This window comes from Stenella coeruleoalba, assembly GCF_951394435.1.
Source record: "Stenella coeruleoalba genome assembly, chromosome: 20".
NCBI classification, from domain to species: Eukaryota; Metazoa; Chordata; class Mammalia; order Artiodactyla; family Delphinidae; genus Stenella; species Stenella coeruleoalba.
In genome coordinates this window covers 22,676,139-22,820,317 of record NC_137166.1, presented here as the reverse complement: position 1 = coordinate 22,820,317, position 144,179 = coordinate 22,676,139, and the positions used below count along the sequence as shown (strand labels likewise).

General features: G+C 37.3%; 1 long non-coding RNA gene across 1 annotated transcript; it reads left to right on the top strand.

The window, feature by feature from the left end:
- Nucleotides 1–66,446: 66,446 nt before the first annotated feature.
- LOC307178384 lies at nucleotides 66,447–124,723 on the top strand. The gene is made up of 4 exons (XR_013825191.1): nucleotides 66,447–66,745; nucleotides 71,881–71,945; nucleotides 120,350–120,429; nucleotides 124,577–124,723. It is a non-coding gene; the product is annotated as an uncharacterized lncRNA (long non-coding RNA).
- The last annotated feature ends 19,456 nt before the right edge of the window (nucleotides 124,724–144,179 follow it).

The following is a 144,179-nucleotide window of genomic DNA, read 5'->3' as shown; positions in this document are numbered from 1 at the left end:
AGGCCATTAAATATTTATGTGCCATTTGTATATTGTGCAGGAAAGGGACATTAATTAGTTCGCTTCACAAGAGAGAATCTGCATTTCCATAAGGAGAAGAGATGTTAAGATGAATGTTTTAGCCATAACTTCCTACATAGAATGCTTTTGGGTCCAATCTGGAAACTATTCAAACAATATTATAGAAATAAGAACAAGATGGACTAAGGGCAAAAAAATATAAAATGAAGATTACTCAACCAATGTCAACATGTTACACTGTAATTAAGGCTGATGTGATGAAATGTAAATTACAGAGCTTTCTGTTTATCTGAGGGTACTTCAAAAACCCCATTTTATAGCCTTACTCATGCCAGTTTGGGCACATTCTTAAGATTTTAATTAAGCTAATACCTTTCAATGCCTCAGGAGGGATGCCTGGAGAATTGGAAATAACTTTAGATTTTGAGGTGATTGGGCTCAAGAAAATCCAACTCTCCCATATCTGAGCTGTATAAACTTGTGCAGGGTATTCTCTGAGCCATATTAGTTTTGATATATTCATTGGCAATACTCATGGTTTTCATGGAGACTTTGTGAGAAGCTTGAAGAAGTTACAACTTAATTAATAATTACAGTTGTTGGCTTATAATAGATGTTCAGCCAGTGTTCTTCTTCTCACCCTTGTCTGAGTCATTATCCTGTATACATTTTTATTCCTCTGTTTGCATTTTCAATGAGTGTGTTTCTTCCAAGTCTTCCTGACTGCCATGACTATGATTTCCTATCAGTCCTCAATGCCACGATTTAAAATTAGATACTTAACAGAATCAGCTTTCTAATGAATCAGTCACCGACCACTCAAACTCTGCCAACTCATGGTTGTATTAATTGTTCTAAAGTACTGATTCCAGATTAAATTTTAATCCCTTGCCTATCTATCAATCAAAGTCCTCATCAGTGCATCTCTAAACGTAGATTCCATGACTCCCAACATCAAGTTTTTGCTGTAGATGGTGGAGAGTAACTATGAAAAAAATGATGCACACTAAGAACATCACCTGCACACCACTTTCTTCATTGTTTTCCCCGAATAAAATAACTCTCATCTCACTCTCTCTGAGCCAGTTATTTTATCTATGACTCAATATCCTCATCAATAAAATTTATATAATAAATATTGTCTAGCACATAGAGGAATGCTCAATACATATCTGTTGTCACTGTTAGAGTTGTTATTAAACTCTGCACATCCTTAGAACACCAATCCCCCAGGGGAATTTTCCAATCCCCCCAGGAATTTTCATCCTTAGAACACCAATCCCCCAAGAATTTTCCTGTGACCATGTAACTTCACAATGATCTTGCTCCTTTGAACTCTATGACATTTGATGCTGATCACATTATCGTTAATTCACTTGGCTTTTGTTTAAGCCTTGACCTCCAAGTAAAAAATAATTATTTGAGGGCATGACCTATGAGTTATAATTATTTTGCATCTCCAGTAGAATTGTGGGTAGAGTGAAGTGGAGAATGAAGAAAAACTAGCTATCATAGGGACCTCACAATAAATATGTGTATGTAACACAGACTTAGTTGTTTATTTTTATTGTTGTTATAATTAATTTTATAATAATGTGTTTTAGAGGTTTTTCTACATTAAAATTATATAATTTACTTCAGTATCCTGACCACTTCCCAAGGAAGTCTTCTGTTTTCCATCTCCTCTCCAAAACTTAAGTGCTTATAAGAAAGGGAACCATTAATTAGAAAAGTCATTTATTTGCTCACTTAGAATTTGAATTAAATTCTAACACTTTGATCAAGTTTTGCCATATCTATACAATAACTCAGAAATGGCAGTGGAGCAATAACTGTTTCTCAATTCATTTTTTTCTTTCTTGTTTTTGCTTCTTTCTAATCACACTTTTCTACAAAGCTTTCTATGATTTTATTCATCCATACTTCCATCTATATTATGCTGTTTCCTTGAGCTCAGAAGTCAATAACTCATCACTATTACTAAAACTTTAATTAATGGTAACAAATTAGAGAAGTATAACTGAAATCACCAAGGTGATAAATATTCTATGTGGAACTTGGTGTTGAAAACAGGTGGGATTAATTACCAACACTGTGGAGTGATTCAGGTCTTTTTATTCCCATTATCAGAAGCACAGAGTTCACATTCTAATAAAGAATAGAACACATTTAAAATAAGAATATAACCAATGGAAAAAAAAATACCAATCAGTAAAAGTGCTGTGCTTGACATTAAGTGGTAATATTTCTAAAAAAATCAGTAATATTTGGTGAAGAAATTCACACTGGATATTTAGGACATAGATAATAGAAGACAGAAAAAAAAGCAGTCAAAGTACTATGACCTTGGAGAATTCTCAAATGTGAAAATATGAGCAATGCTAGGAAATATGATAAGAAATTCTACATTAAAAGGAAATGCACATTCCAAGAAAAAAACTTCATATTCTCTTTGAAATCATCCGTCCTTTTCTGAGGACTTACCCATTTGGCATGGTGAAAAAGTAACTGGATTAACCATTTAAGAAATGCAGACGAAAACAACAAATAATAGGAGCATTTTTAAAATTCTGAATCATTTCTAATCTATAATTTTATGACAACAGTATTGTCTGGCACATAGTAGGTACTAAATAAAATTTACTTTATTTATTTGTTTCTTCAAATGTCTAATATTTTTCTGCTGCATCTCTTTCTACTGCAGTTACTTATACAATGCTTTGTAATATTAAAATAAAAGTCAAGTAGCATTACGGCAAATGTGTTATCAGTCTTTCTTAACTACATGATAGCAGTTTCCTATAGTTATATTTTAAAAGGTTTCAAAGACTAAAATAGCATGAATATGATGTCATGATTGAATGGAGAGACAAACAAAAGATTGACAATTTTCCAAGCTTTATTTACTCTATTTCATAATGTGGGTTTAATATTTCCCATAATTCTTAATTATGGAATACTCATTCATACTTGATGGCAGAAAATTATCCTTAAGAGTTAACATTCACTAGTCTTTTTAGGAGAAATGGAGAGTCCTACATGACAGATGAATGTGTAGTGAGCCGAAAGAGGGTTATGCACATTAGTGTTGTCATAGTGGATAATATATGATGTGCCAGGAACATAAATAACTTCTAATATGAGGACTGAGCATAGGCAGAAAGGCAGTGGGCTATGAAACCTTATGAGCAGGATGGAACACATGCACCTATATCTTCAGTGAAACCTGAATTAGATTGGACATAATACCTTGCTTATTTTTCAAAAAATATGAATAACTGACCAAAGGATCGGAACACAGTCAACTACATCATAAGGAAAATATTATGACCTGCTTAAAACCCATGACATTGTCTCTATCCACAACCATAGTTTACCCCCACTTTCTGAGTACCGCCAAATTATCTATCTTTGTTGCCTGACACAAAGGGAAGTATTTTTATAATAGGAATTTGAACATGGACTTTGGAACCAGATATGATTGTAGCATTTATTTGCTCTCAGATCTTAGATAAGTTACTTAACTGATCTCAGTTTCATTTAACTCATTTGTAAAATGTCAATAAAAATAGCACCTTTATAGATAGTGGTGAGGATTATGTGAAACGATATTTGTAAAATATTAAGTCCTTCTCTTCTTCCCATAGCATCGTGTGTGTGTGTGTTTTACATACGCTTCTCACGAGGTACTGTAATCATTGATGTACTTGTCCTTTTTATCTGTACTCACAGCTCTCTGAAGAAATAAATAGCCTTTTGAGCAAGGCCAAACTCATAGTGGATATTCAATATATATCCATGAATAAATGGAAGTGTTGTGAATGCCACTGGTTATCTGACAAAATTTTCCCAATATTCCCCTACGTCAACTTTCTTTACTCATGTTTTATCATATTTGTCCCATATGACTTTCATGTATATAACTTTGAAAAAAAACATTTTGCTAAAGATATGAGTATGAAGGTGCTATGGAGGAATGTAAAAGTGATGAAAGAGAGTTCTTCATCAGCCCCATCTCTTTCAGCTTAGCCTCACCCTCAGTCAGTCGAACACCTTACCTTCCTCTGAATGTGTGCTCTTCTCCACTCTTTTGGTTATGTACCAATTACCCTGCCTCATATATACTCCCAGCCAATCTCTACCTTTCTTAGGACTACATAATTATCCCTTGACCTCTGGCTTGCAGGTGGTTTTAGCCATGGAGGCACCAACAGTAGTTCTTAGCCAAGGAAGAGAGATGTTGGGATATTTATGCCCCTGGCTCCTTTCCTCCTGGGTACTGTGGTACCCCCTACCAAATGCAACAGCTTTTATCATATAGATCTCTTTATCCAGTTACATCTCTCCAGGTTCCTTCAACTCCTTCCGCTCCTGACCCTATATACAGGTGGGTGGCAAAACTGCATACTCCCTACTCTAGGTAGCCCAGTGGTACACTACTACCCCTTGTTCTCCTAAATTTACCCAAACTTTATAGATAACTCCTTTATTAAACTCCCATCAAATTACCCTGTTTCACTGTGTGATCTACCTTGTGACCTTAGACAACTAAATCCCTCTAAACCTTTCTGCCTTCATGTGTAAAATAAGATTAATTATTGTACAAGTGCAGTAAATATGTGTGGATTAAGGGGCTTTCCCTGGTGGTGCAGTGGTTAAGAATCAGCCTGCCAATGCAGGGGACACGGGTTCAAGCCCTGGTCCGAGAAGATCCCACATGCCGCAGAGCAACTGAACCCTTGCGCCACAACTACTGAGCCAGTGCTGTAGAGCCCGCAAGCCACAACTACTGAAGCCCGCATGCCTAGAGCCTGTGCTCCACAACAAGAGAAGCCACCGCAATGAGAAGCCTGTGCACCACATGAAGAGCAGCCCCTGCTCGACGCAACTAGAGAAAGCCCAAGTGCAGCAACGAAAACCCAATGCAGCCAAAAATAAAAATAAATAAATTTATTTTAAAAAATTGTGGATTAAAAAAGATTATTTAGGTAAAGTATCCATCACAGGATTTCAAATTGGAATAAATGAGATAAGTCAAAGAAAACATTTAAAACTCTGGCATATATTACTAGCTCAATAAATGTTAAAATACATTGCTGTGATCACTATTGCAAATATTGTTTCCTCCTTTGGTATTATATAGTTTCATTTATCTCTTATCTCAATGTGTTATAAATCATCTTTTCAAAGTGTGTCTACCTTAATAGTTTGCAAGTTCCTTGAAGGATGGGTTTTTGCTTCATTCATCCTTCTATCACTACTGCTTATCACAGGGTGAGGCCAGACACTCATAAAATTTCTGGGAAGCCTGAATAAATCCATTACTCACAATTCCTTTGTCAAGAATGTTCAACATGTACAGTTACTACATTAAATACAGTATCAAAAATCACTTCCTTTAATTTATTGTCTATGTTTCTACAGAAGTAAGACACATCTTTTGAGAACATGAGTACAGTTACAGTCAAGCATCTGGAGTCTTCCTGAAAAATGAAATGATTAGAGAGATTATGTCCCTAACAGGCTTATACAACATCTGCTAAAGTGAACTTGAGCTATGGAGTAGATAAAACCTCACATAATATTCCATTACCAGTCACAAGACATCTTTCAAGTTTAAATATTTATAGGTGTTTTTCCCTTAGCTAAATTTATTGTTTGTGAAATTGTATTTGAAACTGATTATTTTAATATTTCTTGCAGGTCACAATTTAACAATCTAAGAAATCTTCAAAACTTATTGTGAACTTCAAATAGAAACAAACCATAGAATTACAGTGCATTACTAAGGTGTCTCCAGGATAAATGCATAAAGGGAGATTTCCCAAACATTTTAAAAATGTAAGTAAAGACCCTTAAATCACTTTTCAATCGTCAGACCACATTTTTTTTTTAGAACTCCAACTGCTCTGAATGTGGACTATGTAAGTCATAGCTTCAATAATTGTTCTTATTAATTGGGACTAATGCAACTAAATTCAATGTTACTATGAGGAATTGATAGAAAAGATATATGAAAATAGCCAGCATAATTCCCATCACATGGAAGGCACTTATTTAATTTATATTAAATTTTATTTAATATAAATTTTAAAAGCATAAGCCAACTTAATGGCAGGAATGAAAAACAAATCAAAATAAACACAAGCAAAGCAAAATAGAGACCAGATTACAGACAATTATGAATTTTGTGGATCAAAATCTGTTTACCTGAAAACATAGTATCATTTGATTTTTCTCTCAGAAGGGATGCCATCAAGCTTCCTATGAAGGAAAATAGGTCAGGAAGCAGAACTTGTTTCTGTCTCTACATCAGTCCTTATCTTCCTGAGTGACTATGGCCAAATTACTTCTATAGCCTTCAGTTTCCTCATTTACCCTATATAGACTTGGAATTTATACCCTCATAACATTGTATAAATCTCTCAGATTTGAGTGGATCCCTTGGCCTAACAACTGATTCATTTTTGCCCCATTAAACAAACCAGTGTTTTGGAAAAAAATGACCAAACGCATCCAAGGCCATGATGGGTAAGTAACTGACCTGGACTCAGAAACCTCGGTTTTTGGTAATCATTCTGTAATCATCTTCCTTTATGGCCTTAGAAATTTTGCTTGGTCTCTGTGAACTTAGATTTTCTCATCTGTAATAGGGAAGTATATGAAAACCAAGACGCCTATCCAGTACTCTTATTTTTTTCCTACAAAAAACTATACCATTTTATAATGTAGAATTTCCTCAGCTTAAAGTATATTATTTATAGTGTAAAAAATAAACAATTTTCCTTAATTTTCCTCAGTAGGCTGCAATGTTAAAAATACATATTTTAAATTCATACATGTTGTCAATAATATCAATGATATAAAGTCTGAGGGGGGGCGCCTTCAAGATGGCGGAGGAGTAAGATGTGGAGATCACCTTCCTCCCCACAAATACATCAAAACTACATCTACATGTGGAACAACTCCTACAGAACACCTACTGAATGCTGGCAGAAGGCCTCAGACTTCCCAAAAGGCAAGAAAATCCCCACATACCTGGGTAGGGCAAAAGGAAAAAAGAAAAAATAGACAAAAGAATAGGGATGGGACCTGCACCAGTGGGAGGGAGCTGTGAAGGAGGAAAGGTTTCCACACACTAGGAAGCCCCTTCGTGGGCGGAGACTGCGGGCAGAGACTGCGGGTGGTGGAGCGGGGGAAGCTTCAGAGCCGCCGAGGAGAGTGCAGCCACAGGGGTGTGGAGGGCAAAGTGGAGAGATTCCCGCACAGAGGAGCGATGCTGACCAGCACTCACCAGCCCGAGAGGCTTGTCTGCTCACCCGCTGGGACGGGCGCGGGCTGGGAGCTGAGGCTTGGGCTTTGGTCAGATCCAGGGAGAGGACTGGGGTTGGCTGCGTGAACACAGCCTGAAGAGGGCTAGTGCGTCACAGTTAGTAGTGTGTGTCCGGGAAAAAAGTATGGAACTGCCAAAGAGGCAAGAGATTTTTCCTTGCCTCTTTGTTTCATGGTGCGCGAGGAGAGGGGATTCCGAGCACCGCCTAAACAAGCTCCAGAGATGGGTTCCAGCTGCGTCGAGCTGCGGCTATCAGAACGGACACCAGAGACGGGCATGAGATGCTAAGGCTGCTGCTGCCGCCAACAAGAAGCCTGTGTGCGAGCACAGGTCACTATCCACACCTCCCCTCCAGGGAGCCTGTGCAGCCCGCCACTGCCAGGGTCCCATGATCCAGGGACAATTTCCGAGGGAGAACCCACGGTGTGCCTCAGGCTATTGCAACGTCACACTGGCCTCTGCCGCTAAAGGCTCGCCCCGCATTCCGTACTCCTCCCCTCGGCCTGGCCTGAGTGAACCAGAGCCGCCTAATCAGCTGCTACTTTAACCCCATCCTGTCTGGGCATGGAACAGATGCCCTCAGGCGACCTACACACATAGGCAGGGCCAAATCCAAAGCTGAAGCACAGGAGCTGGGCGAACAGAGAGGAGAAAGGGAAATCTCTCCATGAAGCCTCAGGAGCAGCGGATTAAATCTCCTCAGTCAGCTTGATGTACCCTGCATCTGTGGAACACCTGAATAGACAATGAATCATCCCGAATTGAGGCGGTGGACTTTGGGAGCAACTGTAGATGTGGGGTTTGCTTTCTGCATCTATTTGTTTCTGGTTTTATGTTTATCTTACTTTAGTATTTAGAGTTTATTATCATTGGTAGATTTGTTTATTGATTTGGTTGCTCTCTTCCTTTTTTGTTATATATATATATTTTTTTTTTTTCCTTTTTCTCTTTTTGTGAGTGTGTGTGTGTATGCTTCTTTGTGTGATTTTGTTGGTATAGCTTTGCTTTTGCCATTTGTCCTAGGGTTCTGACTGTCTGTTTTTTGTTTGTTTTTTAGTATAGTTTTTTAGTGCTTGTAATCATTGGTGGATTTGTTCTTTGGTTTGGTTGCTCTGTTCTTTCTTTCTCTTTTTAAATTACTTTTTATTTTTTTTTATTTTTAAGAATTTTTTTCTATTTTAATAACTTTATTTTACTTTATTTATTTATTTTTTCCTTCTTTCTTTTTTTCTCCGTTATCTTCTGAGCCATGTGGCTGACAGGGTCTTGGTGCTCTGGCCGGGTGGCAGGCCTGTGCCTCTGAGGTGGGAGAGCCAAGTTCAGGACATTGGTTCACCAGAGAATTTCCAACCCCACGTAATATCAAACGGCGAAAGCTCTCTCAGAGATCTCCATCTCAACTCTAAGACTCAGCTCCACTCAATGACCAGCAAGTTACAGTGCTGGACACCCTATGCCAAACAACTAGCAAGACAGGAACACAGCCCCACCCATTAGCAGAGAGGCTGCCTAAAATCATAATAAGTTCACAGACACCCCAAAACACACCACCGGATGTGGTCCTGCCCACCAGAACGACAAGATCCAGTCTCATCCACCAGAACACAGGCACTAGTCCCCTCCACCAGGAAACCTACACAAGCCACTGAATCAACCTTACCCACTGGGGGCAGACACGAAAAACAACAGGAACTACGAACCTGCAGACTGTGATAAGTAGACCCCAAACACAGTAATTTAAGCAAAACAAGAAGACAGAGAAACACACAGCAGATGAAGGAGCAAGGTAAAAACTCACCAGACAAAACAAATGAAGAGGAAATAGGCAGCCTACCTGAAAAAGAATTCACAGTAATGGTAGTAAAGATGATCCAAAATCTTGGAAATAGAATAGGGAAAATACAAGAAATGTTTAACAAGGACCTAGAAGAACTAAAGAGCAAACAAACAATGATGAACAACACAATAAATGAAATTAAATTCTCTAGAAGGAATCAATAGCAGAATAACTGAGGGAGAAGAATGGATAAGTGACCTGGAAGATAAGAGAGTGGAAATAACTACTGCAGAGCAGAATAAAGAAAAGAGAATGAAAAGAATTGAGGACTATTACAGAGACCTCTGGGACAACATTAAACACAACAACATTCAAATTATAGGAGTCCCAGAAGAAAAAGAGGGAAAAAAATGGGACGGAGGAAATATTTTAAGAGATTATAGTTGAAAACTTCCCTAATATGGGTAAGGAAACAGTCAATCAAGTTCAGGAAGTGCAGAGAGTCCCATACAGGATAAATCCAAGGAGAAACACTCCAAGACATGTATTAATCAAACTATCAAAAATTAAATACAAAGAAAAAATATTAAAAGCAGCAAGGGAAAAGCAACAACTAACATACAAGGGAATCCCCATAAGGATAATAGCTGATCCTTCAGCAGAAACTCTGCAAGCCAGAAGGGAGTGGCAGGACATATTTAAAGCGATGAAAGGGAAAAACCTACAACCAAATTACACTACCCAGCAAGGATCTCATTCAGATTCCACAGAGAAATTAAAAACTTTACAGACAAGTGAAAGCTAAGAGAATTCAGCACCACCAAACCAGCTCTACAACAAATGCTAAAGGAACTTCTCCAGGCAGGAAACACAGGAGAAGGAAAAGACTTACAATAAAAAACGCAAAACAATTAAGAAAATGGTAATAGGAACATACATACCAATAAGTACCTTAAATGTAAATGGATTAAATGCTCCAACCAAACAACATAGACTGGCTGAATGGATAAAAAAACAAGACCCATATATATGCTGTCTACAAGAGATCCACTTCAGACCTAGGGACACATACAGCCTGAAAGTGAGGGGATGGAAACAGATATTCCATGCAAATGGAAATCAAAAGAAAGCTGGAGTAGCAGTTCTCATATCAGATAAAATAGACTTTAAAATAAAGACTATTACAAGAGACAAAGAAGGACACTACATAATGACCAAGGGATCGAATGAAGAAGAAGATATAACAACTGTAAATATTTATGCACCCAACATAGGAGCACCTCAATACATAGGCAAATGCTAACAGGCATAAAAGGGGAAATAGACGGTAACACAATCACAGTAGGGGATTTAAGAGCCCACTTTCCCCAATGGACAGACCATCCAACATGAAAATAAATAAGAAAACACAAGCTTTAAATGATATATTAAACAAGATGGACTTAATTGATATTTATAGGACATTCCATCCAAAAACAGCAGATTATACTTTCTTCTCAAGTGCTCATGGAACATTCTCCAGGATAGATCATATGTTGTGTCACAAATCAAACCTTGGTAAATTTAAGAAAATTGAAATCATATCAAGTATCTTTTCTGACCACACGCTATGAGACTAGATATCAAATACAGGAAAAAAATCTGTAAAAAATACAAACACATGGAGGCTAAACAATATGCTACTAAATAACCAAGAGATCACTGAAGAAATCAAAGAGGAAATCAAAAAATACCTAGAAGTAAATGGCAATGAAAACACAATGACCCAAAACTTATGGGATGCAGCAAAAGCAGTTCTAAGAGGGAAGTTTAGAGCAATACAATCCTACCTTAGGAAACAAGATACATCTTAAATAAACAACCTAACCTTACACCTAAAGCAATTAGAGAAAGAAGAACAAAAAAAAACCCAAAGTTAGCAGAAGGAAAGAAATCATAAAGATAAGATCAGAAGTAAAAATAAATGAAGGAAACGAGAGCAAAGATCAATAAAACTAAAAGCTGGTTCTTTGAGAAGATAAACAGAATTGATACACCATTAGCCAGACTCATCAAGAAAAAAAGGGAGAAGACTCAAGTCAATAGATTTAGAAATGAAAAAGGAGAAGTAACAACTGACACTGCAGAAATAGAAAGGATCATGAGAGGTTACTACCAGCAAGCATATGCCAATAAAATGGACAGTCTGGAAGAAATGGACAAATTCTTAGAAATGCACAACCTGCCAAGACTGAATCAGGAAGAAATACAAAATATGAACAGACCAATCACAAGCACTGAAACTGAAACTGTGATTAAAAATCTTCCAACAAACAAAAGCCCAGGACCAGATGGCTTCACAGGTGAATTCTATCAAACATTTAGAAAAGAGCTAACACCTGTCCTTCTCAAACTCTTCCAAAATATAGCAGAGGGAGAAACACTCCCAAACTCATTCTACAAGGCCACCATCACTGTGATACCAAAACCAGACAAAGATGTCACAAAAAAAGAAAACTACAGGCCAATATCACTGATGAACATAGATGCAAAAATACTCAACAAAATGCTAGCAAACAGAATCCAACAGCACATTAAAAGGATCATACACCATGATCAAGTGGGGTTTATCCCAGGAATGCAAGGATTCTTCAGTATATGCAAATCAATGTGATAAACCATACTAACAAATTGAAGGAGAAAAACCATATGATCATCTCAATAGATGCAGAAAAAGCTTTTGACAAAATTCAACACCCATTTATGACAAAAACCCTCCACCAAGTAGGCATAGAGGGAACTTACCTCAACGTAATAAAGGCCATATATGACAAACCCACAGCCAATATCTTTCTCAATGGTGAAAAACTGAAACCATTTCCACAAGATCAGGAACAAGACAAGGTTACCCACTCTCACCACTAGTATTCAACATAGTTTTGGAAGTTTTAGCCACAGCAATCAGAGACGAAAAAGAAATAAAAGGAATCCAAATTGGAAAAGAAGAAGTAAAACTCTCATTGTTTGCAGATGACATGATAGTATACACAGAGAATCCTAAGGATGCTACCAGAAAACTACCAAAGCTAATCAATGAATATGGTAAAATAGCAGGATACAAAATTAATGCTCAGAAATCTCTTGCATTCCTATACACTAATGATGAAAACTGTGAAAGAGAAATTAAGGAAACACTCCTATTTACCATTGCAACAAAAAGAATAAAATACTTAGGAATAAACCTACATAAGGAGACAAAAGACCTGTATGCAGATAACTATAAGACACTGATGAAAGAAATTAAAGCTGATACAAAGAGATGGAGAGATAAACCATGTTCTTGGATTGGAAGAAGCAACATTGTGAAAATGGCTATACTACCCAAAGCAATCTAGAGATTCAGTGCAATCCCTATCAAACTACCAATGGCATTTTTCACAGAACTAGAACAAAAAATCGCACAATTTGTGTGGAAACACAAAAACCCCGAATAGTCAAAACAATCTTGAGAAAGAAAAACGGAGCTGGAGGAATCAGGCTCCCTGACTTCAAACTATACTACAAAGCTACAGTAATCAAGACAGTATGGTACTGGCACAAAAACAGAAATATGGATCAATGGAACAGGATAGAAAGCCCAGAGATAAACCCACACACCTATGGTCACCTTATCTTTGATAAAGGAGGCAAGAATATACAATGGAGAAAAGAAAGCCTCTTCAATAAGTGGTGCTGGAAAAACTGGACAGCTTCATGTAAAAGAATGAAATTAGAACACTCCCTAACACCATACACAAAAATAAACTCAATATGGATTAAAGACCTAAATGTAAGGCCAGATACTATAAAACTCTTAGAGGAAAACATAGGCAGAAAACTCTATGACATAAATCACAGCAAGATCCTTTTCGACCCACCTCCTAGAGAAATGGAAATAAAAACAAAAATAAACAAATGGACCTAATGAAACTTCAAAGCTTTTGCACAGCAAAGGAAACCATAAACAAGACCAAAAGACAACCCTCAGAATGGGAGAATATATTTGCAAATGAAGCAACTGACAAAGGATTAATCTCCAGAATTTACAAGCAGCACATGCAGGTCAATATCAAAAAAGCAGCAACCCCATCCAAAAATGGGCAGAAGACCTAAATAGACGTTTCTCCAAGAAGGTATACAGATTGCATGAAAGGATGCTCAACATCTCTAATCATTAGAGAAATGCAAATCAAAACTACAATGAGTTATCTCCTCACACAGGTCAGAATGGCCATCACCAAAAAATCTACAAACAATAATTGCTGGAGAGGGTGTGGAGAAAAGGGAACCCTCTTGCACTGTTGGTGGGAATGTAAATTGATACAGCCACTATGGAGAGCAGTATGGAGTTTCCTTAAAAAAACTAAAAATAGAACTACCATATGACCCAACAATCCCACTACTGGGCATATACCCTGAGAAAACCATAATTCAAAAAGTGTCATGTACCACAATGTTCATTGCAGCAGTAGTTACAATAGGCAGGACATGGAAGCAACCTAAGTGTCCATCAACAGATGAATGGATAAAGAAGATGTGGCACATATATATAATAGACTATTTCTCAGCCATAAAAAGAAATGAAATTGAGTTATTTGTAGTGAGGTGGATGGACCTAGAGTCTGTCATACAGAGTGAAGTCAGAAAGAGAAAGACAAATACTGTATGCTAACACATATATACGGAATCTTAAAAAACAAACAAACAAACCAAAAAAAACCAAGTGGTTCTGGAGAACCTAGGGGCTTTGTGTCCACCTAGAAGGGTGGGATAGGGAGGGTGGGAGGGAGATGTGAGAGGGAGGAGCTATGGGGTTATATGTATATGTATAGCTGATTCACTTTGTTATACAGCAGAAACTAACACACCATTGTAAAGCAATTATACTCCAATAGAGATGTTAATAAATAAATAAATAAAGTCTGTGGGTTCTGACACTTGGTCACCTCAACTCTTTCTTTCAAAACTCAATTCAGTTTTGACTCCAAGACACAGGACAAGAGGAAGCCTGACTATCTAGGAAAGTTTCTAACAGATTCAGTAACTCGCAGAGGCCATTTCTGAGTAAATGGGACATTTCTTCTCCTCGGTTCTCAGCTACAACCCAACCCAATAATAGTGAATATCCACAATGACAATGTGAATGCATTTTTAATATACTCATAGATTCAACTTTGAACATTTACTAAAAAGCTAAACATTGAGTTTGAGATAAATTATTTTTCCTTCTCAGATGACCAAAGTAAACTGAGACATCATTTGTTATATAGTAAAGATTAAAGACATTTCCCTCCTAGAAACTGAAACAGATAAAATCTCCATTAAAATCTCTATGGAGTTATAAAAATGAAATATATTTGTTCCACTTAGGCAATAATAGAGCTACTGAACTAATGTGTTCTTAATTATCACATATGGTTGTGAAGAGAATTTTCTATTATTTCTGAATAACCTTTGCATTTTAATATCTTTTTTATAATCCTAAATGCATACAATTGTCTCCTTTACAGTATCTATGCAACATCTGGCTGAACACTAAACCAGTAGGAAGTGTTTGTAGAGGGGCCAATCAGAGACAAGTTATAGGCACCTATGGAAAGTAGACATGACTTTATGTCAATAATATGGTCTAAAGATAAATAAATGCTATTTATCTCTAGACCACAAAAAAAAGTGTCTAGAACCCAAAGTGTTAGGCAAATCTAGAATTCAGGCGTTGTGGCAGATAAAGAGATTTGGGGGAATGTGATGGTAAAGGGGGCTTTACTTTATCCCTAAACTGAAGTAAGTTTCCTGAACCTCTCTCTTACTGTCAATTTCTAATGCCTGTTTGGTTTCATGAATATGGCAAGTGGTTTGGGCCTTCCAGCTCTTAGGAAAAACAAATGAATCTAAATGTTTCACACTTAATGGTATTTGTAAAGGAAAGAAACAATAAAAGGCATTAATAGGCTCTGGGCTGAGTCAGCAATTCTAACATTTCTGTATTAAACATGGAAGTCAGCCAGAACAGAGTTTTAAATAACTTTTTTGTTTTTAAAGTATGACATAGAATAAAAATAATGAATTAAAATTGATTCTTTCCTAGCATGACTGTTTATGATGTTTGTAAAAGAAATTTATGAGACGGTCTCTCTTCCCAGTAAAATTTACTGATTGGTTTATTCTTTGACAAAAGATGTGAACAGAACAATTTTGCAATTGCCTAAAAATAATGCTGGATTTATGGCCTTGTCAGAATGTAAGGGAAATTTAATCATCCAGAACAGATGGAAATGATGTAGTCAGCAAAACCTGCTTCCCGAGTACAAATGGACCAGCAAAAGCTATCCTACTACAGAGGCATCCTGGTAAGAGATGGCAGAGACTTGGAAGTAAGGAAGGAGAGATAAAACAAAAGACAGCTGGAAGACACCTTCCCAGAACCTTCACTCTTGAATAATTGCAAAAGGAAGCTACCAATAAAAATCCCTAATATATCCAAAACCCCCACTCCATTTCAAGGTCAACAAGAAAAACCTCTTCAAGAAGTCTAACCTTACTAAGAACTCTTTATTCCACTGCATTCTGAGGGTACTGATACATATTCCACAGTGAATTCTACAGCTGCTGATTTCAAGCATCGTAATTGCATTGTAGTTAGTTGTCCAGTACGTGATCTCCCTATATACATATTAAGTTATTTGAAAACAGAAGGTTTTCTCCTTCTAGCAACTAGGCAAGAGCCAAAAATGGAAATGTGCCTAATCAAAAATAAATAAATAAATAAAATCAAAGTAGCCTAAAGTGGTAGGCTTTAGAGCTAAACACTTTGGAATCTAAAATCTGACTCTCACATTCAACACATACCTACTCAGCCTTAGGACAATTACAACAATTAGATATTACAGATACAGTATTTGCTACACTGCCAACATACAGAAGACAATTAATAGCAGCTGGTAAATGGTAAATGGCAAAGTGTAGGAGAAGGGTTATGTAAAGAATGTGTAGTTACAGAGGTATATCAAATCTTGAATTTTCTGACCACGGGAAGAGGCTTCAATATCTTGAGCTTTGGTTTATTTATCTGGATAAGTAAGATGATAATGGATAACTTGGTAATTAAATGAAAGAGACCTTTGTCTGCTAAGTTATATGAACTCAACAAGTTCTATAAACTCATTGAGTATTAGTTATCTCTCCTTTAATATATGGAATAATTAGAGAATTGCAGATATGTATACAAGTTGCATACTATTTCCTTTTGATATGTCATTTTATAAGCATCCCTCTCTCACTGATTTGCTGAACTGTGCCCTCACTAGGCGTCTTATTTTCTTTGTTCTTAGAGAGAAAGACTTTTAGACACTTAAGCCTCTATATTAAGCCCCAGATCCAGAATTAGGTGGTCCATGAACAAAATTGTCTTGAATCAGTGTTCTTTATCACCAGACCAGATTTAGATCCTAGACGTACCCTCTCATTTCCTTGGTCAAATGGCAAGCCCAACATTAACTCCAGTCAACAAAATTGATGAATTGAGATCCATCCTAGTCCTCTCGGATCTCTCTCTCTCTCACGTGTATAAGGTAAGACTCATTTTCTGCACCTAATAGATTTTTCTTAAGTTAACAAATGGTGTAAGCTATATTATAAGAAACCATGATGTTCCACAGAATCCAGACTTTTGTGTCACAAAGTAAACCAGAATCAGAGGTTCTGATGCCATGAGGGACCCTTCTCCATTGTCCCTCCTTGCTTCCCGCATGACTGCTTTGTTCTTTTCTGGTCAGACTGACATTTTTTGTTTCTTTGTTTCATAATGCACAATTTAGGGCCATGCATAGTCTCTAGATTACATGGTAAATATCCAACCACTTAAAGAGAGAAAATAACTTCACCCAGGTTTTTCAAATTACTAATGAAAAAATTCTGACTATACCAGCTAGGATTATGTTCCTAACTTCAGTCCAATTCACTGAGCATATGGGGTTGAAATTCTGTTTTAATAAGAGGCTCTAGTGTCCCACTGAACTACATGAATGGAGGGTGGCAAGATCGAAGATTTCCTGAAATAAGGTCTGGGAAGGCAATCAAAAAGATATCAGATATTCCTAGTCCCTTTCTATGTCAGGGACCCTGTGTTTAATCACAAAAGATTTGGAGAAACAGTTTCCATGGCAACTCCTCCTCATAATGAGTTTAATGATTGATTTGTCCCACTTTCTGGTCATTCTGTAACTTCCTTGTTTGTGTAGATCTCTGAGAGCCATGACTAATGTCTAGTTAGCTTCTGGGTGTCCAAAGGACACTTGAATTGACTGTTGGCATGCATTTTCCTCCTAAAATCACCTTCTGAGTTCTGATGCTTGGAAGCTCTTATTATGGCTTTTGGCATATCAAGATATACCTTGGACCACCAAGATCAACTTGTATTGTTGCATTCATTTTCCTTTCACTATTGTCTTTCTCTAACATCTGTTATCTAATTTGTACTACAGTCTGACCTTATGGAGATACTAGAGAGTCCTTCACATTTTGACAGCACTCTCCTCCAAGTAGCCTTTAGGAACACTTTTGTCTTCCTTGACACAATGTACTGATATAAAGAGGGGACATGATTCTACCATATCCTGGAACACCAATATGCTGGAATGGCCCTCCTGCTTGACAAACCTTATGACAGAGATCAAATTGCATGCTGATTAGTTGGCATGGCTATTAACCTTCTTGCTCAGCTCCTATGCCAGAAGGAAAGACAAACAGGACTTTACTGGGGCAGTAAATATTCCATACAGACTTGGATAAAAGTAGTTACATCTGTGAAAGATTTACATTTATAGTCAACATAAATTAACTGTCCAAAGAAAATGAAAAATATAGATGTCTACATAATTTACTAGTGGATTACCTTGCATAGCTTCAAAGTATATTTAAGTGATTACCAGTAGAGCCCTAGTGATGACAAGCAGTTTAGATTCACTGTGAGGATATTATTGTTTCCTACACAAATGAATGAAAGTATAAATAATGCAGCTTCAGGAGGACACTCTTCTTTTCTTTGTATCAAATACTTGGCCGTCATAAGACAGGGTGGCAGAAGCTTTGGGAGGATGCTAATCTCACACACTGTACCAACTTGAAATTATGGAGGGAAGATGCATGTGCTCTGATTCCTTGTGATAAAAATGTATTTTATGAGTTAAATGAACATATGCTTCTGAAAGGATAATGACCTCTAGGAAACACTACCCTAAGTGAAATTTGCCTGATCTAAGAACAAATGTATAAATTATTAGCACAAGAAATATATAACAATCTAATTATTTAATACATGTTATTCTAACAATAGAATGTTAGCATTCAAATGAATCTAATATATCCTTTTGGGTTACCCTTCTACTCCAGTAAGCACAGCAGATGAACAGAAAAGTGAACGCTGCATTTTGAGATCACAAAGTGAAGACACAACCTACTCAAAACTAAAACCTTAGTATTATGACTCTTACTAGAATATTCATTAACTTTTACCATTCTCTTTAAGAAAAACCATTCAGAAACTCTAGCACATTTCCTAACACATAAGTGGTACTCAGTAAATATTTGTGGAATGGATTAATCAATGACTCAATATTTATTATCTTCAGTGGAAAAATCAAGGTTCAGAGAAGTAGAAGACAGAGTCCTCTTACCTAATTACTCTATAATTCAGTAAGGAAATACAACTCAATATATTTAAAGCTCTTAGTTTAAGCCAATTATTCCAGACACAATGTCATTTTTTTTTTTTTTTTTTTTTTTTTGCGGTATGCGGACCTCTCACTGTTGTGGCCTCTCCCACTGCGGAGCACAGGCTCCGGATGCGCAGTCTCAGCGGCCATGGCTCACGGGCCCAGCCGCTCCACAGCATGTGGGATCTTCCTGGACCGGGGCACGAACCCGTGTCCCTTGCATTGGCAGGTGGACTCTCAACCACTGCGCCACCAGGGAAGCCCCACAATGTCATTTTTGACAAAAGTTTTCCTGGAGAATATTTTATTACTGCCACTTAAATGAACACCAACTATAATTTGGGAATGTGAAGTTATGAATACTTGGGTCTTTCTCAGCCTAAACGGTGCTTCCAAAACATGAACAAATTTTGGAATTTGACCTTTTCAGCCTACTTTGTTGAGCTGTTTCACTGACTTTGCATGTTTTCGTCTTCTGAACTGTGAAGTTAGGTTGAAAATAAATGAAGATGTTCCTCTTGATAAATATATGAAGTGAAAAGGACTGTCTCTAATCTATACTGAAATACAATATTCATTCTATTCTCAGAATCAGAAAAGATACCATTAGGATTCCACCACTTTTGTATCTTTGACAATGTTTTAGTACTATATCATATTATATCATTGGTACAAACTTCCATTAAAAGCTGCAAGAGGGCTTCCCTGGTGGCGCAGTGGTTGAGAGTCCGCCTGCCGATGCAGGGGACACGGGTTCGTGCTCAGGTCCGGGAGGATCCCACATGCCGCGGAGCGGCTGGGCCCGTGAGCCATGGCCGCTGAGCCTGCGCGTCCCAAGCCTGTTGCTCTGCAACGGGAGGGGCCACAACAGTGAGAGGCCCGCGTACCACAAAAAAAAAAAAAAAAAAAAAAAAAGACTGATATTTGAAAGGGAAACCATGGACAACAGTACTATATGACAAAATGTGAGAGAGAATCAATCATCCCAACATTTGGTCTGCACTGTTTCACTGCAGTATAGCCATTGTTTTCACATGGACCAGAGCTGCCAAAAATACAGACTCATTTTCACCTAGATGACACTACATCAGTAATCTCCAATGAGGGAGAGTCAAACAACAATGTCCAGTAGCAGATTTTTGTAACTTTAGCTTAAAAGACAGTTACTACTCACCTTGGCCCTTTTCCTCCTTTTGGGTTGGACTGTGAACATGATGGCGAGATTTGGATCAGCCATACTGAATTATGAATTCATACTGGAAATAGCATCCAGGCAAGGAGGAAAAACAAAGTCAGAAGGATCTTGGTTCCATGAGGAAACTCATGCAGCATATTCCCCAAACTGTCTTTGGACTACCTGTCTCTGTACTCTACTTTGAGAATAGAACAAATTACTTATTGAATTTAAGATTTTGTTACACCATGGCTCTCTAACTAATTAACAAATTCAATTGTTAATTATAAAGGTAATTTGTATCCAGGAAAAGTTTTTGTTGGTTACCACACTCAAGTGGGGGGAAATATACATATTCATAAATAGAAAGAAAATGTGCTTAAATGGTACCTTCAGAAGACCTAAGAATTTTTTATTGTTATTTGGCACCTCAATTATTCTACCTTGCTAGAGTAATATGTACATAGGGAATAATAACAGAGTATATCTTATTCATTTTAAAGGGCATTGACTACAGAAGTGAGTACTTCATTACAGTGAACAATTTTAGATAAAGAATAATCCCCCCTGCGATCCAAACTTCAGTATCTAATGATACAGATTTTAGAAATGACTGACACAAATGAGAAGAAAAGTTTTTTGAAACACAGAGAAAAAATATTTGTCTCCAGAGCTTAGGGCCGTAGTGCCCTGTATTCAATATGCAGGTCTTCTCAAAGTCAGGAGGCCTCTGGACCCAATAACCAAGGGGAAAAAGAGACGAGTGAGAGACAGAGAGACAGAGAAAAAAGGAGGGAGGGAGAGAGAGAGAAGAGAGGAAGGAAATAATCAATTGTCTGTTTTTTCTCCTTCAATTCACTGATAGAAAATAGTAGCCTCATATTTAAGCAAAACCCCTCTTTTTTTTTTTTTAACATCTTTATTGGAGTATAACTGCTTTACAATGGTGTGTTAGTTTCTGCTGTATAACAAAGTGAATTAGCTATACATATACATATATCCCCATATCTCCTCCCTCTTGCATCTCCCTGCCACCCTCCCTATCCCACCCCTTTAGGTGGATGCAAAGCACCAAGCTAATCTCCCTGTGCTATATGGCTGCTTCCCACTATCTATTTTACATTTGGTAGTGTATATATGTCCATGCCATTTCTCACTTCGTCCCAGCTTACCCTTCCACCTCCCTGTGTCCTCAAATCCATTCTCTATCTCTGTGTCTTTATTCCTGTCCTGTCCCTAGGTTCTTCAGAACCACTTGTTTTTTGTTTTTAGATTCCGTATATATGTGTCAGCATACAGTATTTGTTTTTCTCCTTCTGACTTACTTCACCCTGTATGACAGACTCTAGGTCCATCCACCTCACTACAAATAACTCAATTTCGTTTCTTTTTATGGCTGAGTAATATTCCATTGTATATATGTGCCACATCTTCTTTACCCATTCATCTGTTGATGGACACTTATAGGTGGAATTTCTGTCTTTCAAACAACTTATCCTTGAGGAAGAAAAGGGGAAAGGAGAAAGTAGGAGGTTTAAAGTCACTCTGTGATAAAGTTGGGACCCAAGAAATACTTGTTGAATGGAGGCATGGATGAATGAATCAATAAATAAATGAACAACTGGGTAAGTGATGTCAACAAGTTGCACTACTTTTTAAAAATTGTGTTCTGTGTGTATGTATAAACACATATACATATTTACATATGGTCTTTCCTCAAATATAATAATATAAATATAAATAAATATGTTTAAATTTACATTTGGTAAAAAAATCACTTTTTCATATGTAACTGTATTTTTAACATACATGTAAATTTGTGTAGCCATCACTGCAAACCAGATACAGAATAATTCCACAACCCCCAAAATTTCTCTTGTGCTGCCCCATGCTAGTCAAGCACTCCCAAAACTCCTAACCCCAGCCAATAAGAAACCTATTCTTCATCCCTGTAATTTTGTCTTTTCTAGAATGTAATATATTTAGAATCAGATAATATGTAATATTTGGTTTCTTTCACTTAGCATAATGCTTTTGAGATTCAATTGTGCTATTGTGTTTATCAATAATTTGTTCCTTTTTAACTGCTGGATAGCAATCCATTATACCACAATTTGTTTATTCAAATGTTAAAGAAAATTTAGGTTGTTTCCACATTTGGGTGACTATGGATAATACTGCTAGAACTATCCATGTACAGATTTTTGGTTGAATATATAGGCATTTCTCTAGGGTACGTGCCTAGGAGTGGGATTGCTGGGTCTCATGGTAGGTGTATGCTTACTTCAACCACCAGGCTGTATTCCAATGTGGCTGTAACATTTTGCATGGTTACCATCAGTGGGTGAGAATTCCAAATGTTCCATATCCTTGTCAATTTGGTATTGTCATATTGTTATCTTTATAAATTTTATTTTAGCCATCCTAATAGGTACGTATTAGTACATCAGTCCAGCTTTAATTTGAAATTCCTTAATGACTAATTATATTTTTCGTGTGTATAGTTGCTTTCAAGTATCTTCTTCAGTGAAGTATCTGTTCACATATATTGCCTGTTTAAATTGGTTTGTTTTTTCACTGTCAAGACTGCAGAATTCTTTATACATCCTGAATAAAGCGTTTTGTTAGGTATGTGATTTGAAACTGTTTTTATTTTTGGTGTGTGTGAAATCTACAGATTGTCTTTTCACGTCCATAACAGGGTCTTTTACAGAGCAAAGGTTTTTAATTTTGATAAAGTTCAGTTAATCATTTTTTATTAATCATTATTTTATTGTCATAAATAAGAACACTTAGCATAACTCTAGGTCACAGAGTCTTCCTATGTTTTCTTTTTAAAATGTTTAATAGGCTTATGTTTTACATTTAAATAAATCTATGATTCACTTATTTTTTATATATAGTATAAAGTTTAAACTTCATTTTTTTGCATATGGATGTCTGATTATTCCAGCAATATTTGTTGAAAAGGCTATGCTTTCTCTATTGAATTGCATTTGCAACTTTTTCAAAAATTAATTGACCATATTTGTTTCCATTTCTGCATTCTTTATTCAATTCCATTGTTCCCTGTGTCTACACCACATAGCCTTGATTAATGAAGCTTTTTTTAGGTCTTAAAATCAAGAGTCTTCTAACTTTGTAGTTCTTTCTCAAAATTATTTTAGCTCTTCTATTTCACGTCTCTTTCCAAATAAATTTTAGAATCAGCTTGTTTATATTTATAAAATACCTTCTGAGGTATTTAGAACTGAAAAACACAATAATGTAAATGTTTAAATCACCAAAAAGACTCAATAATAGAGATGACATATTAAAAGATCAGTGGGGGGCTTCCCTGGTGGCGCAGTGGTTGAGAGTCCGCCTGCCAATGCAGGGTACACGGGTTCGTGCCCCAGTCCGGGAAGATCCCACATGCCGCGGAGCGGCTGGGCCCGTGAGCCATGGCCGCTGAGCCTGCACGTCCAGAGCCTGTGTTCCGCAATGGGAGAAGCCACAACAGTGAGAGGCCCGCGTACCCACCCCCCCCAAAAAAAAAAAAGATCAGTGGAATTGAAGGTAGATTAGTAGAAATCATAGTCTAAACAACAGAGAAAAAAGATTGAAACCTTCTGAGATTTTAATGGAGATTGCATTAACTCTAAAGATCAGTTTGTGAAGAATTGGCATCTAAATTATACTGAGTTTTCCTCTCCAAGAACACTGAGATAAAATAAAAAGCTGCAAAGTCACTCGAAGTAAAATATCCCATAGGGATCTCTAATTTATGTGGTAGTTGTCATATGTATTATATATACATAATTTGAAAAAAAAATCAATGTAATAATTTTTGCTTTCAATAGTCATACATATTTTAAAAATTGTAAAAGGCAAAATGTAATCTATTACACTTACACAGATAGCTGCCGTCTTTGTTGCTCTTAATTCATCCCTAAGGTTCCAGATTTCCCTCTTTTGTAGTATCTTTTCCATTGAATAAGCTCCTTTGCATCCTTTTAAAGCATGTTTATGGATAACAAATTGTCTTAATGTTCTTTCATCAGAGAACATATTTCACTTTCATTTCAGAGAGATCGTTTTGCTGAATAGAGAATTCTAAGTTGACATTTGTTTTTCCTCTAAGAACTTTAAGAAACGCTGTTCTACTCTCTTGTTGCCACCACTGATTTTGATTAGAAATCTGGAGCCATTTGAACCATTTTCTTCTATGTGCAATGTATTGTTTTTCTCTGTCTGCTTTTAATTGTTTTCTCTTTATCCTTGGTTTTCAGAAGTTTGATTGTAATGTGTCTGGCATGATTTACTTTAAGTTAATTCTGCTTGGAGTTTGCTGAGTTTCTGGGATCTACAAGTTTATGGGCTTTACCAAATTTGGAAAGTTTTCAGCTATTGTCAATTCAAATATTTTGTCACAACCTATCTCTTGTGTCTTCCTGTTGAGTCTGCAATGACACAAAAGTTAGAACTTTTGATATTGTCACACAGGTCCCTGAAGTTCTGTTCATTTGGATTCAATCTTTTTTCTCTGTTGTTTAGAACTATGATTTCTACTAATCTACCTTCAATTCCACTGATCTTTTCATACGTCATCTCTTTTATTGAGTCTTTCTGGTGATTCAAACATTTACATTTTTATGTTTTTCAGTACTAAAATTTCCACTTTTAAAGATTCTTCTTCACTGACAAATCTTCTATATTTCCATTCATTTGAAGACTGTATTCATGGTACATGATTATAATGCATAATTTAAAGCTATTATGAGACTTTGGGTCCTGTAAAAATCTCTTAAATAACTTTTTTTAAAGCAACCAATCAAACTGGTTTGATTCAAATCACAAGTCCTGACTTACTTTTTTTTGAATTGTGATTCTAGTGACAGTTTAGTTTTCAAAGCCTTTGCTGGCCAATTTTGGTTGGTCCAGTATGTGAAACAACCAAGTTTCACACTGCGGTTGGCAGTGATCCACACATTTGTTCAATCTTCAAAAGTTTTGCGTTGTTGATTCTGATCAGTTCTACACATGGGTAGTTCAAGGAAGAGCCCAAGACTTACACATATGTATTCAAAGCATCTCTTTTGTCTGTCTGTCTGTGATCTTCTCCATACTCCTGAATTCCCAGTGTCCTCCTTCCTGCTGCTCTGGTTAAAAACCTGAGGATTTAGTATCCCCATTGTATTGCACATTTCCCATGACTGGGTCAGTGTTGAAGCAAAACAGCAAGAGCAAAGAGTGTGGAACTGTTCCTGCTGCCACCACCCACCGTCTCCCCTCCCTGCTGTCTCTGTTGCTCTCAGGTTTTCACCAGGGTTTGCCGAGCACAGTGCCGGAGGAGCCAGAAGAGTTTCATCCTGCTACCTCCTATGCCACCATCTCATTCCTTTGTTGAGAACCACTGCTTTTTCTTACAACATTTCTGTCTATACCCATGTACAAATCTTGGAGTTACGAGAGTCTAATCAAGAAGATACAGGAGAAAAATGAGCATAATATAACAACAAAAGCACAGAGCAAAACATAACAACAAAAAGAGCAAACACAAGCAGGTAATTTATCACCATATGGCCCTTTTTTGTTTTAATTTCCCTACTCTATCTGCCTGCTCTCATTTACTGCACACCATCCTCTAGCAGCTGCTTGATTTCCTTCCATGATTTTTACTAATAATCAGTGAGCAACAGTAGCTAAATGTGCATACTCCATCTTAACTGAAACTAAAAACTTCTTGCACCAACAATATATAAGAACCGCTGAGTCCAACAGACTATCATGAATGGCAGAAGAGAGATGCATGTCAAGAGAGGTGAGAGAAGAAAGCATTATTGTCAGCATCTGGGAAAGGATACTCTGTAGTCCTGATTAGAGTTCCAGATTTTGATTACTGAAATAAAGATGGAAAGTCATTTCCTTAGAGATGGCATTTGATACTTTCTTGACAGTCAAGGTTACAGAATGCACTAATTAAAAGGGAGAAAGAAAGCGATTGAAAAAGAGGGAGAGAAGGAATTCTTCTACATGAGAGGTTTGAAGAGGTAGAGAGGATTATTATATATGGGAGATTCGAAGAGGTTGTCAAAGATATTTCTCACATCAATATTTTTTCTTGTAAGTCTTATTTTCCTTGATGTATTATATCTTATGTTCTTTTTTCAAAGCAGGTTTAAATGTATATATATATATATTTATACATATGTATAAAACATATACATGTATTTTGTTTAATTTGTGGAACTATATTAAAGCAAATATTGGAAAATTGATTTAGGACAGTAACTAGGGAAGACTAAGAAGAGACCACAATATAAAAAGTAAATAGTTAAAAGAAATTATGAGTGTATGATTAAATTTAAAGTCATAATCAACAGTTTCAGTTGCTTGTTTAAGCAAGTGTTGACTCAGAAGATGGTGGTAATATGAGATGAGGGTTAGATGCTGTAATAGGTAAATCAAGGGAAAGCCATTTTGGTGTCAGTCTTGTCAGGGAGAAAGTTATTGTCATGTTCACTAAACATGCACAACCCTAAGAGTCAAAATACCCCAATATCTCATACTCAGGAACCGTCAGAAGACAACTGATCCGAAATAATGTAGACATCTGAATTCTATTGGCAAGGGATGAGCCCAAGGACAAGAGGCCATTAAGTTGATTAAAGCAGGAGGATGTTTTTTATCTTCATTTTAGCTTGACCATTTTGACAAGAGTGTTAGGAATGCCCCAATTGAAAGGGTCAATACTGAAAGGAGGATAGGCAGTCAGGATGCATGGCAACAGTCTTTGACAGAAGGGGAAGAACTGTTATCTAATGCAGTTTCTGTGACTATGAAAGTTGGGCAAAATGTTAATAGATGTTTAGGCATCCTTAGAGTGGATAGGACATGGTCCTTTATTGTACGCAGGTTATTGGTGGTTATGGAGACGGAGGAGTTAGGGTGAATTTCAGATTTCCAGTTTGTGAAATTAGCAGATAGCAACTGTTGAGACATAAGTGGGAGTCAACATCTACCAAAAAAAAGTAGGCACTGAGAGAACCAAAAGTAAGTGGTGGGGTAAAAGAAGGAAAAAATTGTGATTTTATTTATGGATATTTCAAGATATTTTTCAGCCATAAATTTTTGATGTCCAGTAGGTAGATGGAATTGCAGGATGAGATTTTCTACCATGGAATCTGGGAGTTCAGTTCCAGAATCAGGAGTTTATAGTTATAGGAGAGTCACATTCTAGAAACGTGAGTTACAGAAATGGCTCTGAGAATAGGGCAATTGTTATCCCAGATAGTGGTGGCAGCATAATTCTCCATTAACCTGGCTTCTTTGAGGTACCAAGGTTAGATGACACTGAAGGTGCTTTAAGTAGAAGTGCTGAGGAGAGGTAGACAGAATTGGGTGCTATGAGTCTCAGTGTGGTGTTATGAATTATAATAAACAAAATCTGATTTTGTTCATACTGCACAGAACATAAATCTCCCCACAAATGTGGAAGTATTTTAAAGCATTTGGAATTATTTCTGGTGAACTATTGTCAATTCATTTTTTATCATCCACAACCAAGGGCACAAATAGAATGATTTTGACAATTTTTTTCCTTCTGAAAAAATAATGGTTCAAAAAATTTGAGGATTCATTTCAAAAAGAAAGAAAGAAAAATGGGGAAAAAATTTGTCTTTAACTTTTTACCTGAGTTTTCTACTTTCAACAACTTTAATGACAGTTTCTATCATTTCCTCACAAAACGCTGATTTTGAGCTCTTATCTGGGCAAATTAGATATAACATTAAAATTTGAGCCATGAAAGCACTCGGAATTATTTCTCCCCAAAATGATGCAGCTGCTCAAATTTGAATTCAATATTACATGTAAACTAAGTCCCATTCAAATATAATATGGATTTTAAGCAAAGAAAATTTTCATCACTGAATCAGGATTCTGCTTCTCCATTTTGGAAATAAACATTGGATGGAGAACAGAAAATTGTCTATGAATGAGCTCATTCTTGACAAACTTCTAATAAAAGGCCTTACGATAAGATTTTCTTTAATACCTGAAGTAAATCTCAAGTATAAATATCTAGCCAATTATTGCTGCTGGAGGATTTTGTCAACAAAATAGTTTAGGAAGAAGTAATATGACAATTTCCACTATACACTGGGGGAGATGAGGAGTAATTTAAGATACAATATTGTTTTATTATCTCAGAAGCCTCATGACTTTGGACTCCTCAGATTGAAGCCCTGAAAGGAAATGTAGAAATGATTAATACCATCAGCTGGTCTTACGGAGCTTGATGATAAGAAGTCATTTTTTCAGGAATAAAGGCAATTGATTATCTTTTAGTCAGAAAAAAAAAAAGTGACTATGGTATTTCATATATTTACGTTTTATCTTCTTAGAGGAAATGCAAAGTTACTGTGTACTAATGTTTATCAATAACGTGTAGATACATTTGATATTGGTATTATGCCTATCTACTTTCTAAATTAAATAGCTCATTTCTTCTGAATAGTGGGATCATGGAATTAGTGTTGTCTTTTTCGTGCCATTCTGCATTTGCTTAATTTCTATCAGTCAGAATGTACTCCTTTGTAATTAAAAATATATATATAAATTTAAAGATTACTGGCAGCATCATAAGAGATGCCAGCCACAGAGAAACTTTAAAATATGTGAAATACTTTGAAGGGAAGCCTAACCCACAGAAAATAAACTGTTCAATTATAGAATTATATTCCCACAGTGAGCTTATTTAGGTAAGAATGGTCTCATTTATCTTTTCTGGCCCATCAAACAAACTTGACAAATGTACGATGACTAAACAAATACCTATGAACTTTTAAGAAAAAGTCCTATTTCAATAGTTTTTGTTTAGGTGAACAGAGGAATTTTAACACAGTTCATCAAAATTTAAATCAAAGTACCTTCTTTTATAGAAAAGATAACTGATATCTAGGTAGATTCACTTACCTTCACAGAAACATAGTGGGAAAGATGGAGCAGATTATTCCAACTTCAAACCCAATGGTCTACCCACTTCCCCACAACACATTACTTAATTAATAAGCATTTACTTTGCTTAATTAATAAGCATTTTACTTACTTAATACACATCTGAGAATCTGATGTGTACAAAGTTCTATATGGGACAGTATTTACAGGCAAGAAAGTGCTCTAGACTTTAGAACTCCCAATTACAAGAATTTACATTTAGGGGTTGACCACAGAATTGGTGCTTTATGAAAGGATAAAGAAGAAAATTGGCAAGTCAACCCACATATATCTCAAGCCCTTTCAGAGAGTCTCCCGTAGCTGAAACTGCTAAAGCTTCTGGAATAGCATCAGTGTCATCCCTGTTTCTTACAAGCATAAGGGTAGTTGCTGCAGTTTGAGAAAAAATATTTATTCTACCTAGTTTCTATACTGAATATAAGTCATTCTTAAAGACTGTGAAGTAAATTATGTACTTTCTTTCATATAGCTCCACTGATGAAACTGATCTAGAATAAAATGGACCTCCAATCCAAGGCGCACCCAGTATGAGAAGACAAGCAAATGGCTGTGTCTCGTTTATCTGAACTCAGACTTTATGAAGGCAGATGCTAATTCATCTCTGCCAAAGAAAAACCTCTAACAAAAACACAAACTACGTCAATTGCTAAGTGTTTTTCTCAAAGGTCAGGTAAAAACGACAGGGCTCTCAGAAGTGTTTTAAAGTATTCTTTGCTGGAGAGAGTTGATTTAATTATCTGTAACCTGTCCTCTGGGGACAATTAAAATTTGACAGCACTCTGCAGAGACATATTTTCAGGAAAGGAAATGCTAAAGATACCTTCTTTAAAACTCCTAACACAAAACTGCAAACTTCCATAGTCCCTCAATTTAATTCACATAGTAAGAACAGAACTAGATTTATTACTTTGTTCTTGTTTGTTTCATAAATATCACTCTTTTTCCCCCCCCAGTAACGCTACCAGAAATCCAAAGGATTCAACAGAAAGAAACATTTCAAAGCTAAGAAAAAAGCAGCCATAAAGAATTGAGCTTAATTGTCTTCACAAATCTAATCTGACTGTTCTCATAATGCCTTCTTCCGTGGGTGCCTCTGCCTCAGACCTTTTGTGTCAAGAAAGAAATAATTGGGCTTCCGTGGTGGCGCAGTGGTTGAGAATCCGCCCGCCAATGCAGGGGACACGGGTTCGAGCCCTGAGTCCAGGAAGATCCCACATGCCGCAGAGCAACTAAGCCGTTGCGCCACAACTACTGAGCCTGCGCTCTAGAACCCACGAGCCACAACTACTGAAGCCCGCGCGCCTAAAGCCCGTGCTCCACAACAAGAGAAGCCACCACAATGAGAAGCCCGTGCACCTCAACAAAGAGTAGCCCCCGCAACTAGAGAAAGACCACGCGCAGTGTAAGGCCAACTGGCCCGAGGCAGGGGAACGCAATCAGACTCACAGGTTGCATCAGACCGAGACTTTCCGGACCACCCAGTTTCAGGAACTGACCTGAGGACTTTCCACCCGGCCCAGCCTTCCCGCCTTTCGAGGGGCGGGACTAACGGTCCCGAGACTGATGCAATCGGCACCGGATATTGCCACGATACCCGAAAAGACCACCATATAAGGAATAACCTGTGCCCTCCCGGATTCACCACACCCCTTTCCCGTCTTCCCCTATAAATTCTGCCCAAACCCTAGCCCGGGCGCGACTTCTCTGGCTCCTTTTTCTCGGACCGGTGAACCTCGCCCGGGAGCGTTCCCAAATAAAGCTTGTTTAAGCTCTCCTCCGTCTTTGGTGCCGTTCCTTACACGCAGCAACGAAGACCCAAGGGCAGCCAAAAATAAATAAAATTAAAAAAGTAAAGGAGCCCTCTTTAAAAGTCATGAGGGACACAAAATTTTTTTTTTTTTTTTTTAAAGAGAAAGTAACAACACAGACTTAAGAGTTCAGGTTAGGTTTTGGAAATGATACTTTCACATTCTTGGAGGAGTTCAGATAAAACTATATATCGGTAGTGATTTCAGCAATAACTAGGTGTCATCAGATATGATGAGCTCATTTGAAGGCTGATGTTTAGCTCTTGCGGTTTAATCACTAGAAATTGACGCCAAGATCATGACCCTGGGAGAAAAAAAAGGAAGTGATTTCTTTGCTATTTGGCTTTCAGGAATGGCTCAAATGAGTTTTAATTAGCTTTTAAGGAAGGGCTGAGATTAACTGGGAGAAAGTAGATTGGGCAGATTTTCTCCATGGACTTTGAAATTAGCATTTACTAAAGTGTATTCTATGCAATACTGTCTTTGAAATGTTTGTAATCAAAAAAAAAAAGATTCTATGATCCACTATATTGGTGGAAAGGTGCATTTAAATAAAATTAATATCTTACCTTGCTTTATATTTCTCATAACTTTTTTTCTAGCTAAGTAGGCATTATCACTTTCCAAGAAAGATATAAAATGGGCAATTCTCCAAAATTTATTTGGTCCCATACCCTGTTTATTGCTAACCATTTATGGAGAAGTGTTCTTCAATGTCAACTCTGGAAGGACACCTTTCTAGTTCCAACATCTCCCATATCTTGCGATTGACTCCTGATTGATGTACAATACGATGTTTTTTTGGTTGGAAAGGAGGTATGAGCCAAGTTATTTAGAATGCAGACTTCTCAGGATTTTGGCAGCCTAGTATTAAGGCATCTGTCTAACAGAGTAAACTACTTTTTGCACATATCCATGGTATCAGATATTGGGGTAAGTACTCTTCAAACTGTGAGAGGAATTCAATATGGCCACACGGGTAAGGAAAATGAGGTTCAGGGAGTTAAAGTAATTTGTGCAGCTAACTGTGACAAATCTGGAAATTAAACCTAACTCTGATGTGCCCTCCACCCAGCACTAAAGATGAATATTTTTGGTGCGTGTTTGCATGGTACTTAAACATGTCTCAGACCAGAAGCCCATGTAGATTCCAAGAGAGCAAACCAAGTCAACCTGGCCACCATCATTTTGCTATCAACAGTACAGGCTCATCTGTGGACTTCAGAACACAGCTAAAAAACCTATTTCCAGTCCATTGCTAACCTCACATTACTTATGATTTTGCAGGATATTGAGCTAGATGGTATAGAATAGGCTTCTCGTGCTTGTCTGCAAGAACCAGATACTGTCTCCCCAAGATTCGTATTTACAGTCTAGTAATCTGTATATTTAACTAACTTCCCAGGTAATGCTTTTGCAGGTGATCTTAGGACTGCATTTTAATTAGCTCTGATATGGACAATATGAAGACTGCCAGATACGGCTAATCTAGAAAACAAAACTGGTTTTCCAAGATAATCATTCTGCAGCGCAAAGATTCTGTTGGACACTCAAGAAAACGAGGTAAAAGTCAGAATTTACTAGATTTTCCCACTGTTCTTAAAAGGCTCATGTTGTATCCCTTTCTCTTTAAAAACCTAGCTCAGATTAGGGGAGAAATAATCTGCTACTATTGTTTCTAATTTAATAATTCATTCTTTACAGACTTTGCCCATGTGCTTATTTTCAAATCCATGTTCAATTCAGACTACAAACATTTAGGGGAGTAGTAAGAAATGGGCTCCATGAGGAGAACAAAAGTAAATCAAACACTGATCTTGCATTCTGACATCTTAGGTTGTAATTGGAAGTAGGAGGGCAAGTCACATAAGAAAATAAAGTATGGCAATCTCGTTTTTCTAGAACAAGAGTTGCATTTGATTAAGGGTTTTTTTATTGTTCTGCTTCATGCTTTAAGAAGCAGAAGTATGTACACAAAATGTTGGATTTTTGCACACTTAAATAGAAGGGAACATTCTAAATGAGCAGAGCTGTATACAACCCAGAACTTTTGGATATTAGGACTATTATATCAAACAGAACTTAAAATAACACAATTAAAAATAAATAAATAAATAAAACCAGTTTCTGAATCTCAGAGGTCCCGGTCCATGTACTGAAACTTAGCAAATGTAGGCTTTCCAACAGTAAGAATACCACTTTCTTATTTATCCAGCGAACTTATACCTATGTTTTGATTGTAATCTTATTCTACTGTCCCCATTTTTTCCTAGTTCTTTTCTGTTTATTTGAAGAAACAAAGGAAATAGTAACAGAAAATCACTGGGGGAAAGTAAGATGTTTTTGAATAGACCAAGGAGAAGCCCTGGTTTAGGGTTAAACTAGTCCTTTTCAGCACATGTCATACTGACAGTTCTCTTATTCAGTGTCTTGCAGGGAGACAGATCATATCACAGCATGCCATGGAGGCAAAGAACTGAAGGGCCAAAACAGAGCCCTCAGAAAGGGGTTGAGTTATTGATTTTTTTTCTTAAGTCACATTTCTCTGAAAATGGAGACGTTAGGTTTCTAAGAGGAAAGATGCTTTCAGTTTTATTCCTCCCTGATTTCTCAACACTAGAAAAGAACTAGGGAATGTGATAAGTATTTCAAAGAAAATTTATGCAGATATGCAACCTAGTGGTAGCAATGGGACTAGAACCCACTTTTTCTGAATCAAGTCTGATGTTCTTTATGATTTTGCTTGTCTGTTTGTTTTTAAGAATGCATTCAGTGGGATTCCAATATGTGGTGGGTAAAATGGCTTCCACAGGAAAATAACTATTTTTACTCGTCACACCTTCATTTGGGGGTAATCTCTGAGAACTGCTGTGGAATAGAGCAGTACTTGACAAGACATTAGATAGGAAGTAGAACGCAGAAGTGGAGCATTTTCCAAGCTAGAACATCTTCCTTCCCTGCCAGCTAGAATGGAAGCAACTACAGCTACCTAGGAAGTGTCCTAGGTAATCAGAGAGGGTTGGTCTAGGATCCCTGCTTACCCTGAGATGTCCTTCCTGTCTCCATAGTGATCTCAGAATGAACAACCTTTACAAAAATAGAACAATTCCACTATCCAATTAATACTTGAAGAAAAGCTAAACACTGCATGTTTTCTGTTCATGTCCGTATATGGTAAGCAGTTCCAACCAGGTAACTAGTATGATTGGCAGGAAAAAAAAATGCATTCCTAAGTTCTTATCTAGAGATAATCATGATTGTGAGCATTTTTCTATTTCCTCTAGGATTTAGAACTAAATTATGAAATTGGTAGTATTATACTTCATATATATACACGTACACATATGCATACAAACACACACACACACACACATACACATGTGTGTATACATACAGAGGCTCAGAGATTATCTTATACAGCTAATTAGGACAGAACCAGAATTCCAACTCAAGTTTTTCTGCCTCCAAATCTGTTTTTTCTTCTCTATACCATGATGTTTTCTCTTCAGAAATAGATTGTATTTTGCAGTTTCAAAATGGTGATACACCTGTATTCTGTGCTATATGGCATTCTAATATATTCTAATAATTACCTTTTTATTTTGCTCATTGCTCATCTCTGACTCATGCTCAAAGATTCAGTTTTCACCTGAGAGTTTTGAGTGGGAAAATTATGGTGAAAAGAAAAAAAATGACCACGATTTAACAACAGGCTTGAGGGACTTCCTTGGCTGTCCAGTGGTTAAAACTTCATCTTCCAACGCAGGGGGTATGGGTTTGACCCCTGGTCGGGGAGCTAAGATTCCCACATAACTTGCGGTCAAAAAACCAAAACAAAAAACAGAAGCAATATTGTAACAAATTCAATAAAGACTTTAAAAATGGTCCACATCAAAAAAAAAAAACTTTAATAAATAAATGAATATAGGCTTAAACCCTGGCTACACCAGAAAGTCATAATATAAACATGGATTAATTACTCAAAATATCTTGGGGTCTCAATTTTCTTCTCTTGAAGATAAGAACAGAGTTTCTCTCTTACACAATTTTAATGATTAATATTAATGAGAACTGAAATCACCTAGTATATATCAGGAATTTGAATTCATATGCCTACTCGTTTTATCCCTCATCTATTTTTTCATCTTCTGTATTTCCACTTCTACTCCTCATCCTGTTAGTTTTACATTGGTTTGTACAATTGCATTGTACAATTTCTCATATGCAGATAATCATATCATGCATGAGATATGAGATATCATGCAAGTCCTCTTCTGACCCTTCCTCCTTCATGTTTGACTTGATGGAATTAGTTGTATTTTATTTGTAATTCTGTTGCAACTTTTGTCTTGTTTTAGGGGTGAGCATGTTTACTTGAACTTATTAGACTAAATGTAGAAAATATTGGCTCCAGTTTAGTCATTACTATCACAAGCATGTGAATGACAGATCTTAGACACCAGAATCAATAATTCCCTTCTCATGTCATTTTCCTTCCAGTACTTCCCTTAGTGGGTATCAAAGGCCTGATAATAATTGTTAAATCAAATCCTTTCATATAGGACAGAACAGGAGAAGAAACATTGATAAGGATGAAGAGAGAAGTCTCCCCATTAGAAGTGCACATATATTTTGATTGACAGAGAAGGAACCTGCTAATTGAATGAAAAGACGGGTTTTGTTCCAGGCAAGTGTAATTTTTAAGAAGTATTGTGGAGTCATAAGAGGAGATGATGTGTTTGAGAAATATTGTTCAATGACATTGGAACATATGTTAGGAGTTAGGGGGTGAAGCTTGTGGCAGCATTTTGGGTAGATACAACACAGACAGTAAGAAGCTCAGACAGTCTGGAAACCACAGCTCACCAGTGTTGGCTCATCATTGGAATAACCTGCAACATTTTGAAAAACACAGATTTCTAGTATTTACTCTTTGAATTTATGATTTTGCAGATGCAGATGAGGCCAAACATATATACATACATATATACATGTATGTATATATGTATGTGTATAACATATATATATCATGTAATATATACATATATATCAAGTATATACACATACTCTTTTTCAAGTAGCCAGGGATCACTATTATCAGCCAGGTTTCTGTACTGTTAATGTACATGCTAGAGAATCTCAAAGAATTTTGTGTCAGTGGGAGAACTGGTGATCTAGCAGCACTGTGCATGATACATTGGTATTTCAGGGATATCAGTTAGTTCAGAAAGGAGATTGTAAGAGAATAGTGATTTAAAAAGCAAGCTCTGGAGTCCAAAGGCTGAGGATTTAACAGTAAGTATCATGGGGCGAAGACTATATATGTATAACTTGTAAAGTATATGGCATAGAACTTAATATCCATTCAGCACCCAAAAGGGAGTGCATTACTGGGGTCTTCACAGTGGAGCTGGAGAAAGGAAATATGCTTACGAGATATTTTGGTGGTATATCAGTAGGAGTAAATCAGTTGTCTCAAATTAAATGATACAGCCCCGTTTTATAGCTCTAGAAGTACTTTATTCTATGGAGCACTGAACTAATGACCAGATAAAGAATTTTCTGCTAGCTTTAACTTAGCTCTGAAAAGTCATATCAAATGCAATAAAATTATATTGCATCTTGTATTATTGATATTTGTGTTACTTCCTCTCTTTGAGTTATTTCTATTTTTATGTTCTCACTAAGGCGAGATATTAAAAAAATATATCAGGCAACCCTCTTTGGAAAGTGCATCTAATGAGAATGAATCAGTGAGAAAAGAAATATTTTCTTAAATAGCTTTGAACAAGATCTCAGGTGTGAGCAGGTACTTTAGTTAGTCCAACCACTTCATTTAATATGAATGTAAAGTTAAACCCAAGGAGGTGAAATTTCCTCTCCAAAGTTATATGTTAGTGAAGGGTGATGCTAAATTAGAACTCAAGTCATCAGATGAAAGTACTCCACTATATTATGATAGTAGTGCCTTGGAAATGGCCATACTAGGAGAGATTAGTCTAATATTTTTCTTGTGTTTAATGGGCATTTCTTTAAGGAAGGGAGCAAGTTAAGCAGCAGTCTCACATACTCATGCTTCAGTATTCATCTGCAGCCCAATAGGCCAATAAATTTAATACTTCAGGGAAATAAAAAAGAGCTCCCTGTCAGGAGAGTGTCCTGATACATCCATATTGTAAGTAATATATCCAACTGATATCCCCATTCCTATGGAAGATGGTACAGTCATTCATCATTTATTCATCAATGATTCACTCAGTGTTTAGTGAAAATCTACTGTGTGTAAGACATTTTTTAAAGCAATTTACAGATGAAAATTTAAATAAAGAACAAAGCAGCTTTGGGCAAAGTAGAATGCATTTGAAGCTAGAGAAATTAAGTAAATGGTCACATTTTCAACTACGTAATTTTTAACTATAAATTTTTTTCTTTACTAATATAGATTTAGATAGGAAGGACACATCTACTCATACCCAAACCCAAGAAAAATGTCCTGCTATAGGCTTGCCCTACTGCCATGAGCAGCTAGATAATTAAAGAAAATACATTGCATACAAATGTTTAGATACTAGACAAAAGTCACAGAAATGCTACAAGCCTTGGGACTTCCCTGCTGGCGAAGTGGATAACACTCTGCGCTCCCAATGCAGGGGGCCTGAGTTCTATCCCTGATCAGGGAACTAGATCCCACATGCATGCTGCAACTAAGAGTTCCCATGCCATACTAAGGAGCCCACATGACACAACTAAGGAGCCCGCCTGCCACAACTAAGACCCAGTGCAACCAAATAAATAATTTTTTTTTTAAAAGAGAAATGCTGCAAGCCTAAACACAAATAAAATTTAGGTAAGTTTTATGATTTCTCAATTTATAGCTCAGAAACAATTTTCAGGCTACAGAGAGAGGGAGGATGCAGAGTCTGATAAGCTTACTTTGTAGAGAATACAGAGATTAGAGTTTGGGGGGACTGAAACAATTAGAATTTTCAGTTGACAATACCAGAAAAGAAGGAATTACATAGGCAAAGATCTCCTAAGATTTGAAATTTTGGCTGAATACTGATCTCCATACATGCATAAGATGAAACTACCCAAGGCCAAAGAAAGAACCACTGGAAAGCAAAAGACCATATATTATCAGAATTCACATAAGTTTGGCAAGAGCTGGTGATCCTAGCAGCCAGAGTGGAATGACCTCCTAGGAAATGAGGCATCTGTTAGATTCTTCAGAATGATATTCCATAGTAGTGGGGATAAAAAAAAATCCCAAAATAAAGGCTCTCTGGAACTGCCACAACAAAGGCCAAAGCAAGACTTGAAAGCCTCAAATTGATCTAAAGTTAGCTGACTGTGTGTCAGAACAAAAGCCAATACTCATTAAAGGAATATAACAAAATCCTGTAGGCAATAACATAAAATTCACAATACTTGATATCAAACAAAAAATTATCACGCATAGAAATTAGGAGGAAAATATGGCCAATTACCACGTATATTGGTCAATAAAAACACCAATTCACAATTTAACTCTGCAAATTAGGAATTACAACAGAACTTCTTCAACCTGATAAAAATAAATCGATGAAAAACCTACATAACTGATCAATATTCAATAAAATCCCAACAAAAATCACAGCAAGTTATTTTATGGATACTAATAAAGTTCTTCTAAAATTTATATGTGGAAGGCAAAAGGCCCAGAATAGTCAACACAGTGTTGAAGGAGAACAAAGTTGGAGGACTGACACTATCTGACCTCAAGATTTACTATAAAGCTACAGTAATCAAGGCAGTGCGGTATTGGCAAAAGAATACACAAATAGATCAATGAGACAAAATAGAGAGCACAGAAGTAGACCCTCATAAATATAGTCAGTTGATCTTTGACAAAGAAGCAAAGGTAATACAGTGGAGCAAAGACTGTCTCTTCAAAGACAGTACTGGAAAAACTGATATCCGTGTGCAAAAAAAAAAAAAGAAATCACAGACCTTACACCCTTCACAAAAATTAATTCAAAATGGATCTTAGATCTAAATGTAGAATGCAAAAATATAAAATTCTTAGAAGATAACATAGGAGAAAACCTAGATGACCTTGGGTGTAGTGATAACTTTTTAGATAAAACACCAAAGTTGTCATATATTAGAGCAATAATGTATAGGCTGGACTTCATTAGAATTAAAAATGAGTGTTTGCTCTTTGAAAGATAATGTCAAGAGAATTAGAAGACATGACACAAACTGGGAGAAAATACTTTCAAAAGACATATGATAAAGAACATTTGATCACAATCCAAAATATACAAAGAACTCTTAAAACTCAACAATAGGAAAACAAACAACCTGATTAAAAAAAAAAAAAAAGGGCCAAAGACCTTAACAGAAACTTCATCAAAGAAGATATACAGATGGCAAATAAACTTATGAAAAGAACTCCACATCACATGTCAGTAGGGAAATGCAATTGAAAACATTAAGACACCCCTACACACCTATTAGAATGGCCAAAATCCAAAATGCTACAACACCAAGTGCTGGAGATGATGTAGAGCAACAGAAACACTCATACATCGCTGGTGGGAATGTAAAATGGTACAGCTACTTTGGAAAACAGTTTGGTGATTTCTAACAACACTAAACTTACCCGTAACATACGATCCATCATTCATGTTCCTGGTATTTACCCAAAGGTTTTGAAAACTCTTGTCCACATAAAAACCTGCAAATAGATGTTTAGAGTAGCATTATTCACAAATGCCTTAACTTGGAGGCAACTGAGATGTCCTTCAGTAGTGAAAGGATAAATTAAAAAGTGGCCTATCCAGACAATGGGATATTAGTCTATGCTGAAAAGAAATGAGCAGTAGAGTAATTAGTGGAGTCTGCCAGCTGGGTTGATCAGGAAAAGAGACAGTCAAAGAGAGGCTTGAACAAAACCACTGTCATCCCAGACTGATTATAAATATGCCCCAGGAAGCACCCTCTAAGGAGCAACATCATAAGTTTTCCACCTCAGGGGAAACATGTTACTAAAATGGTCCAGTTAGTGACTAAACAAGCCAAAACAACAACAAGCCTTGGAGTGGAAGGCACTGAAATCATATCCAGATTTGGTGAATAAATTATCTAAAATGTCCAGTTTTCAACACAAACTTTTTTTTTTTTAAAGAGTTAATTTTATTTATTTTTGGCTGTGTTGGGTCTTCATTGCTGCGTGCGGGCTTTCTCTAGTTGCAGTGAGTGGGGGCTACTCTTCCTCATGGTGTGCAGCCTTCTCATTGTGGTAGCTTCTCTTGTTGTGGAGCATGGGCTCTTGGCACGTGGGCTTCAGTAGCTGTGGCATGCGGGCTCAGTAGTTGTGGCTTGCGGGCTCTAGAGCACAGAATCAGTAGTTGTGGCCCACGGGCTTAGTTGCTCCGTGGCATGTGGGATCTTCCCAGACCAGGGATTGAACCTGTGTCCCCTGCATTGGCAGGCGGATTCTTATCCACTGTGCCACCATGGAAGTCCCTCAACAGAAACTTTTAAAGCATGCAAAACAACAAGAAAATGTGACGTATACTCAAGAAAAAATTCTATGGGAGAACCCAGATGTCAGATTTAACAAAAAAGTCAAAGTAGCCATTATAAATATGTTCAAATTACTTAAGGAAACCATCTTTAAAGAAGTAAAGGAAGGCAAAATGAAATGTTTCTTCAATAGAGAATATGAAAGAAAAGGTAGAAAAAAAAAATTTTAAAGCACTAAATGGAAAGTATGGAGGTGTAAAGTAAGATAACTAAAATAAAAATCCACTGTAGGGGCTCAAGAGTAGACTTGAACCGGCGTAAGAACAGGAAAACGAATTTAGACTGGTAGAGATTATGGAATCTGAAAAACAGAGAAAAATAAATGCCAAGAAACTAGTTTGAGAAAAATGTGAGATACATTTAAGAATACCAACATATGCATAATGGGAGTACAAGAAAGGAGAAGAGAGAGAAAGAAACAGAGGAACTATTTGAAAACTAATAGCTAAAAATTTGTCAAAATTGAGAAACAATTTTTTATCTACATACCCAGGAAAGTCAACAAACTCCAAGTCAGTTGTATACAAAGAGATTAACACACAAAGAGATCATTATAAAAATGCTGAAATATAAAGACAAAGAGAAAAATCTTGAAAGTAGAAAGAGAAAAATGATTTACCACATACAAAAGGACTCCAGTAAGATTAAGAGCTGACATCTCAATAGAAACAATGGAGGTCAGAAGGCAGTGTGTTGATGTTGAAAGAATAAATATTGTCAAGACTCATATCCAGCAAAACTATTTTTTAAAGATGAAGGCAAAATAAAGCTTCCCCAGATAAATATGAACAGATACTTTTTTTTTTTTTTTTTGCTAGCAAATCTGCCTTAAAAGAAATATTAAAAGGTATTTTTCAGGCTGAAAGCAAGTGCCCCCAAACAATAACGCAAATCCTCACTGACAAAGGAAAGCATCAGTAAAGGTGACTCTGTAACTATACCAAACACTATAAATGTATATTTCATCTCTTTTCTTCACTGTTTAAAAAGCAATTATATGAAATAATATACCACACTTTCAATAATAGATAAAACAACTAGACAGAAGATCAACAAGTTATTAGAAGACTTGAACATAATACAAACCAACTAGACCAAACAGACATCTATAGAATGCTCCACACGACAACAGATTTTACATTTTCTCAAGTTCACACCGGACATTCTCCATGATAGACTATATGCTAGGCCATAAAATCAACCTCAGTCCATTTGAATAATACAAACTATGTTCTTGGGCTATAATGGAATGCAATTAGAAATCAATATCAAGAAAAAATTTGGAGAAACTGACAAGTAAGTGGAAATTAAAGAAATACTCCAAATTAACCAATGGGTGAAGAAAAAGAATTTAAAAGATAAATCAAAAAAAACCTTGAAATGAATGAAAATAAAGAAACAGTATACCAAAACTTATGCAATGTAACTAACGCATTGCTTAGAGTGAAATGTATAAAGTGTGTATATTAAAAAAGAAGAAAGATCTCAAATCAATACTTTAAACTTCTAAATTAAGACATGCAAAAAAGAGAAAACTAAATCTAAACAATAAATGAAATAATAAGTATTAGAGGGGAAATTAATTGAAGAGAGAATAGAAATCTAATAAAGAAAATCAAGGAAACAAAAAGCTTTATCAGAAAAATAGTTGATGGTAAGTAAGGACATATGATGTTGAACATCATTGCCACCAGGGAATTATACATCGAAACTACAATGAGATGTAATTATATATACCCACTATAAAGGGTAAAATTAAAATGTTTTATAGTTGCTGAAATTAAAAATATACATATCTGACAATATCAAATACTGGCAAAGATGGAGAACAACTGAAACACATTTCTTTCTGGTACAAATTCACAATAATATACCCATTCTGAAAAAAACATTTTGGTACCTTCTTATAAAATTAAAATATACTTCCCATATGACTCAGCAACCCCAGTTTTAGGTCTTTACCCAAGAAATATAAATATATGTCGCACAAAGACATATGGTTTTGTTTGAGTGACATATATAAATGAATGCTCATAGAAGCTTAATTCATAATAGCTGCAAATCACACAGAATTCACATCCCATCAATTGGTGAATGTATAAAAGATTTATGTTATCGATTCATATAATAGAATATATTACTCAGCAATAAAATAAAGAATGGACCACTAATACATGAAACAACATGGATGGATTTTAAATTTGGTATGCTAAATGAAATTAGTCAAACACAAAAGACTACAAAGTGGCTCCATTCATATGAAATTCTAGACATGATAGAAAGAAGTTCAGTGTTTGCCAAGGGCAGAATGCTAGAGTAGGAAAATGACTGCAAATTGGTATGAGGGATCTTTTGAGGTGCTAGAAATGTTTAACGTAATGATTGTGATGGTGATTACATGGGTAAAAACTCATTCAACTCTACACTTATATTTGGTGAACTTTATTTTATGTAAACTATATCTCATTAAAGCTAATTAAAATAGAGAGATAAATTATGTATACTTAACACAGCTGTACAATCTGAGTCCGTTTTCTTTTCCTTTTCCTTTATTTTCTGAATATATAGGAGAGTAAGTCTTCCTTCTTCCAAACCAACGCCTACTCACTATGGAATAGACTTACTTTGTTTTACATTTCAGAGCAGGCTTCCGCATTTCATATTCTGTAACAGTCTACTGACTGGGATATTTCTTACAACTGTTTTCAAAAACAAGGTAAGCTTTATTTTTTTATTTTTTACTTTTTTTGCAGTACGCGGGCCTCTCACTGTTGTGGCCTCTCCCACTGTGGAGCACAGGCTCCGGACGCGCAGGCTCAGCAGCCATGGCTCACCAGCCTAGCCGCTCCGCGGCATGTGGGATCTTCCCGGACCAGGGCACGAACCTGTGTCCCCTACATCGGCAGGCGGACTCTCAACCACTGCGCCACCAGGGAAGCCCGGTAAGCTTTATTTTTCAAAGCATTCAAAGCATGTAAATGATCACATCACGTTAAAACATGACTATGCAGTGGTTTACACATGAGTAAAAACATAACCCCATGGTATACTGCCATAATTTGACTGTGAAGTTGCTCATTATTTTGGTCAAGAGAAAACAGTGTGAAGAGTTTTAGCTCATATACTACCACCAAGCGTATATTTAGCTCACATCAATAACTCATATTAATTTATTCATACATTTATTTTAAAAATATAACATTCAAACGAGTAGAACACACACCTACTGAATATATTTTTTTCAGAAGAGTGTAAGGTTGAACATCACAGATAGAGAATACCATATTTGAGATGACAATTTAAAAAGAGATAGAGTTGTTATTTGAAAAAATTTGAGGATCACTCAAGTAAAAGTTAATAGTGCATATTAAGTTATTTTGTAAAGAAATCAAAGTCCCAATATGAATCCTAAATTTTATCCTAGCTTCTGGCCAGAAATATCTATTACTGAAAACCCAATATACTTTGTTGCTAAGAAAAAAATAAAAGATTTCTTTCTATTCTTAAAATCTGTGGACTCATTTGACAATACTAAAGATGTCTAAACAAATCTGTTACAGCTTTATAAACAAGGTATTAAAAATTGCCGTGGGACATCTTAGATACAAGCTGCAATTGGTGCTAAGGTCTGCTTTCAGAATCTACTTCTGTAAGAAGTAAGGAGGTAATAATCTGACACTGTCTATGTGTTCTCCCACTGTATAAAGATGGGAGGTCTAAACTGGCTCTAAGATACCCCTTAAGAGTGCCAACTTATCCATAAAGCACAGGAGGCACAGTGCTCAGGGCCCATGTTACCTTTAGAGACCATGGATATATTTTAATTTATTTTATATTTGTTTATTTATTTGGCTGTGCCGGGTCTTAGTCGCTGCACACGAGATTTTTGTTGCAGCATGTGGGCTCTTTAGTTGCAGCATGTGGGCTCTTAGTTGCAGCATGTGGGATCTAGTTCCCCGACCAGGGATCAAACCCGGGCCCCCTGCATTGGGAGTGCGGAGTCTTAACCACTGGACCACCAGGGAAGTCCCTATTTTAATTTATTTTAAAATGAAAATTTTACAAAATGAATATATCTGGCTGCATTATAGTTGTCTTTATGCAACACACATATAATTTTATTTATTTATCATCTGATTCCATCTCGATGGTCAACATTTGAGCAAAGTTCACGGATCAGTGAATATTTGTACAAATAACGAATGGGTGCTCTGTAATAATACTGAATCTTCTTAAAGGGCAGGCTTAGAGAATGTCTGCATTCACATGCATACCAGCCACCGGATGGCAAGCAGACATGGGAGAGGGATAGTGGCAGGAACTGGCCTTGTGATACCTAAAACTGAGTTTCATGACCTCCTGGGTTTTACGTGCCAGAAGATGACAATTACTGACTTTGTCCTTGAACTAGACTATATTTTTTTAAAACATAAATTGAAAATAAATGGCCGTTATTGGGCCACTCTTCTTGGTAGTGGAAAAGAATCTTACTCAGGTTGTTAATTATGATTATCTATCCCACCACTGTTTGTTTTGCTCTGAGTGATGCCTCATACAGTGTCCTTTTTGTTCAGACACTCTTACAGGGCTTCCCACTGTGCAGCTCTTAGCTCCTCACCCCACATTGAAACCCAGCCTGTGTGAAGCTGAGATATTATTTCTTCACTATTATGCATAATAAGAATTACAATTTGTTTGTCAATGATTAATTACTGCTTTTCCCAAGAGACAAAATGCTGAGTGTTTTCATATGCTAATATGTGCCAAGCTGCCAGTGCTAACTCATCTCTCTAATCCTAAAACTCACCTTAAGTAAAGGAGTACCAGTGTTTATTGCCAACGTTGTCATTTGCCTGGAAATGAAATAAATAACTAAGAAGGATTTCAATGATAGACCTGCTTTTCAGCTGACAGATGACTCCTTGTTATCAAAAGGGAAATATATGTCAATGTGTGCATTACTTAAGACTCATGAGATAATTGCTTCAATTTGCCTGACAATCTGATAATGTCATTTGCACAGTTGTGAATGGTGTCAACACTGAATGAATGTTCTCAAACGATATTAAAGGTGTGAAGCACGGTTGGAAAAAAAAAAAGACTCATTGAAGTGTCTTCTGTCAGATGAAATCCTAGATAGTTGCTTGCCTCTTTGAATGTCTATGTCCCTGACTTAAATTTGATACTGGATTTATCAGCAAATGAGACAAGAGATCCAAGACTCCAGCTGGTCTAAGACCATGTGTAAGTTTTCAATCACTGCTTTAAATTCAAAGTCCTATTAATTGATATTTTTTAAATGTCCATATAGTGAGTAGGCAAGTACATGTAACAAGCTAGGTGATGCTTGTAGGAAAAAACATGTTTTGAAATCAGACTCTTCTCATCTGGAACCCCAGTTCTACCACTAAGTTTCATGATATTAGGCATGTTTTATTTTGCTTTTTATAACGTTTATAATTATAGTTTTCTCATTTGCTTAAATGAATTTAATACTACCTATTGCTATGGAATTTTATCGAGATTACATGTGCTAAATAGGTGAAGAGCAATTGTTACTATGACTGGCCCAGGTTAAACATTTATTAACATTATTACATGTGCATTTAATCAAATTCTTAACTTTTCTAAGCCTCAATTAGTTCATCTATCAAATGGCTCCAATAATAAATCAGACGTAATGCTAATTTCTTTAAAGTGGTGTGATGGTCACATTAAAAACATATAAATATCTTAGCATATTATATAGCACAAACATGATTTTGGAAATTTTAAAAAAAAATTCTGTAACCAGCAATTAATATAGAAAAATGTTATATTTTTCTCATATGAAGGCATTGACAGGCTTCAAAATTAACTGCAGTATATTTTGCTTTTATTATTCACCTGAGCCGGTGCTAGCAGCAGATTCTGCCTGGAGTAATTGTTCAGATCAGTGGTCTATGGCCAAGGACAGAAGATATGAGACTTTTAATTAATACAGAGCAGAAACCAGAGAGATATAATAGTTGAGGCATCTGCTAAACTATAAATCTCTGAACAGAAATGACTCCTTATTTGACTGCAATTCAATATTTGGAAATTATAGATGCAACATGAAGTTTATCTCAAATAATACATTCTTATTTAACTTGGAATGCAAGCCTACAGTGTATTAATGCATATAGAAATGAATTATTATCATAGAATAAAAAAATAGAGGCTTAACATTTTATTGAATTCATGCATTCATCACTCAGACATCTACTAAAATGATAGTAGTTGACTCATTTCTTTTTCTTTTTAATTAAAACACCTAAGTACAAAAAGAGTGAGAAAGAAGACATTTGCACATGAGAACAGTAAACATGTATTTGGAAGGTTTATAGCAGCTATATCAATGTAATTTTCTTAACAGAAGTTAGAGAATCAGAAGTAAAAAGTGAAATGCTATAAGGAAAAAAAGGGAGATTCACTAATTATCCAGTGGAGTCTCAGGAAATACAGACAAGGATACGTGATCATTGAAGACTAAATGAACCACAGCCAGACTCCTGCTTCTTCTATTCCTCCCCATGTTGGTTTTGATTCAAAGACAAGACACAAAGGAAGATTGAGAGAGGCATAATCAAAAATAAAGGAAGTGCTTAAGTCCATTTCTACTCACTGAAACATGAGATTCCTCTTACCCAGAATCTTCCCCTGCTATTTAGCTCCCAAGTTTCTGAATGCCAGATTTATTGAGCACGTTTTGGAGATTTTGAGGGGTTTTTTGTTTTGCTTCATTTTTGGTTTTTTTTAGAAATTGAATACTTCCATGGGAAAACATTTTAGTATTCTTCCTTCACCCTTCAGTGAATTGTACCAGTTGACAAACAACCACCACCACTGAACCAGAGCTAATTAGAAAGCATTCAGTGATTTTTCAATATAAATCATAATTTAAATATTACCACATAATTAGACATTTGAGGAGTGTCTCCACTATAAAGCTGGAGCTCAAGACAAAGAAGACATAGGCAAGAAATTAGAGGAAATGAACAGTCTTTAAGAAGAAAATCAAAACCTCACATCTATACCGATACGTAATATTTTTAGAGAAAGTAAAAGATATATTTCAACCAAGAAACATGAAGATGACACTATATTAAAGAAATAGAAAATAAGAAAGAGCTCTGGGAAATTAAAAATTTAAAAAAAAACTATGATGTGTTGGATGATAATGTCAGGAAAATCACTCAGAAAGTGGCAGAAAAATGATCAGGGAAGAATATCAATAATCTTACATAGAGACCTTCACTGTAGTGCATTTTACAACAGAAGATATTAGAAACAATTCAAATGGTTAAATATAGGTTAGAGTCACACACACATTATGTATGGATAACAAATATTTCTAATGGCATGTGACAACTCTCATACAGAAGAATGAAAAATCTAAAAAATATATCTAACTGTGTTTTCACTGGGTTTTTAGGTTATAAGGTAAAAATGTTGTTTTTTTAATCTAAATTGGAGATAATATATTGAATTTACTTTGACAATCTTATCTATAAAATAACAATAAAAACTATTTTTTCAGTTCCAGGTCCTTCATGCCCTTTACTCATTCTGATAAATTAATTCCTTCTTTGTCTAAGAAGGCAATGCAAAGATGCCATCTCTTCATTTGTAACGTAACATTTATTGAGCATTTACTGTATGTCAGATATTGTGCTAAGCATTGAGAGTAACAGTGTTCACTAAATAAGCCAGCTTCTGCTATCATGAAACTTATATTCTAAAAGGGAAAATAGCTAAGAAACAAACACAAAAAGCATAAGGACAAAAAGAAAATTATGGCTTGTAAAATGTGCCTTAAGGGAAAATATAGGTTAATAAAAAAGAATATCAATTTGATGGTCAGGAAAGTCCTCTAAAGAAAAGTTGAGTTTTGACCTGAGAAACTAGATTGTGGAGCCATATTTTTTAAAATGCTGAACAAAAAAAGGAACTATAGACATTAACCTCAGGAAAGTCCCCATATATTCTAGAAACAAAATAAGTTCAAAACATAGTTAATTAGCAAACAAGAAAGAGGCATGTGATAATTTTCGAAGAATCGAGAGAAGAGGCAGGAAAGATGTGAACTGTGATCCTAATCAATGAGGCTCTGTTGGTTTAGCCAGAGATTGATATGATAAATTTTATGTATTTTGAAGGCCATTATGGTTGTCTGGTGATAAATGAAGAAGATGTGAGAGTGAAAGTAGGAAATGTTGAGAAACTATTGCATGACCCATGGAAATAGGATGGCACAATAGACTCCAGCTAATCCCTCACAGGTTAATGGCTTCTTTCTGTTCCTGGGAAAAGTGCTTCATTACAAGAGTCAGAATGCAATACCCCAACATGTCAGAATGAATCAGAATGCAATACCCCAAATCTCCTGCTTCAGGTTCCGTTTTGCCAAGAGCAGAGAACACAGACCACTTTGAAAGAGATTCCACGTGACAGGGCTCACTACCTGAAAACACATCACTTCCTCTAGTTAGGCACTGATTTTGGTAACGGTGTTAATCAGCAAAGCTATAGGGGACTGAGAGAAAACACTGAACACAGAGAACTTTGTTTTTTCTTCCCCATCCAAGCCAGTCTTCTAATTGTGTTATTATTGTTGTTATTATTATTGACTATAGAAAACAGTCCTATCTATGAGAATCATCTAGGCTGCTGTGTTGTAATAGAGGTTTGAAGGTCCCATGCTTAGACCTATTGAACCAGATTCGCAAGGGCTAAAGCTCTGGGAGCTGCATTCTAACACACTCAACACACTACTCCCAAGGTAGTTCATTTCACTGGAATATATGGGAACAATTCTTCCAAGCTACATAAGTAGCAAGCTGTCCTGACACAAAGCACTCACGCACCTTCGATTTTTTTGAAAAGTTCCAACATAGAGAGCTGCTACCAAACAATGCCACATAACAAGTAAAAAAGAATTTTAGTCACTGAAAGTACTGTTCTTTCCTCATGCTTTTGAATTCCATTTTATTCAGAATTAATTTAGATAACAATCGACAGTATAAGATAGGTAAGACTTTCCTCATCCAAATGGTAATGCAAGCCCTTAAGAACAAATGTAGTTTCTTTTGAAGTTTGCCTATCTGATCCTTAAGTAAAACTCAGAAACTTGAAGTAAGTGTTTTATTAAAGAGGACACTTTGTAAAGAGAAACAAATGTAGCACTCTTGAAGTCAACGTAAGCTAGGTCAGGACACTCCAGAAATCGAATTATTTATTTTGTGTTTGATATGCCTTTTGCTTTTAGTCTAAGTAGTAAGGATTTGAATAGATATTCAGACGTTCAAGTAGATAAACTATCACTTTAACACAAGCATTAAAGATGACAAAGAGATTAATAATTCCTGGTCCCAGTTATCAAGGGGAAGACAGTGTAGCATAATCAAAAGACTGTTCCTACCTTTACTTTCTCTGATTCTAAAATTTGAATACTGTTGCATGTCCTGGGAAAAATCACACTCTCTCTTTCAGTCATTTCAACATATAAAATGAAAGTGAAAGAGAACAAATGTTCATTTAGTGCATTCTATACACAAGCACCGAGCTTGGCACTTTATATGTGATATATCACTTAACCTCTGCGAAAATGCAATATGATAGTATTATTCTAACAATATTTCATATGTGGAAATTGTCTTAGTATCGTTAACTTATTTGGCCAAGGTTATGCAAAACAGAAAAAAAAATCCACTTTGATCTAATCGCAATGGCTTATGCTTTTCTCTGCTCTGTCAAATTGTCTTCCAAAATGAGTTCTTTTTAATTTTCTTTTCTGTAAAATTAACTAGAAGCCTTTTTATTAAATTCTAATGTTCCTCAGGGTACAGAAAAGACAAAGTCCCATGTGTTGTTTATGATTTCTGTTTTGGTGCAGACCCACAATGGAACTACACACTGGCCAGGGGAAAGAAGGGATTTCCTTTACAGAAGTTGTCCTGATTCACTTTACGTAATGAAGAATCACAGAATGTCGACTATTAGGGTTAATCTATTCATGAGAGAGTAAATAATTTTTATCCCTTGTGGCAACTCAAATCCATCAGTAGAGATTCCCAGGAGCACTGTGTTGAGAAGGAATCTAGGTTGTTGATGAGATTTAGCAGAAAGGATCCCAGGATCAATTAGCAAATTCTAATATAGTTGGAGTAGGTGGGAGGACTGACACGTATTATGATAATTTCTAGTTCTTTCCTTCAACAGTTCCAAAATGGAGTTGCTTTATGCTAAGCCCCACATCACCAAACCGAGACTTAATTACAGTTTCAGCTCCCCCAGAAATGGAATCTTAAACCAGTCAGTCAGGAATCGCCTGATTAGCACTAGCTAGGCAATCTGCCTGATAGACCCCCGCCATGCCCTAAAGGAAAGTGACCTTGCAATAACCAACTGGCTTTTTTGCCTAGAATAAGTTTCTTGTTCCCACTCCCTTCTTCCTACAAAAGTCTTTCATTTTGCATAGCTCCTCAGAGCTCCTTACTTCTAGATTGGATGCTGCCCAATTCAAGAATCATTGAATAAACCCAAGGAGATTTACTCCATTGAATTTTTTTTTAATGCCAGTGATATAACTTTGACCAAGTATAATTCTTTCATTCCTCATTCTAGCATCATTAAAATGGTGTTAATATCTACTTCTCAGGGTTTTGAGAACCATTAAAGCAGTTATAGCTGATATAAACTGCCTACCCCAGTGCCCAATTTCTTTGCCACTGTATTATGTAGGTGCAGGGCTCAGCCCAGCTTGGATGAGCTGCAGATGCTATGTCTGTCATCTGGTCTACTATCTGCCTTCACTAATGCAGGCATCCCTTTTGGACTGCCCCTCTCTCCACCTCTTCTGGGAAGCACTGGTTATATACATGCCTTGAAGCACAGCAATGCTGGATTTACTTCTGTCTCTGTCATGCAGTGCTCTGTGTGTTTGGGCATTTTATTTTTACCTCTGTGAGCCTCCATTTCCTTATATATCAAAGGTGGTTTCTAGTAAAATGGCACACACTTTTCAGGGTAGTTGTGAAGATCAGATCACTTGAGGAATTTTCTATCTAGAATGTTCCAAATGCCTAATTTAAAACTGGCTATATAATAATTTTATCATAATGACTGATTATAATACTTTTTATGTTTGTTATTATCTCTAGGCACTGCAATCTTCAAAGCACAACCAACAAAATCATTTCTCTTCCAGCCCACACACTTTTTCTTCCCCAAAATAAAATAAAGCCAGTTTTAGTTTTAGATTTAGAAAGGTATTTCTCAGTGGGTCTTAGCTTACTAATTACATCCAAAATGCCAGCCTATTTTTTTATTGTATTCTCAGACCTGGCTTATAAGAATGCTAAATTAGTTTTACGTCAATAAATGAGTTAACTGGAAACATTATTTTCTCCTTCCAAAAATCCAAATATTTTGTCTCAAATGTCACCTTTGAAGAGTTGCCCTTCCTGAGCCCATCCATTAAACTCTACCTCCTTATATTGTTTTTGCTTCATACAATCATTGCTCAACATAGTATTACACATTTTTTTCTCTTGTTTACTGTTTAATTCTGCTAGAATGCAAGCTCCATAAGGGCAAGGAATCCATCTAGTATATTCTACCTCTTGAATCTTCAGCAATTATGATAGTGCCTGACCCTTATGTTCAATTTTTTTAACTTTAAATTTTGAAATAAGTACAGACTCACAAGAAGCTGGAAAGAACACTATAAAGATGTTCTGGGTACCTGTAACTCAGCTTTCCCTAACGCTAACATCTTAAGAGAACTATAGTACATTATCAAAATGGGAAACTGACAGTGGTAACACTAAACTATTCAGCGTTAACTAGTTGCAGATCTTAAGGTTCACCAGTTTATGGTGAACTAAATTTTTGAATCCTTTCTGTATAGTTCTATGATGTTTAATCACATTTATAGATTTTTTTTTATCACTACCACCACAATCAAGATACAGGACTATTCTCTTACCTCTCTCTCTCCCCTTGCCTTAGCCCTGACACCCTCTGATTAGTTTCCATTTGTACTGGGGTCCTCCAGAGAAACAGATACAACAGGAGATAGATAGATAGATAGATAGATAGATAGATAGATAGATAGATAGATAAAGGAATGAGGAATCGGTTCAAGTGATCATTATGGCTAAGTTCTATGATCTGCTATTTGCAAACTGGAGACCCAGAAAAGCTAGTGATGTAATTCCAGTCTGAGTCCAAAGACCTGAGAAGCAGGGTAGCTGATGGTGTGAATCCCAGTCTACGGCCAGGAGAAGATCAATGTCTCAGCTCTCACATACAGCCAGGAAACAAAAGAGGCAAATTCCTCCTTCCTTCTCCTTTTTGTTCTATTCAGGCCCTCAACAGATTGGATGATTCTGAACCACATAGGGTAGGGTGATCCACTTTACTGATTCCACTGATTCAAATGTTCATTTCACCCGGAAACATCCTCACAGAGACACCCAGAAACAATGTTTAATCTGGGCACCCCTTGGCTCTATCAAATTGACACACATAAAATTAACCATCATACCAGCTCTATAATTTTGAGAATGTTAGGTAGGTTTAATCTCTTGATAGATACATAGATAGATAGGTAGGTAGGTAGACAGATAGACATACACATGTGCACGCACGAGACACATACACTCTTTTGAGAATGGTTATATTTACTTAGCATAATATCCTTGAAGTTCATCCAAGTAATGTGTGCTAATAGACTATTGCTTTCAATTGCTAAGTACTTTTCCATGTTTGTATAAATTGTGTCATTAAATAAATCCCACTTTCTATAATTTATGGCACGTGTTTTAAAAACATGTAAAAATATTTACATTGTAATCACTTTATTTTAAAATATTAACCTGCCACTTTTCTTGATAAGGGTACTGTGTATCCTTTAGCAAGCGGTGGAAATTCCTAAAAAAAAATTTGATTGACTTTGATCTCCACAACCAGCCAAAGGAGGGTCTCCATCTTTATGGCTGTGATGTTTCAGTGTATGTGGTTTTTTCAATGCTTCCCAGAGTTGACATAAATCAGTGTCAAACACATTGGAACGCCTTCTCTATTTATATCTTCCTGTTTTCTTTTCCCTTCCTGTTTCCAGAATAGGCTACCTTCTAAGTGGAATCAAGAGGAAAGAAAAGTCTCACTAAGCTGGTAATGAATTATTTTCTTCTCTCTCTTTAAAACGTTCCTCTAAAAATATTTAATAAAGGAGACTATCCCTATAAGTTCAGATTGAGCAGATATGAAGTGAGACCCTGGAATATGAAATTCAATTGTGCTCTCCCCAAAACCCTGATATACTTTGAGAAATTATAGAACTATTTAAGGAAAGCAAGCAAACAAATAAACGACAATTAAAAACTCAAAACTGTATGATATTGACAAAACTATGCAGGTTAAATACTTTTGTGTGTGTGTGTGTGTGTGTGTGTGTGTGTGTGGGGTACACGGGCCTCTCACCGCCGTGGCCTCTCCTGCTGCGGAGCACAAGCTCCGGGCGCGCAGGCTCAGCGGCCATGGCTCACGGGCCCAGCCGCTCCGCTCCGCTGCATGTGGGATCTTCCCAGACCGGGGCACGAACCCGTGTACCCTGCATCAGCAGGTGGACCCTCAACCACTGCACCACCAGGGAAGCCCCCAAAATTTTTTTAAAAGGAGAAAAAGAAAGAAAACAACCATATCTGATCATCAAAAACAAACCAAAAAACTACATAAAATTGTCAAAAGACAGATAGAATTTTTGTTTTAAGGTCTAAATTGGGACACAAGAGATTTAACTTTCGAGAAACATCATTCTCCGATAAAAGGAATTAAGACTCCTGGATTGGATGTTAGAACAGAAAAAGGATATTAATGGAAACACGGATAAAATCTGAACAAAGTTTATAGTTACTTAACAGTATCATTCCAGTATTATTATTTTTGATAGTTCTCATATGGTTATTTAAGATTTTTCACACTAGGAGAAACTGTGTGAAAGGTATAAAGGAACTCTGTGTAGTATTTTGCAACTTTTCTGTAAGTTTTAAAATATTCCAAAATAAGACATTTTAAAATTTACAGAGAGAAGTTTTTTAATAGAGGTATGTAAGGGAAGAGTGGTTGGATTTGAAGGCAAAAAATAAATGAGAAGATGTGCCTTGATAATGGTGTGATGATAACAGTATACTGTAGACTGAGGATATGATGAATCCAGTCTCGTGAAGCTCAAATCTAAGAAAATGAAATAAAACAAAATACCCAAGCCAAGTTCAAGGCTTATGAATTTAAATGCCTACTGGATCTAAGCAAGTGTGGAAAACATATACAATGGATTAGTTGTGGCCAAAAAAACCGTTGAGAGTGTTGGTTATTTCTAACAGAGGGTAATAGACAGCGAATGCTTATTGAGCACCTACTCTGAACAAGGCACCCTCTAAAGTACTTTGCATGTAGTGGCAAATTTACTCTTTGGGTTAGATGATACAACTGAATCCATTTTACAGAGAAGGAAGCTGAGATAGAAAGTGTATAAATAACTTGCCCAAGGTTACAATATACAATGGCAAACTTGAACTCAGGCAAAGCAATTCCAAGACACATCCTCTTAGCCACAACATTCTGCCAGCGCTGAGCCCTTACTAGCCCTAATAATATTTCCTAAGAAAGAAAATCACACTTGTGTGCCCAACTTTTAAGTTTTCTTAAAAAAAAAAAAAAAAAACTTGATGTGCATATTTTATGTTTAAAAGCTTGATTAAAAGACATTGGAAAATAACACAAATTTAATTTCAAAATATTCTAACAGCAAACAAACAAATGACAGTTCTCCAGACAGTAGGTTGTCAGAAGAATCACAAACTACTGGCAAACTAAACCATAAATTGAACTCAGGGTATATCTTAATGACTTTAAAACTCCTAGAACATTTCATAAAAATTCAGCAACACTTTTAATCATCATAGAGCAATACATATAATAAAAGAAACACCAAATGCTATGTGTGAAATAGAGCTCTCGCTTGAACTGGTAGAGCTCTCACTTGAATTTGAGCTTTCACAGATGTTGACCATAGACTCTAGGACTTTCACCTGAAACAGCAATATAGAAGCAGAAGTGGGGAAAAAGAAATGGAACCTCACTGCTCACTTTTCACGAAGCAGGTTCATGAGTTTCCGTAGTAAATTAAACTTTCTGCATCACTGAATTATGCACCACCCCTCCAAAGACTATTACATGCTTATTCACTCATTTAATTAATGTTGAGTGTCCACAGTATGCCAGGCATTGCATTTATTGATACAATTAAGAGAGGAAAAAAAACCCCTAAATATTCTGTAATAACCTATATGGGAAAAGAATCTGAAAAAGAATGGATATATGTATATGTATAACTGAATCACCTTACTGCACAGCAGAAAGTAACACAATATTGTAAATCAACAATACTCCAATAAAAATTTTTAAAAAAGTAACTAACTTTTTTTTTCCTATTTGAAAATACAGATCTGGAACAGAAGAAAGTAGCATAAACACTTTTTACCAAATACTTAGCAGGCACCAATCACTTTCTTGTTTACTGTGAAAGGGTGAAAAGAGCATAGGCTCTGAAATAATTTTTTAAAAAATAGTTTTTGTGGGGCTTCCCTGGTGGCTCAGTGGTTGAGAGTCCGCCTGCCTATGCTGGGGACACGGGTTCGTGCCCCGGTCCGGGAGGATCCCACATACCGCGGAGCGGCCGGGCCCATGGGCCATGGCCGCTGAGCCAGCGCATCCGGAGCCTGTGCTCCGCAACGGGAGAGGCTACAGCAGTGAGAGGCCCGCGTACTGCAAAAAAAAAAAAAAAAAAATAGTTTTTGCCACTTACTGCCTATGTGATATCAAAATTCTTAAACATTCCTCATGAACATAACTTTGTTACCCTGTAAACAGGGGACAATAATTCAAAGAAAAAAAAGTACAAGAATTAGTAAAGTACTAGAGACATCCTAAGTGGAAGACATATTATATAGAAGGCCATCAATGGATGTTAGTTACCCTTTTAAAAAAATTACTGACTGCGGGACTTCCCTTATGGTCCAGTGGTAGAGAATCCACCTTACAATGCAGGGGACGTGGGTTCGACCCCTGGTCAGGGAACTAAGATCCCACATGCCGAGGGGCAACTAAGCCCGCGTGCCACAACTACTGAGCTTGTGCGCCTCAACTAGAGGCCACATACCGCAAAGTACAGAGCCCACGTGCCCTGGAGCCTGTGTGCCACAACTAGAGAGAGAAAACCTGCAGGCCACAGCTAGAGAGAAGCCCGCACACCTCAGCGAAGGTCCCACATGCCGCAACTAAGACCTAATGCAGCCAAAAATAAATTAAATAAATAATAAATCTTAAAAAAAAAAATTATTGACTGGAATGAGACTCATTGAGCTCTGATCTGGGTATATATTACCTAGCGGCCATTCATTCTTTATCAGTTGAATAGGAATGGCAAATGTACCTATTGATAATTTATAGACTTGTGATTTTTTATTAAGATAACTCATATATAGCACTTAGCATAATACCTGGAGCAGCACATGTCCTGATCAAAGTTTAGCTAATACTTATATTTTGGGGTCAGTATTTCTTATGCCAGACCTAATTGAATTCATCCTAAAAAATGAGATATGTCAAGCTCTGTTATCCACAATTTAGTGATGAAAATAAATAAGTTATCTGAAATATGAATCAATTTGGATTATGAAAATTATTAGATTTATGGTCTATGCTAGACACATGAAATTTTGGAGTACTGCTCTTGAATCCCGATGCTTAAGTTCATAATGTAGTGTTCTGCTTTATTTCATTGGCCTAGAGACCTGAGCTGAGGTGTTTCATGCCCCCTGAGTATCTGCATATTCTTCCTAATATTACTTGGACCTCTCACTTCTATCTGCTTTGTGGCATTCTCTTGTCACCTTTATATCAGAGCAAAGAGAAGTTAGCTGTATCTGAAGAGATAGATTTCTACCACAGAGGACTCCAATTTGTCCTGTGTCACCGCACACATCTCGTCATCTTATATTGGAATCAGGCCTTGACTTTTAGAAGCTCCTGTCTATGTTGATGCATTTGTGGGTTTACCTTTAGCAAAAGCTCCTTGCAGCCAGGGATCCATGACCAGATAATGGGATCATTCATGCTTGCTGATTTATGCAGTAACTCTTGAACTGTGTCATCCTGAAGCTCTTTCATTTCTTCTGCCAAGAACCACTCAGACAGAAGTGACTCAAGCTATTTGAAGGAAGCCTTGGGAAATGATCATTTAAGACAAGGGGAAAAGACCTTATTCACTAGCCCTTATTCAAGCCTCCTCATAAATATATCTAATTGAAATTTTCAAAGGTGTTTTTTTTTTACAAGGGTCAACTCCTTTCTCTTGAATTTACTTTTCTTAAAATAACAGTGAGGGCTTTTATAACTGGGAAGCAATGTGATGTTTTGTTAAAGAATAAGGTTCAGAGTTAGGCAAACCTAGTCTTAAAATTCTATCCCAATTAATAATTGCAGATTCTTAGAAATTCATCTATCCTATCATACAGTTGTTTTCTTTATCTAAATGTAGGAATTTTAATAAATCTTTTTTGAGGTTACTGGGAATATTAAATGTGAGCATGCTTTAAAATGTCTTGTTTGGTGGCGCAGTGGTTAAGAATCCGCCTGGCAATGCAGGGGACATGGGTTTGAGCCCTGGTCTGGGAAGATCTCACACGCCGCAGAGCAAATAAGCCCGTGCACCACAACTACTGAGCCTGTGCTCTACGGCCCATGAGCCACAACTACTGAGCTGACATGCGACAACAACTGAAGCCTGCGTGCCTAGAGCCTGTGCTCCGCAACAAGAGAAGCCACCACAATGAGAAGCCCGTGCAACGCAACGAAGAGTAGCCCTCACTCTCCACAACTAGAGAAAGCCCGTGGGCAACAACGGAGACCCAACACAGCCAAAAATAAATATAAAAAATATATATATAAATTTATAAAAAAAAAATGTCTTGCCTGGAACTTAGAACACATTCCACAAATGGTGATTGAATTCCTTTTGGGTAAATTTTGTTTACTTCAAGGGAAAGGACATTCTAATTATTAACTTGTTATATCTTTTGTATGAGTCACATACTCTTGCACTTTTTGTATGGGTAGCATACCTTTATTCTTTTTGTCCCAGGATGGCATTACTGATACTGAGTATGTAACTCCTTTTGTGTCCAGATAAACACAACTCAGTATAAGGGAGCTGGTGCCACAGGGACTTAACTTTTGACAAATGAGAGGTGAAGTCAGCTCAAATATTCTTTCTCTTTCCTTAACTTAAATGCAGCCTCTCAGAAGGCCTTCCCTTGATCTTGGCTCTCCCTTCTTTTCTGCTTTATTACTTTTTATTAGTCTTTTCCTTTATTTTTGCTTCTTGAATTGTAGTCCCTATTCCTCCAGCTCCAGTTTCTGGCTAATTAAGCTAAAATAGGAGTTATTATAATTACAATTTCACAACAAATGATTATACAGTGGTTACCAGGTACCAGAAACTGTTCTAACTGCTTTATATATACATATCTACATACATACCTATTTAATCCCCCCCACAAATCCTGTGAGATTTTATTTCTTATCCCAATTTTACAAATTGAAAAATTGAATCCCAGGGAGACTATGGAACATGTTTGAGTTCATGTATCTAGCAACTAATAGGTCTAGGATTCAGATTTAGGCCTCAAGGCCAGAACCCATGCTCTCAACTACAACGTCATTCTGGCTTAGGCTGGGGAGAACTATTAAGGAATGATAAGGGAGACAAAACAAAAAAGGAAACAAAAAGGAAAAACTAGGTTTACTGCTAAGATGGATGGATGAAAGGAAATATCTTGGTGTAACTAGCAGAATGTACGCACCACGCTGGTTTCAGGCATCATTAAGGTCATAGATGTGAGAACCTTAAATTGCATTTAGTACATCCTTATTAAATATGCTGGAAAACTGAGATATAGATAAAGACTTGCCCAATTTGATCTACATATTATAAAATGATGACAGTTATAAATTTGTTACAATTAATGCTGCTTCTTTCTTCTGGATTCATCACCATATATGCGTCTACATATGTCATGAGTCTACATGAGTCATACATAATATATGATTTGCTATATTGTCCATGAGTTCAAATAATTTAAGGACACAAAGATCATTTGATACCTAATTAAATATTTCTGAATGCTAGTTGTCCACACTAATAGAAAGATACAAGGTTTTAAAGTTTTCTCGAGACTTTAATTCTTAACAAATTCAAGAAAATAAGAAATTGAGAAAAGCAAAAAGACTATGTCCATTATGAATTACATAGATATTTATCATCAGCTAAATTTTCTTTTGTCCATAATCCTGAAAGGAGTAATTGAAGGAGTGGGGCTCAATGTCTGGCTTTTGAACTAACATATTTTATTTATTCAAATATATAATTAGAATTTATTGACCACCTGATATAAATTGAATACTGGACAAATCTTTGAGAAATACAAGATGTAAAATAAATCCCTTCTCTCCTAGAGGATGTCATAGTGGGATACACACAAAAACATATAAACAACAATTATCCTGGTTAATTGCAATAAGTTCTGAAACAGTTTACTAAAGTGATGTAGAAATACTGATGAAATATCACACAATAACATGTGGAGAGAGATATTTTGAGAGAATATTGCAGAGAGTAGAAATATATCCGCAAAGTCAGTGATTTTTTGTTATGTTTATTAATCTTTAGATATTTTAATTTATTCAGGAAAGAAACAAATATAATAGCATTCCTTCACTGAATTCATTGCCAATAAGTGGCTTCATCTGAATTGTCAAAAAAATGAAGAGGAATAGTCTTATGGAAAATATTTTTATCACAAAGGTTTTGTCAAACCTGTCAAGGCTCTTGAGTATATCACTTCTATTTTTTGATAGGGTCTGCTAATGATATGTATTTTGTGATAGTGACATTTACTTTTCCTAAATTTTTTGAATTTTTATATTTTAGTGATAATGATATTTATCTTTTCTTTATATAGCCTCCCATTAAAATAATGTCTACACTATTATATTACCTGCACTCTGTTTAATAAAATATTAAAACGATGAATCAATATGTCAACATTAATTTAATGAAACTGGGGTTCTATTTTATTCAGAATTCTTCTTATTATAAGTGACAAAATTAAAAAAACTAGCTCAGGGTAAGGGAAAACTTACCACATACTGAATTACATTATTGGGAAGTCTGATGGCAGATTTGAGTATACATAAATAGAACATTTCAGAATCCCCTCTCCTCCTTCTCCCTCTCTCTCTCTCAGCTCTTGTTGTTTTTTTTTTTTTTTTGCGGTACGCGGGCCTCTCACTGTTGTGGCCTCTCCCGCTGTGGAGCACAGCCTCCAGACGCGCAGGCTCAGCGGCCATGGCTCACGGGCCCAGCTGCTCCGCGGCATGTGGGATCTTCCCGGACCGGGGCACGAACCCGTGTCCCCTGAATCGGCAGGTGGACTCTCAACCACTGCGCCACCGGGGAAGCCTTCTCGTTTCTTTTTATTGGCTTTATTTCCTATTAGGCAAGCACCCATGACAGGGAAAAGAGCCCTCAGAAACTTGATGCCAAACTGGTCCTCAGAGCTGGAAAATTCCTCATTAAGAACATAGTATAATCTATCTTGTTAAATCTATGTTCTAACTCCTTGGAAAGAGAGTTTTGCCCAGAATCATCAGGTGGTAGGTGGGCACAGGACAGCGATACATAGTCTTATCAGAACACAGGATGGGGAGCAGTTCCTTAATGGAAGGATGATTGCCTTCAATCATTTTTTTAAACAAGATTCATTACTTGAGAGATACAGTGGGGTCTGATTATATGATCTCTGTTGTCATAGGAAAATTTATTACCCATCTTACTAACATGCGTCAAGAAAAAGAAACTACTGATTCCTGGGAAACAGCTAACTAATAATCATTTGCACCCTCATCAACTAAGGATGACCTCCTCCAGATTGTAGCAAAGACAATAGGGATTATTTTTATTTTTGCCTTAGCACATCTAACTATCTGTAGACAGAGCCCCTAATTCTTCCCTAATGGTCTCTGGTTGTGGAATATTAAACATCAGCAGTTGGAGTTGCTCAGGTGTAATAAGTCTTCTGAAATGGAACTGTGAATTTTATGGAGTTCCAGACATCACAAACATGGTCAGTATTTCTGCATAACCTTGGATTCCAAGGGAGTATGAGTATGCAGCTGAAAACATCTCCAGAAAATGTGCATTCCTGCCATCATCAAAAAATCTAGAAACAATAAATGCTGGAGATGGTGTGGAGAAAAGGGAACCCTCTGGCACTGTTGGTGGGAATGAAAATTGATACAGCCACTGTGGAGGACAGTGTGGAGGTTCCTTAAAAATCTACAAATAGAACTACCATATGACCCAGCAATCCCACTACTGGGCATATACCCTGAGAAAACCAAAATTCAAAAAGAGTCATGTGGGCTCCCCTGGTGGCGCAGTGGTTGGGAGTCCGCCTGCTGATGCGGGGGATGCGGGTTCGTGCCCCGGTCCGGGAGGATCCCACGTGCCGCGGAGCGGCTGGGCCCGTGAGCCATGGTCGCTGAGCCTGCGCGTCCGGAGCCTGTGCTCCGCGACGGGAGAGGCCGCAGCAGTGAGAGGCCCGCGTACCGCAAAAAAAAAAAAAAAAAGAGTCATGTACCAAAATGTCCATTGCAGCTCTATTTACAATAGCCAGGACATGGAAACAACCTAAGTGTCCATTATCGGATGAATGGATAAAGAAGATGTGGCACATATATACAATAGAATATTACTCAGCCATAAAAAGAAACAAAATTGAGCTATTTGTAATGAGGTGGATGGACCTAGAGTCTGTCATACAGAATGAAGTAAGTTAGAAGGAGAGAGACAAATACCGTATACTAACACATATATATGGAATTTAAGGAAAAAAAAAGGCCACGAAGAACCTAGGGGTAAGACAGGAATAAAGACACAGACCTACTAGAGAATGGACTTGAGGATATGGGGAGGTGAAGGGTAAGCTGTGACAAAGCGAGAGAGAGGCATGGACATATATACACCATCAAAGGTAAGGTAGATAGCTAGTGGGAAGCAGCCGCATAGCACAGGGATATCAGCTCTGTGCTTTGTGATCACCTGGAGGGGTGGGATAGGGAGTGTGGGAGGGAGGGAGACGCAAGAGGGAAGAGATATGGGATCATATGTATATATATAACTGATTCATTTTGTTGTAAAGCAGAAACTAACACACATTGTAAAGCAATTATACTCCAATAAAGATGTTAAAAAAAAAAGAAAATGTGCATTCCTGTGCATTGGCTATTAATTTAGTCGTGCAAACTGTCAGTCAGACCATCACCTAACCAGCCTCTGAGCCAGTGCATCAGGCAGCTGTGTAATTGGTCATCCCTTTAATCAGATACTTAGCTAGTCAGCTGACCATCCGTGAAGATAGTCAACCAGTCAGCTAGCAAGTTAACTAGTCTGTCTGCCGGTCAACCAGCCAGTAAACCTTTGAGCCAGGCAGTGAGTGAGCAAGTCAATGAGTGTCTCACTTCAGCTTGGCAGCCAAGCATCCAAGCCTTGTGCCAATCAATCAGCCATTCTGTCCGCCAGTCAGTCCTCAAATCTAGAAATAAAGGGGGTTGCCCAACTTTTTTTGGTTTTTCATTTTGTTTTAAGATTGCTATGGTTTACTGACTATATCAATATTTTGCTCAGTCATGAGTGAACTGAATCATTCCATTATAGATTTTCCAACTAGACAGGATATTTAAGACAGCACAGTGTTGTGATTTCTGATAATCAGTACAGACACTGTACCGAAAATTGTAGAGTCAGTATGTTTGCAGAGGCCATCTCAGTATACTTAGAAGAATACTCACCTTAGGAAGATATATTTACTAAGAAAATAAAGGAGTAATAGCTACAGGATTATCAGGTTTTAAATGCTACAATTAATAACATGTCTCCGATATTCCATTTATATAGTATTTAAATAACTTCTTTAAAAAATAAAACAGAGAGTTACCTTTTAGAGATTATAAAGTTAAGAATTTCAGGTAATCCAGACGTATCTTCCTCAGTTATTTCAAATGAATCTACTTGTCTCTATTGAAAAAGAAAAGTCGATTCAATGTTTGTTTCTTCTTAAATTCATTCATTCTACAATCATTTATGCACTATATAATAGATAATGTGTAAAAGCTCAAAGTTTAAAAGCAAAAAAAAAAAAAATATCTGCTCTGAAGGAATTAATGGACTTTGACGCTGGTGAAAACAAACATTTAACTCAATAAGGGTTCTAATCCTGACAAAAGTATAAATCTTTATGTGATTGCCCAGGGCTGTTTCCAGAGGAGGAAATGATGCTGAGGCCTGAGTTCTGAGGAGTAGGAGTTGTTTGCCTGTCCATTAAGAGTGGAGACAGAAATAACAAGCCCTCTGGGAAATGTGCAGGGTCCTTTCAGAGAAGTACCAAACATCCTATTTTCGTGGATCAATCTACATGACTGGAAAATATCACTCAGGAAATGAGGCTGCTGAAGCCAGTGAGGTCATATGCCTATTATGTTCTTATGTGAATTTCATCCTCAAAGGGGCAGAGCAACCCTGGAAGGACAGTGTCTGAGAGCAGGGACTCTGTGCTGTCCAAAGTCTACATACTGACAGTTTCTACATGCTGCTCTTATGTTCTTGGACACTGCTCTTCAGACTTTTTTTGTTCATGCATTCCCAAATGAATTTTGAAAACCTCAACCTCTCGCAAATATTTAAACTGACACAAAACATTTAACTTTAAGTGTAGGCAATTATAAATGTTGGAATTCCTGGCATATTTTAATGCTGAAATTTAAAAAAGACATGTAGATTAATCTTAAATATATATTCAATGAAATGAAAACCTTACAGCAAGTTGATAACCACTTTTTTTGGGTTCCTGGACCCAATTCCAGCGTGTGGAAAGGGGGGTTTCCACATCACCAATAAGCAATTCTCGGACACCAGCTGGGGGTCCTACAATTCAACCCAACTATGACACTATCTGCCCAGAGACAGTGTCAGATCTGATAGGTAAAAGGCTCAGTCCCACTAGATTGCCCTTCCTCGCCATACTCCCCCGCACAACACACGCACACTTCAGATACCAGTCAAAAGCCCAGGTAGTCACCTGTATTTTTGACTCACCAGCTATAAATCACAGGTTCCCATGACCCCCTCCTCGGGTTCCATTAATTTGCTTGAGCGGCTCACAGAACTCAGAGAAACATTTTACTTACTAGATTACCAGTTTATTATAAAAGGATATATTTCAGGAAGAGCCAGATGGAAGAGATGCACAGGACCAAGTACGGGGAAAGGGTGAGGAGAGTCCTTGCTCTCTCGGAAGGCACCACTCTCCCTGAATGTCTACAAAAAGCTCTCCGAACCCTGTCTTTCGGGCTTTTTATGGAAGCGTTATTACATACGCATGATTGATTAAATGATTGGCGCTGGCAGCTGATTCAACTTCCAGCCCCTTTCCGCTCCTTCGAGGTCAGGGGGTGAACTAAAAGTTTCAACCTCTAACCACAGAGTTGGTTCCCCTGGCAACTGCCACCCATCCTTAAGTGAGTTCCAAAAGTCAACTCACGAATATAACGAAAGCCAGTTTTATTAAATTCCAAGTGCTTAGGAGATCTGTGCCAGAAATGGGGATGAAAACCAAGTATATATTTCTTATTACAAATCACAATATCACACCACTATCAATCATTTTATAATGATTGCCAGGCAGTGAGTGAGCACTGAAACCCTGTGAACAGGCAGTGAACAAGAAAACTTTTCTTTAACAGAGTTTTATTTTTTTCTACTTGAACTTATTTTTTTTTCACTGTTTTAAAAAAGTTTATCCTAATGTAATTGTTTATCCTGTAAAGTATTTTATTTTTCATCATACCATACTTTATAATAAAATGCATTTGTAAAATATAAATTACGCACATGAAATATTTTTATATTATAACAACCTACAGCTAAAAGGTTCTAAGTCTTTGAACTAAATTAGATTAATATTATATTGCAATTAATATAAAAATATTAGTATAAATTTTTTCCAACCTTAATCACATAAAAATATTTTTGCTAAGTTGGATTCTTACTGAGAAAGGAACTTTTTATCAAGTAAATCATTTATTCACAGAAGAATATTTTTTCTCAGTAGAATGGGACAAAGACCAACACCAGTTAAACTTTTTTTATTAAACAGAGATAAATGCTGAGTACGCATGTACACAGATAAATAGAAGGAATAAAAGGAGTTTTGCCATATAAAATCACTCAATTTGGCAAGCCCCTTTCAAGTTGCAATTAAAAAATTTCATAATCCTCTATCACCAAACAATGTTCAACGATCTGTCAGTAGATACCTCCATTATGTACACCTATACTATTTTTGGAGAAAAGTACTGAAAATCATCTGATTTGCAAGAAAATTAATTTTCTAGTCAATGGAGTCATTACTTTCCTCAATGTCTGGAACGTGCATCAAAAAAGTTTTACTAAACTTAACAAATTGTTATTAACTTAACCTGTTTTTCATCCATATAGAAGCACCTTGTTTAACCTTACCTAACCTGAAAGAGTTGAAAGACGTAATATCATTAACTTAAAACATCTTTGCCAATATTATATGAATATCAATGTACATAACAATAATTTCTGTATTGAAGTATAACTTACAAGTAGTAACTTGTACTAACATTTGGTTCATGGCTCAATGGAGTTTTACTTTATCTAGATGAAGTCATATATCTATGTATACACTATCTATATAAAGTTAATATCCTTCTGGCCTCTTTCAGCATTCTCTAAAAACAATACTGAAGTGCAAGGGAGGAAAACCTTTTCAATAAATGCTGCTGAGTCACTTGGACAATCAAAAGAGAAAGAAAAAGTATATTGTACCCCAGCCACTGTTGGAGGAGGTTACTGACAGGGCATGACCTCCGTGAACCTGCCCCCGGGCTCAGGCAATCAGGAATGTAGTTCCGCCCACTGTTTCCACAGCTGTAGCCAGTTTAAGAATATAGCTTTTAGAGAGTAATGTGTCATTGAGATCATCTGCACTGAATACCTGACTGAACCCAGTTAAAGCCTCCATGCAAACTTTTAAGATTCTTGTAGGTGGGTGCGGAGATCTCCTCTCAAAAGGTGGCCCAGGACAAGTCTTGCATGTAAGTTCCTTTGCTTATTATAAACAAATATTTAATTCTAGATATATTGTAGAACTAAATATGAAGGGAGAATAATAAAGCTTTCAGAGGAAACATAAGACAACATCATGATTTCTTTGGAGAGGATTAAAGAATTTCTGAATGGGACAGTAAAATTGTTGAACGTTAAAGAAAAAAGTGAATATATCAGATTATACGAAAATTGAGAACTTCAGTGTATTCAAAGGATCCATTAACAGAGTTGTCAACTGAAAGAAAAGCCCTGACGGGCAACTTTACTGTTAGGCAAAGTAACACCAGGGTCTTAACGGGTGTGCAACCCAGGGAGACCCAGTCAGGCCAGATACCGCAAAGTGAGTCCCACCATTGGGGCTGCGACTATAAAGGTAAAAACCACAAACAAGGTGAAAAAGCCGTTCAGTTCTAATTGGTTGGTGGGTAGCTGTAACGGTTATTTTGGTTCAGTACTTTTCAAATGTCAAACTGTTACCGAATTGTCATAAGCACCTTGCTCTTGCCCTAGCCTGTCCAAGGCTCTCTTGCCTTGGTGGGGACGGGTTCTTTTTCCCATCAGGTTCAAGCAGTCGAATAACAAAACCTAAGCTGAGAGCAACACAGCACAAGCTTTATTCAGCGGCCAAAGAACAGAGAAGCAGGAACTAAGTTCATAGATCAACATCTTGCCCACGTGGCAAGACGGATTCAATTTTAAAAAGTAAAGACAGGGCTTCCCTGGTGGCGCAGTGTTTGAGAGTCCGCCTGCCGATGCAGGGGACACGGGTTCGTGCCCCGGTCCGAGAGGGTCCCGCGTGCCGTGGAGCGGCTGGGCCCGTGAGCCATGGCCGCCGGGCCTGCGCGTCCGGAGCCTGTCCTCCGCAGTGGGAGAGGCCGCGGCAGTGAGGCCCGCGTACCGCAAAAAAATAAAAAAAGTAAAGACAAAGGGGAGAGGCATGAGGCTAATGATGGGGAGGCATATGCATTAGTGTACAGGGAAGAGGCAAAGTTTTTCCAGGGAGGGCGGTGCCACCCCCTTTCTATCCTTTTTGGGTCCTTTTTTTTTTTTTGCGGTACGCGGGCCTCTCACTGTTGTGGCCCCTCCCATTGCGGAGCACAGGCTCCGGACGCGCAGGCTCAGCGGCCACGGTTCACGGGCCCAGCCGCTCCGCGGCACGTGAGATCTTCCCCGACCGGAGCACGAACCCGCGTCCCCCGCATCGGCAGGCGGACCCCCAACCACTGCGCCACCAGGGAAGCCCCTTTGCGTCTTTTTTGGGTCTGGTCATGGCTGCTGGTAGGTGTGCCTTTTAGTATGCTAGTGGAGTAAAATCAGCATATAATGAGACTCAGGGTCTGTTGGAGGTCAGATTCATTGCTATCTTCATCCCGGCTGGTTTTATTGTTATTGTTTGTAGCTTCCCTTATCTCTGGACCCTTTGGCTTAAAGATTTACGTTCACTCTAGCTAAAGGTGGGGTTGGAGGGTTCTGAGCAAAGACCTGGAGCAGCTCTGACAACAAAACTGCAAGCAGGTACTTCTGCAAAGGGAGACAATCAGGCAGCCATTTGTTCTTCTTAATTCTGTTTTTGCTTTTCCATTGCTCTGAGGATTATCAGTCATCGTGGCATTTCTTGTGCTAGCCTTGGCCTCTTTTTCTTTTTTTTTCTATTGCCAGAGTGACCAAACAATCCAATAGAATGAGGGAAGATGGTCACAGCACATATTTTATTTTCAGAATATATAAAATAACTGATGAATCCTTAAGGAAAAGATGAACGACCCAATAGAAGAGGGGGTATACTACTTGAAGGCATTTCACACAAGTGGAGATTCAAAGGGCTAATGAGCCCAGGGAAGGTGATCAGCCTCATGAGAAAAAGCTTGTGAAAATCACAACGTGGTAGCACTTGCCAACTACCCCAAAGGCCCAAAAGGCCGGAAGAGATAGGCAGACAATACCAAATGTTGGCAATAATGAGGGAGACATTAGGAATTCTCCTGATATTATCAGCTGGTCAGACTCTTCGGCAGTTTCTTATAAAGTTAAGCATATTTTATGACCCAGAAGTTTCGCGCTTAGTTATCTACTCAACAGCAGTTTAGTATCATTTATTGAAAAGACTTTGCTTTCCACTTGGAAACTTTGCTACAAATCAGGTGACCCTTGTTGTATATTCCTAAGCGAGTACCGTACTTTTTTGCAGTTGGGCGGGGCGCCCAGCGTGCTCACTGAGCGCTGTGGAGAGGGGTCAGGCTCAGAGGACCCGGACCGGGGCAGGCGGTGCTCCCGGCGGGAGCGGAGAGAAACCACGGAGGGAGAGCTGGCTGGCGCTCAGCGCCTCTGCCGCCACCGCCCATGCTCTCTGAATTACCGTGCGGTTAGGGAAGGTCTTAAAATCAGGTACTGGGCTCTTGAATTTGTTCTTCAAGATTGTCTTGGCTGTTCTTAGAGTGTTTGCATTCCCAGATGAGTTGAGAATCATCTTGTCAGCATCTACAAATAAAAAGCCTGCATGTTTTTTTCTTTTTTTTTGATTGGAGCAGTCGTGAATCTGTGGGAGAATTGAGATATTAACAATTTGAGTCTTCCAAAAGAATTAGGTACGTTTTAAGGTTTCTTGTATCTTTAAAATGTTACAGTTCTGGATGCTGTTTTCTACAACTTTGTTAATAACTCTGAATTATAGATTATTTTACACCCTCCTCCTAGCTCCCTGTGAAGCCTATGAATACAAAACTAACTAATGACCATAGAGAACTGGAACTTAATCTTTCCATTTTTCATTCCGGGTGTTTATGTTTGCTTGTTTTTTGTTTTTCTTTCAGCTGCATTCATTTTGCCCATCTAAATTCCTTAAGTGTTTTGGTACTAATTTCATCCCAAGTAATAGTGACCCAAGGCTAGCCATTCGCATTCTTTCCAGTTCTAAGATACAACCCATATATGTGTTTACAGTAGAGAGTTATAAATTACATTGAAATGCCATTCAGTTAGAGTCGTTCTCCAAGATTGTAAAGAGATGGATGGTCTCCAGGGGAGGGTTGTCATAAAAAGGAAAATCAAACCAGCTGAATAATACAATAAGTCCCTGTAAAAAGCTAGCTCAGCCAAGCAGGGATATGAAAGGTGGCAGCCTTTGAGGAGATGGCTGACAGATTTCATTTGTTGAGGATCAGATCTTGCCCTGGTGTCGCATGTCATATTTTCCCACCACCCTTTTGGTGTTCTACAGGCACCCTCTCCAGGTGCTGTCAGGGGAATATGCAGAGACTGCTAGTGAAATGGCAGGCGTGGTTAAGTCAAGTGTATAAAAAACAGCCATTTTCTCCTCTCCTCTCCTGCTGAAAGGTTCAAACAGAATCTCTAGTTGATTTACTAATCATATAGGAAGAAAGTGAAGCTAGACTAAATAAGTTTGACTCCCCCCCTTCTTTCCTTCTCTTTCTCCCTCCCTCCCTCTCTCCCTTCCTTCCTTCCTTCCTCTCCCACCTCCTTTCCTTCCTTCCTTCCTTCTTTTCTCTCTCTCTTTTTTTCTCTTCCTTCCTTTCTCTTTCTTCCCCTCCCCTTCCCAGCCTCCCTCTCTGCCTTTCTTCATTATTCTTTTTCCTATTTTCTTTCTCTTAATTCTTCTTTAGTCCCTTTTTAAATTTTCAATGTAATTTGCCTTCCCTACCCCAGCCAACTTACCTGATTTCTACTTCTCCCTTGTACCTTGTGATTACAGAGTTTTATAATAATTCTTTTATGATTATTTTCTGACTGTGTTGTCTTTTGATAGTCTGAGAGTAATCCATCCAAGGGTTGTCTAAGGCTCATGCTTGCTTCATCGGTTATCTTAAAGAAGAGTCTTCTTGACCTCTTCATTCAATTTTACTACTCTCACTCTTTCCTTTCTCTTTTTATATCGTGTGTGTGTGTGTGTGTGTGTGTGTACGTGTACCTTCTCTTTGTCAAGGCACTGTGCTAGGCACCAAGACCTGAAAGATTAGCAAATGTTCACCTCTGACCGAGACACCAACTTATTCCTTCAATTGTCTCTTAGTTTGACAATTGAGGATTCCAACCTGTGTATCAAGAAGGAAGTCAGGGCCTTCACAATAAAGATCATACAGAATTTACACATAAACTTGAAACATGGTATTCAGAGCTTTACGATTTATGTAGGGATATTATTTATATATGCACTTTAAATAAATGTTGTGATTTTCTCTCACAAGGTAGCAGAGGAATCTGAGGTTTGATTCAGACTGAGATTCTGATACCGGGGTCTCTATAAGAATTCATGATTCTCAGCTAACTCCATTCCTGACCCTACCTTGTTCTCTTTTCTATCCCCAACTAAGACACTGACAATGTAGTTAAAGTTCCCAAAATTATTTCAATAAATATGTTTGAGTCTAATAACCAAAAATTAATATGGTAATACTATAAAAGGGAACCAGACATTTTAACCAATTGTCCTCATCCTACCTGTGTATTGTACTGTGTGCAATTGCTTATTCTCTCTCTCTCTTATAGACATGCATACACACAATATATACTGTATAAGTCATGCAGTGTTTGAAGAAATATTTTGAATGAATGACTAAATAAATCATCTTGAAATAATTTTTTTTCAGTGTACTATATTTTGAATGATATTTTGAACAATATAGAATGGACAATTTCAAATTATAAGTATAGGTTTTAAACATTACAGTTATTTGAAAAAATTACACAAACCTTTTCATTTATATTTGGAGTAATAATATACTCCATACAGGCCTCAAAGTTTGAGAATCAAAAGCAAGCTTTAAAAAAGTGTTGTGTAAACTATAAAGCTATTATCATTTATGTCATTAACAATGATGTTATTTCATAAATATTTGGGGAAATGTCATTAGCATAAAATAGTATATTTTCACGATGATGAATTTTAATAAGGGAATAAAGCTAAACAGACATATGTATTTGTGTGTGCGTGTGTGTATATATATATAAAATTATAAATAGTTTCCCTCTTTTTGTGTATATAATTAGAAGTATTCAATATGGAATATCTATGCACGATATAAAACTTAAAGCATTTTTCCGAGGACTGGGATTTGATTATACCCTATTTAAAATCTAGTAAGTTGAGCCTGATACTTTTTTTTAGTAGATGCTGGCAGAAGACATGAAACTGCTTGGTCAGAGACAAAGGACTTCATCACTCATGACACGGTAAGTCGCATGAATATCTACATGTTTGTATCAGTTCTGCTTGCCCCACAAATGCCACGCAGACGGTCTAGACAGATGCCTGCTACACAGAGGGTTCTAAATGCAAAAGGGAAACACTGGGCTTACAAAGCCTACCATTTTACAGCAAGCAGGAGACAAGTAAACCTTTGTCCCCAGGGGAGATGTTGCCTCACCCCTTGCTGCAAACACAACTCTGAGTAATGACCCAGGTAATGTGTTCAAGCATGAACTGTGGCACCAGCATCACATGTGGAAACATGAGAGATGCAGGGAGAAATGTCTCATGTAGTTTTGAATTTCCCTGTGAAGAAAAATAATGTTGAATCTATATAACTTGGTATTTACTGTAATTCTGGACTTTGCTCTAGTATTTTAAACCCAGACTTAATATAAAAATGACTTTGTTTCAACCAAGTGAGATTGAGTCCGCTAACGTTTTCTTAAGGCCTACTGTGTGTATGTCACTGAGCTGGGTGCTTTGTTACAGAAGAGACCATTTAGTGCATAAGAAAGCATTCCAGTAAAAAAGGCTTTCAAAAATAGTATTTCAAACAGCAGACCCTCTGAGAAGAAGCAAGGCAAAAAGGAAGCTATTGTCTAGCAGTAATCAATTTCAGACAGTTTCAAAATGCCTCTGGTGATATCATTCTCACCATCTCATAATGTTTTGCAAGTTGTTCGGAAGAAAACATTAAATCACCCGGTCAGTAGAGCTGTTCTGTTCCCTATAACTCATATAAATCCACTGTGTACAGGAAATCATTTAATCACTCCAATGCCATTCTCATAGATAAAGCTCTTCCTCTTTCTTTTGAATTATGTTACAGATGTTGCAGAATCTGTTCATTCATAGAAAGGAAAATGTCAAAAAGTGTACAGTTTCTGTCCTGATGGAGGGTTTAATGCATTGGTGTGCACACACACAAACACACACAGACTGACCTCTTTCCGTCTCTGTCACCCTTCTAACCATCATCCTTCTAGCAAAATCTCTCAACTGCAATAACCAACAAATTATTCTATAGTTTGCACTCTGATTTACTCCATTTTCTTATACATTATTACGATCTTAGGTAGAGTGATCTTCAAAATGTAAACCTAACAATTTATCTCCATGCTAAAGCCATCCAATGGTATCCTATTTTTGTTGGGTTAAAGCAAAAACTGCTTAGTATCTACAACCCCCTAGATTTTCTACATTAGGAGTCTGAAAACAGTGGCCCATGAGCTAAATAAACTTTCAACATTATTTGTAAATAAAAATTTATTGGTATATAGCCATACATACTTACTTATGTATTGTCTGTGGCTGATTTTGCACTACTACCAAAGAGCTGAATAGTTGCAATAGGACTGTAAGGCTTGAAAAATTAAACAATAGCTATCTTGCTTGAATTTGTATTCTTTTCTTAATGGAAGTATAGTTGATTTGCAATATTGTGTTAGTTTCAGGAGTACAGCAAAGTTACAAGATTCGGTTATACATATATATGTATATATTTATATCCTTTTTTATATTCTTCTCTATTGTATTTTATTACAAGATATTGAATATAGTTCCCTGTGCTATGCAGTAAATCTCTGTTATTTTCTATGTGTTTGTGTGCATGTGTTAATCTCATACTCCCAGTTTAGCCCTCCTCCCCTTCCCCTTGGTAACCATAAGTTTGTTTTCTATGTCTGTGAGTCTGTTTCTATTTTGTAAATAAGTTCATTTGTACTAGTTCTTAGATTTTACATATAAGTGATATCATATATTCATCTTTTTCTGTCTGACTGACTTCACTTAGTATGATAATCTCTAGGTCCATCCAGATTGCTGCAAATGGCATTATTTCATTATTTTTTATGGCTGTGTAATATTCCATTGTATGTATATACTACCTCTTCTTTATCCATTCATCTTTTTTAAAATTAATTAATTAATTAATTTTTGGCTGTGTTGGGTCTACATTGCTGTATGCAGGCTTTCTCTGTTTGCAGCGAGCGGGCGCTACTCTTCGTTGTGGTGCGTGGGCTTCTCATTGCACTGGCTTCTCTTGTTGTGGAGCATGGGCTCTAGGTGTGTGAACTTCAGTAGTTGTGGCACACAGGCTCAGTAGTTGTGGCTCACAGGTTTAGTTGTTCCTCAGCGTGTGGGATCTTCCTGAACCAGGACTCGAACCTGTGTCCCCTGCATTGGCAGGCGAATTCTTAACCACCACACCACTGGGGAGGTCCCATATCCCTTCATCTGTTGATGGACACTTAGGTTGCTTACATATCTTGGCTATTGTTAATAGTGCCACTGTGAACATTGGGGTGTGTGTATCTTTTCGAATTAGAGCTCTTGTAATTTCTGGATATATGCGCAGGAATGGAATTACTGGATCATATGGTAACTCTGTTTTTAGTTTTTTAGGGAACCTTCATACTGTTCTCCACAGTGGCTGCACCAACTTACATTCCCACTAACAGTGTAGGAGAGTTCCCTTTTCTCCACACCCTCTCTAGCATTTATTATTTGTAGACTTTTTGATGGTGGCCATTCTAACTGGTGTGAGGTGATATCTCATTATAGTTTTGATTTGCATTTCTCTAATAATTAATGATTTTGAGCACCTTTTCTTGTGCTTGCTGGCCATCTCTGTCTTCTTTGGAAAAATGTCTATTTAGATCTTCTGCCCATTTTTTGATTGGGTTGTTTGTTTCTTTTTATTGAGTTATATAAGCTGTTTGTGTATTTTGAAAATTAAGCACTTCTTGGTTGCGTCATTTGGAAATACTTTCTCCCAGTCTATAGGTTGTCTTTTCACTTTGTTCATGGTTTTGCTGTGCAAAAGCTTGTTAAGTTTGACTAGGTGCCATTTGTTTATTTTTGCTTTTATTTCTACCAAGTTTGTGTTTTATTGCTGCATAACTAACTACAACAAAATTATCAGTTTAAAACAGCAAAAATGTATTACCTGCCACTTCCAAACCCCACACCAAGGTACCCCATGAACATCTGGAACAGTGTTCAATGAAACATGAAATTTAAACTCTAAAAGAAAATCTACTTAAATATTTGAAGTGAAGCGTTTGACAGTCAATGAAGGCAATATTGCCAATGTGTCTTTTTTGATTTTATTCAAGTAGTTTGTTCCATTACTGCAGTCAAATAGGTACGATTTAAAATGCTGATTCCTAGAAGGAAAACAACCTGTTAATAATGGGTAGAAGACTTGAATGCATATCTAGCCAAAGAACGTATTACAAAAGCAAATAAGCACATAAAAAGATGCTCAAAATCAATAGTAATAAGGGAATGGCAAATTAAAACCACAGTGAGCTACGAGTGTCTACCTAGTAGTATTACTAGACCTAAAGACCAGAATTTTCAAGTATTACAGAGCAGGGGTTGCCTGGAGTGAGGAGTGCTTGTGAGGACTGAGTGCAAAGGGATAATAAGGAACATTTTGGAATAATGGAAGTGTTCTAAGTCTAGATTGTGGTGCTTATTTCACGATTACACACATTTGTCAAAATCCATCCAACTATACATTTATGTTGTACACTTTAATTATAGAATTTACATGGAAATTATAATTAAAGAAAGATGTTTAAAATGTTTATGGCTCATAATCTCCCAAATTTTCCTATAGAATTTTTATTTGAAAAATATATTTTAGCGCTTCCTTGGTGGCGCAGTGGTTGAGAGTCCGCCTGCCGATGCAGGGGACACGGGTTCGTGCCCTGGTCCGGGAAGACCCCACATGCCGTGGAGCGGCTGAGCCCGTGAGCCATGGCCGCTGAGCCTGCGCGTCCAGAGCCTGTGCTCCGCAACGGGAGAGGCCACAATAGTTAGAGGCCCGCGTACCGCAAAAAAAAAAAAAAAAAAAAACAAAAAAAACAAAAAAAAACATATATATATATATATATATATATATTAGTTTCCAGAGAATCCTTTAAATACATACTACATGCACACACGTATACACACTCACACATATATACACACACGCATCCCCCTCCACAGGTAGTTGTGAAAAGGTAGGCTGACGAGGCTGGTAGAATCTACATGCAAGGTAAAGTATGAGGGTAAACAAACTAAAATAAGCAAAAAAAGTTATCTATAGAGAGGAGAATTGAGGAGACACCTGGCCAGTAAGAAGAGAACTCTGCATGTGTGTGTGTGTGTGTGTGTGTGTGCGCGTGCATGTGTGCGTGTACACATGTTTGTGTGTGAGAGAGAAAGAAGGATGCAACCGTGTATGATTTTATACTTTTCGACCCTTCAGTCAGACATTTACTATTTGAACGAATTTGTATGGATTTTTTTCCTTACAAATAAATAGACTTGATTAAAATGGAATGGAATAGAGAAGGAGGTTTTTAATACTGAATTTTAAATTGTGACAAAAATCGTATGTATGAATATGCATATGTGTATGAGAGTGTGATGTTTTAGGATCTGGATATAATGTGGTGAAGCTTAAGTGTTCATTAAGCCATAATTTTTGTGGTCCTAGTGTGAATCAGGGCTGTTCTGAGAGCATTTTTATATTCTCCTACAATTAATTCTCATAATTCTTACGTGAGAATGTGGTGTTTACAGCGGGTTGTGTGAAACTCTCCTCTATCTTATACTTAGAACCAGTATTGGAATAAGACACAGGAGAGCTGGAGATGGACATAAAAATGTCAGCTTAGCAAACAAGTTAATTGAAGAATGTGCAAAAGATTTTTACTAATCCTTTATAAAACATGTCACCGTCTCAAGTATATACTTTGAAACAGCTCACTGGAGAGAAATTTGGGATCTCAAGCAAATCAGTGTCCCAAGACATCTGTCTTGCACTGCAGAAAACAAGAGAAAGAAAGTGTTCTTAATCCCAACAGTCTTTAGGTTAGCACAACAAAACCAAGGTACATGAACTAAGTAAAGGAAGTCACCCACACTGAGATTCAATCTGCCTCTTTTCTCCCCTTCTACACAATTAAAGACTTAATTTTCCCATTTTACAGATGGGGAATCTGCATCGATATAGGTAAGACACAGAGAGTTACACAACATATCCAAAGTCATACAGTTTTGAGGGGTATATTTGAATACCAGCCGATTTGCATAAGGATTATACACATAACAGTTATACTGTTTTTTTCTTCTCACTGTATTTTATCTGGAGACTTCAGTTTCAAAAGATAGGGTCTGATTGTATAGACCTGCAGTGCTAAGGAATTAAGTTTGCATACTGAAATTATGGAAAACAATATATTTCTAGTATAGCAAATGACATATTTGTTTTTTAGAAGGAAAAAAAAGTCACAATAATGTCATACCTTAAATCCAAACTGCTTTCAATTCTTTATATTTTCAGTGTCTAACTTCTCCTGTGGTTATGCATTGTACATTCTTTCTCCCTTCTGTGGGCATATTTAAGTTTTCTTGTGTTTTCACCTTCTCTTGGCTCTCAGGCATACTGGGAAAACAAGGTGATAAATTGTGTGACTGGGAAAAGGGAATCTGTGAAGAGAAACAGACATTCTTTTACCAATTCTTTTCAATGTTTTGTGAGATTCTTAGTCAACACCATGTGGATTTTATGTGTAAATAGGACAGAGACAAAGAAGTTGACCTCTGAAATGAATAAGGCATGTGGTATGCTAGGAACTTGGGTGGTAGCAATAAGAAGTGTGTATGTATGCATTATATATATATATACACACATATATATGTATGTATGTATGTATATTTTTAAGCAGCTCCTGTTTTACCCTTGGTACCACAATCCTTTTCCAATTCTGAATCCCCGCCAGATTCCTCAACTCCACCAATGTGTCTCTCACTGAAAAATAAATGTCATGTTGAATCCATCTCCAACATCTTGTTTCTCTAAGGGGATTAATTGAATATTAACTACATCTTGATTGAGTAGATACCCAATACCAAAAAAAAAAAAAAAAAGAATATCATCTAGAAAAGCTTAGCAATTAGCTAGACCAACTTCTTCATTATTCAGATGATGAAACTGAGTCCTCTTTCTGACCAGACCCTAAACTTGGGGCTCTGTCTGTGACTCAATTATTACAGTTTAGCAAGGATCCTGCAGAGTCAGTTTATCAGAAATCCCCTACTCTTTGTCTGACCACCTGATCACCCTGGCCTGCTCTCAGGAAAAACCCTTTTGGAGCAAAGAATCACCCTACCTCTTAGTAGTTTTCCATCTGCCACCCCCCTCCTTACCTGGACCCTGCAACCCCTGCCCTTGACTATAAATCCCCAGTTTTCCTTATTGTGTCCAGAATTGCACTCATCTCTCTTGCCTACTAAAACGGGAGGGAGTACTACTTCATTATAGTACTCCCTCCCTTGAATATATTCTTTGATATTGTCTTTAACAAATGTCATGGATAATTTTTCTTGTTTTTTTTCCCTAAGCACAAGGTGTGCTTACTGCTCCTGGCGTATCATTGATCCTAGACCTTCTCAGCCAACTGAGATGGATCATATATATGCATGTATAAAGACACATATATTTACATTCTGTGTACTCTATTTAGATATGTTGGAAACTAGTAAAATAGTGGAGGCTTTGTATATTCATGATATATATGTGTGTGTGTGCCTATATGTATATATACACATACATATAAATATATACATTCATATGTTGCATTTATTCTATAAATCATTATTTCTTACAGGATTTTTTCCATTTAAAATTGGATTTTCAACCTATACATGTGGCTCTATGCAAATAAAATGGATCAATTCTGTATTCAAATCCAATATATGTAAATACAACATAAAGCTTCAAAATATTACTGTTCACTATTTAGTCAAATGCACAAGCCACAGTTATATATGAACTCTGCTAGTGATAGAAATCAACTCCTATCACACACATGCCTAAGACGAGAATGTGGGTGATGAAAGAGAAGGCATCACAGCTATCTTCAGTTGTTTATAGATAGTATGAGAGAACTGTCTCCTGGTACTGAGAAATATCTAGGTTGGAATCCTACCTTGTATCATTTGTAGAAACAGCTCCCTTGGAATATCCTCCCAGAGCAATCCTTAGGATCATTTCTGACAATATCTTGCAGGGATGACACATCTAGGGTTGTGATTTTTAGTCTAGGGAATATACATACTAATGACCATTGCTCTTTGAAACGGCTAAGTTGGTTTACAATCCAGGCAGCACCCAGAGGTGCTTTCTGTTCCCTCACTTTCTCAAGCATTATCCAGCTTTCTAGTCTATGGGAAATGACAATGCAAAGTGATCTCCTTTTGTTCTGTAAATTTTTATTTTGTTGATTGTACTTTTTGGTCATATACTTGTCATACATTTGCATCCCCTATGTGACTTTCCTATTCATTTAATGTACCTATTGTTCTTGATTTCCTCTCATTTTCTTGTTTTGCAGCCAAACCTTGTCAATTCAAATTATTATTTATCCTCAGTTTTAAATTTTGCAAATAACTTGCCTCAACTTGACTTATGTCTGTTGTATTTGTCTATGTTTTCATTTCTTGAATGGAAGTCCTTAAATTTGATGGATTTTAACCCAGCAAATTTTTCTTATATAGTTTATTTTTTCCATGGCAGGCATAAATCCTCTCTCTCCCATTGAGCAATGGTAGTCTATCATTTCCTCTTTTCCCTTTATAATTCTAAATTTCATATTTAAATACATAAACCCTTAAAGGTTTATCTTTGTATGTTGTGAAGTATTTACATTATTATTTTCATGTAATGAGAACTTGCACAGTGTATCCATAAACTACTCAGTTGTTTCCTAAGTAAGTTTTGATCTCCTGTATCTGTCATAAACTGAGTTCTCATACATAGAATGTTCTGTTTCTGGTTTCTGTGTTCCATTTCATTTTTTGTCTATTTCAGCCCAAGTAACTATTTTTAATAATATTTTGGAGAATATTTTAAATCTGCTAGTGCAAATTTTCTATTTGCTCAAAATTTTCATGATTGTCTTGAGCTTCCATGATTTTTTCCTACATAAATTTTCCAAAAAGTGCAGCTGAAATTTCATTAGACTTCCAAATATGTTTAAATTCATTTGAGGGTGAATTGGCACATTTATAATATATTAAGTAATCCTGTTCATCAACATGTTATCTCTTTTTTCATTAAGATACTTTTTCACTTGTTATTCAATCCTTCCCATTATCTCAATCTTAAAAGCTTCTCAACAATACTTATCATAACCTCTCCTAATTGTATTCCCTAGATAGTACAGATCCCTCTCCTAAATTCATGAATGATGTAACATAATCATATTCAGTTTAAAGAATAATGTTATGTTCATTCATTAATTTCATTATGTTCATTAAGACTAGAGTTTAAGTTATACCTTTTTCATCAACTAATTGTGACTTTAGAGCTAAAGTCATTGTACATCTATATCTCCATTTTCTTCTTTGTATAATAAATTAATAGATTAAATATCTGATTTAAAATGTCTAGAATGTAGTAGACTCATCAATGCCTAGTAATAAATAATCATATTAATAATACGTATTATTCTTAGTATTCTCAGTATTCTTACTTAGTTACTATTTAGTAAACAAACTAAATTCTTCATGTGCATGAACACTGACATGGATGTTACCATACATATCAATTTTTATGTTTACTGTGATGCCATTGTTACCTCTGACTGTTTGAAATGAGTATCCACTACTTTTAGAGGATGATATATTTATAATATTGTTTTTAAAGAGTTTTTATAGGCCAGATCTTTGGTAAATGTATTACACAAAAAATTTTGATCAAAATGAACAAATACCCTATGTGTTAGATGTAAATATTGCCCCTGTTTTATAGATGATTAAACCTTGCTCCAGTAATTTTTCTGAAAGTGCTCAATTTTACATAGCTTGATCTGAGATGTAAACTCAGGTCTGCCTAAATCCAGAACTTCTGTGCTTAAATACTAGGCAGACCTATTACACAAGATTAGACAAGAGCATTTCCCTTTTGCTGTCATTATTGTAGAATGAAAGGACATTTACACAAACTTTTCAACAATTAGTAGAGATGAAAGGGACATTTGTAGTTTACTCTCAGGGAGCAGAACATTATAAAGAACAATGTTGTCTGAAGGTTCTATTTAAATGAAGATTTTTCTCTCCTTTGTTCTGTGTAAGAGTCTTAGCTTGCCATTACAATTCTCTTCAGAAACTAAAGGGGAAAACAGGTTATTGAATGGAATTTGTTTATGGAAAAGCATTCTATAGTGCTGTCAGCTCAGCCGCATGAATTGAAGAACTTACTATGTGAGTGGGAATTTAACGTTAACACCTTGGGACCCATTGCCCAACCATGGGTTTTGTCAGGCCAACATATGCAGCCACTGGGAAAATGCATGTACTTCAGCAAGAACTTTTTAGTCATAGTTTGAAACTTTCACAGGTCTGAACGTATTGTATTGCCTTCTCCTGTATTATGTGGATAGCAGACGTAATCTGTCCTTATTCACTGTGGCCCTCATTCATGATTTGTGTTACATTTGGTCATAAACTTTCTGACATACTTTTATTAGACTTAATATAAATTACTCACTAAAGATTACACTCAGATTGCAAAATGGTAAGCATATTTTTTTTTTAACATCTTTATTGGGGTATAATTGCTTTACAATGGTGTGTTAGTTTCTGCTTTATAACAAAGTGAATCAGTCATACATAAACATATGTTCCCATATGTCTTCCCTCTTGCATCTCCCTCCCTCCCACCCTCCCTATCCCACCCCTCCAGGCTGTCACAAAGCACCAAGCCAATATCCCTATGCCATGCGGCTGCTTCCCACTAGCTATCTACCTTACTACGTTTGTTAGTGTGTATATGTCCATGACTCTCTCTCGCCCTGTCACAGCTCACCGTTCCCCCTCCCCATAACCTCAAGTCCGTTCTTTAGGAGGTCTGCGTCTTTATTCCTGCCTTACCCCTAGGTTCTTGATGACATTTTTTTTTCTTAAATTCCATATATATGTGTTAGCATACGGTATTTGTCTTTTTCTTTCTGACTTACTTCACTCTGTATGACAGACTCCAGGTCTATCCACCTCATTACAAATAGCTCAATTTCGTTTCTTTTTATGGCTGAGTAATATTCCATTGTATATATGTGCCACATCTTCTTTATCCATTCATCCGATGATGGGCACTTAGGTTGTTTCCATCTCCGGGCTATTGTAAATAGAGCTGCAATGAACATTTTGGTACATGACTCTTTCTGAATTTTGGTTTTCTCAGGGTATATGCCCAGTAGTGGGATTGCTGGGTCATATGGTAGTTCTATTTGTAGTTTTTTAAGGAACCTCCATACTGTTCTCCATAGTGGCTGAACCAATTCACATTCCCACCAGCAGTGCAAGAGTGTTCCCTTTTCTCCACACCCTCTCCAGCATTTATTGTTTCTAGATCTTTTGATGATGGCCATTCTGACTGGTGTGAGATGATATCTCATTGTAGTTTTGATTTGCATTTCTCTAATGATTAGTGATGTTGAGCATTCTTTCATGTGTTTGTTGGCAGTCTGTATATCTTCTTTGGAGAAATGTCTATTTAGGTCTTCTGCCCATTTTTGGATTGGGTTGTTTGTTTTTTTGTTATTGAGCTGCATGAGCTGCTTGTAAATTTTGGAGATTAATCCTTTGTCCGTTGCTTCATTTGCAAATATTTTCTCCCATTCTGAGGGTTGTCTTTTTGTCTTGTTTATGGTTTCCTTTGCTGTGCAAAAGCTTTGAAGTTTCATTAGGTCCCATTTGTTTATTTTTGTTTTTATTTCCATTACTGTAGGAGGTGGGTCAAAAAGGATCTTGCTGTGATTTATGTAAGCATATTTTGATCAAGATGCCCATTTATCCTTTTTGCTTTCAGTGCCTGTGTTTAGTATATTATTTTCTCCTGCCTGCTCAGAATAATTTTGCTAAGGAATTTTATGTTATGCCACATGACTACATATACTTGGAAGACAGAGACCAGGTTGGGATCTTGTATGCACAATGACCAGGGAGAGTTCAATAAAAGCTCAATGGAAAGCAAACCAGTCTTGGGTCCAGGTGACATAAGTTTTCGTTTTAGCTCAGCCAGTAAGTAGATGGGTTATGCTATGGAAGTCACTTTCTCTTTGTACCTTAGTCAATAGAGACACTAATGGAGGTCAGACTTCCCTAAAAAATATTGACAAAAAGTGCTTCTAGATCCTGTACCTCTGATACCCTCCCCAAGATGTCTGTGTGTCCCTGGCAATCTTATGTTCTCCTGGTTAAGAGGGTGTCTTATTTCCTAACTTGACTGAATTCTTAGGGTTGGCTTTGTGTCTTGAGGCTCTCCTTTATTGCCATCTTGGTATTGATCCAAAGGTAGAACTCATGCCCCTTCCATGATTTTCACGGTAAAAGAACAAAAGAAGCAGTAACAACAAAGAAATCGTCAGCAACAAAGCAAATACTTTTGCAGTGCTCAAGTATGGATTATATTATAAAGATTTTTCTGGAGAAGGCAGCAAAATCACATCCTCAAAACCCAAAAACAAAATAAATTAAGGTAAAATATTATCCTAATAATATGTTAGTATTAGCATACTAAATCGTATTTGTGATTTTAGAAATCTGTAGGAAACACATGGCACCAATCATCACGTAATCTGTCTACCTGTCTTTTCTCCTCTACTTTGCCCACCCACCTCAATTACTTTCCCTGCCTTTCCTTGCCCCATCCCTCACGTGCACACCCCTTGTTGCTCTGTTCCTCTTTCCTTTTTTTCCCCCATAGCATGACTTATGTCTAAGGAACACACAATTTATTCATTTTTTTATTATGTGTATTGTTTTTCTGTCTTCACCCACATTCCTAGTAGAATTTAAGCCAAAAGAGGACAATAATTTCTGTCTTTATTTTTCACTGATGGATCCAAGCACCTATGACAGTTCTTTGCTCACTGTGGTGACTCAATAAAGGTTTGCTCAATGAATGAAGAAACATCACTACTGGAAAAGTCTAAATTCTTCTCCTTCTATGGAGAGCAACTCAGGACACATCACTGTATACCATTAAAATTGAAATCCTTGTTTTCTTTTTTATTTCCTCTTTTAAAATTTTTATTGTTTTGGTTTTTCTTTCTCTTAAATAAAAACACCATTCTTCAAATGCAGTTTTGTCTTGGATAATTTTATTTATCTGTTTAAAAAAAAATTTTTTTTGTTAGTACTTATGTATTATCTACCTTGGTTTATGATTTTCTTTTCTGGATGCAGCCACTAATCTTATGTGTGACTGGTTTTTATTTACACATGAGCAGTTTCTGCCAGAGGCTTTTCCATAGATGAGTGACCACCTCCTAAACAACACACTAGTAAGAGTTGGTTTTGCTTTTCTTGCTTTATTTTGTTTCTTCAGCCTCACATGAGGTATTGAAACTCTTAAAAGTGAAGAGCAAATGTTTCAGAGCCACAATATGTAGGAAAAGCCACATTTATTGATCAGCTGTGCTGGAAAATTGACTTCCAACAAGAACTTCTTCCCTCCATACCCAGTGTCCATCATGCCTCTTCTGTACCACCACAACATTTCAAAAACCACCCTCTACTACCTTCATATATCTGTGGGCATTAATAGAATTGCTTGTCTTGCATTTTTATATTCTCTAGTTTCAAGGAATCTCTAGTATAGTGCTTAAGGTATTATTCTCAGTGAAATGTCAGAGAAAGACAAATAATGTATGTTTTTACTTATATGTGATATCTAAAAATAAAAACCGAACAAATGTAACAAAATGGAAACAGGCTGACAGATTCAGAGAACAAATTAGTGGTTACTATAGGGGAGAGGGGTCACAGGAGGGGCAGGATAGGTAATGGGAATTAAGAGGTTCAAACTACTGGTATAAAATAAGTTACAATGATGTAATGTGTAGCACAAGGAATATAGCCAATATTTTATAATAACTTTATAGGGAGTATAATCTATAAAAATATCAAATCACTGTGTTCTATAACTGAAACTAATATAATATTGAAAGTCAACTATACTGACCTCTGCCTACCAGAGCAACAGCCAGCTCTACCCACCACCTGTCCCTCCCATCAGGAATCTTGCACAAGCCTCATAAATAGCCTCATCCAACAGAGGGCAGAGAGCAGAAGCACAAAGAACTACAATCCTGCAGCCTCTGGAACAAAAACCACATTCACAGAAAGACAGACAAGAGGAAAAGGCAGAGGGCTATGTACCAGATGAAGGAACAAGATAAAACCTAAGAAAAACAACTAAATGAAGTGGAGATAGGCAACCTTCCAGAAAAAGGATTCAGAATGATAGTAAAGATGATCCAGGACCTCGGAAAAAGAATGGAGGCAGAGATCAAGAAGATGCTTGAAGAAGAAATGTTTAACAAAGAAAAAACAAACAGAGATGAAAAATATAATAACTGAAGTGAAAAATACACTAGAAGGAATCAATAGCAGAATAACTGAGGCAGAAGAATGGATAAGTGACCTGGAAGACAGAACGGTGGAATTCACTGCTGCAGAACAGAATAAAGAAAAAAGAATGAAAAGAAATGAAAACAAGCCTAAGAGGCCTCTGGGACAACATTAAACGCAACAACATTCGCATTATAGGGGTCCCAGAAGGAGAAGAGAGAGAGAAAGGACCCAAGAAAATATTTGAAGAGACGACAGTCAAAAACTTCCCTAACATGGGAAAGGAAATAGCCACCCAAGTCCAGGAAGCTCAGAGAGTCCCATACAGGATAAACCCAAAGAAAAACAGACCGAGACACATAACAATCAAATTGGCAAAAATTAAAGACAAAAAAAAAATTACTGAAAGCAACAAGGGAAAAATGACAAATAACATACAAGGGAACTCCCATAAGGTTAACAGCTGATTTCTCAGCAGAAACTCTACAAGCCAGAAGGCAGTGGCACTATATACTTAAAGTGATGAAAGGGAAGAATCTACAACCAAGATTACTCTACCCAACAAGGATCTGATTCAGATTCAATGGAGAAATCAAAAACTTTACAGACAAGCAAAAGCTAAGAGAATTCAGCACCACCAAACCAGCTCTACAACAAATGCTAAAGGAAATTCTCTAAGTGGGAAACACAAGAGAAGAAAAGGACCTACAAAACAAACCCAAAACAATTAAGAAAATGGTTATAGGGACATACATATCGGTAATTACCTTAAACGTGAATGGATTAAATGCTCCAACAAAAAGACACAGGCTTGCAGAATGGATACAAAAACAAGACCCATATATATGCTGTCTACAAGAGACCCACTTCAGACCTAGGGACACATACAGACTGAAAGTGAGGGGATGGAAAAAGATATTCCATGCAAATGGAAATCAAAAGAAAGCTGGAGTAACAATACTCATATCAGATAAAATAAACTTATTATTAATAATAATTGTGGGGGACTTTAACACCTCACACCAATTGACAGATCATGAAAACAGAAAATTATTAAGGAAACACAAGCTTTAAATGACACAATAGACCAGATAGATTTGATTGATATTTATAGGACATTTCATCCAAAAACAGCAGATTACACTTTTTTCTCGAGTGTGCATGGAACATTCTCCAGGATAGATCACATCTTAGGTCACAAATCAAGCCTCAGTAAATATAAGAAAATTGAAAAAAAAAAAAAAAGAAAAAAAAAGAAAATTGAAATCATATCAAGCATCTTTTCTGGCCACAATGCTATGAGATTAGAAATGAATTACTGGGAAAAATACGTAAAAAAGACAAACACATGGAGGCTAAATAATATGTTACTAAATAATCAAGAGATCACTGAAGAAATCAAGGAGGAAATCAAAAAATACCTAGAGACAAATGAAAATGAAAACACGACAATCCAAAACCTAATGAGATGCAGCAAAAGCAGTTCTAAGAGGGAAGTTTATAGCTATACAAGCCTACCTCAAGAAACAAGAAAAATTTCAAATAAACAATCTAACCTTACAACTGTTGGAACTAGAGAAAGAAGAACAAACAAAATCCAAAGTTAGCAGAAGGAAAGAAATCATAAAGATCAGAGCAGAAATAAATGAAATAGAAAGAAAACAATAGCAAAGATCAGTAAAACTAAAAGCTGGTTCTTTGAGAATATAAACAAAATTGATAAACCATTAGCCAGACTCATCAGGAAAAAGAGCGAGAGGACTCAAATCAATAAAATTAGAAAAGAAAAAGCAGAAGTTACAATAGACACCACAGAAATACAAAGCATCATAAGAGACTACTACAAAAAACTCCATGCCAATAAACTGGACAACCTGGAAGAAATAGACAAATTCTTAGAAAGGTATAACCATCCAAGACTGAACCAGGAAGAAATAGAAAGTATGAACAGACCAATCACAAGTAATAAAATTGAACTGTGATTAAAAATCTTCCAATAAACAAAAGTCCAGGACCAGATGGCTTCACAGGTGAATTCTATCAAACATTTAGAGAAGAGGTAACACCCATCCTTCTCAAACTCTTCCAAAAAATTGCAGAGGGAGGAACACTCCCAAACATGAAAGTGATTTTGCTAATTCTAAGATGAAATCAATGATGCTTAATGTGATAATGCACTGAAAATAAATGCCAGGATGTAGAGAATTACGATGAGTTGTTTTGGTCCCTTAGAAATTTAGAGACCTGAAGTTCCATTTTAGTGATATCACTCACTGATGCATATGTGATTTTTAATGTATTGTGTTCTGTCTGATTTAACTCCTATCCTTTTTTCACTGTATCTGTTTATTGGTCTACCTCACTACCTCAGTCTGTTTCTAGCTCTCAGTATACCACAGACGTCAGTGGCACAAATTCTGATGTCATTTGATCTAGGTTCTAATCATCTGTAAGCAACCTACTTGTTGGGTATATTATGGCACATTACGTATTTCTCCTTTGCATTAGTTTCTTCATTTACAAACTGAACATACCTTTCAGGGTTTGTGCTAAAGAAAAAATGAATTAGCATACATAGAGCTCTTTGAAGAGGACCAGCCTTACAGAGAACAATGAATAATATAAACTATTAATGTGGTATATTTTAATACCTGGCATGGCAAGCTTTACTTTACCAATATCACACTATTTTTAAAAAATCAAGTGTTCTGTTTTGTTTCTTATTCTACATGAAATGTAGACTATTAAAGTTGCTTCTAGGGCTTCCCTGGTGGTGCAGTGGTTGAGAGTCCGCCTGCCGATGCAGGGGACACGGGTTCGTGTCCCGGTCCGGGGGGATCCCACATGCTGTGGAGCGGCTGGGCCCTTGAGCCATGGCCGCTGAGCCTGTGCATCCGGAGCCTGTGCTCCACAACGGGAGAGGCCACAACAGTGAGAGGCCTGCGTACAGCAAAAAAAAAAAAAAAAAAAAGTTGCTTCTAAATCCCATTAACCCCACTGTGATTATAATTGGAATTATATTAAATCCATTTATCAATTTGTGAAGAATCAAAATTTTATTGGTATTAATTACCCCTGAATCTAGCAAGGAATATAGTATGTCTTTCAATTTATTAAAATCTTTTTAAGGCCCCTAAACACATTTAATATGTACTTTATATGTGCTCAACATATTGTTATTTTTAATCTGCATTTTACTTTTGTAGATGAAATGTTTGTTATGATTTCTAACTGGCTCTTGTGAATATATAAGGAAGCATCCTTTATCATTATGCATATTCCCTAAACTCCCTGAATTTCATTTTTTAATATAATTGGTTTCCAGTTGTTTAAGTTGAATCTTCTGAAAAGATTATCATACCAACTACAAATATTGATATTTGTCTTCTTCCTCCATGTTTATACTTCACATCCTTTTCACATAATTTACAGTGTTAGAATAATGTAAGTTAAATTATGTTAGCCATCTTTCATTTTATCCTGATTCTAATATGATTATCCTAAGTTTTCTTTTCTCCTCCATTAGCTGAAATATGGAATTTCACCACTCAGTGTAGCTTAGAAATAATCTGTTCTTAGTTTTTATTTTATAGGGGAGAAAATAAAAGATCACAAAGTGTAGCAAATAGTTCAAAGGTTGCCAGCAAGCTAGAGGTGTAAGTTTACTATAGCCCAGTTTTCCTTAGTGGCGGCAGTCCTGTTTGGGATATTTTATTCTGAATCAATCAAATAAATAATTAAGTGATTTTTTTCCTCACCTTTCTCATTCTGCTTAATTTAGTGTTTCATTAAACCAGGGTTAGTTCTATTAACCATTGCTGAAGCAGTAGCAGGAGAGCTTGTATCACTTTCTGACCTGGGAGGAGACATTATTGGGTTTTCCCAAGTTATAAAGAGAATGAATTTTATACATTTATTGTCACAAAGCATCTAATAATTAATGAGATCTTAGGAATTCTCAAAGTCTCAGTTTTCAAGTTACCGGAGTTCAAAATCTAAGCATCTGAAATTTCCTTTCTCCCTGAGAGATGGACCAAGTTACCATGTGATGTGGTTTCCTACAAAATCCAGGTGGATGGATCCTGTGTGCAGGTAGAGACAAACTTTTATATTTCAAAGAATAATTTGGTATCCCCTTGACTTCAGTAAGGTGCATTGTTATGGAACACAAGACAGGCACACTCTTTTCATAAGGATTGTATATTATGGGCATTGGGCCGTCTCTGCAGGCCAGCCTCACTGTCTGTTATGTTCCTAGTTGGGTAGTTTGTTTCCAATTCCGGTGCAGAACCTGGAGGATCTGTGCTGAAATTTCACTCCTGGGTGCATGGTCCTCCTAACGCCTCTCCTAAAGGACCTAAGAAATTACCAACCTTTGATTCCAGAGCCCCAGAGAGTGAATGGAAATAGGCATTTGAGGGTGATTACTACAGGTATGAGAATGGGTAGGGCTAATGGAGAACAACTTACAGTGCTGTGAAGTTTTGATTTCAGGGGTATCTATGTAGTTAATAGCTTTTCTGAGTGAAGAGTGTAGTTCCTACTTATTCTCTATGGATCAGGAATTTAGTGAACTGATGGAGGGCCAAGAGCTGATTCTATCTTCATGTGCTTAATTGAAGGCAGACTCAGGAACAGTGGCTTGAAATGTATATCTCCCACTGGAAAAGGAAACATGGAGTTTGCAGATCGTCTGTTCCCAGAGGACAGTGTGGTTTACTTTGAGCATTCCGGGGCCTTTTCTCCAGTGGAGGGACTGTGATGATTGCAGACACTATTTAAAAGGCAATGGGTAGACAGAAAGCTTGTCCATTCCTGAGATGGGATGTTTGTTATGTGGAGGACGCCTCTTGCAAATGGAATCTCTGCAAAGCAAGTGGCTGTTCTTAAGTGTCATGAATCCTGGGCAGGCAAGTGTGGCATACTTCAATACTTGGTATAGCTTCTACAAGAATCATTCTTAAACTCAAGTTATTCACTCTTTGAAAGGTAGGAAGATTCAGATTGTCAGTGTTGTTGTTTTTTTTATTATTGGAGTGTAGTTGATTTACAATGTTGTGTTAGTTTCAGGTGTACAGCAAAGTGATTCAGTTATGCATATACATATATTCATTCTTTTTTAGATTCTTTTCTAATATAGGTTATCCCAGAATATTGATTAGAGTTCCCTGTGCTATACAGTAGGTCCTTGTTGGTTATATATCTTGTATAAAGTAATGTGTGTGTTCATTCCAAGCTCCTGATTTATCCCTCCACCTTGAGATTGTCAATGTTAATGTACATATTCTGTGAAAGAATGCTTTCATAATAAGGTCCTTAAGAATCTGAAAAAGTGTATATATACATATCTCTCTCTCTATATATATCTATATATATATCTATCTGAGTCACTCTGCTGTATACCATAAACTAACACAACACTGTAAATCAACTATATTTCAATAAAAAAAAGTGTATTAGGAGAAGCCAGAGTTGTAGATGAGGCATCAGGAGGTGGAGTTAATGTGTCATCTTTTAAGTGTGTGGGGATCCAGAGATTCATGAATAAAGAAGAGTCTTCCAAAAATGTGGATATCCCATGCATGAGGCAATATATCTCATTAGATGTATCCAATTATCCTAGCTCTTTGATACTAGCCATTATAATTAACAATTCCAACCTTGATCTACAGAGAAGGGGATAATATAGGATCAAACAATTAAACAGTCTCTTTTTTTCTTTAATTAAGAATAGCTTTTGCTAAATAAAAACATTCTCTCTTTCCACTCACTGCTTTTTCACATAATTTCCAACTTTGTGATGTGGTATACACGTTTCTGAACTCTGAGAGAGAACGGTGCTCTGTGAGAGAGAGATACTCACTCCAGCAATGAACTTGAAAGTATTCCAAGTATATGTGAGATAGAAGGGTTCCAGACAGAATGATGTTCAAGTCTTTCTTTTGCATGTGCTTTCTGTCTTTATCTAGTTAAAAATGCTTGCACTTAGCAGTCATTTGCATGTTATATAGACATTTCCCCTGATATTTTTAATCTTTGACATCTTGTATCATTATTAAACCAATCACCAGTAACACCTACTTCAAAAGTGATACATTTTATCCCTTGAGTTTATCCATCATAGAACAATCTCAGTCCATCATCACATGAATTATTACAAAACTCTTTTGATATGTGTACCAAAAAGGGAAAAGTAGTCTCTTGTCTTTGAACTTTTTAAGACAATCGCATTAGGGCTGAACTGTACAGCACTCTCATGTCAATTATAAAGACATTATTCAATGGCTGTACTCAATCCATTTGACTTACAGTTAACCCCACAACTTTCACTATTAACTTTCCACTTTTTAATATTTGACACTTACACATCCTAAAAGATTGGTAGGATCTTTGAAATAGAATTAGAAATCAAGTATTACAGGGTTTTTCAGAGTGGGGAATGTGAAACTGGGGTATAAATCAGAATGATTTTTAGTGGAACACAAGATGGTTTTAGATAGCATGCTAGCAAGGCAGTAATTAACCTTGAATCTTATAGTGAGAAAGTTATTCTCATCTCAGCCTTCTTTCACTCCCCCTGGATACATCATGGAGAATGAATCACTATGTTGCTAATGTGTCTTTAACACATCTTCAACATTTGCCATTATAACCAAGATAGAGTGGACCTTAGGCTCAAAGCCTGGAACTAGAGCATGATAAAGTGTATATTTGTCATTTAAAAAATTTTGTAATCTTATATTTAAGGTAAGTAAATATGATGATTTTCCATTTTTAATTTATTGTAATGATAAAAAGTTTCCTTTTAAATATATTTACAATTTAAACAGCAATTTAATTTTTAAAGTATCAGCAAATAATAGTAAAAATACTATGTGAAAAGGGTCCAAGTCATAATGACAGTATGCCAATGACTAAAGTTTGGAAAATACTGACCTAGTATAACACAGTTATTTTATAGTTGGAGGACTGAATTTTTGAGTAGACAAAGTTGTGAGGGACTGAATCGTGTCCCCTCCAAATTATTTGGTGAAGCCCTAGCCCCCAGTTCCTAAGAATATGATGGCTATATTTGGAAATAAGACCTTTAAAGAGGTAGTTAAGGTTAAATGGGGTGGTAAGAGTGAGGATTATGGATTTCTAATCCATTCTTGCTGGGATTCATACAAGAAGAGGGAATGTGTACACACAAAAGAGACACTGGGGATGTGGACACAGATGAAAGGCCATGTGAGGGCAGAGTGAAAAGGTGGCCATCCGCAAGCCAAGGAGGGAGGCCTCAGGAGAAAGTAAACCTGCTAACACCTTGATTTTGGATTTTCAACATCCAGAATTGTGATAAAAGAAATATCTGTTTTTAAGCCACCTGGTGTGTGTTATTTTTATTATGGCAGCCTGAGCTGGCTGATACAGTGGCCAAAAATTTAATCAGAGCAGGAGAGTCACAATTTGAACTGATGTTTTCTTACTCCTTTCTAATCCCTCATTGAGAGTTACTGTGTATTCTTCATTTATAGAAGCTAGAGTGTCTTGGGACTTAAGCAAAGTAAATAAGGCAATCTCTGGCCTTGAATTTTTTTCTTTTTAATAAATTTATTTATTTATTTATTTATTTTTGGCTGCGTTGGGTCTTTGTTGCTGCATGTGGGCTTTCTCTAGTTGTGGCGAGCGGGGGTACTCTTCGTTGCAGTGTGCAGGGTTCTCATTGCGGTGGCTTCTGTTGTTGCGGAGCACGGGCTCTAGGCGTGTGGGCTTCAGAAGTTGTGGCACATGGGCTCCGTAGTTGTGGCTCGCGGGCTCTAGTGCGCAGGCTCAGTAGTTGTGGCACATGGACTGAGTTGCCCCATGGCATGTGGGATCTTCCCGGACCAGGGCTGGAACCTGTGTCCTCTGCATTGGCAGGTGGATTCTTAACCACTGCGCCACCAGGGAAGTCCTATGTACAGTCTTAATAGATCTAATGGGAATACACCTGCTTTTATCAATATCTTCTTTACTGTGGATGGAAATTATAGTATCTCAGTATTATAGACCAGCGATTCTCAACTGGAAGTGATTTTGTCCCCCTGGTAATATCAGGAGACATTTTTGGTTGTCACGACTAGAGGTGGATAGTTGTGCTAATGGCATCTCATGGGTTGAGGCCATAGAGACAGCTAAACAACCTGTGATGCACAGAACCACCCTCCAAGACAAAGAATTATCTGGTCCAGAATTTCAGTAGTGCTGAGGTTGAGAAACTGATGTAGAGAGAACAGAATGGTGGAAAACAATTAGACCCAAGTTTGTATGAATTTGAAATCCATCCTCTGTGCCATGTAACAAAATGTCAGTACAGAATTGAAGACATTAAAGACATGGTCACTTGATTAAAATGTGCTCAGGTTTCTTCTTTTATAAAATAGGATGATAACCTGTTTCTTTGTGCATCAGAGGAATTGAGATGAGATGATACATGTGCTAGACAGGTATAGCCTGATGTACATTATTATTATTTCAATTACATTAGACATCATAAACTGAGAACTAGGACATATTTTTCTGTTTGTCCCAAGTCCTAGGTATGAAGATGGAATAAATTATGCAGTTAGTGAGTGAGTTAATACATGAAGTAATGCTTAGGCTAAGCTCCCTCACTTATTTCCTCTGTAATACCAAGATTTAACATATATGTGTTGGAGATGGTAAAAGGGTAGCCCAGAATCTGACATAGGTTGAGACAAAATATACAATATAAAACTATCATACTTTTAATTTATTTAATTAATGTTCACTTACATCGAAGTGGTGCCTTGGAATACTTGCTTTTGTGAATAAAGATACATACAAATTTGGGGTATGTTTTGCATACTTAATTCATGAATTAACTCAGATCGTTGGAGAAAATGTCGTTGAACTAGTGGTCAGCTCCTTTCCTTTCATCCGTTTTTCTATCACTCTTGAACAGATGGTTGGTTTGTGGTCCCATTGGGTGCTCCGGTGGTGCTCATTAAAATTCTCTTGTTTTATAGGCTGTGTGCCTTCCATATGTCTCTTAATTAAAGAGAAGGTATTTTTTAATACTTGGATACATTCCTTAGGACCTGCCATCCAATAATGCCACTGAATGACTTCTACTTATTGGTAATACTAGCACAAATAAGGAATAAATGTATCCAAAACTCTTTGCAAATGTATAACGAAAATCATCTGGAAGTCAACAGACTAGTTAGTTTTTTCTGTTGTTCTTAATGAATAATTTAAATGTACTAACTAGCAATATGGAATTATTTATATATACATATGTGATTTTGAATATATATATATATATATATAAAATATTGTTTTAAAAAAATCTAGTTCACTTTTATTGGGCACTTATTATTTGCCCAGCACTGCTGAGCATGTTGTATAAAATATTTCACTTCATTTCCACAACTCTCTATGAAGTATAATTATTTTCCATTTTACAAATGAGAAAACTAAGCTCAGAATTAAATATCTCGCATGCAGTTACACAGACATTAAGATATAAAACTTAGATTCAAATTGAGAAAAACATAGGCTTTCCTTAAACACAGGAAAAGCAACAAATATGTATTAACATTCCTATGTCAGTATCATTTGGACAATAAAAGAATAACAAAAGGGAATTCTGAAGCATATAGGCACTAATGTTAAAACATTTTGTCAGAGTTCTAAAATGATCCCATATCCTGAGATATCAGAGCTGTATTTTCAGGGACACTCAATTTTCTCAGTCTGTATGTTGTTGTATTACTGTTTTCTACTCTATATGGCAATTTAAAAAAATTAAGCAGGTAAATGAATGCATCAGTCTTCAGTTAGAAGCTTATTAAAGGGGAGAAGTTAATAGAGAATTGAGTGCACCATATGGGATTATTGAAACCCTGAGTTTAAATTCTGAAACATCATTTGTGGTTTTTGTGTCTTTGGAGAGCGACCTTCAGTTTTCTCATATTGAAAACTACCAGTAATTGCCAATGAAATATTTATGTGAAGAATTAATGAATGGCTATTTGCATTATGTGAAAACAAAGAAAAACCAAACCAGACAACAACAACAAACGTAATGTCTGACGTATACAGCAAGTGCTCTCTAACAGGTGTCGGCCTTTCTATCACCCCATACATGTAACTTTCAGTTACTTCATAGTCACCTCATTTAAATCCTGCATATGTGTTTGGCAAGATGAATTGTCTCTTAATGCAGAAATGCTGCCAACATGAAGGTAACAAATCTAAAATACGATAAACCTGAAACTAAAAATCACCTTTATTCCAACAGGAGTTGTTCAGCGGCTACTTTTGTATGGATTTTGGACAGATTTCTGTTGTCCTGAGGGAGACACGTAGCATTTAAAAGCCTCACCAACATTTGCTGGCTATATATCTTCCTTTTGCTTTTCTAATTTATGTGTATAACTATACCTATAAAATAGGTCAATGTTTTTCAAATCCACCATAACAGTCAGTGTGTATTTCTTAAAGCAGTTACCTTGGGATATCAATGAATTAAGAGATGGATTTAAAGAAATTGGTTAACTGTTGTTGCCAGAGGTGTTAGAATTTATTCTTTGACGAAGAAGTGAAAAAATTCTGTGGCATAAGACATGGCAATAACTTTGATGATGTTTTACTTGAGGAAGCATGATAGACCAGAAAGAAAATAGTCCTGAGAGTCAAGAGCCCTGGGTTCTTAACCTAACATAGTTCACTGAGTGATGAAGACAAAAGAGAAAAATGGAGTTGCACATATTGGTTAAAAGTATAGGCTCTGAAATCAGGCTGCTTAGGTAAAAATACAGCCTTACTCTTTTATTATTTCTATGACCTTGAGCAAATTTCTTGATATGTCTGAGTTCAGTTTCCTCATCTACAAAATGAGGATAGCAGTAGTATCCTCCTCATTGGTTTTTTGTGACGACAGAAGCAATAGTGGATATAAAAACCTGCAGACAGTCCTTGGGACAATGGAATCACTCCATGAGTAATAGTTCATGTTATTGTTGATGTCATTATCATCTTCAGCTCTACTTTCTTGCATGAAATATGAGAGAACTGGGATAATTACCTCTAATTGCATTTTCAACAGTCACATACTATGAGTTTTTGTTTATGTTTTGGGTTTTTTTTTAGTTGTTCTTAAAAGCCCACTTTTAGTTATCAGAGTCATTGAAAGTACATAAGAATTTGTCCTGTTTAATACTGATTTTTAGCACTGAAAATAGCATTTTGTGATATGTACAATAAATATTAGTTGAATGTGTATAAATTCATGGACACCAGGTAGACCTGATTAAATCAGCATCTCTGAGACTGATACTTAGGGATTTGATTTCTAACCAACCTCCTCAGGCTATGTAGATGTGGTTAAGCTGTGGCCTACGATGTGAAAGTCATTGTTTTAGGGGATCTAATATGTGAAGGTGGTTGAAGTGACAATATAATGTATTGTCAAAATGGGGACAATTTTAGTTGTAAACTGGGATCTTGATAAGTATGACTACAAAGCAGGCATAAGTCTAGACTTGATCGATCATGCGGAAATGTAGACACTCTGACAGTGTGGCAGTGAATCAGGAGGAGGAATGATGCACAGCTCTTGACTGATCCCAAGAAGACACTTATATGCAAGATCTCTAGAAGTTGACTTATTTGGGCTGAGCTTTTTGGAAGCCAGTTGAGCTGGCAAAGTTATAAGACCCCAGTGTGACCCAGAGTCAGGAATTTACGTCACTATTACATTCTTATTCAGGAAAGCAACAAGTAATGCAAGGGAATTCAATCAGTGTTGCAAATTCGAACACATACGAAAAATACACGTTTTTAAAATTCCAAAGTATGTTTAAAGATCAAGATTTACAAAACCCAAGAATGACCGATATAGATCAGCACTTCCAAAAGCCTACCTAGTATTTCTGGGAATGCAGTCTCCTCAATGGCACTTGAACTGAGAAAGTGAATTCCTCCCCCTCCTCCCATTAGAACCCATTGCCGCCTTTGAAACCATCTCTCTCTTGCTTGTGCATTCCTCCCAACCCCAAAATACTGAAGTATGAATAGTCTAGTTACAGCTGTTTCCTTTCATCCTTCATGATCCAGTCTCATTCAAAAAGGGGATTCTCCAGGTACGGACATCAGTTCTAATACTATATTAGTCATCCGTACTAATGGGAAATAGATGCAGCAGTTTGGGGTAGCCAGAAACTCTGTTTATGGAAGGCACCAGGAATGAAGTCAATGTTGGCATCACGTTCTAAGCCAAATAGTGTTTATTTGGAATGCCAAAAGAAAGAGGAAGTAGGCGAATGCAAGCGTAAAAGTGCAAAATCAAGTCAGCATTCAGGAGACACTCCAGAATGTTTAAGACATACATGATGAGTTGGCCAGATTCCCTGGCTGTTGGATATTGTTTACATCATATGCAGATAGATTTGTGTGTGTGTGTGTGTGTGAGAGTGTATGTGTGTGTGATTAGTTTCCTACATTATTTCTTACCAGGTAAAAGTGTGTTTCTCTTGGGGCTTCCCTGGTGGCACAGTGGTTGAGAGTCCGCCTGCCGATGCAGGGGACACGGGTTCGTGCCCCGGTCCGGGAGGATCCCACATGCCGCGGAGCGGCTGGGCCCGTGAGCCATGGCCGGTGAGCCTGCGCGTCCGGAGCCTGTGCTCTGCAATGGGAGAGGCCACGACAGTGAGAGGCCCGCATACCACAAAAAAAAAAAAAAAAAGTGTGTTTCTCTTTTTCTGCTCTCAAGATTATATTTCCCAGTGAGCCAAATGAGCACACTGAGAAAGCTTTTTCATGGTCATGAGGCTGAAAAGAAAAAAAAAAGTGAAAAGAAAAGTCCTCTGCGTAAGGCAAGGCGATGGATGATACCCAGACAAGACAGGGGTGATTATTGGCCACTTCAGGCATCTGGATGTTCAGTGTTTTCAAATAGAATCATCATTCCTCTGCAGAGTGTCTCTCTGTGTCTAGCAGTTACAAATAGATCCAAGAGTTGCCAGAGTTTCTGTCTTCTGATCTCATTATACAAACCACTAAAATGAGCAAAGGAATCACTCCCCAAAGCTTTCATGTAGTTAATAGCAGCAGGGGGAAGTCGGCCTTTGATATACACCTGTTCAGCATACCTAACTCACTTTGTGCCTTTACTTCAAAAGCAATTTAATGGGGGTGTCTTTCTTTCAAAGGCAGTATCACAGTAATGTTATTGGCCATTTCAGTGTGTGTGTGTGTGTATGCATGTATAAGAGAGAGAAAGATAGAGAATTGAAAACATCTCCATTTTTAGGACAAATACTGTTGTGTTTGCAACGTCAACCTTGTAATTAAACCATAAGAATATTGCCCAAACACACAGAGATACATTGGTCCAGTTTCTGGGTATGTAGTGAAGTGCTGGATGCTATCATCCAGCAGTGTTATTATTTCCTGGCCACACATGGATTTAACAAATAATTCTTGCATACTGGGAACCTGTAATTCCTTTCTGAAGAGTGAGAGTGAGAGTGAATCAGGAACCACACAAAGGTGTGAAACAAGAGTCAGTCTCTACTCTTGAAGAATTTATGACCGAATAGGGCAACCCAACCTGCATGCAGCTGTGATAAAAATTGGAATGAATAACCATTAAATCCAACTAGTCACCAAGGACTGCGGGCTAATTCTGATTGGGAGGGAGGCTAGAATGCAGAGGGTGCCAGAGTAAGTTTCACATAAAGATGGTCAGTTTTACTAGGTGAAATGAGTAAAGTTTGGTAAGAAAGTGTTGTGGAGAAAAGCCTTATAGGAAGGGGATAGAGGCATATGCAGAGGGTTGAAATAAGAGTTGAAAATGTAACAGAAAGGGAGAAATAATAAGCAAATTAGTGTGCCTGATGCCTAGTTTATGAAGGGATTTACTAGACAAGATGGCACTAAAATTGTTTAGAACTAGATAACAAAGGTCTTCACTGGAAAAAAAAAAAAACTATGAAATTTCATTATTTTTCTGAATTCAAAGTGATTCCATTGAATTACTTTGCAAACAGGCAGGCTGTGTTGGTGTCCATCTATCTTTCTGAGGCTCAGGACAGTGCGTATTTTGAATTTTACTTTAAAAATTATTGTTATTATGTTTTCGTTCATGGATTCCTTGGTTAAACTTCATGGCAGTAGAATGTTTGTGCTGTGATGTGTGTGGTGTAGAGTACTTGAATCACCACATGGGGCTTTGATTAATGAATTGAAAACTGAGAGATTCAAAAACAGGCAGAAGCTTCTGCTTCTCTCAGTACTTCTGAGCATTTGCTGGAAGTCAAACACCATTAATGAATCGAGTGCGTGCTTCTTGGCACTTTATTATTCAACAGTCATCTTAATTGTGAATAATTCCTAAGAGCGCTGGAGTGAAATATGAAAGGGATGGATGTTAAGAAAAAATTAAGTTTTCATCATGAAGCTAAGTCTCAGAAATATTTAGCAAAAGTCCAGTTTAATGAAAGGCAAAATTGTAGTTTTAGAGGTAGATAAAATTTTTTGGGTATTCATACCAATTGGGAAACTTTGAAAAAATATCATGAGCAATTTTGGGTACAAATATGTAGGCATTTTAGGGGCAGAGACTTTTGTAATAGCCTCAGGGATTAGCACACGAGAGACTGAAAAAGATGATAATGATAATTGTGACAGCACTTCTTGTATTAGTGGAACTGTTCAAATATTCTCTATATAACATTTGATATGATCAACAACCCTATGAGGTAGAGCCTATGATTGATATCTCCATTTCACTGATGAGGAAACTGAGGCACGAAGAGGTTTAGTAATTTGTCCAAGGTTTCACAGCTTTTGAATGCGGACTTGGCAGAACTAGGATTCAAACTGACGTAGTCTGGTTCCAGGGCATGTCTTTAAATCATATGCTCTGCTGCTATTAGTGAATGTAATTATAGGAATAAATAGGTGAAAAATAGTTAACAATACAGTAGTAGCTAACATGTATCTAGTTGGTATGTATGCCAGGCACTGTACTGAAGACTGTACAAACACTTACACATTCAATTCTCAAAACATTCCTGGGAGGTAAATATCATACTGTCCTCCCCCAGTCCATTACACAGATGAGGGAGATGAGGCTTAGAGGTTCAGTAACTTGTCCACAGCCAGTAAACATGAGAGACATTTGTCTATCCCGCGACTGCTGCCTTTGGAGCCAGTATTTGTAATTCTATACTTCTGTGAATGAATTCTTCAACATGTGTCCCAGAAACCACACATGCCGTCGTACTCTAAGAGACCAAACTATATCACTTATTCTCTAAGCTGGTACCCTTTCCAGAGTGAAAGTAGGGGTTGTCACAATTACTTCAGGACAACAGGCATAAGCTCGATCTTTCCTAGATAAAGCAGAATGTATAGACTTCTTCACATAGACTAGTGACAGAGCACTGGACCGGTGATCTGTGTTAAAATAACTCAGTCAAAATCTGTAAGAGGTGGTTCAATCTTGGATTAATTAACTCTTCTATTTAGACCTCACCTGACAAAGAGGGGGGTGGTGTCAGTTTGAGCTGCTATAACAAAACATAATAGGCTAGGTGGCTTAGAAACAACAGAAAGGTATTTTTCACAGTTCTGGAGGCTGGAAGTCTAAAGATCTGAGTGCCAGCATGATTTGGTCCTGGAAAGATCCCTCTTCTGGCCTGCAGACTGTTGACTTCTCATTGTATCTTCATATGGCAGAAAGAGGGCAAGAGAAATTTCTGAGGTTCCTTTTATCAGGTAACTAATCCCATTCATGAGGGCTCCACACTCTTGACCAAAGGCCCTACTTCCTCAGACCATCACACTGGGGGGAGGGCGGTTAGGATGTCGATAGTTCAGTTGTGTGGGGACACAAACATTCAGTCTGTTGAAGGTGGTATGATTACTTCTGTGTGTTTTTCCAAATCCACACATTCTTCTCCAGGAAGCCTTCCTTAAACTCCCTTCTCTTCCCTTCCTCCAGTTAGCCTCACACATTCTTTGTTGCCCTCTGTTGTAACTCTAATCAAACAGTATTCTCTTATCTGATTATTGTTTGTCTTCTCAGTAGGTTTGGGAGGATATGAAATGTCTGTTTTTGTATCCCCTCTACCTAGTGCAATGCATGGCACATGGCAGGCACCTAATGCACATTTAAATGGCAGGGGAGGAATAAGTTTTCTTGGTGACAAAAGTGTTGTCATGTATGAGCCAATTTTTCATGTATTTTCAGCATTACATCAAAATTTGGGATCATCATTGCTTGGGACAGATTTTCTGATTAAGGAGTAAAATTACCGTGTATTAATTTATTCAAATGTTTATTCATTCAGTCACTCATAGTAACAGCTCACAGTCTTTCAGGCAGTAAATGGTAGAATTGGTGATTGAACTCAGGTTTGATTAAAACTGCAGTCCAGTTTCAGAATGTGCTGGTGAATCTGTCCCAAACTATCTCAGCTTTGGAAAAAGTTTCTAATCTCTTGGGTGAAAATAGAATGAGCTGATTGGTTGGAACACTGAAGTGACATTAAAAGGTTGCTCCAGAGTTTGAGATCAGATTATATATTGGAATAAGTCTGCAGCCTCCCTGGGTACCTATTTCAAAAACTCAGCATTCATTTGGCTGTATAAGTTCTGGTCTGTTTGTTAAACAATTAGTGACATTACATTTTCTCATAACCCGTGTTAGACCACATTGAAGCATTTAATCAACATGTGCTTAAAGCAGAGTGTGGGGAGATTGTGTACTGTTCCAATGCTTTTGGGGTGGCAGTGGCACACAACTTCCTCCTAGGTATTAGTATTATGTGGTCTTTCTTAATAAATAGTTCTTATAAGCCTTTTCAGTTTTTGTTGTATGAGTAAAAAAGAAACTTTGTATCTGGTTAGATAAAGACTCTTAAAAAGTTGTTTTCCTGGGGGATGTGGGTCCCACCAGACTATAAAGTAGTAATTTCACTTGAATTATGCACAAACACTAACATTTAAGCAAATTAGGCTGTTATGTCAACTTCCAAATTAGAGACAAACGTTCCTTTCAAGTCAACAGAAAGTTCTATTTGTTTGAGATAGTATGGTTACCTCAGTATTGTTAGTTTCTTTTGGTTGCGTTTTATAACTATATCTAATAATCACAACATTTGTATTTTATGCCAAATATCCATTGTGTAACCAATCAGTTTGAGCATTTAGATTAATTTTCTACCCTATTTCTTTTTGTTTCTACTTCTATTTTTGATTTTTTTAAAGGCGTGCATTCTTATAGAGAGCTTTCTTGTCCCCCGCCCCTGACCAAATCCACTCTATGCTTTAAAATTCTAGAAAATTAAATTTGTGCAAGCAAGAAGTTAAGACAAATGGCTTAAAAACATCACAATCAAGTATGATAATGGCAAAGTGTTATACTTTTAATAAATGATTAGGAACGGTTGGAATGCAAAGATTTATTTCACAGAACAAAAGCACTTAAGCAGGAGTTTATATTACTGTTTTGCTTCAATGATGATAACATTGGGACTTCAACCTGCATAGCTACAATGATTAGTTAATGCCCTTGTTCAGGATGAGTGAGCACCATTATTGTTCTTAAATAGGAAAAGGCAGATAACCATTACTGATTATTCCACAATTCCCAGTCTTACTTGTTAAAGACTAAAGAATGCTCAAGTAGGTTGTGCAGTTTCCAAGCTGCTATGAGAGGCAGAAAATAATAGAATTTCTATGCCATGTATATAGGATTAGCTAAAAGATTCAAATTAGCAGTCAAAATTATCTCTGAAGGTCTAAATTTAAAATTTATTCATATCAATAACGTTTTAACACCTTTAAGGAGAGATAATTTAGGTTGCCAGTATAAACTTCAAGCTGTTATTTCTCTATCCACCACAGTTACCTCCCATCAAAATAAGTACAGTAAGAAAAAAGAACCTACTGATCAAAAAACAAACTCCATCAATCTAACAAAAGCATCTTCCATAAGCATGAGCTTTGCTTACTTATGATTTTTATTTTGTTTTGTCATTTTCTGGGGCATTAATGAATTATATCAGGTATTTTGTTCTTAAAAAAAAAATCATACCACTACACTTATTTTTCTGATGCAGATTGATTTAGGCAAGTTCTGTGAGTTACAGACTACTTCTTTCTGAGTCTTGGAAATGCTTCAACCAAATCTCCTCTGGAATTCTCCCACCATTTTATTTTTTATTTTATTTTTTTTTTAAACATCTTTATTGGAGTATAATTGCTTTACAATGGTATGTTAGTTTCAGCTTCACAACAAAATGAATCAGTTATATATACACCATTTTATTTTTTAAGACTTAATTGTATTTATTTTTGGCTGCGTTGGGTCTTCGTTGTGGTGTGTGGGCTTCTCCAGAGCAGTTAAGTGAATTTTCCAAGGTCACAGAGCAAATTATTGGAAATCATTGTTACATATATAAGGACATTCTTCTGCCTTGTTAGCTACAGTCTAATGAGTAAAATTTAATCTTCCTGTGATCCTCAGGGCTTTTGCTAGGCCTGCAATCATTATGAACATCAGTGATTAGGATATAGGAAAGTGAACTGAAAGATGGGTTAATGTTTCGAATTTTTTCCTCTTTTTGTTTTCAATATTTAAGAGAATGATTAATTACTTTCCCCACAATTATGTCTCTTGACATTTTACCCTTTTCTCCTAAAAAAATAAAAATAGAACCTTTCTTATACCAAAGGAAGTTGGTAACAGGCCAGGTTCTGGAAATTTGAACTTCTGTTGCTTTTTAATTCAACTTCATAGAATTTAGAGTTTCAATTATAACAAGAACCTATAGGAATCTGTCTAGTCCCTTTAGCCATTTTCTCCTTCAAGATCCCCTTTTACAGTCTTTTTACAGATAATTAGTTTTTTCTTCCAAGACTATCCCTATTTCAGGCAGCAGAGGTGATAAGGTTTTTAAATAAATTCGTTGGATCTGAAAGGTAACTCTTTAACTTGTAGTTTCCACGAGTCAAAGAACTCTCGTGATTCTGAAGAATGAGTATCTATGGGCAGGTACATATCTTACTCTCCAATGTAATCTTTCTCTTAAAAAAAATATATTTATTATTTATTTAATTTATTTTTGGCTGCGTCGCGTCTTAGTTGCGGCAGCCGGGCTCTTAGTTGCAGTGCGCAGGCTTCTCTCTAGTTGTGGCGTACGGGTTTTCTCTCTCTAGTTGTGGCACGTGGGCTCTGTAGTTTGCGGGACGTGGGCTTTAGTTGAGGCACGTGAGCTCAGTAGTTGTGGTGTGTGGTTGCCCCGCAGCATGTGGGATCTTAGTTCCCTGACCAGGGATCGAACCTGCGTCCCCTGCATTGTAAGGTGTATTCTTTACCACGGGACCACCAGGGAAGTCCCTCTGATGTAATTTTTCTAGAAAATACAGAAGAAAGGGCAAAGCATATTTATATATAAAAAGACATATCTATCTTTGCAGACACATGCTGCTAATTACAGAAGAAATGGCCCAAGTTTTAAAAAGACAGGAAATTAATACTACTTTTAAAAAAAATAAATTTATTTATTTACTTTTGGCTGCGTTGGGTCTTCATTGCTGCACGCAGGCTTTCTCTAGTTGTGGTGAGCAGGGGCTACTCTTTGTTGCGGTGCGCAGGCTTTTCATTGCGGTGGCTTCTCTTGTTGTGGAGCACAGCCTATAGGCACGCGGGCTTCAGTAGTTGTGGCACACGGCTCAGTAGTTGTGGCTTGCAGGCTCTAGAGCGCAGGCTCAGTAGTTGTGGCGCATGGGCTTAGTTGCTCTGTGGCATGTGGGATCTTCCCGGACCAGGGATCGAACCCATGTCCCCTGCATTGGCAGGCGGATTCTTAGCCACTGTGCCACCAGGGAAGTCCCAATACTACTGTTCTGTAAGGAGGAAGATTTTTTAAAAATAATGAATCTTGTAAAATAGCCTCATGTTTTGCTGAACTTACAATGGTTTCTGTGACGGAACTTTTAAATTATTTGTAAAATAATAAAATACAAATAAATTCTCCTTTCCATCACTGAATTAGAAAAGAAGGATATATTTGTTCACATATACCTCAGAAGATCCCATTTGCTAAATCTCAGGCTTGCCAGATGTTGGACTGATAGGCTTATAGCAAATGAAATAAATAGACATTAGGAACCTATATCCATCAATGCAACTTTTTCTTCCTCTAAGATTCCCACGTCTTTTTAGGCTTGAATTACTCCTCACCTCTCTAGTCCTTCAGGGTGATATGAATGCTGTAATTGTTGTAGTTACTATGTATAAGCACCTGCCTTGTGCGTGGCCCTATGCACAAAAAGCTCCCCGTCCCTAGGAGCCTCTGAGATTATGTGGGCCGCACTGAGGATGGTAATGAAGACACACATTTTTTCTTCCTCTCTCATACCATGTGACTTCTCCTTTCCTGATTTGTCATCTTTGCCTGTCAAGAGGAGGTGCTTATATAAGGCAATGTTTAAAGACAGTTTTAACTCAGAAAACTAGCCCATAGGTGTACCATAGAATTTAACAGCATTTGCATTGTTCAAATTTTTGCCCATCAACAATTAATGGACATGAGCCCGTTTGAGTGCTTTAGTGGTGACATTATTTATCTCGTAATACCCATACTTTCTACTTAGTCCTTTTAGTCTGTTAATTTAGAGTCTTGGAATCAAACATTATAGTTTTCACATAAAGGACAGTTTTAGAGTAAATTAGATACATATACTATCACGGAAAAAGTGATATTGATATTTCAGCTGTCTTTTAGAATTGGACATACATGGAATTTGGTCCAGTTATCACTGTAGAAAGTCACTTTAAAAATCCCAACAGTAAATGGACAAGAGATATTCCACAGAAGATTGATTACTCAGGAGACAAGCAACTAGAAAAAGCCACCTGCAAGTAATGGCCTTGGTCTGCTTTCCTTTTACCTCATCCATTTATAAATCACAGCATTTTAATCAGTGGAGAACAATGAGTAACTGTGCCCAGTGTAGAGTGCTGATGGGACAAGCAGGTCTGTGGATGAATAATCAGTGATGTTACCGGAACCCACAGGGCATGACACAGACGGAGTGGCTAGATCTTAAGGGAGCGATTGCCGTGAGGTCCCTGTGCTCTGAGCAGGCTCAGGTTGGAAAGTCTGTTTCCTGTTTATATGCTTTAGCATGTAAATGCACTTCAAGTGTTAACTCATATGTAAATACTCTCTATCGTTTATTCTTTAATCCAGAGGACAGAAAGGGGAGCGAGAGAAGCAAGACAACTTCTTTAAAAAATAAGACTCTGGATCACATCATTTGATTATGATGCTCTTTTAGAGTTAAAAACTCTGGGAATAGGGCTTCCCTGCTGGCGCAGTGGTTGAGAGTCCGCCTGCCGATGCAGGGGACACAGGTTCGTGCCCCGGTCCGGGATGATCCCACATGCCGCGGAGCGGCTGGGCCAATGAGCCATGGCCGTTGAGCCTGCGTGTCCGGAGCCTGTGCTCCACAGTGGGAGAGGCCACAACAGTGAGAGTACCGAAAAAAAAACCCAAAAAACTCTGGGAATAGTATTGCTCAGGAATGGGTCTTCTCCTAGTATCCCAGGTAAATAACCTGAATAAGAGAAAACCATATGTTCTCCCACCATCCACCATGAACGATTTCTCCTCTAACTCATTCTTTCATGTGCCTTGACTGGTATCTACTCAGTCTTCTCCTCATGACTCTAGTCTCTTGTTGAACTTCAGGATCTTTCTAGATTCAGGAGGTCAAAATTTCCCCTTCCCCAATACTCAGAATCCTTTGTTTTTGCCTCCCGTTTATGACTGTACTCTTTTCTTTCTGTGAAAGTATCCATGCATATTTAAGCCTCATGAGCAGTACTGTTTAAGCTCCAGTAAATGTGACAGTGTGTTCCCTCTAAGAGATGCTGACTACATATTTACTGAATGGATGAGTGAATGCAAATTGACCACCATTCCACACTTACCTTGTGGGCACTTCCTTTGTTTGTTCCAAGCATAATTCTAATTTCTGCAGACATGGGAGGGGATGTGAAACTTAAAGAGAGTTAATAGAGACATCAGCCTGGCTTCAGTATACCCTATGGACAGTCCAAACCTCTTCTAGCTACAGTCTTTAGATGGATCACCTTTTCCTCCATGTCCATTTCCCCCTTCTCCGTGATCTGGTGCTGAGATTACATGGCTTTTGAATATTTTAGAACCACAGAAAGAGCTAAAATGAAGGCAGTGATCCGATACTCTGCCTATTGGCACCTGCAGATTGAGGCAACTCGGCCCCTAAAAAGTGAAATAATTTTTCCAGAATTGTACAGCTACTTTTTTTTTTTTTTTTTTCTCCCGTTGTGGAGCACAGGCTCCGGACGCGCAGGCTCAGCGGCCATGGCTCACGGGCCCAGCCACTCCGCGGCATATGGGGTCTTCCGGGTTCGGGGCACGAACCCATGTCCCCTGCATCGGCAGGCGGACTCTCAACCACTGCGCCACCAGGGAAGCCCAGTACAGCTACTTTTTAGTGTCGGTTCTAGAATCTTCAGCATTTTGCACTAAGGTCCTCATATGCTGAGGCTCCTGCCCATTCCATTTTTTTGTTTTCTGGAACCTAAGTACTAATTTCTGATTCTGTGGGTTTGCATCAGCGATGAGGTATCTCCTGCTTTTCTTTAGCCGGCTAATTTACGGAAGCTGTAAATGATGTTAGCCTTGCTGTGCTAACATACCCTCTGATTCAGGGACACATCCCAAGTCCTGTTTGTGAAATTGAAACATAAAATTTGTTATGAACTGGCACAGGTATTTCATCACTTTCCTTCTTGATTCAGATTGAAAGACAGAAAGACTGTCTAATGCAGAGGCTGAAGGCATGAGCTTCGTAACTACCTCTCTGCAGTTGGTTATGGGACCTTGAGTAAACCTCTTTACATCTGTGAGTCTCAACGTTCAGATCTGTTAAATGGGAAGTAGCTGTCACATATTGGTAGTCATAGTGGTAGTTTTGTAAGCATTAAATGAAATACTTGTCACGTGGGTACACCAAATGCCCATGTGCTGCAGTAGTATTGTTTTTATGTTTTTAAAACCTAAATACATGCACTCATCTACCTCCTGTGCTCCTGGTAACTTCATCCTCATTCTTGGAAAACAAAAATAATCTATATACTCTGTCAGTTTCATTGAACTGAGTCTAAATCTTACCTTTGTTCCCCATCAAGGCAGCATTCATTAAGCTTCTGGTACATATTTCTGTCATATCACACGTTGTCCCACTGTAGCTGGTACACATTTCTTTCACGTTGCATGTCTCTCGTAGCAATAGATGAGACACAGTTACGGCCCACAGCAGTACTTTATATGGTCATTCTCTTCTGCAGTAATGATAGCTTCTGCAAGCAGGAGTCATTCCATTTATCTCTTTAGCACAGTTTATTTGGGGTGGTTTTGAACTCATAGTAACTACCGAATAAATCCTTATTGATCAATGAATGAATTGCTATCTGTTTCCTAGGACGTGCATTAACAGTTTGAGACTCTGGCTTGGAATTTTAGAGATAAAACAGACTACAGTCAGCATGACCTATAAGCTCTTAAACAGGGTTCAGTGTATCTAGGTTCTGGTTTTGTTTTTTTTGTTTTTTTTTTTTTTAGTTCTGCTGCTCATTTCATGGAATTATGGCCAGGACACCTAGATTCTTTGGGTGCCAAATAACCAGCATAAAATAACAGCGTTAAACTAGTGAATAGTTTAAAGTATATGCAGACAGTTATCCGTCTTCCTTTCTGTGGGAGGAATGAAGTCTGATCCCAGGTGTAGCTAATTGGGGAAGAGTGCCTTGAAAAAATACTGGTGCCTGTCCTGGGAATGAGAAGGCAGAGCAGCCGTGCATATGCCACATCCTTTTCAGTCCTGAGCGTTTCTATTTCAGTAATACCGTATTTCCAGTGTTACGCTGTTTCTTTTAAAAAATAATTACAATTGGACTCAGAAAGATCATATATCTTATACAAAGTTATGTATGGAGTATATAAGCGTGGCATTCCATATGTATCAAGTTCAACAGGAACGTTTCCAGGTAAAAACAGTTTTTTCCTAGCATGCATCAGTTATCTCTGTTCTTCCATTCTGCATACCGTGAATAAAAAGAGCATAAACATAATTAGAAATTCTATTAAGAATATGTTAAAACAGGTTCCTTAATTTGAAAACAGAGATAATGAGGGGAGAGTTGGAAGGAAAGGTGATCAGAATTGGCCGAGTGGAAGCATTTTAAAATACAGCTTCCTGCAAATTGGCAAGAGGGAGAGTCACAAATGCAGAGACGGTTCCTCAGAGGTCAGAACTCTTCACTCTGCCTTGGATTTTGATATTGTGGCTGCTTAGTTACGAGCCAGCAGCACCATCTAGAGGTGTACAGCAATCCTGCACACAAAAGAAACAAAAGAACGGAGCTCATCTATTTAAAAGAGCAATGGCAAAACCATTGCTTCATTTTTTCAATACATGTATATATAACCCCTTACGTAATGCCTGTAAAGGAATTGCTTCTCATTCCCATCAAGAGAAAACTGCAGTGTTCATTATTGGGAACATCCAAGGCTTCATTTCAGAAGCTAAAACTTACCTCCACAACTTCCCTACTGAGAGGAGAGTCACTGACTTTCAAATCAGTTAACTTATTCCACACATTTGACTGGATACCTGCCATGCCCCAGGCTTTGTGCTAGGTACTAGGGGGACACAGACAAGAATATATTACTGACTGGTCCCCCTGTACACCTAGCGTATATAGCTACACCTAACCACAGGGATGAATCTTCTGTCTTATCCTTTTAAACAGTTTCTGGGTAGTAGGAATGGGAATCTTTCCAAGCATTCATTAAATTTCAGAAATACTTGTTCTGCATAAAACCATCAAGAACTTTTAAAACGAAATCATAGATTCAAATAAATTTAGAGTGACGGGGGGACACTATGGTCTTAGAGTAGTTGCTATCAAACTTTGGTGTACAGGAGAATTACCTGGTAGACTTTTAATTATAATCCAGAGTTACAGACTTCGAGCCCCAGACATTCTAATACTATACACGTGTGGTATGGCACAGGATGGTGCATTAGATTTGAATGTTTATCTGTTTTTTAAATTAGGCTTTCGGGGGAAATGCTCTAATTTTGACTCACAGGGGAGCTAATTCCAGGATCATAAGCCAGAAGTGTGTTTTTAAAATTGTTGCCTCATTTGTTTCCTCATTTGTTCATTGTTTATCATTTAGACTAGATAATACCTAAGGACCACACCAATACTATAATCTGGTAGTGCCAAGTAATTAATTTACCAGTCCCTTCTCTTTACGTCTGATGAATCAGCTCCGTCACAACTTGGCTGTGGCTACGTATTAGAATAATTTTAAGAATCATTCTATTAAAGACAGACCTTTAAGTTAACTAGTATCCGCAATTTGATCTAGGTTTTATTTATATAAAAACATAGCATCTGGGGCTTCCTTGGTGGCACAGTGGTTAAGAATCCGCCTGCCGATGTAGGACACACGGGTTCGAGCCCTGGTCCGGGAAGATCCCACATGCCACAGAGCAACTAAGCCCGTGCACCACAACTACTGAGCCTGCACTCTAGAGCCCGCGAGCCACAACTACTGAAGCCCTGTGCCTAGAGCCCGTGCTCCGCAACAAGAGAAGCCACTGCAATGAGAAGCTGCACACTGCAATGAAGACCCAACACAGCCAAAAATAAATAAAATAAATAAATTTTTAAAAATGTTAAAAAAAAAAACATACCATCTGAGAGTATCTGTGTAGTGAGCCCCTTGTTAGATTCAACTGGAATCCATTATATTAGCAAACTCACAGCTGTGAGGCTGTGTGGGTGCAAGGAAGCTGAAAATTAGAAACTTGAGTGGATTTCAATACCTAATTCCACACCAAACATAGGCAAATTAGAGCTGGGGAAAAAATCCTTCTAAGTTGAAGGCAATTTAGCTTTCACTCTTTCACATTTCCGCAGCCCCTGTTTTGAAAGATGTCCAAGTGTAAGTCTGTGGGATTTAAAGAACTGAGCTTTTCGAAAGAAACTTGTAAAACGTCTATGATGATAAGTATCTTTCATGTATCTCCTCTACTCTACTCTTCCTTTTATTCTCATGGAAAAAGGCCCCATTATATCTCAGTTGAACCATTAAACTAGCCTGGTAGTGAATTACCCTGATGACATTCTCAATCCCCAAACTCCCCAAATTTAATTTCCATAGCTCCGCCATGGAGAGCTTTCTACACTGTCAATGTGATTGTGTCACTTATGTAAAATCTTTCAGTAGCTCTGCACTGACTTAAGAACAGACTCCAAATTGGTAGCATTCATCTGTGATTTGACCTCATGCTTCTCACCTCAAATTCAAATTTCAGATGTGCTAAATTTCCCAACTCTTATAACTCCTTGACACCTCCATGACTTTGCACCATTTTAACCTCCTGACTGTGATTTGTGATTTAAAAAAAAATAATAATTATTTTATTTATTTATTTTGGCTGCGTTGTGTCCTTGTTACTGTGCGTGGGCTTTTCTCTAGTTGCGGTGAGCGGGGGCTACTCTTCGTTGTGGTGTGCGGGCTTCTCATTGCGGTGGCTTCTCTTGTCGTGGAGCATGGGCTCTAGGCACGTGGGCTCAGTAGTTGTAGCTCGCAGGCTCTAGAGCACAGGCTCAGTAGTTGTGGCTCATGGGCTTAGTTGCTTCACAGCTTGTGGGATCTTCCTGGACCAGGGCTTGAACCAGTGTCCCCTGCATTGGCAGGCGGATTCTTAACCACTGTACCACCAGGGAAGTCCCATGGTTTGTGCTTATTACCAGGATAATTCAGCTCAGCCATTACCTGCCCTCTGGAAAAGCTTTCTCAACTCCTCAGCCTATGTTAGAGGTCCCTTCTCTTGGGTTTTTTTTAGAAACCTATACATTCTACCATGAGAGATGCATAGCATACAAGAAGAAACAAGATGAGTGGTTTAACTCTAATAGTCTAAAAAACCACAGGGTTTCTAATTCTTGTAATTATCATTAGAATGTGAGTTCCTCCAAGGCAGAGAATACAATTAATTTTATAGTATTCTCTAATTTTAATCTCAGTGATTACATGTTTAATACATTCATGAACACTCCTATTTGCCTCTGTTTACCATGTGATCTTGACTCTTATCTATAGTTATTCTTAAAAAATCGAGTTCCAGAAATACAAGTTTAGGGGGGAAAAATCTCAGGGAAATACTGGAGTTGCAATGGATGGAAGATACTTTAGTTTCAAAGAAATATTAGAAAACTCTTGTAGAATTAGTATAAGTTGTTTATTAGTCATTTCTTAAATTTTGAAAACTGAAATATAATATAATTTTAATCTTTATTGGTATAATTTGGAACTGCAAAGAAATCAGTATCTTGCTGGCATCAAGTTTCACTTCCTACAATATTTGATCCTCCTGGGTTACCAAAGCTAGTCATAATATAGATATTGTTATTTTAATATATTTTATGAGAGAAAGAGCCAAATTTCATTAGTTAAAAAAGCCCTGGCTCACATGGAAGCAACCTAAGTGTCCATCAACAGATGAATGGATAAAGAAGATGTGGCAAATATATACAACGGAATATTACTCAGCCATAAAAAGAAACGAAATTGAGTTATTTGTAGTGAGGTGGATGGACCTAGAGTCTGTCATACAGAGTGAAGTAAGTCAGAAAAACAAATACCATATGCTAACACACATGTATGGAATCTAAAAAAAAAAAAAACATGACGAACCTAGGGCAAGACGGGAATAAAGACGCAGACCTACTAGAGAATGGACTTGAGGACACAGGGAGGGGGAAGGGTAAGCTGGGACAAAGTGAGAGAGTGGCATGGACATATATACACTGCCAAATGTAAAATGGCTAGCTAGTGGGAAGCAGCCGCATAGCACAGGGAGATCAGCTCGGTGCTTTGTGACCACCTAGAGGGGTGAGATAGGGAGGGTGAGAGGGAGGGAGACACAAGAAGGAAGAGATATGGGGATATATGTATAACTGATTCACTTTGTTATAAAGCAGAAACTAACACACCATTGTAAAGGAATTATACTCCAATAAAGATGTTAAAAAGTCACAAGGAAGAAAATTTGTAACTATGTATTGTGACAGATGGTAAGTAGACTTACTGTGATCATTTCACAGTATATACAAATATTGAATCACTATGTTATACACCTGAAACTAATATAATGTTGTATGTCAATTGTATCTCAATAAAAAATCCTCTCTCCTTGAACAAAAAAACAAAACAAAACAAGACAACAACAAAAAGACCTGGCTCAAATGCAGGTCAGTAAAACATACAGGCAACCTTTGTATTTAAAGACAGGAAATCCCATCAATCAACACCAATGCAAAACTTGAACTTCCAAGTGTCTCCTCTCTGATGGACTTGGAAAGAGTGCAGTGCTGATAATCCCTTCACTCATTTCCTTTAACAAAATATGACTCAAATTTGACAACATGGTATATTTGATTCTTTAGATGCCATTTGCCTGTGAGTTTGAAACTAATGTTAATTGACATTAAAAAATTTTTCTCCTGTCTTCCCATACTTCAGCCCTAAATTCACTGTCAAATTTCTCAATCTTTTTTTTTTTTATAAATTTTTAAATTTTAATTTTTGGCTGCATTGGGTCTTCGTTGCTGTGCGTGGGCTTTCTCTAGTTGCGGTGCGAGGGCTTCTCATTGCAGTGGCTTCTCTTGTTGTGGAGCACGGGCTCTAAGTGCGCGGGCTTCAGTAGTTGTGGCACACAGGCTCTAGAGCGCAGGCTCAGTAGTTGTGGTACACGGGCGTAGTTGCTCTGTGGCATGTGGGATCTTCCCAGACCAGGGCTTGAACCCGTGTCCCCTGCGTTGGCAGGCAGGTTCTTAACCACTGCGCCACCGAGGAAGCCCAAATTTCTCAACCTTTACCCCCCTTTTTTATCCCTGCCTTTTCCATGTTACCCCTGTCTCTGAAATGCCCCTTCTCTCTGAGGCTCCTGATCAATGACCACTGTATTTATAGAAAAGCAATTTGGCAATATGTATTAAGACATTAAAAATGTCCAAATGCTTCTTCTCATTTTTGATTCTCAGGAGTCCACTCTATTGTAACATTATGGATACAGGAAAATCTTTGAATAACAGCGATTTTAATGATAGCTTAAGTTATAAAACAGTTTATAAATTGAAAACAATGAAAGGGTAATGGTGAATTAAATAATTATCAATTCTCAGGATAGAAAACTATAAAGTTACTAGAATCTTGTCTGTGAAAAGTTTGTCATAAAATTGCCAAACACTAAACTGGAGGAAAGGCGACAAGATGTAGGAGTATCTTAATTTAAAAAGAATAGAATATAGAAACACACAAATATAATAAAGTAGAAAAAATAAGAGCAATTTATAAAATAAAGTGTTGAAAAATATGATTACCTATGGATCTCTTAACAGAGTGATTTTACTTTCCTTCTAGAATTTTCCCCACATTTTCTATGTTGGACATTTGTTATTCTTCTAATGATTGAAAGAAAATGTGACTGTGAAACTAAGATACAGAGTGATAGGGCTTTTAGACATTTTGTTATTGTAGGATCATGACATTCAAATTAACATCACGTTTGGTTTTTGTGTCCTAGAACCTAGAAGGATTTTAAGATCGATTGATCAATTGATCTGTCTGTCTACCTACCTATTTATATGTATCTATTTCCGGTTCTCCACCTCATACCTGTTATTTTGAACCATTCATTATCCATTGACCAGGCCATTTCTTAACACATTAATTATTCTCTTGGATTGATGAATGAACTTGCTTATTATTTATTATTAGAGCATATTCAAGATGTACCATATCTTAGTGAAAAGTACCTGAACTCTGGAATCAGGCACCCAGACTTAAATATCTTTGCCATTTATTAAGACGTCTTTACAAAACTTGTTTCATCTCACAGAGCTGAAAGTTTATCAGATAAACTTGGGAGTTATAAAGAAGGTAGGGTAGGGCTTCCCTGGTGGTGCAGTGGTTGAGAGTCCACCTGCCGATGCAGGGGACGCGGGTTCGTGCCCCGGTCCGGGAAGATCCCACGTGCCGCGGAGTGGCTGGGCCCGTGAGCCATGGACCGCTGAGCCTGCGCATCCGGAGCCTGTGCTCCGCAACGGGAGAGGCCCGCATACAGCAAAAAAAAAAAAAAAAAAAAAAAAAAGAAGGTAGGGTAAAAGAAAAAAGGAAGTGAACACAGGTAAAAGTTCCTAGCATAGAGGAAATCTTGCATCAATCGATGAAAATTATACCCCCTTGCTCACTGGGCCCAGTGTTTATTTAGGGTCCAAGGCACATTTTTCATAACCAGGTAGAGAGCAGGCATTAAATAGGAGCAACTTAACCATATTCCAGATTCTGGTTCTTGGGGGACGTTGTTCTTCTTCATTTTATTTTATGTGCCCCTCTTATGATAACCTGATGTCATGGATATATGAATGGAATTAGTTGAGGATTTTTCCCTCTGAGTTTGGCCTGATATCTCATGAGTCTCAGGAGGTATCTATCAGAGTCTCACAAAGTGGGACTTCCCTGGTGGTCCAGTGGTTAAGACTCCACACTCCCAATTCAGGGGGCATGGGTTCAATCCCTGGTCAGGGAACTAAGGGTCCCACGTGCTGCACAGGACGGGCAAATAAATAAACAAATAAATAATGTCTTGTTTAAGCCACTGTTGTTGTAAGTTATATGAAGTTAAAAACATTCTTAAAAAAAAAAACCAGAATCTCACAAAGTAAGAAAAGAGATATACATCAATAAAAGTGGAAAATAGAGTGATGTAGTTATAGGTACTTTATTAGATTCAGAGAACTTGAAATACTATTCATCTTTTATTTTCATCCTCATAGAAACCTTATAAGGAAAACAGGATTTAAGTGCACATTTTACCAATGGGAAAACTGTTTCTAACTGATTTACTGAAGGCTCACAAGTCAGCCATGGTAGTTGTAATGCTCTATCAGTAGAAGTAATAATTGTATAGTAATAGTGATGGCAATAGTATTGATGATAACCAGGAAAGAGTGCTTACTATTTGCTAAGCCCTATTCGCAACTCTATAAGTTAAATGTTATTATTCTTCCCGTGGTGCCAGTGACTAAGGCAAAGCACAGAAAGTTTGAGTGAAATACTCGAAGCTACCTAGCTAATAAATAATAGTAGCAGGACTCAAAGCCAAGCATTTTGATCCTAGAACTTCTGATATGTTATCTCTCCAGAAATGACAGGCTTAGAGGAAAACTTCAATCTAAGACACAGTGGAATGCCACAGTGAAATAAAACTGCAGGGAAGATAGCTTAATGGATACGAGTGTGCCCTCTGCAGTCAGACTACACAGCTTTGTAGTCAAGGGGCTACTTATGTGTGACTTTGGACAAATGGGACTATTTATTGGAACTTTAGTTTCCTCATCTGTAAAATGGTGATAATAATAGCACCTATCGTATAAGGATGATATGAAGCTTTGGGGATAGAATCTACGTTAAGGGCTGACATAAATGATCAGTGTGTTTCAGTAAATATTATCATGGTCAGCTTAACACATATAGTTAACCTGAGGCTAAAAGCAAATGTGGTTATTGTTTTGTCTTTTCATTCTTATCAAAGCATATAGACAGTGGTAAGTACAAAATAAATGGGTGTTAAAATATCTTCATTTGGGGAAGAGACTAGAAATGGCTGCAGAAATTATTGTTATTGTCAAAGAATGCTCAGTTAAGTCCGTATGTAGAGGCATGTAGATAAACAACCAAGTAATGGCTTCTGGAGGGGAGCAGTCACTTAAGTCTCGACTGTGTAGGGGAGAAGTCTAATAGGTTTGGAATCCTGTGGCATTGTCCTATGGCATTCTGTATTTCCCCTATCATAGCAATTGTTCCACTTTATTGCTTACCTTCCCTCTCCCTCACTAGACACTAAATATCGTTACTGTCTTGGATATTGCCTGGAAGCGAGCATACCTTTCATAAGAATTTACCAAATAGATGAAAGACACACGTTCCAATGGATTAGTATAGCTTAGACTTAGAAACGCTACCGAGACCTTCCTATGGACCATATTACATTAGAAGCCATGGTAGCATGTGGAGAGGCTGCCCAGCACAGTACCCAGTACTCCTTAGAGACTTACCAGAGAAAGTGACTCTCAGTTGACTTTTGAAAGAAAGAAAAGAGAGATTTGGAAGATCTTGCAGGCAGAGAAGAAAAAATGCAACTTTGTAAAGAATGGCTGATCTAGAGTCTGGTATCAGCCTGCATCTGTGGCTTTAGTGTGGAGTTCACAGTGGAAGAGCACGCAGAGGCAGGTTATGCAGCTGAGGAACAGTGTAGGCACAGGACAGACCATGAAGCACCGAAGAAATTCTGTACCAACAAAAAAAGGCATACCTCCCGCTGCTAAACAGTTTGTTTACAAAAATTCCCACCCTCACAGATCTTGATTGGGTATGCAAGAGAAATGGCCAGAAAAGTTTGCTTTATTTTTTTAACAAATTTACCAGGTGATTCTGATTTAAGGATCATGTTTGAAAGGTACTGCCTGATGAGGCTTTTAAAAAAGCAGTTATTAATATTAGTTGGTTATACTCCCTTTGGATATTTCAAAACTGTGTCCCTTCCTGTACATACCCACAGTGAACCCTTTGGTAAATCTTATACAATTAGGTGTGTTTTAAAAATATTTTCTAAGTACTATACACTAGATTCCTTTTACAATTTTCTTTCTATTTATATAATTCCTCTAATACGGGTGATTCTTTTTCTTACCAAGTTTCCCATAAGGAAAAGCGTGACTCTTCCACCCCCACTCCCCACCCCTCACAGCCCTTTGACTTATCTAAGCTTTTAAGTTTCAATCGAACTGGGCTCAAATGCTATTTCTGCAAATAGCCTGACCTTGCCAATCACTCTTCCTCCTTTTGGATAATATATGACACCTTCTCATATCTCCTCACCCGCTGCCTTTCACAGTCTCACCAGGGGTTTCCCTTGGACTTTGTTCCTCAACCCAGACAGTTCCTGGTTCTGCACTTTTTGCATTTCCCAGGGTGAAGAGCACTCTATGCTACCTGACTATATTAAGAATGAAATGATCTCCACTTGAAGAGACACATGATGGCATGACATTCAGATGAATACAGATGGTGGAGGTGAGGCTTCAAAGATACAGTCAGTTGGCAAACCTCCTCAACAATGTAGGTTATTGAATCAAAACAAGGTTAAAAGCCCATATTTCTATTCTGGGAGCTATAATTTTTCTTAACAGGCATATTAATGCATGCCCCTTATTTAAGCAATTAGATTTTCATTTTTGGGGGGGTATGGAGAAAGTTTGTTTATTTATGCTTTTTCCAAGGCACGTTTTATGTATATATATATAGAGAGAGAGAGAGCGAGAGAGAGAGAGACATAGACATAGACCCTTAGGCTTGGAAAGAAATTGAAAAGGGAAGAGATAATACTGAATAATACATATCTCTGTAAAATGTGACATCATGACTCATTGGAATATAAGCTCCATGAAACAGGGACATCACCTGTTTTGTTCACTGCATTATCTCAGCTTCCTGGATCAGTGCCTGAGAGTGCCCTTTAATAAGTATATGTTGAATAAATGAAAAAAATAAATGAAAGGCATGTTAAAATGTCTGGTTCATATGAGGTCCTTAAATGACAGCCATTGCTTTTTACTGTAACTAAAACTACTTTAATACTAAAATACTAATACTACTATAATAATTACTACTGCTTCTTTGTAAATGAAAAGTAGTCCACAGTAGCTTGAATACATTGTAATGAATAAAAATAGAAGGAATGTATGTGAGAATGATCAGGTACATTAGATAAAAATTACAAAGGGTAATGTATATCAAGATAAAACTATAGATTTTACACTGTAAGCACTGGGAAGAAATTTTCTATGTATGTGTGTCTTAAACATGGGAGTGGCACAAAGACATGTATGCATAAGAAAGATGACTCTAGCTGTGATATGGAAGAAGCACAGTGAGAGTGGAAGAAAGAATGGAAAGTAGGGAAAGAATGAAAAAAGTTACAGGTAATGAACTGAACCAAAGCAGAGGGAGAAAAATTTACTTTGGATTTAAATTTCTAATGTTTTATAAAGTTATTAATAGAAAGCATTATTAATTACAATATTTGCATATTCACTGGTAGAATATAAGCAGAAAAAGAATAAGATATATCTTAAATAGAAGCTCTGTCTTTAGTTTATGCTAATTCTGTGGCTGGTCACCAGTTCTAGGCAGGGATCGAGCTGAATCGAGGAAGTCATGATTTTTGTGTAGGAAAATCCATCAGAGTTTCTGAAGGCAAAATAGCCCTTACTTTGTAAATACGGTAAAGATTCCATCTGAATTCCACATACAAAGAAATTATATTACTTCGTCTCTAGCAGTAGGTTGCTGTTTGACATTCAGATTTGTAAGGCAAATTAAGAATCTTAGCATTTGAACCAATTTTGGAGGAAGACACTTTGTCCAAATGTCTGTTCCAGTTACGGAACCAGTTCTACAACATCCTGAGAAGTAGAAATATGCAATATTGCCTTAAATGTCTTCAGGGCGAGAAAACTGACAATGTCATAGAGCTGCCCATTATTTTATTGACTCTCTCTGAGTATAAAAGTGGCTCTAGTGAGCTAAAATATGTCTCCTTAGAAATTCAGCTCATTGTTTCCATCTCCTCCCTCCTATAAAAGCTCTACTCTCTCCTAATTCTCTTTCTCAAAAGTAAGCATGCCCAGTTCTTTCCATAATATTTAAATGGCATGATTTCTGGAGTCTTTGCCCAACATTCTTGTTCTTCTCTGTTTGTATTCCAGGTTGCCAGCATGCTAGTAAATAAATGAAATGCCAACGTTGGAAAAGTTTCACTCTTGGGACTTCCCTGGTGGTCCAGTAGGTAAGAGTCTGCGCTCCCATTGCAGGAGGCCCGGGTTCTATCCCTGGTCGGGGAAGTAGATCCCTCACGCATGCCGCAACTAAGAGTCCGCATGACGCAACTAAAGATCCTGCATGCCGCAACAAAGATCCCACGTGCCGCAACTAAGATCTGGGGCAGCCAAAATAAATAAATTAATGAAAAAAAAGTTTCCCTCTCGGCCCTCGGTAATGCCTTTACTACATAGCAATCAAGTTGTTCTTAAAACAAATCTTCTGAGAATACCCTCCTACTAAAACTCCCAATAGCCTTATAACACGCTGTAGGAAAAGACCAAAATCTTTCACCAGCCTGCATGCTCTTGGCACACTTTACTTTTCTCTTCAGCTCCATTTGCATATATATCCCGGTGTTTAGTACGTTATGGTCACATTGGCCATCTCTGTGCTTAATATGCATCAAGTTCTTTTCCAGCCCAGCACCTGTGCACCTATTCCCGCTACCTCTTTTCTTGTCTTCTCTTTTCTTGTCAATTCCCTCTCTTCCTTTAAGCCTCATCTTGACAACCTCCTCCCTGATTCCGATGGATAGGTGTTACATTGTTTTACAGTGCCTCCTATTAATCCTTAGTATATTTAAGGTACTATTAAAAGTACTCTTGGTACTTAACTACATTTGTGTCATTCTTTGCTTAACATCCCCTTCGCCTACTGGGCAGTAAGCTCTATAAGAAATATGTGTATTGTGTTCCCCAGAGCATCCTCAGCAGGAAACACAGTTCTAGACACGTAGTAGAACTTCATGAATATTTATCAAATGGGTCCAAATTAATTTTTTTTTCTCACAAAAGAATATCCAAATCATTACTTATGGGGCAGAACAGCATAATGCTTAAGACTTCAGGCTGGGGGGGGGGGGTGAAGTTCTGTTAACCACCTAATACCTATGTGATTTGGGGAGAAGCTACTCAAACTTAAAATTTTCAGTCTTTTCTTGTATAGAATGGGGTTAATAATCATCTCTCCCTCCTAAGCATAGTATGGCAATGAGAAGAATTACATGTAAATCTCTGAGCACAGTTCCTAGCACAGAGTAAGCTGTGGTTAGTTATGGTTATTTGTCTTCCAAGAGTCCTATGTGGACTGATAAATATTGAGTGTTTGCTAATAGTTGTTGGATGCATGGATTCCAGTCACAATGTACGGATGCCCAGGGAAGAGTTTGAAATAGGAGTCAAGATACATGTATTGCACTTCTGTTTCCACCAGGGAGTGTGTTTGTGGCACCATGCAGTAGCGCTAATGAATGAACATTTTTGAGCCTCAGTTTCCTTAAATATAACAACAAAAAAAAGTTAAGAGCAGAATCTCTCCACACTGTCATTTCAGCACTGAAATGTTATGGGTCAAATATGCTTTGTAGACAAGACCTTATATCTGTAATATTATTTGAGACACGTTTGGAATATCTACTAGTCTCACACTTGCTCTAAGGCTCTGTTTATGCAAGCAAATTGAAGAGGAGACGCGAGCCTATTATAGAGCAGAATCTGGGAAAAGGGAACTCATTTGACCTGAACTGTCTCCATCAATACCCTTCCCATGGCGATGGCTCAACTCCTCATTTGACAATGTAGACAGAGCCCTGGGGAAGGTTTGAGGGCAAATACAGATTGAGATAGGGAAACTTGCAAAACATGCTCACTGCAAACTGTTTGATGATAGGGGATTGTATGCTGGATGAGAGCATCGTGTTTTGATGTAATGTAGTTTAATTTGCTAAACTCTACTTAGCTGGCAATATCTGCTACTGGTTTTGATTATACAATCAAAATGGAAGTTTTCGAGAAGAGCACCAAATTTACGTGTGGGGTGCGTGGAAATTTAACGTGCCTCCGAGTTCCAAATGTTTTCTATGTCATGTTGCATACAAATGGGAAATGCTTTTATGAGTTAACAAACCATAGCAATGGAATTGGAATTAGAGGACCAATTTTTTTTTGGCTAAGTTGGGTCTCCGTTGCTGTGCATGGGCTTTCTCTAGTTGTGGCGAGTGGGGGCTACTCTTCATTGCGGTGTGCAGGCTTCTCATTGCGGTGTCTTCTCCTGTTGCGAAGCATGGGCTCTAGGCACGTGGGCTTCAGTGGTTGCAGCACGCGGGTTCAGTGTTGGCGGTGCACGGGCTTTAGGGTGCGTGGGCTTCAGTAGTTGTGGCACATGGGCTTAGTTGCTCCGTGGCATGTGGGATCTTCCCAGACCAGGGATCAAACCCGTGTCCCCTGCATTGGCAGGCGGATTCTTAACCACTGTGCCACCAGGGAAGTCCCTAGAGGACCAATTTTTGAAGTATAGTCTTCCATAGAGAGGTTTTGCACAAGTCACCAATATATTCTAATATTTTCCACGTTTCTTGAAACTCCCAAGATCTCTTGGCCTCCTTATAAATTCTTCAGATATGCTGTCCTCCTTACAAATTGCAGGACTTTACTTTGGCTGCTCTATCTACTTAGGTCATTTTCCTATCAACCCCATTTTTGGGAAGGGGTTCTGGTCAATTTCTATTTAAGTTTTAGGTTTTAAATTCTAATTCCTCAAAATGGACTTTCTTTTAGTCTTTGGTCTATTCCAGCAACTCCCTTCTTATCTCGTTTCAACTTGTAGTTCTTTTCAAAAAGGACTTACCACAGTTACAGTTTATAATTAGCTATGTGCTCATACATGTATCTTTAATTTGACTCTCCTTTCATTAGACTAAAGAGACTATGAACATAAGAATTATTTCTGCTTTGCGCAGAGCTGGATTCCCAACAAAGCTCAGAGCAGGCACTCATATCTCTGGTTCCTGAAGTACTGGGTGACATGTTATATGCAAGGCCCAGGGTGGGTAATCAGTAAAAACATTCTTTGAACACTTGACTTGGGGAGGTCACTCCTCTGACCCCCTTTTTTTGCCCTATCTTAAGAAGTGCTGAATGGAATGATTCCCCATGTTCTATCATACAGAGTGTAAAGAGGCATCATCTTCTGATTTGTGAAGAAATATTTTTGGTCTGAAATGGATTACCTTCCTTCATTATTGTCCATTTTCCATCATGTCTCTAATTCACTAACAGTAAGATAATCATGTTCTTCTAAATTTCGAAACTGCATAACAGCGTATTAGAAGACGTTTTAAACAGAATCCCTAAACTTAATTCTGTCCCCAAATCACTCTTCAGATCATGTAGACAACTGGGCATCTTTAGTGCTTAGGTAAAATTGTGCTTCTGTTGTAGGTAAAATGAGAAATGATAAGAAAGATACCGCTTCTTGGTCTAAATTTCCCAAGTTTCGAATTGTTTTGTAACTGGAGCAATCTGGCAAGAGGGAAAAGGAGCATGTGTGGAGATTTCTTGCTGATGGTGACAGAGCCTTGGGAAGTGTCAGAGGTAAATTGCTAGTGAGAGGTTGCTCGTGGCAGTGCTGTGTCTCCAGGGAAGAGGTTGAGGTTGAATCTTATCATGGGCAGTATTTGAATTCGATACATTGCAGGGTGAGTGGGAGTGGCGGTGCTATCTACCTTTTGCACACCTGTTCTCTTTGTGAGATTAAAATGTTTGCTTGGTCACTTTCATGTTTATTTAATCAGGGTATACTTACGTATCTTAGAAAAGGCAGGTAAATCACATCCTAAACTAATGTGACAGCAAAGACAAATTATACTTACCTGAATATTCAGAGCTTTTTCTGATGAGACAAGTTACATGAAAAAAATGTAAATTTGTTTATTCTTTAAAGATACAAAAATGGCAGTTGATGCAAATTAAGTGAATGAGATTCCCAAATATAAAACCACAGGATTTTATGATTCTAACTACATTTTAATCAGAAGAAGAGATCCCTTAAACAAAAACCCTTTAGTTAATTTAGGTGTGATAAGAAACTCAGAAATATACTGATGTTCACTGTAAATTCCATCCTGGTATTTACATTATGGAACATTTGCTGCTACAACAAATAAACAGAGTGAGTTGGTGTTAATAGCTCTTCTTTCACTGTTGCTTTTCCTGGAATTCAAGAACCAAAAGTAGGAGAAAGAGATGCCCCGGAACTCACCTGGAATTCAAATTTATTTATATTGATAGAAGCATTAGTTTAATAAATAAGAACATTCTTATCTTGCCTTACAGGGTTGTCTTGAAACTCTCCTGATGGAAGCCAAAAAAAAAAAAAAAGATGAGTTGAGAGGTTTACTAATAAATGGAGAAAATACAGGTTTGGAAAAGGCTTGTGCCTGTTAACTCCATTTCGGTGTCCAACAAGCTCAACTGGGACTTAAATGCCAAGTCTTGGTGAGTAAATTAGAACAACAGCATGCCAATGAGAAATGAGAGAGATAGTCATTGCACGTGGACCTGAGAGGCGCAAAAAACATGATGGTGATTATTGTGCTAATGTTTGCCGGAGGTGTCCTGCAAGCCTGAGCAAAGTCAGTTTCATCTCTTGAAGTCTGCTCCTTAATTGACACAAAATGCAAGTCCCTGGGATGAGATTTGGCTGCTACCTTAAGGGCTGTGGGTGCTTTATCTTAATGTTTTATTGATGGAATTCTGCTGTGCCCATCACTGGGACAGCATCAGGAGACTCATTAGTGAAACCAGCTCTCAGTTCCAAAGATCCTTTACTGATCCTCTTTGCTGATTTAAAAAGCAGTAAAGAGAAAGAGGGATATGAGCAGTGGCTAAAGGGTTATTTTCTACAGGAAGTCGTGAACTGCTTTTGACATTCCCTTGTTGTAACTAGGATTTTATTTCATTTTCTACTTTTACCTGTGGTTCCCCAAGAAGGAACACTTCTACAAATTGAATCTCTCTCCCTAGACAGGTTTTTTTGCCTCTTAAGCTGTGGCCAGTGTATACTCTGACTCAAATATGCTGAAGACTTGTAACTTTCTGAATAATCTACCTTGTCAGTTTAGAACAGTATTCAAAAATGTAAAAATTAGGGTTTTATTAATATCATGACTTTATATATCCTACATATTCACTAGGTATGTGTCCTTAAATTTCTTGGGTAATCTTCACCCCATAAACATAGATAATTTTTGAGAAGGATAATTCATCATTTAACTACATGTTCTTTGATCTCTTTACTTTTATAGGATTCTTCCTATAAACACAGTCCAAAATTGGAGAATAAAATCCTTTCATCAGGTAATTTCCAAAATTTTACTTCTGAAAATGTCATGTCATGTGCTAACACTGTACATAGACACCAAAATATTTTTAAAAGACAATAGGCACAGTATGCAAAAGATATCAAGAGCTATAAAACTGTACATACCCATAGGTTAATAGAATTTAGGAAAAGAAGATTTAGAAAACTTAAAAGAAGCATAAAGCAAAGACCTTTATCCTCCCTTTAGTAAGAATATTATGTCAGAACTGATTATGATAGCTCTACATATATTACATTAATAAATAAAATTAATTTTCATTCGTTGGCATAAGATTCAGGTACCCCTACTTAATAATGATTAACTATTAATGAAATTCAAAGATAAAGAGTGTTTCTAGTCATTGTGAGATACTTCTAGGCACCTGGGATACATAGGCCACATCCTAATCCCTAGTACCTGTAAATATGTTACTTTATATGTCAAAAGTGACTTTTCAGATGAGAGTAAGGTTACAGGTTTTGAAAGAGGGGTGCTTTATCCTAATCACATGCATTCTGAAAACTGATGGAAGAAGAGAGATGTGATATAAAAAATATTAGACTTGCTGTTACTGGCTTTGAAGATGTAGGATGGGGCCATTAGCCAAAGAAAGTAATGAATAGCCCTCATCTTATAAGCAGCAAGAAAAAGAAGGACCTGGTTCCTACAACCCCAAGAAGCTGTTATGCTAACAACCCAACGAGCAAGAAATAGATTCTCCCCTGGAGCCTCCAGGATGGGATATGATTTGCTGACACCTCGATTTTAGCCTGATGAGATTTGTTTCAGATTTCAGACTTAGAAAACTGTAAGATAATATATTTGTGTTGTCTTAAGTTTGTAAATTTTGGGTAATTTCTTATGCAGCAACAGACAACTAATACAGTATGTTATATATTTTGTCTTTTGCAGAATGGCCCTTACACATTGTTTTCTGAATACCCACTGATAAAGAACTTTAATAAGGTTCTACAGTGAAAGTACAGTCATGAAATATTCTCATACATATGAATTAGTCAAACTGACAGGGTTTGAAGTGGGGTGTTGAGGATGGTGTTCCATGCAGCTGATGGATTAACTATTAAAATAATATTTTTAGATAAAGCAATGGGATTACAAAGAAAGTTAATTATGTTGAAATAAAATTGTCCAAGTGTTTTAATTATGGCATAGAAATATAAGTGCTTCCTCATTAACATACTAAATAATCTCTTAAGTACTGTAATTTTTAAGTAGCATTATTATAAACAATATTTCAAGGTGTTTGAAACACAGTAATAAGATAAGAAAACATTTGTGGTAGCCACAAATGACAGTGTATTAAAGACTCTGTGCTTTGTTTCCTTCATTAAACATAAAACAAAAAATACTAAATTAGGTGTATTTTTTTCCACTCTGAATTCACAGAACTCCTAAATTCTATCATAAACACATGGATAAGAATTCCTTCTCTATGTCAATGGACTGATTCAACTCCAAATCAACCAGTGAAAAGTGACCTCTTAGAGATGATCAAAGAACAGGTATATTTTAAAGACTATCAACAGTTTATCTCTGAGTAACGTGAACCTATCACATTTTGGGGAACAGTTGGAATAACCATTTTCCTCAGCTCTTATCAGAATAGTAAATCCTTGATAGGTTAAGTAAACCAAATGGCACCCTCTCGTTTTACCCTTTGCTTATGATGGCAGAACTGAATTTTACAAATTTTAATGATCTCATTTTCTTTCAACATCTCGTATTAGTCACATGGAAAAGTGCCCTAAAACCAACAACAAAATAGGTGCTGTGTGCTGTGACACAAATATGATAATTGCACTGGAGATGCTCACAAACAGAAGTGAAATTAGGTATGTAAAGAAGTAATCGATAATACAGCAGATAAACCATATGTATACTTTATTAGGTCTGTGAGGGAGTGATGGGGTTGGATGGATGGGGAAGCCAGAAACAGTTAGGTGTGATTAGGCACTTGTTCAGAGAAGAGGTGAACTGAGCTGGTTCCTGAAGACTAGATACCCTGTAGATCAAGATTTTTCAACTTCACACTGTTGACATTTTGGCCTGAGTAAGCCTTTGTCATTGTAGATCGTCCTAGGGATTGTACAATGCTTGGTAATATTCTTGGTCTTTAACTACTAGATGCCAGTATCCTGTCCCCCAAGTTATGGCAGATGTGTCCAGATAGTTCCAAATGGCCCTGGGGAGCAAAATCACCCCTGAGCTGAGAATAAGTGCTCTAGGACCATGGTATACTCAAAGTATACTATAGGTCTCAACAGTATTAGCGTCACCTGGAAGCTTGTTATAAATACACAGTCTAAAACCTTCATTTTCACAAGATTCCTTGATGATTTGAATGTACATTGATTTTGAGAAGCATCCTTCTAGGCTGAGAGGCCTCCCAGAGATAGGAATAACATGTACATTGGCAAGAGGGCACGGCATAGAGAAATTCAAGTGGTTGGAGTGTACAGCAAGGGTGGGACGCAAGCCTGGAGAATCAAAAGAGCCAGAAGACAACTCACCTTGACAAGCTCGTAAAAGCATCCAGATACTCTCTGGGGAAAGGGAATCAGTGAATGGTTTTAATCAGAGAAAGAATCCGATCAGATTTGCCTTTAAAATATAATTTTATGTGTGTGCAGCTCTACTGTCACTTTAATTCAATGAGTAGATTAAGGAATGGGTGATTTGTGAATTTCTTTCATATCACACCTCAAATTAGCAACTGTTAGCTTTTCTGGTTAATTTAAGAAGATGACCTCTTCTGATCAAAGCAGCACAATGATGGTACAAGCAATTGTCAGGAAAAAATGCAGAGCAACATTCAATATTTCTTTAAGAAGGAAGTCGTGTAATGTCTGGAGAGACATCAGGTTAAGATTAAATCTTTATATCATGTTGAGATGGGTTTCCTGCTGTTCTAGAAATTAATTTGAGTTAATCATGATCTTTCCACCCTTTGTCATCCTTTTCTCCATAGCTGAATTAGTCGATAGCACAGCAGCCCTACAAACTGGGAGGCCTGATTTTTGAGTTTGGCCTGAGGATAGGAAGTCAAAAGCTGGCAGAAGACGGATGCTTTGCAGAGGTGACAAATTTCGTTTCCTGGATAAAGTTGCTGACTGCAATGTTCCAATTGGAGTAGCTTATCTGCCTCTCCAGATGTTGAAATAATGACAGATGCTCAGAGAAAGCTTGACAAGAGGAAGAAAAGACCCCGCTGAAGAGGCCAACCTGTTTGTATGTGGGAAAATAAAAGTAACACTTACTGAGATCCGTCTTCTGATGAGGTGTGTATATACACCATTATAGCTAAAAGATGGTGTTGCTGTACACACATCCATGGTGGGAAATTAGAGGATTTTGTGTTGTTGGAGATAGAGACAATACAGAATTATGATTCTTTTTCTCCCACAGGATTAATAAATCATTATATCACTTTATTAAATATGAAACGACCTCTGGTACCTGTGTTGAACGACATGACACCAGTTTCTAATGACTGGATGTGTACTACTGCATTTTTCACAGCTATGGCAGATAGGTGAATTCCTTATTGTGCACAAAATTTCCAGCACTTAATACTGAAGATGTGTTCTGAAGTCATTAACTTATTTCCAGATATCTAAATGAAGTATATAATTTAACACACAGTAAACAAGTGCAAGAGAAATCTTTTTTAACAAGTTGAAATTTGGGGCAGCTGCACAATAATTCACACAATATTGATCTTGGTGATAGATTAAAGCATGAATAGGTAATAGAGTGAATAAAAAGAATGATTAAGAGTTTGATTTATCTAAAATGCACATAAGTATACAGTGTTTGAAATGTCAATGATAACTGATGTGTGTGTGCTCATGTATGTGTGTGTGTGGAGAAAACGAAAATTGTGTTGTTTTATGTGTATCTTTTTCCGTATTGTTACATCTTTGTTTTTTCCTCTCCGATTTTTTTTTTTTTTAAGAGGTCATCAACCTCCTGTGAGAGAAACTTGTTCTCACCAGAGGAAAAGTCCCCAGTTGTAATATACGGTTTGTAAGATGAAAGAAACATTTCTCCAAACATTTCACCTCTCCTAAGAGGTTTCTTTGCATCTTACTTGGACTGCTGAAAGAACGTTTTCACAGTATCCTTTGCAGTAACTTTTCATTCATGGCTGAAAAGCACTTATCATGAAATTCTTTCTGCAGTGAGTTGGAATCTGACTCTCCATTGTGGCCTCTGAACCATACTCCTCAAGTAAATCACTATATGACTGAATCTGAAAGCTGTACTTCAGCTAGATTAATGAGCTTACCAAAGAGGGTACATGGGGAAATCAGAAAGAGAGAAGAATTGTAGAGTAGTCAGGGTATGGCCTTTATAATCAGACTTGGGTTGAAACAGAACATTCCATAGCTTCCTGGTACTGTTTTGGAATGTGACACCTCTCAGACTTCCCTTAGTACCTCTAAATAAGCCACAGAGGAGACAGCACGTTTATATTACATTTGTTTACACATATAAAGAAACTAGAATGCCAGAACTTTCTGAGGGTGTAGCAAGGGCTGCTTCACAGACAATATGTTTTTCTCAAGTCCTTAAATGGGCATTTAGGGAAAAGTACAATCATTTGAGTCTTCTGAACATCCACGTGAAGTGAGTAACAGAAATGGATATATAATTAAAAAAAAAAAATTCCTGATGAGTAAATCAGAGAATATGCTTATGTTTTCTCTTTGCTATCCATTATCTATATCGTTGGAGAAGAGATAAGGTAGGGGCTATACAAACTTATGCAATTAAAAATTATGGTTCCTTCAGGTATATTTGTGTTGCAGGATCTGTATTCCAAAATGATTTGGCCAATTACTAAATCACATTTCCAGTCTGTGATACACATAACACATACTTGTTTTAGTATAGTTGGATACCCCTTGGCCAAAATGCATATGTTTTTCTGCAGTAAAAAACACTTAACAGAAAATTCACTGTCTTAACCGTTTTTAAGTGTATGATATTGTGAACTGTATGCACATTGTCAGCAATAGGTCTCTAGAACTTTTTCATCTTGCAAAACTGAAACTCCATATCCATTGAACATCAGTTCCCCATTCCTCCCTCTCCCAGCCTGTGACAACCACCATTCTACTTTCTGATTCAAAGAGTTTGGCTATTTGGGATATCTTATATAAGTGAAATCATGCAGTATTTGTCATTTTGTGACTGGCTTATTTCACTTTGCATAATATCCTCAAAGTTCATCAATGTTGTGGTACATAACAGGATTTTCTTTTTTAAGGCTAAATAATATTCCATTGTATGTATATACTGAATTTTATTCCTCTGTTGATGGACATTTAGGTTGCTTCCATCTTTTAGCTATTGTGAATAATGCTGCAGTGAATATGGGTGTGTATATATCTTTTAGACCCTGTTTTTAATTCTTTTGGATATATACCCAGAAGTGGAATTGCTAGAGCATATGTTAATTCTATTTTTAATTTTTCAGAAACCCCATACATTTTTCCATAGCAGCTGCACCATTTTACATTTCCACCAACAGTGTACAAGGGTTCCTTTTTCCCCTTGCATCCTTACAATCATTTGTTATTTTCTGGGTGTTCGTTTGCTTGTTTTTTTTTGTTTGTTGTTTTGCGGTACTCGGACCTCTCACTGTTGTGGCCTATCCCGTTGTGGAGCACAGGCTCCGGACGTGCAGGCTCAGTGGCCATGGCTCACGGGCCCAGCCGCTCCACGGCATGTGAGATCTTCCCGGACCCGGGCATGAACCCGTGTCACCTGCATTGGCAGGCGGACTCTCAACCACTGCGCCACCAGGGAAGACCCGTTTGCTTGTTTTTAATAGTGATCAACCAAATGGGTGTGAGATGATATCTAATTGTGGTTTTGATTTGCATTTCCCAGTTGATTAGTGGTGTTAAACATCTTTTCATATGCTTGTTGGCCGTTTGTATATCTTGTTTTTTTTTTTTTTTAGCGGTACGCGGGCCTCTCACCGTTGTGGCCTCTCCGGTTACCGAGCACAGGCTCTGGACGCGCAGGCTCAGTGGCCATGGCTCAGGGGCCCAGCCGCTCCGCGGCATGTGGGATCCTCCCGGACCAGGGCACGAACCCGTGTCCCCTGCATCGGCAGGCGGACTCTCAACCACTGCGCCACCAGGTAAGCCCTGTATATCTTCTTTGGAGAAATGTCTTTTGATATCCTTTGCCCATTTTTTAATTAGGTTATTTTGGTGGTTGTTGAGTTGTAGGTATTTTTTACATATTCTGGATATTAATACCTTATCAGATATATGTTTTGCAGATATTTCCTTCCATTCCATAGGTTGCCTTAATTTTGACTTTTATAGTGCTTTGTACTTTATGAAATATGATCATAACTTTTTAAAAAAATTTCTCTTTCAAGACATTCTTTTTATTTTTTTATTATTTTTTAAAATTAAAAAAAATATATTTATTTATTTATTTGGTTGTGCCAGGTCTTATTTGCAGCAGGTGGCTTCCTTAGTTGTCACATGAACTCTTAGTTGCAGCACGCACGTGGGATCTAGTTCCCTGACCAGGGATCGAACCCGGGCTCCCTGCATTAGGATCTCAGAGTCTTAACCACTGTGCCACCAGGGAAGTCCCTATGATCATAACTTCTATCTTGGACTTTTATATATTCCTCAATGAAATTGCAACCTAGTATCAATGGATTTTAATGTTGTAGCATTAGATTTAATACAAATATTCCCTCTACCACTTCTACCTATACCAACAGGTATATACATTCTCATTCTTTTTTTCTCTGTCTCTCATGTTCTTTTCCCCAGTATTTTCTAGTCTGTATTGAATTCCCATTTGAAGTTTTCACTTTTTCATGAAGTTAAAATTTATGGTAAGACACATGATATTAGTGAAAATATAATTGTGTTTAGGGAATAGTATGAAACTATCCGATTTTCATTTATAGCAATTAGAAATACCATGGGACACAATATAGGAGTTTTGAAGACTCAAATTGCATTATAAGATCAAATACCTTACTTATATATCATATTGTCTGATCTGAAAGTCTGGTCACATGGATGAAAAAGGACTCTTTGTGCTTCTTCAGAAAGCAGCAGCAGTCTGGGATTGAAATTTTGTAATATTTTAAGTTGATGGACCAAGGATAGAATATTTAGAATATGGTATCTCGTAGAAATTCCAGGCCCTATGAAAATTTCTAAAAGTAGTAATAGAAAATAAATCCAAAGAATGACCTCAATTCAGTAATAGCTATAATGATATATAATACTTTGCCAGTAACTATTATACATGCTTAACTTGTAATATGTCCTTTAATCTGCACTACAACCCAATATGATTGATAGTGTTATTACTCTCATTTTGCAGATGAGAGTTCAAATGTAATGGAACATGCCCATGGTTACAAATGTGGTATGTGGAAGTGAGCAGATTTGAACCCGGGAAGTCTGACAGGTTCCATGTGCTTCCCTACTCCATATTAACTCCTTTTTTGCTTACCTGCTTTAATGGCTTGAATATATTATTTATTAGATCAGCATATCAATATATAAATGAAAATTATTAATTGTCTAAAATCTGAGATTAAGAATATTTAAAATAACATGTCCTTGGAAATTGATGGCTTATGTCTGTTTTGCAAATATTTAATGTCGAGGAGCAGACAGTGCCTTTTGGTTGGAAAAGGATTTTGTTTTCATTAGAAACCTGGTTTAGAATAATTTGTCTCTTTTATAATGAGGTGAATGGCCAGATTTGCTAAATTGTGTTTCATGAGACCTAATTAAAATCAGGTGAGAGGGCAAGCATGCGTCACCATGTTGTTTTTAATAAAATGCAAATCAAATGGGACTAATTAGGGAGAGTGACAGCCTTCATTAGATTCCTTGGAGATTGCAAAATAATACGGTTAACTTTCCTGATGATCCAAGAAACTATAGAACTCGGAGCTCATCTTTAGTCACTAAAATGTTCCAAGTGTAGAAGTAAACACAATCTGAATTCTTTACTTTTCTCTGTTACTCATTACCTGTGGGACCTCAGAAGAGTTACATTAGATGAGTTTCTCTATTTACTAAAGCACAGCATTTGAATGGAAATATGTTTGTAGCCAGAGTTCTGTGTGGCAGTTGTGGCCCTAGGCCTTGGACAGCTCCCTCATGAAAAGTGCTGTAGGGGAGCAAAACCTGCCACCCCAAAATGTCTCCTTGGCACCTGGATTATTTGAATCTAAAAACACACCCAAAAGATTCAGAAAGAAACTGACCTTCTTTCTAACTGCCTGAAGAATGTAGATAGAGGATCTGTTCCAGGAAGATAACTATAGTATGCATTAGGTGTACCAGCAGGGAGGAGCCCAGCAGAGTCTGTGAAAATTCCTCTCTTTGTGTCCCTCTGTCTCTGCAGGGCCCAGCCAACATTTGTTTACCAAATATTTGTTCTTCCGTCTCCATGAGAATTGCTGTCCTCCCCTTTGAAGTCCCAAACCACTGCCCCAGTTTCCTCTTTTGTCTTTAACTAAAGATGGTGTTTAAGGTGAGGGTTTTAGCCATTTTGACAAGTTACCTAGTTCTCCTGGGTCTCTCCCACATACACCTGTTATTAAACTTTCGTTCGATTTTCTCCTGTTAATCTGTCTCCTTCAATTTAATTCTTAGACCAGCCAGAAGAACGTAGAAGAGTAGAGGAAATTTTCTTCCTCCTTGACACTGCTTACAAAATAGTTCGGGAAGAAAGATATATAAATAGACGAATAATTCTGAAATAATCACAACATATATTGGGACTTTTTTTCCCCCCAAAGAAATTGATGTTGGGGAGGTGTAGAAGTATGTTAATGAAGGTTTACAGTAAATGTTACCAAACTCAGGTTTGACTGCTCGCCACTTGAAAGCCAGTACTCAAGAGACAAGTGTTGGTTGGAAAGGAAAGTTTGCTTTATTCAGGAGGCCAGCAACCAGGGAAGAAGGTGGACTCATGTCTAAGAACCAACTCTGAAGATTCTGCTGGACCATGAAAGTTTTTAAAGGGAGAAAGGGAAAGTTAATTACAGTTAATCATTTGCGGAGGAGGTCAGAGTCTTCCTTATCTTCCACTGTGTGCAGACTTTCTTCTGATTGGTTGGTGGTGAGGTAACAGGGTAGTGTTCCAGGACTCTTGTGAAGTTGCCATCCTCCACCTGGGTGGGGGCCTTAGTTCCTGCAGAGGAACTGGAAGATACTGTTTTGTGTATTCCTTGAGGAGGAACCAGGACCCTGCCCCATGGCTGCACAATTGTTTCTTGACTGCTCCTCCTTTGTTTCTGCATCCCCTCCCTTGCCTGATTAGCAACTGTTTGAATCTGCCCTTTGGAACTCAGTCAGGGAAGGTCAAGGAGGCTGAATGAAGCCTATTTTTTTTTTTTTTTTACAAACATGAAACGTGAGACCCAGAAAGGATTTGTACCCAGGAGGGCCCCATGGGGTCTTGCTCGGTTTCAGTCCTCCCTTTTCTTTGATACTTTTCAATATTGAGGAGAACAGGTGTTGAACAAGGAAGGGAATACCATTTTAGATAGGTTAATCATAAACACTTTGAGGAACTTGGTTTTAGGGGGACTAGGTTTCATAAAGGCCTGGGAGGTAGCAAGGGTCAAGCTTTCTGCTTTAGCTAAGTGACAGTTGCTCTGAACTTAATGTGAGAAGTCCCAGACACAAAATCACCTACAGGTTACATACTGATAATCGTCTCCCCAGTGAACAGAACCAGCTAGTGTGAGGTCAGGACATTTATCGTCCAGTGTCAGAGTGTGATTTCACATCCAGAGAGGCCACAGTTGCTGTAGGGACTTGAAATAGTGATGCTGCCTCACGTGATCTCAATTTCTTCATCCTTAAATTCAAAGGGTTGGTGTAATTGAATATTATTCAGCATTGAAAAGGAAACAAACTACCCACATATGCTACAGCATAGATGAACCTCAGAGTTACTATGCCAAGTGAAAGAAGTCAGGCGCAAAAGACAACATGTTGTATGATTCTGTTTATCTGAAATGTTCATAATATGGATATTCGTAGAGACAGGAAGTAGAATAGTGGTTACCTAGGGTTAGGAGTGGGAACAAAGATTGTCTGCAAATACGTATGAGGAATCCCTGGGATGACTGAAAGCTTCTAAAACTGAATTATTATGATGATTGCACAACTCTGTAAATTTACCAAAACTATTGAATTGAATAATTAAAATGGGTGTATTTTACGATATGTAAGTTGAAACTCAATAAAACTGTTATCAAAAAATATCAATAGAAAGAAAATTTGACCTATGGGGATAAATTCCTGAAGGCCTTCCTAGGCCTGAAATCCTCTGATTCTATGATTCCAAGTATAGTTTTCTTAAAATTCATTTTCTGTATTTTTTCTTTAGTTTTTAAATTAAATCAAGATATCCTTATTTAAGGATAATGGCCTCAACAAAGATGTTTATTATCAGTTGCTCTGAACAATGTGCAAAATGTTTGCCTGGCGCTTCTTACTGTCTTTCTACTCAGGTCTGAAAATGCTTATTTTCCTCATCTCACTATATGCCGTGTAGTTTACTCTGACCAAATAAACTTCCTCTGAAAGGAAAAATTAGGGATACAAATTTAGACCCTACTGAATCTTTGTCCTCTAAGTGATCTAATTCTTAAGATTTTCGGAAGATTTATTACCCTTTCTAAAATGAGCTGTGGAGGTCTACACCTTAATTAAGATAATTTAAGTATTATTATTTAGGTCTTCTGAAGGGAAGGGGTTCTGCTCTGTTTCATAATAATCAGCTTCTTCTAGGGGACAGTGAGCAACATGAATCATCAGTGTTCTTAGCAGAAGTTAATTTTGCTTGTTAAAAATGAACGTATGCATCTTAGCATTATCTTCTTATTTAGAATATTCGGATTTCTTGTCTGGTCAGCCTTACAGAAAAGAAAAAAAAAAGAGAGCTCATGTGCAGATTTTGTAATAGTACACACGTGTCTTTTGCCACCCAAGTGCTTCCTTCATTTATTCAACAATGCTTGAACTTCCATATATCCATAATTAGGGATGACATAAAAGTGAATATAACCTTGGCAGAGAAGATATGGACTTTAAGTTCCTTCTTTGATTTCTCCTTTCATTTCTTCTTTTCTTCTTTCTATACAGACTGTAAACTCCATGAAGTGAGGGATGAGGTAGGATTTTCCTTTCCATTGTATTCCTAGCACATCTCAGATAGCCTTGTTCAGTGGATAGATATTGGTGGATGAGAAAGTGAACAGTTTACATGACTGTGCAAAGTCACAGTAATGAATCCTGAGAAATGAAACTGTGAATGAAACAGATCTGGCTGCTATTATCATGTGGTGTGAAGAACACAGGAATTCGACAAATTATGATGCACGTGAAGGTCACAAAAGAGAATAAACAAAACATGTTTCCACACTCCTCGGTTACCATTTATAGCAGTAATTCTCATCCTCGTTGCATGTTAGAATCTGTGAAAAACTTATAAGGAAAATAGCAAAGTCTCTGACTCACACAAGGGCAAAATTAGAATCACGGAAATGGGACCAGGGCAGTGGTATATTTTTAAACTTCTAGGTAATTCTAGTATATAACTAGGTTTGAGGTCTTCTGATCTGCAGAGTCATGATAATCCAGTCTGGACAGGGGCACGGACATCTCTGCTGTCCTACAGACTCTGGTAGCCTCTTACCTGTTGGCTTTCTCTACTCAGGTGGGACTCTGGCCTTTTACACCCTAAACCCCACCCCACATCCTTGCAGACTGTTCACACAGTCCTCAATATCAAGTTGTATTAAGAGAGCATTTAATTTAGCAAATAATACTCTATCTACCCAGTCTTCAAAAATAGAAATGTTCTGACTTCTCCCTGTGTACATTGAATTACTCAACAAGCCTGTCAATCTCACTGTCTGTATTTATTTATTTATAATTATTTATTCATTTGGCTGTGCCGGATCTTAGCTGCGGCACAAGGGATCTTTAGTTGTGGTATTTGAACTAGTTGCGGCATGTGGGATCTAGTTCCCTGACCAGCGAACGAACCTGGGCCCTCTGCATTGGGAGTGTGAAGTCTTTAGCTGCTGGACCACCAGGGAAGTCTGTGTATTTATTTTTTTATTTTACATCTTTATTGGAGTATAATTGCTTTACAATGGTTTGTTAGTTTCTGCTTTATAAAAAAGTGAATCAGTTATCCATATACATACATCCCCATATCTCCTCCCTCTTGCATCTCCCTCCCAGCCTCCATATCCTACCCCTCCAGGTGGTCACAAAGCGCAGAGCTGATCTCCCTGTGCTATGCGGCTGCTTCCCACTAGCTAGCTGTTTTACATTTGGTTGTATATATAAGTCCATGCCACTCTCTCACTTTGTCCCAGCTTACCATTCCCCTCCCGGTGTCCTCAAGTCCATTCTCTACATCTGCGTCTTTATTCCTGTCCTGCCCCTAGGTTCTTCAAAACCATTTTTTTTTTTTTTTTTTTTTTAGATTCCATATATATATGTTAGCATATGATATTTGTTTTTCTCTTTCTGACTTACTTCACTCTGTATGAGAGATTCTAGGTCTATCTACCTCACTACAAATAACTCAATTTCGTTTCTTTTTATGGCTGAGTAATATTCCATTGTATATATGTGCCACATCTTCTTTAACCATTCATCTGTCGATGGACACTTAGGTTGCTTCCATGTCCTGGCTGTTGTAAATAGAGCTGCAATGAACATTGTGGTACATGACTCTTTTTGAATTATGGTTTTCTCAGGGTATATGCCCAGTAGTGGGATTGCTGGGTCATATGGTAGTTCTATTTTTAGTTTCTTAAGGAATCTCCATACTGTTCTCCATAGTGGCTGTATCAATTTACATTCCTACCAACAGTGTAAGAGGGTTCCCTTTTCTCCACACCTTCTCCAGCATTTATTGTTTGTAGATTTTTTGATGATGGCCATTCTGACTGGTGTGAGGTGATACCTCATTGTAGTTTTGATTTGCATTTCTCTAATGATTAGTGATGTTGAGCATCCTTTCATGTGTTTGCTGGCAATCTGTATATCTTCTTTGGAGAAATGTCTATTTAGGTCTTCTGCCCATTTTTGGATTGTGTTTTTTTTTTTTTTTTGATATTGAGTTGCATGAGCTGCTTGTAAATTTTGGAGATTAATCCTTTGTCAGCTGCTTCATTTGCAAATATTTTCTCCCATTCTGAGGGTTGTCTTTTCGTCCTGTTTATGGATTCTTTTGCTGTGCAAAAGCTTTTAAGTTTCATTAGGTCCCATTTGTTTAGTTTTGTTTTTATTTCCATTTCTCTAGGAGGTGGGTCGAAAAGGATCTTGCTGTGATTTATGTCATAGAGTTTTCTGCCTATGTTTTCCTCTAAGAGTTTTATAGTGTCTGGCCTTACATTTAGGTCTTTAATCCATTTTGAGTTTATTTTTGTGAATGGTGTTAGGGAGTGTTCTAATTTCATTCTTTTACATGTAGCTGTCCAGTTTTCCCAGCACCACTTATTGAATAGGCTGTCTTTTCTCCACTGTATATTCTTGCCTCCTTTATCGAAAATAAGGTGACCATTTGTGTGTGGGTTTATCTCTGGGCTTTCTATCCCATTCCATTGATCTATATTTCTGTTTTTGTGCCAGTACCATACTGTCTTGATTACTGTAGCTTTGTGGTATAGTCTGAAGTCAGGGAGCCTGATTTGTCCAGCTCCGTCCTGTATTTATTTTTAAAGTCATTTTTCTCCATCTCATCAGCTATGGTGAGACTTCATAATCTATGATCTAGTGACTGCATTGGTATCCTAAATATTTTCTTTCTCCCCTCTCCAGTTTACTTGGTAGTCCCAGAGCAAAGTTATCTCCCTATAACTCACATCATGTTATCCTCTGCTTTATAAATACCCTGAGTAAAGATAAGACAAAACAAAGCAAAGTTCCTTCAGAATAGCCTGTTATAAAAATTTTAGACTCCTTAAGGTAGCAAACACAACTTTTTACATAGTTTGAATCTAGCACTTACTTCTAATCTCTTCTCTACCTGCTTCTCCTCTACCCTGTAAGTCATTTGCCTTAATTGATCTGTTTTTTAAACCTCTCCTAATCTGTATCTGCCACACTTCTGAACTCAAATGCCTTTCTCCCCTACATCCCTGAAACTCCCCACCACCTATTCAGAAGCGTGCCTGTTTTTCTTCAAAGCCAAGTTGAAATGCAAATTCCTGTGTGAACCCTTACCTGTATTCTGCTTTTTAGGGATTTGAAACATGTTATTGGTTTTAGCAGAGGAAATAAGAGTTACTCTTAAGAGTTACTCTTAGCCCTTCTAATCCTGATTATGTGACCAAAGATAAGGCTTATATTAAGCAATGGATTTTATTTAAAGCTTACAGTTCTACCCGTTCCTCCAAAATCACCAGGAGTTTGCTTGAGTCATTGATTACTTACAAGTGAATACTGGAAAACTGTGGATATGCAGAATGGTTACTTTTTATAAATCAAAATTCCGGAAATAAGGTTGAAACTGGGATGCCAGATCTGATCAGTGTAAGTCTGTCTTTGTATTCTTCAGCATCATAAATACAGCTTACAAATACTTTACTATGCTCTAGAGTATAGGAGAAAAAATTTAAATGAATATTCAGTGTGATTTGTGGAAAGACAGCTTAGAAGTGTATATCTTGCAGTGGAACTGTTCTTATGAAATATTATTGCCCCTCAAATATATATACCATTCTGTCTTTTTAACATTTTTCTTCAACACTTTTCCAATAATTGTGACTGGAGAATATAGACTGTGTAATTACTATGGGTGATTTAGTACCGTAGCTAGAGTATAGAACTGGAGCTTTTTTGGCACTTGATTCATAACTCAAGGAACCACTGAAACTTTAAACCACCAGGAAGCCCACATATTATGAGAAACAGTAACTAGGGAAAGTCTGGGGATACATGGTAGGACATTGTATCCTCACATAATAAAGCAGGTTATTAGATTTCCTAAAATAAGTAATCTCAGAAGAATGACTGTATATTGCTGACTGCATGAGTCACCCTGAAGACCCACTTCTATTTAGAGAGTGAATCTCTTGGATTAGAAGATTTGCATTTAAATGGTCTGTTTCCCCCTTGCAGCTACAGGTTTCTGCATAGGATAATACTGCTCTTTCTTTGTGCAGCACATACAGAAAGGGTCATAATAAATCCCATCGTTGTGATGATCCAGGAGTTTATCAGAGGACTTTGAAGGTATTCTAACAGATGTATTTGAAGTATGTTTTCCTGTATCTCCTTTTGGGAGTTGTGAAATATATTTAGGATAATTAACTGTTTCCCTGCAGGCTATCTTTATGAATTTGAGAAAGATGCCATCCATTTTCTTAGTAAATTAAAGAAAAACACATATTTGAAAACTAACTGCTAATTTCAATAGCAAAATAGGCAATAGTTTAACACTTATAACAGTCTCTTTCTAATACTGCATGCCTCTTAGAGAAATTAAGTAAATAGAGAATGAAAGGAAATATAACCCAGAATCTTGGTGTTGACTATTTCTCATATAGAACCTTAGAAAGAGCCACTATGGCTGGAAATTATCTCTCATATTATATGGTATGACATCCTAAGTTTAGAAATTATTTGTCCAGTTTGCAAAAAGGGAGACTTATGACTAGAATAATTCAAAGGATGTAGAAACATTTGGGGCTTGTTGTAGATGTTTTGTCAATATCAACATGCTTTTAAGACCCTTATGAGACTTAGTCCAATGTACTCTCCATTACAACAAGAGGTGCCTGTAATGGAAATGTCTGTATGAAGTGGATAAGAGACAGGGGAGGAAGAAGAGCTTTGTTCCCATCTTGTGAATGTGTGTGTGTATATAAAACACTTCCAAACTTGAGCTAATGGAAGGATATATCCCCTGCTCTTTGTTAGAATATATCAACACATCACAATTTCAAGTCTCACTAATTATTTATTAATTTATTTTGATTCCAGTATAAATACAAACAAGATTTATTTCCTTAGGAAAACTAAACACAACTTACAAAAAAAGAATAAACGTAAAAATTGCTAGGAAAAGCAGCTGCAGAAAGAATAGTAAGTAAAGGAGGGCATCTTATCATATACTAAACATATCTCATAGCTTCTTTTTAAAAAAAACAAACAAAAACTCCAAGAAACAATGTAGTACTGTCATATAAGTAGAGGAAACAGTGAAATAGAGTCCATAAGAATTCGTAAGTGAAACTGAGCTGGACCCAGTGGGGCCCTCCCATATACAAATCTTTTCTGTGTCTCCCATTTCTTCTTTGTAGGAAATAGGCTTCATTCAGCCTCCTTAACCTGCTCTGAGTTCCACAGGGCATATTCAAACAGTTGCTAATCAGGGAAGGGCGGGGATACAGAACAAAGGAGGAGCAGTCAAGAAACAACTGTGCAGCTATGGGGCAGGGTCCTGGTTCCTCCTAGAGGAATACACAAAACAGTATCTTCCAGTTCCTCTGCAGGAACTAAGGCCCCCACCCAGGTGGAAGATGACAACTTCAGTCTGAGTACAAGAGTCCTGCAACACCACCTTGTTACCTCACCACCAGCCAGTCAGGAGAAAGTCTGCACACGCTGGAAGCTAACAAAGACTCTGACCCTCTCCCCAAATGATTAATTGTGATTAATTTCCCCTTTCTCCCTTTAAAATCTTTCTTGGTCCAACAGAATCTTCAGAGTTGGTTCTTAGACATGAGTCTGCCTTCTCCCCAGGTTGCAGGCCTCCTGAATAAAGCATCCTTTCCGTTTCCACCAACACTTGTCTCTCAAGTACGGGCTTTTGAACAGCAATCAGCCAAGCCTGAGCTTGGTAACAGATTATGGCACCCAGTGTGGGGCTGCGCCCTCGTGGTGTCTGGCTCCTCTGGGTCTCCTGGAGTAGTCAACTGGCCATGCGGTGTGCCAGGACGATTGAGACAAGCCAGCTGCTCCTGGCTAGCCGGCCCCGAGAGGGTTATTTTCAGGGATGTCTCAGCAGCTGCTGAAACTGTTTCACGGATTCTTCCTGTTTCTCTCCTGTTTGGCACTGGCTGCCAGCTTTTGCTTTTGGTTGGTGGAAATGGAAATGTGCGTCTGATACAAGCTGATGAGCACCAGGACTGGTGAGCCCACCAGTGTGCATGTGGGCAACCTTCCCCTTGTGCTGTTTTGGCATTTTTCCAGTTGGTTCGGACGTGCGTCTGCCGTCGAAGGCAGTTTGTGTTGGGGAAGCCTTGTTTGGGACCCTGTACGAGTCATCCTCTTGGCGAATTTGTGACGGATCTGTCTTTTGGTATGTGTGTATTCCATCTGTATGATTGATATCCTTGTTGCCTTTTTGTACAATGGGAAACTCAGGTTCAGTCCCACCTCACAGCCCCTCGGGGCATATTCTGGGTGATGGGAAGGATTTTAGCTATGATCCTATGACAAAAGAAAGAAAATTACTCTTTTAACACTGTGTGGCCACAGTATTCTTTAGATTGCAGAAAAAATTGGTTAAGATGAAACAACTTTGAAATTCCAAAACTGGTTCCTTTTGTATATGCAGTTAGAAAAAGCTGGCTTGATAAGGCATCTTTTCAGAATTCTGACTGTGAGGGAACAAGTCCTTCTAGGAGGAACTTGCATGTCCCTCCCCATGCTCTTAAAATGTAAATATTCTGCCTGGGCTTTCAGGAACTTATCTGATCTATAGTCCCTGAGACTGAGAGAAAAAGAAAAGTCCTTTTTAAATTCAAGCAGAAAAACTGTGAGATCTCTGTTTCTGTCTTTATGTAAAAATTAACTTGCGAATGAGCTCTTTTTAATTGACTTAAAAGTAAGCACTTACAAATTAAATACTGCTAAATATAAAAGAAACTGGCTGGAATGAATTTCAGGTTCACATGATACTTAGTACTGAATATCTGGTATTAAAGCTAGTTTAATAAGCTTGTTATTTGATTAATATAGAAATGTCTTTAGAATCACCAATATTAAGTATAATACTTTTACTGTACCTAGGTTTACTAGAAGTCAAATAGGACCTTATTATATCTGTTACAAATTTGTCTGCAAGGAAAATAACTTGATATGATGAAACTTCAGGTAAATGTAAGTGAGATAAGAGGGTTTTTTGGGTGAATTTGTTAGGAATAATTATGTTTTGCAAATGTCTGCTTTAAGGATAGTCCCTGCAGATTTTGGTAATTTTAAACTAAGTTAAATGATGAGAATTCATTGACTCTCTGGGTCATTTCAAACAGGATGAAATATTGGAAGGTTAGTTGCTGGATGGATCTAAGGTTACCTACCTTTGCCTTCTTAGGACAGGAAGACTAAAGCATTAAGTTTTCCAATCAGGAAATGCTGGTATGACAAACAGTTCACAATTACTTGGTTCTCAGTTTTTATTAGAGGTTAAGTTTTTAAGGGTTAAAATTATAATATGTGTAATTAAAGCTACAACAATAAGAGAAACATTTCAGTAATTCAGGAAAGTAAGATGTGTGA